Source organism: Capra hircus, chromosome 18 (genome assembly GCF_001704415.2).
Source record: "Capra hircus breed San Clemente chromosome 18, ASM170441v1, whole genome shotgun sequence".
NCBI lineage: Eukaryota > Metazoa > Chordata > Mammalia > Artiodactyla > Bovidae > Capra > Capra hircus.
The window spans coordinates 3,384,896-3,490,675 of record NC_030825.1 but is presented as its reverse complement, the minus strand read 5'-3'; the positions used below and the strand labels follow the sequence as shown (position 1 = coordinate 3,490,675).

Sequence of the window (105,780 nt, the reverse complement as noted above, 5' to 3'; positions counted from 1 at the left end):
GGAAATTGATTTAGGTCATAGCTGAATGGTCTAGTGATTTTCCCTACTTTCTTCAGTTTAAGTCTGAATTTAGCAATAAGAAGTTCATGATCTGAGCCAGTCAGCTCCCGGTCTTGTTTTTGCTGACTGGATAGAGCTTCTCCATCTTTGGCAGCAAAGAATAGAATCAATCTGATTTCAGTGTTGACCATCTGGTGATGTCCATGTGTAGAGTCTTCTCTTGTGTAGTTGGAAGAGGGTGTTTGCTATGACCAGTGCATTTTCTTGGCAAAACTCTATTAGCCTTTGTCCTGCTTCATTCTGTACTCCAAGGCCAAGGCCAAGGCCTGTTACTCCAGGTGTTTCTTGACTTCCTTCTTTGGCATTCCAGTCCCCTATAATGACATCTTTTTTGGGTGTCAGTTATAGACGGTCTTGCAGGTCTTCATAGAACCGTTCAACTTCAGCTTCTTCAGTGTTACTGGTTGGGGCATAGACTTGGATTACCGTGATATTGAATGGTTTGCCTTGGAAACGAACAGAGATCATTCTGTTGTTTTTGAGATTGCATCCAAGTACTGCATTTCAGATTCTTTTCTTGACTATGATGGCTACTCCATTTCTTCTGAGGGATTCCTGCCCACAGTAGGAGATATAATGGTCATTTCAGTTAAATTCACCCATTCCAGTCCATCTTAGTTCGGGGATTCCTAGAATGTCGACGTTCACTCTTGCCATCCCCTGTTTGACCACTTCCAATTTGCCGTGATTCATGGACCTAACATTCCAGGTTCCTATGCAATATTGCTTTTTATAGCATCAGACCTTGCTTCTATCACCAGTCACATCCACAGCTGGGTGGTGTTTTCACTTTGGCTCCATCCCTTCTTTCTTTCTGGAGTTATTTCTCCACTGATCTCCAGTAGCATATTGGGCACCTACCGACCTGGGGGGTTCATCTTTCTGTGTCCTATCTTTTTGCCTTTTCATACTGTTCATGGGGTTCTCAAGGCAAGAATACTGAAGTGGTTTGCCATTCCCTTCTCCAGTGGACCACATTCTGTCAGACCTCTCCACTATGACCCACCTGTCTTGGGTGGCCCCACACAGCATGTCTTAGTTTCACTGAGTTAGACAAGGGTGTGGTCCGTGTGATCAGATTGGCTAGTTGTCTGTGACTGTGGTTTCAGTCTGTCTGCCCTCTGATGCCCTCTCTCAGCACCTACCGTCTTACTTGGGTTTCTCTTACCTAGGATGTGGGGTATCTCTTCACGGCTGCTCCAGCAAAGCGCAGCCACTGCTCCTGACCTTGGATGTGCGGTAGCTCCTCTCAGCCACTCCTGCAGCCTCCACTCGTGCAGAAAGATATAAGCATCTGAATGCAGAGTTCCAGAGAATAGCAGGAAGAGATAAGAAAACCTTCCTCAGTGATCAGTGCAAAGAAATAGAAGAAAACAATAGTATGGGAAAGAGATCTCTTCAAGAAAATTAGAGCTCCCAAGCGAACATTTCATGCAAAGATGGGCTCAATAAAGGACAAAAACAATGGACCTAACAGAAACAGAAGAAATTAAGAAGAGGTGGCAAGAATACACAGAAGAACTGTACAAAAAAGATCTTCACGACCCAGATCAATCACGATGGTTATCACTCACCTAGAGCCAGACATCCTGGAATGTGAAGTCAAGTGGGCCTTAGGAAGCATCACTACAAACAAAGCTAGTGGAGGTGATGGAATTCCAGTTGAGCTATTTCAAATCCTGAAAGATGATGCTGTGAAAGTGCTGCACTCAATATGCCAGCAAATTTGGAAAACTCAGCAGTGACCACAGGACTGGAAAAGGTCAGTTTTCATTCCAATCCCAAAGAAAGGCAATGCCAAAGAATGCTCAAACTACTGCACAGTTGCACTCATCTCACACGCTAGTAAAGTCATGCTCAAAATTCTCCAGCCACGTTTCAGCAATACGTGAACCATGAACTTCCTGATGTTCAAGCTGGTTTTAGAAAAGGCAAAGGAACCAGAGATCAAATTGCCAACATCCGCTGGATCATGGAAAAAGCAAGAGAGTTCCAGAAAAACATCTATTTCTGCTTTATTGACTATGCTAAAGCCTTTGAATGTGTGGATCATAAGAAACTGTGGAAAATTCTGAAAGAGATGGGAATACCAGACCAACTGACCTGCCTCTTGAGAAATCTGTAAGCAGGTCACGAAGCAACAGTTAGCACTGGATATGGAACAACAGACTGGTTCCAAATAGGAAAAGGAGTATGTCAAGGCTGTATATTGTCACCCTGCTTGTTTAACTTAAATGCAGAGTACATCATGAGAAACACTGGGCTGGAGGAAACACAGGCTGGAATCAAGATTGCCGGGAGAAATATCAATCACCTCAGATATGTAGATGACACCACCCTTATAGCAGAAAGTGATGAGGAATGAAAAAGCTTCATGATGAAAGTGAAAGAGGAGAGTGAAAAAGTTGGCTTAAAGCTCAACATTCAGAAAACGAAGATCATGGCATCTGGTCCCATCACTTCATGGGAAATAGATGGGGAAACAGTGTCAGACTTTATTTTTTGGGCTCCAAAATCACTGCAGATGGTGTTTGCAGCCATGAAATTAAAAGATGCTTACTCCTTGGGAGGAAAGTTATGACCAACCTAGATAGCATATTGAAAAGCAGAGATATTCCCTTGCCAACAAAGGTCCGTCTAGTCAAGGCTATGGTTTTTCCAGTGGTCATGATGGATGTGAGTGTTGGACTGTGAAGAAAACTGAGTGCCGCAGAATTGATGCTTTTGAACTGTGTTGTTGGAGAAGACTCTTGAGAGTCCCTTCCCTTGGACTGCAAGGAGATCCAACCAGTCCATTCTAAAGATCAGCCCTGGGATTTCTTTGGAAGGAATGATGCTAAAGCTGAAGCTCCAGTACTTTGGCCATGTCATGCGAAGAGTTGACTCATTGGAAAAGACCCTGATGCTGGGAGGGATTGGGGCAGGAGGAGAAGGGGACAACAGAGGATGAGATGGCTGGATGGCATCACTGACTCGATGGATGTGAATCTGAGTGAACTCTGGGAGTTGGTGATGGACAAGGAGGCCAGGCATGCTGTGATTCATGGGGTCGCAAAGAGTCAGACACGACTGAGCGACTGAACTGAACTGAACTGAACTGAAGCAGCTTAGCAGCAGCAGCAGCACTCTCTCCCAAACTCCCCTCCCATGCAAGCTGCCACATAATTGGACAGAGTTCCATGTTCTATTCAGTACGTCCTTATTGGCTATCCATTTTAAATATAGCAGTGTGTATATGTCTGTCCCAAAGTCACCTAACTGTCCTTTCCTCCCATCTGGAAGGATACACTATTAGAAAGAATGTTCTCTGGAGAATAGGCCAGGAGTGGCTTGGAATGAAAAATATTTTACTTTTTAGTTTTTTGGACTATTTGATTTTTGTATGTTACTTTGACTTTTTAATGTACCAGAAAACAAGTTAAATACTATAAAGCTTCCCTGTCAAAAACAAAACAAGCAACTTTTTTAAATATAAAAAGAGAAGTTTTTGTTGGCAGCTCCATGCTTGACTGAGAAGAATTTTGTGTATTGGAGACAGCCGGGAGCAAACGACTCTAGTTCCTCAATTTTGTTTTAAACAAAATCGCTTATCTGGGGGAAAATGTTTACACGGCTCAGAAAGGTACACACCCAAAGAATAGGTGTGTACATTGCATGCGTTCTATTGAGCAGATTTATTACTAGGTAAATTCTATGGGTGTGTTTCCTGTTTCAGATGCAATATCAAGTTTGTTCTCAGTAATTGGCCTGAAGTAATTAACTTAAAGGTTAATAACTTTGTTAATAGGTCGTGTCTGACTCTTTGTGACCCCGTGGACTGTAGCCCACCAGGCTCCTCCGTCCATGGGATTCTCCAGGCAGGAATACTCGAGTGGGTTGCCATTTCCTTCTCCAGGGGATTTTCCCAACCCAGGGATTGAACCTAGGTCTCCCGCATTGGAGGCAGACGCTTTAACCTCTGAGCCAGCAGGGAAGTGCTGTTGATAGGTAGTAACAACTAAATTCAGATTTTGAAAGTCCTTCCCTAGAGAGTTTTGGCATCACGTACGTGACAGTTCTTAAAATGATCATGCTGCTGAAGAAAACTTGACTCTTCTTCCCAAATAGTCTTGAAAGACAATTATAAAGAGTAAGAGGAAAGAGAGATTTGATCTCAAGCAGGCTAGCTGAAATTTGAATTCAAGAAGTTTGGAGCAATTTGGAGCCAATAATGATACTATATTAAGTATAAAAGACATGATCAAGAGCTTATATTTATGGCAGTATTCTAATTTTGTAAAAACAAACCAAAAAAAGCACATACACACATTTAAAATTGTGGACTACGATTCCATTTCCCACCCCAGACCCTCTGCCTTCGGGCTGTGGGGTATAGTGAGGACTCGGGCCTCCAGCCTTGGGGAGGTGCTTGGCAGCAGCCCCGCAGGCTCCCTGGCCCCGAGAGAAGATGAGGATAGGGGTTGAGCAGGTAAGCTGGGGCATGCGTGCTCGCTCACTCGTGCCTGACTCTTTGTGACCCCATGGACTGTAGCCCACCAGGCTCCTCTGTCCATGGGATCCTCTAGGCAAGAATACTGGAGTGGGTTGCCATTTCCTCCTCCAGGGGATTTTCCCAACCCAGGGATCAAACCCACATTCTTGAGTCTCCTACATCGGCAGGCAGATTCTTTACTGCTGCACCTCCTCAGCTGAGTGGGGGCATTTACCTAAAAGAGCGATTAGTAGTGGTTACCAAAAGCAAGGGGAAGGGGAGATTGGAGCGGCAGCCACTAAATCCACTCACTGTGGGAAGCAGTCATTAATGAGAGCTGACCTACGAGTATGTATTTGGGGGCAGGATCTGTTGTTTTTATTTTTAAAAAATAACGAAATGTCTTTAAGTTGTGATTCTTTTTAAAAAAATATTTATTTCTATTTATTTGGCTGCACCACCTTAGTTGGACTTCCTTGGTGGCTCAGACGGTAAAGAATCTGCCTGCAATGCAGGAGACTTGGGTTCAAACTGTGGGTTGGGACGATTCCCTGGAGTAGGAAATGGCAACCTACTCCACTATTCTTGCCTGGAGAATCCCATGGACAGAGGAGCCTGGTGGGTTACAGCCCATGAGATTGCAGAGTGGGACACAATGGAGCGACTCTTTCTTTCAGACCTTAGTTGCAGCATACAGGTTCTTTAGTTGCGGCATGTAGGATTCGGTCCCCGACCAGGGACCGAACCCATGCCCCTGCATTGGAAGTGCGGAGTCTTAGCCACTGGACCACCAGGGAAGTCCCAGGATCCATTGTTTTTAAAGGTTGTTGTTTTTTTTTTTTTTCTAGTTTTACATTGAGATATAATTGACATACAGCACTCTATATGTTTAAGGTGACCAGCCTTATGATTTGACTTACGTACATCATGAAATTATCATCACAGTAAGTTGAGTATCATCTCATTTAGATACAAAATCAAATAATAGGAAAAAATATTTTTTCTTGTAATGAGGACTCAGGATTTACTCTCCTAACTTACATATATAACCTTCAGTGTAGCTCAGTTGCTCAGCTGGGCCCTACTCTTTTTCATGTCGTACATTACAGTCCTGGTATTTATTTGTCCTGGGGCTTCTCTGGTGGCTCAGTGGCAGAGAATCCACCTGCCAATGCAGGGGACTCAGGTTCAGTCCTTGGGTTGGGAAGATCCCATAGAGAAGAGCATGGCGACCTGCTTCAGTATTCCTGCCTGGGAAACCCCATGGACAGAGGAGCCTGGCTGGCTATTGGATCACTTGGGGTCCCAAAGACTCAGACGTGACTTAGTGCTGAACAACAACAGCTTATTTGTCTTATATCTGGTTTTAAGGTTTTAAAGAAAACCCCTATCTATACTGTTCAGCTGAAGATCATCAAGACCACACTTGTAGGTGAACACGTTGGGATTATTTTCTGTTGCAGAGAGGGAGACTTCTCACCCTGGGTCCTGGGGTGTCTTGGTGAGAGGCTGCTCCAAGGACCCTCTTACAGGATTTGTACTTGTGTTAGGTGAGTTTGATGTGAGTTCATGGAAGTGGAGGTTAGCTCTTGGTTGGATGTTTTGTTCCTGTCAAAAGCAAAAGGGTAATTCTATGATTTGCTACATTAATAAAACTCAATGAGAGGGAGGAGAGGCCAGAGTGAGGCGATACTTGGTAAAGAAGCAGCCATCACTCATATTGGCTGGGAGAGGGTCATGATTGGTATTTGGGGGCTTGAGTGGTGTTCAGGTTTTATCTGTGTTCAGACACGATTCCTGGGTGATTTTGTTTCCGTCTTGCTCTACGCGGTTGCAGAGTGGCCCTGTCCAGTGTTAATGTGACATTGTCTGTGTTCACCAAGAGAACAACAAGACCTCAATCGCGTCAGACCAACCTTTGGCTGTAAGGAACTGTTTTCCTCTGTCTAACTCACAATTAAAATAAATTTCGTCAGACTGATGGCTGCCCCCTGCCCCGCCACCCCCCACCCCCTGCCCGCATCCTTTTCTTGGGTGCACCTGTGCAGCATGTGGAATCTTAGTTCCCTGACAAGAGGTTGATCCTATGTCCCCTGCACTGGAAGTGTGGAATCTTAACCACTGGGCTTGCAAGGAAGTTCCTAATGCCACTTTCAAAGTAACCAAGTTTTTATCTACTCAATCAAATCCTTAGAAAGTTGGTAGCTTTTCTTATTCTCAAGAGTTGTTTTTTGTTTTTTTTTTTAACTAATGGTATATAAAAGGGCCACAGAGCAAAATGTTTTCCATAATGATCCCTTAACCTTTAATCAAGGGTCATATAATCATCAGATGACAGCAAGAAAGGAACACAAGACAAACAGAAACACATTATGATGCTATGCATTTTCTGTGTTACGTGTATATATCTATAAATGTATAGCGAACTTTCTGGAAGGACATACGTCAAGCCAATAACTATGGTTACCTTGAAACAGCAGGGAGACCAAGACTGGCGGTGATAATCAAAGGGAGCCTCACTTTTTTAAAAAGAGACTCTTATTAGTCTCCAGCTCACAGCATAGTTGAGTGGGACGTACAGAAAGCTCTCATATGCCTCCTTCGCCACACGTACGTAGTCTCCTCCATCACCAGCGGCCCCGCCAGAGTGACGCATTTATTTAAAAAAATGAACCTACACTGCAACATGTTATTGTGAAGGCATGCAAATTTATATTTTATTGGATCATAATTAATCTTCTATTTGTTACATGTTCATGCCTCAGTTTGTCTTAAATCCCTCCCTTTTAAAAATTTTAAAATTTTTCAAATATTCACAAAGGTAGGATAGCATAATGAACTCTCACATACTCCTCACCAGCTTTCACAATTGTCAGCACCCACCGATCCTGTTTTTATCTCTATTCTTGACAACCTACCCCTCCCACCTTGCCACAGGATTGTTTTGATACGAATCTCAGACATCATATTGTTTCATCAATAACACTTCAGTATGTATCTTTAAAAGATAAAAATTCTCTTGTCTAAGCTAGCCATAGTACTTAACACTTTTAACACTGATTCCTAAATATTCAGTTACTTTTCAAATTTCCTAAATTTTGTCACAGATATTTATTCAAATCAGGATGCAAACACTTATTGCCATGTCTCTTAAGCCTCTTTTAATCTGATAGTATCTGTAGGTTTCCTCCCTTTTTCATCCTTGGCGATTTTTCTGTGGGAGAACAAATTGTTTTTCCTTCCAATCATCAAATGAAGTATTGTCTCTTTGCAAATTATCTGTAGAAGGAAATTTGTCCTAGAGAGTTTTCTACATCCTAGATTTTGCCGATTGTATTCATTCTGTTCCTTCTGGTAGTTAGATTTAGAGTAGAGTTTCCAGATCAAATACAGGAAAGTGAAGTCGCTCAGTCGTATGGGACTCTGTGCAACCCGTGGACTGTAGCTTACCAGGCTCTTCCATCCATGGGATTCTCCAGGCAAGAATACTGGAGGGGTTGCCATTTCCTTCTCCAAGGGATCTTCCTGACCCAGGTATCGATCCCGGGTCTCCTGCATTTCAGGTAGACGCTTTACCCTTAACTAAACAATATTTTTTAGTGTGAAAGTGCTCACTTGTGCAATATTTTATCATCTTGTGTTTTTTTTTGCTGAGTTTGACAATCATAATCTAGAGTTACCACATTTATGCTTGGGTTTTTGGCAAGAATACATTCAGTTTAGTGTTGGGTACTTCTATCAGGAGACACGTAAGATCTGGTTGTTTCTCTTTTTTGTGGTGTGAGAAATGACACAGGGGTCCATATTTATGTTACCGTTTATATTAAAACTATTTCTCACCATAGGTGGTTGGATGCATCCCTTGTTAAGATAGCCCCTCAGCTTTTTACCTGATGGCTTTTGGCAGCTAATGATCATTGCCCAGAATAATTTATTAGGGCTTGCAGAATATTTATTCCAGGGCTATCATTCCTTCTGCATTGATAAGCTGGCATTATTCTGTAAAGAACTTACTCTTCTGTACAGTTTATGTAGGAAAGTTAAGCTTTTTCCTTCAGGCAGAATTTTGCAAGCATCTATGAGAGACCCTTACAAATCTAACAATAAAATCTTGCTAAAGATTTAGATAAGTTACAAATCCAGTAAATCAAAATATTCACTAAGGTAACAGTTTTAAAGCATTTCTAGATGTTAAAAATCAAACATATACCTTTAGAAAATCAGAACTCTTCAGCATTTGAATGTTGACAGCACGCTTAAATTAGTTAAATCTTCCTAAGGATCACAATTAAAATTAGATTTTAAATTGTCTAGTGTATCAGTTTATCTGAAATGGTTGAAAGCACTGAAAACTGAATAAAGCTTCTAAAAAGAAGCACAAAGTTATACAGCTTTTCACACTAGATTTGACACACTTTGTATTAAAACTCTTTCTCACCATCTATATGTTTATTACTTATGGCTTTCTAGACATGCAGACTCACTTACCACTTAAGGGGATCTCAGTAAGCATTGCCAGCTTCCTGCCACAGCTTAGAGTAGTTCAGGGCAACTGGCCAGGAAAGGCAGCCAGAACTTCCAAGGGTGGGAACTTGGATCCACCAAACCCCAAATGTCCAAGCCCAGGTCTGTGTCTGGCTCTCAAGTCCACATCTTCAAATTGCAGCTAATTATAAATTTGTTAATCCAGAGCATCATACATTCTTGGTCATCTATCAAATTTCATCCTCGCGAATCTTTACTTTCTGATGTAGGTAGATGGAATTTGGCAACACTTCCCGTCCTCCCCACGTGCGCTGTAGCCAACTCTCCTGCTGCCTATTAAGAACTCATTGGATTCTGCACTTTTTTGCTTCTATATCCACTCATCAGCACCCATTTCATGGTTTGTTTGTTAACAGGTCAACCTTAGAACTCCAGATGAAATGTGAAAAGTGTCCCGAGGTCAAGTATCTATCTCATTCTTACTGATATTTTTCAGGTAAAGAAATAACCGCTGGGAATTTTTTTAAACTGATTAATTCATTTATTGGGCTGTGCCGAGTCTTAGTTGGAGCACTGGGGATCTTTGATCCTCATTGCAACTGGTGGGTTCTTGAGTTGTAGCACGTGAATTCTTACTTGCGGCATATGTGATCTAGTTTCCTGAAAGGGGTCAAACCTGGGTCCCCTGCGTTGGGAGCGGGAGTGTTAGTCACTGGACCACCAGGAATGTCCCCACCACTGAGGAATTAAGCAGATGTTGCTTGTGAAACATCTTGTTTCTTGTGAAACTTGTTTCAAGTTTTCAGCTGCGAGGACAGGACTGTAATTCAGGACTGCTTTTCCACCATTACTAGGTCAGGCGTAGGCACTCTGTGACCTGGATGCCGTTGTTGGCTGTTCATCTTCATTGTCTCAGACTCTCTCTAGCCCCCAGCTCACCTTTTATTCTTCCATTTCTTCATGTCTGTGGGTAAAAGATCACTGAAAACGCATGAGCTCATTTACAAAGAGTGGTGGTACAACAAATTGATTGTGACATCTGCATACCTTGAACCCAGAAAATCTCTTTTTAGGCGTTGTTCACTCAGATATGTAAAATGCGGACATCCGCTGACCTTGGATATTGGGTGGCTTTGAGACATTCAGGTAAAGATATTGTCTAAAGTAACCTGTATTATTCCCCTCACTATTAAGCAACAAATTTCCAGTCTAAAGATGGAGATTACTACTGTCTCTCCGCTCACCTACCTCATTTCTGTTGCTGATTTGTCCTTGTTTTGTAGAAACATTTGCAGTTTCTATTGCATTTGAAACAGTAGTCTGTTCTGGAGAATCCTAAGTGTAAAAGAATTTTATATACTTACCTAATTCGATATTAACTAGCTTTAAAAATTCAATATACTTATTTGAAAGCAGAATGAAAGGGAATTCCCTGGCCGTCCAGAGGTAGGACTGCCAGGGCCTCAGTTTGATCTCCAGTGAGGGACCTAAGATCTCACAAGCCACACAGCCAAAATAAACAAATAAATAAATAAAGGGCAGAATGGGAGATTGAGTCTACATTAAGGCATTTCAGCTTGGGGCACTTATTATTTTCATAGGGGTGACTTTAAAAGGGTTTTTAAATCTTTATGATTGTAAAAGCATACTCTTCCTCATGGACTCTGTTCTTTTTTTTAAGACTTTGTCATGAGGAGTGTTGTGTAATCTTGAGAGTATAGTTGGAAATATCCCTAAGTATGAAACCAGCCATACCTTGGCTAGTTCATAGGGCAGAGAGGTCATAAGCAACCAGTGTCTCCAGCTCTATCAAGTGATAGTTACACATCTCAACCCTGGAGGGATTTTGAAAACCCTCAGAGGTTCCCATGGTTGGTTAGCTCTGGCTACTTGAATGCCATATTGGGCAACAAATTCTCACCTAATAAAATCAAGACCAGAACGAAAATTCCATTTTCTACTCATTTTTAAGGGCTTCCCTGGCAGTTCAGTGGTAAAGAATCTGCCTGCCAATTCAGGAGACATGGGTTTAATCCCTGGGTTGGAAAGATCCCCTGGAGAAGGAAATGGCAACCCACTCCAGTATCCTTGGTTGGGAAATCCCATGGACAGAGGGCTACCATCCATGGGGTTGCAAAGAGTCCAACCTAACAACCTATAGTTGCAAACTTAGTGACTCAAAAACAACAACACATTCATTTGTAAAGCATTATTATAGGCAACGTACAGTATAATATCTTACCGTTTGGCTGAATTATGCCCCCACCCTCCGCCCAAGATATACACATCCTAACCTTCCATCCTTATCACCTAATCACCTTCTAAACTCCCATCACCTAATACCATCCCATTGGGGATTTCAACCTATGAATTTGGGGAAGGGACACAGACATTCAGCCTATGGTCCATGATAAAAGAGACTTTGCAGATGTTATTAAATCAAGGATCTTGGATAGATTATTCTGGATTAACCGGTCGAGCCCACGGTAAACACAGGAGTCCTCAGAGAGGCAGTAGGGTCAGCACAGCGAAGAGGTGTGAAGCTGCAATCAGATGTTGCAGTGACACGCTTTCCAGATGGAGGAAGGGACTACAAGCCAAGACAGGCAGGCAGCCGCTAGAAGCTGGGAAAGGCAAGGAAACAGATGCTCCCCTAGAGTCTGCAGAATAAATAGAGCTCTGCCAAAACTTTGATTTTTAGCCACAAAGACCCATTCTTGGACTTCTGACCTCCAGATTTACATGATAATAAATTTGTACTATGTTAAGATAAATGTTTTTAAAATAAGTAAAATTAAAAGCACTGTTGCGAGTTTTTCCCCTGACCCAGAAAATAAAGGATGAGGTCACTGAAGCAAGGCCAAGAGGGCATAAGAGCCCCAAACGCCACAGAAGGTGAATGACCCTGTTTGACTATAGCCTGGCCAGCTCTTAAAAGGAGGAATTAATGACCAAGGACGTTGAAACAAGGAAAAGTTTTCAAAAGTTAGAGCTTTAGCCAGGATCACTGGTTGTGCAGCTGAGCAGTTGGTACTGATACGGTGAAAGTGACTCTTGATGTCTTAGAAAAATGATGGTAGTTACTCAAGGTTTACTTTCTTGGGTGGAATAAATCTTCATGATTCTTTCTCTAAGTCTGTATAACTCTTTCAAGTGTTCCAGTACTTTTAAAGTCACTTCTTTATCTAAATGTAAGAAGGTTTAAATAAATCGACTACGAGAACTTTTGATAAGGGTGAAAGAGGGGAGGGAAGAAGCTGGCTTAAAACTCAACATTCAAAAAACTAAGATCATGGCATCTGGTCCCATCACTTCAATGCAAACAGAAGTGGAAAAACTGGAAGGAGTGACAGATTTTATTTTCTTGGGCTCCAAAATCACTGCAGATGGTGAGTGCTGTGATGGAATTAAAAGATGCTTGCTCATTGGAAGGAAAGCTATGACAAACCCAGACAGCATATTAAAAAGCAGACGTATCACTTTGCTAACAGCAGCCCATATTGTCAAAGCTATGGTTTTTCCTGTAATCATGTATGAGTTGGATGTGAGAGTTGAACCATAAAGAAGGCTAAGTGCCGAAGAATTGATGCTTTCAAATTGTGGTGCTGAAGAAGACTCTTGACAAGTCCCCTGGACAGCAAGGTGATCAAACCAGTCAATCCTAAAGGAAATCAACCCTGAATATTCACTGGAAGGACTCATGCTGAAGCTCCAATACTTTGGGCCACCTGATGTGAAGAGCAGCTCATTGGAAAAGACCCTGGTGCTGGGAAAGATTGAGGGCAGAAGGAGAAGGGAGTGGCAGAGGATGAGATAGTTAGGTAGCTTCCCTGACTCAATGGACATGAATTTGGGCAAACTCCGGGAGAGTGAAGGACAGTGGAGCCTGGTGTGCTGCCGTCCATAGAATTGTAAAGTGTCAGATATGACTTAGCAACTGAATGACAACAACAGCTATGAGAAGCCATGAAGTAAATGAAATTATAATCTTTGAATGCAATTAAGGACAAATGCTGGACTATTGCCTCTCCGTGAGCAAGCAAAACACTCTTGTGCAGTGTAATATGTAATTCTGGTGGATTCTGATAGTTCTAACTAGAAATGCTTTTCGAAAAGAATAAATTCAGAAAAGAGTCTTTGTAGGAAAAGGCTGTCTTCTTCTAAAGGCTGCCTTCTTTTAAATTACACAAATTGTCAAGATCTCAGAAAACAAGACAAGGCTGATCAGTGTTTGGGTTCAGTATCCAGGTTCTAAGTGGGTGCATTTATTGAGTGTTTATTGTTGATGATTAACAACATTGTTAATATTATTATTAGTGTAATTCCTATAATATGAAATAGATAATTAACAAGGTTATTATTAATAAGGTAAACATTTCATTAGTAGGAAATTTGTCTTTAATTGTATCTCTGCTTTTCTCTAATTTATTTTAAAGGGTAAATATTTGGTTGCTTTATACTCACTGCATGACTTTGCCACCAGATTTTGTAAGTGACATACAATCTTGTTCAATGGAAGGAAGGGTAAATATTAATGATCTATTTTTCTTTTTTTTTTTTCAAATTCTAAAATTGAGGTCTAATTGACATGCCTGCATTCTAAGTCTCTTCAATCATGTCTGGCTTTTGTGATCCTATGGACTGTAGCCTACCAGGCTCTTCTGTTCATGGGCCTCTCCAGGCAGGAATCTTAGAGTGGGTTGCCATACCCTCCTCCAGGGAATCTTCCCCAACCAGGGATCAAACCCACATCTCTTGTCTCCTGCACTGACAGTTGAGTTCTTTACCACTAGCATATATAATGTTATTTTGGTTTTGAGTATACAGCATAATGATTTGATATATGTCTAAACTGTGAAATGATTACTGTAATAAGTTTAACATCCATCACTTCACATAGTTACATTTTTTTTCTTGTGATGAGAACTTTCAGATCTACTTTTTTAGCAGCTTTCAATACACAATGCAGTATTGTTAACTATAGTCACCGTACTGTCCCTTTTATTCTCAGGACCTATTTATCTTGTAACTAGAAGTTTGTACCTTTTGACCACCTTCAGTCCAGTTCAGTCGCTCAGTTGTGTCCGACTCTTTGCGACCCCGTGAATCGCAGCATGCCAGGCCTCCTTGTCCATCACCAACTCCCAGAGTTCACCCAAACTCATGTCCATCGAGTCAGTGATGCCATCCAGCCATCTCATCCTCTGTCTCCCCTTCTCTTCCTGCCCCCAATCCCTCCCAGCATCAAAGTCTTTTCCAATGAGACAACTCTTCGCATCAGGTGGCCAAAGTACTGGAGTTTCAGCTTTAGCATTAGTCCTTCCAAAGAATACCCAGGGCTGATCTCCTTTAGAATGGACTGGTTGGATCTCCTTGCAGTCCAAGGGACTCTCAAGAGTCTTCTCCAACACCACAGTTCAAAAGCATCAATTCTTCGGTGCTCAGCCTTCTTCACAGTCCAACTCTCACATCCATACATGACCACTGGAAAAACCATATCCTTGACTAGACGGACCTTTGTTGGCAAAGTAATGTCTCAGCTTTTGAATATGCTGTCTAGGTTGGTCATAACTTTTCTTCCAAAGAGTAAGCGTCTTTTAATTTCATGGTTGCAGTCACCATCTGCAGTGATTTTGGAGCCCCCCAAAATAAAGTCTGACACTGTTTCCACTGTTTCCCCATCTATTTGCCATGAAGTGATGGGACCAGATGCCATGATCTTCGTTTTCTGAATGTTGAGCTTTAAGCCAACTTTTTCACTCTCCTCTTTCACTTTTATCAAGAAGCTTTTTAGCTCCTCTTCACTTTCTGCCATAAGGGTGGTGTCATCTGCGTATCTGAGGCGATTGATATTTCTCCCAGCAATCTTGATTCCAGCTTGTGCTTCTTCCAGCCCAGCGTTTCTCATGATGTACTCTGCATAGAAGTTAAATAAGCAGGGTGACAATATACAGCCTTGACATACTCCTTTTCCTATTTGGAACCAGTCTGTTGTTCCATGTCCAATTTTAACTGTTGCTTCCTGACCTGCATATAGGTTTCTCAAGAGGCAGGTCAGTTGGTCTGGTATTCCCATCTCTTTCAGAATTTTCCAGTTTATTGTGATCCACACAGTCAAAGGCTTTGGCATAGTCAATAAAGCAGAAATAGATGTTTTTCTGGAACTCTCTTATTTTTTCCATGATCCAGCGGATGTTGGCAATCTGATCTTTGTTTCCTCTGCCTTTTCTAAAACCAGCTTGAACATCAGGGAGTTCACGGGTCACGTATTGCTGAAACCTGGCTGGAGAATTTTGAGCATGACTTTACTAGCATGTGAGATGAGTGCAACTGTGCAGTAGTTTGAGCATTCTTTGGCGTTGCGTTTCTTTGGGATTGTAAGGAAAACTGACCTTTTCCAGTCCTGTGGCCACTGCTGAGTTTTCCAAATTTGCTGGCATATTGAGTGCAGCACTTTCACAGCATCATCTTTCAGGATTTGAAATAGCTCAACTGGAATTCCATCACCTCCCCTAGCTTTGTTCGTAGTGATGCTTTCTAAGGCCCACTTGACTTCACGCTCCAGGATGTCTGGCTCTAGGTGAGTGATCACACCATCATGATTATCTGGGTCATGCAATCTTTTTGTACAGTTCTTCTGTGTATTCTTGCCATCTCTTCTTAATATCTTCTGCTTCTAGTAGGTCCATACCATTTCTGTCCTTTATTGAGTCCATCTTTGCATGAAATGTTCCCTTGGTGTCTCTAGTTTTCTTGAAGAGATCTCTAGTCTTTTCCATTCTATTGTTTTCTTCTACTTCTTTGCATTGATCGCTGCGGAAGGCTTTCTCATCTCTCTCTGCTATTCTTTGGAACTGTGCATTCAGATGCTTATATCTTTCCTTTTCTCCTTTGCTTTTCGCTTCTCTTCTTTTCACAGCTATTTGTAAGGCCTCCTCAGAGAGCCATTTTGCTTTTTTGCATTTCTTTTCCATGGGGATGGTCTTGATCCCTATCTCCTATACAGTGTCACGAACCTCATTCCATAGTTCATCAGGCACTCTATGTATCAGATCTAGTCCCTTAAATCTATTTCTCACTTCTACTATATAATCATACTGCTACTGCTAAATCACTTCAGTCGTGTCCGACTCTGTGTGACCCCATAGACAGCAGCCCACCAGGCTCCCCCGTCCCTGGGATTCTCCAGGCAAGAACACTGCAGTGGGTTGCCATTTCCTTCTCCAATGCATGAAAGTGAAATCGCTCCGTTGTGTCCGACTTTTAGCGACCCCATGGACTGCAGCCCACCAGGCTCCTCCGTCCATGGGATTTTCCAGGTAAGAGTACTGGAGTGGGGTGCCATTAAGGAGTTTGATTTAGGTCATACCTGAATGGTCTAGTGGTTTTCCCTACTTTCTTCAATTTAAGTCTGAATTTGTTGATAAGGAGTTCATGATCTGAGCCAAAAACAAGCTCCCGGTCTTGTTTTTGCTGACTGTATAGAGCTTCATCTTTGGCTGCAAAGAATATAATCAGTCTGATTTTGGTGTGGACCATCTGGTAATGTCCATGTGTAGAGTCTTCTCTTGTGTTGTTGGAAGATGGTGTTTGCTATGACCAGTGCATTCTCTTGGCAAAACTCTATTAGCCTTTGCCCTGCTTCATTCCATATTCCAAGGCCAAATTTGCCTTTTACCCCAGGTGTTTCTTGACTTCCTACTCTTGCATTCCAGTCCCCTGTAATGAAAAGGACATCTTATTTGGGTGTTAGTTCTAAAAGGTTTTGTAGGTCTTCATAGAACCGCTCAACTTCAGCTTCTTCAGTGTTACTGGTTGGGGCATAGACTTGGATCACCATGATATTGAATGGTTTGCCTTGAAAGTGAACAGAGATCATTCTGTCGTTTTTGAGATTGCATCCAAGTACTGCATTTCGGACTCTTGTTGACCATGATGGCTACTCCATTTCTTCTAAGGGATTCCTGCCCATAGTAGTAGATATAATGGTCATCTGAGTTAAATTCACCCATTCCAGTCCATCTTAGTTCACTGACTCCTTGAATGTCAACGTTCACTCGTGCCATCTCCTGTTTGACTACTTCCAATTTGCCTTGATTCATGGACCTAACATTCCAGGTTCCTATGCGATATTGCTCTTTACAGCATCGGACCTTGCTCCTATCACCAGTCGCATCCACAGCTGGGTATTGTTTTTACTTTGGCTCCATCCCTTCATTCTTTCTGGAGTTATTTCTCCACTGATCTCCAGTAGCAAATTGGGCATCTGTCGACCTGGGGAGTTCCTCTTTTGGTATCCTATCATTTTGCCTTTTCATACTGTTCATGGGGTTCTCAAGGCAAGAATACTGAAGTGGTTTGCCATTCCCTTCTCCAGTGGACCACATTCTGTCAGACTTCTCCACCATGACCCGCCAGTCTTGGGTGGCCCCACATGGCATGACTTAGTTTCACTGAGTCAGACAAGGCTGTGGTCCATGTGATCAGATTGATTAGTTTTCTGTGATTATGGTTTATGTGTCTGCCCTCTGCTACCTCTCGCAACACCTACCATCTTACTTGGGTTTCTCTTACCTTGGACGTCGGGCATCTCTTCAGGGCTGCTCCAGCAAAGCGCAGCCACTGCTCCTTACTTTGGATGAGGGGTATCTCCTCACAGCCACCCCTCCTGACCTTGAACGTAGAGTAGCTCCCCTCGGCCCTCCTGTGCCTGTGCAGCCACCGCTCCTTGGATGTGGGGTTGCTCCTCTTACCACCTTAAAAAGTATAAACTTTTGGAAGTCTGTATATTTAACCACCTTCAGTGGGAAGCATGGATGAATTGGGCAGAGGTGGCCAAATGTATTTTTCAAGAGTAACCTAACAAAGATTTTTTTTGGCTTCCCTGGTGGCTCAGACAGTAAAGAATTTGCCTGCAATGCGGGAGACCCAGGTTCGATCCCTGTGTTGTGAAGGTCCCCTAGAGATGGAAATAGCAGCCAACTCCAGCTTTCTCGCCTAAGGAATTCCATGGACAGAGAAGCCTGGCGGGCTATAGTCCACAGGGTCGCAAAGAGTTGGACACAACTGAGCGACTAACACGTTCACTTTTCCGTTTTTGTTCTAAAAGAATATGTAAGGTTATGTGTGGTGACCCTAAGAATGAAGGAATGAAACTGAACCCTGGAGGCAGTTTTCTTAGGTCTTAAATGAAGAGTGTCTGGGGGGAAAACTGGCTTTCTGAAGTCAAAAGGAGAAAGACCCTGGTGGATGTGTGTACCAGGCTCCCCAGGACCGGTGCCTTGCACCCCTCTCTCCCTGCGCCTCGCCCCTCCCACTGTAGCCCCGCCCCTCCCACTGTAGCCCCGCCCATTTTGCAGTTGCTTCTCTCCCTGGACCATAAGCTCCCCCAGGAAAAGGTCTGCTTTTTTCTGCCTCCGCATCTCAGGTCTGGCACAATCCCAGGCATGTAGTAAGTGCTTTACCAAGTTTACATAGCCTTCTGGAGAACCTTGCCCCAGTCCCGCAATGTATTGCTACCTGGTATGTGTTGTGACTGACTCTTCAAAAGGCCATGCCACCGTTCTGTCAGTCAGTTGCGTCAAGATGGTGGAGACATGATAAGACTAATAAATTCCGTGAACAAGGGCCCAGTGCTGGGCTTCTTTTACTGTAAAGTGAGGTTCTTGATCAGAAGCGCATGTAGAGTACTGTGGTGATGGAGGAAACATCCTCTGTCCATGGACAAAAGCAGTGGCTTCAGGAAAGGCAAATCCGTATCTAGAGGATCTACAAGCACACCTCGTCTTATTGCACTTCTCTCGCTTGTGATTTGCAGATACTGGTTTCTTACAAATTGAAGATTGCAGCAACCCTGTGTTGTCAGATGATGCACAGCATTTTTTAGCAATAAAGTATTTTTAAATTAAGGCATTTCATTTTAAAATTAAGGCATTTAATACATATTTTTTAAAAAGCATAACGCTGTTACACACTTAAAAGACTATAATATAGTGTGGACATACTTTTATTTGCACTGGAAAACCAAAAAATTCATGTGACTCACTTTTTTGTGATATTCACCTTGCTGCAGAGGTTTGGAACCTAACCCACAGTATCTCTGAGGTCTCCCTGTATTGGGATAAATACACAATGCTGCCTATTCCATGATGGAAACAGTCCAGTGTGGTCAGCCTGCCACCAAGCAGATGACTGAGCACCTCAGAGAATGGTTCCATCTCAAGGGCTCAGTATAGTCTCTGCTTCCGGCAGACTGGACAGTTACTGGCCATAGCCAGGTCACGCTCAGTGAACGGAAGCCCATGCTTCCAAGCCTGTGCACAAGCCTCTGTCCCTACCACTTTGCTTACGAGTCTACTGAGTGATGACGAGAGTATCAGGGTAAAGAGACTGACTGGTGTCCACGAAAAGGTCAACCCATTCACTTGGTTATTAAAATTCCCCTTGGCTGAGTTCCTTCTTTGGTGAGAATTCATGTGAGACACAAATATTTTCACACTTTTCGCCCATTCAGAGAGGCCTATCTATATACCTCTTTCCCTAAATTTCTTTGTCCCCAGCTTTCCAATCATGTTCCTTCTAGGTCCTTGACCATCCAGCCCAACCATTGGCTACAGTCCATGAATTGGTATCGGATTGCAATATGGCCATTTGTCCTTCCAGGCTGAATGTACAGCCAGGTACACTGCAGGAACTTCTGACCCCTGGGAGGATTGGCCTTCACCATCATCTTTCCGGGGTGTCCCAGAGAGGGGCTACAGTGTTGCGACTGTCCACTTGCAGGTGGTGGGCATATCTGCAGGGCCATCTGTAAGCCAGGTCTGAGTCTGTGCTTTTTCTGCCAGTTGGTCACAGGGGACTCCCTTTGAAACGATGAAGCGCAGGCTGGGAGAGACGAGCCAGCGTAGCAGCGATGGGGACCACAGGCATTTGGGCCACTTGGCCATGTGACCTACCTGCTTGTGCCTTCAGGACCTGGTGATTTATGTGTCACTTACATTGGGTGATGGGAGTGTTGCTATGCACACCCGTCATTGTGGCATGGGGGCTCAGATATTAATAACCTCCATTTTATGATGGCCTACTCAATCACGTGGTAGCTTGGTGACCCACAGTCAAGCGTTCAGGCTGCCCGAAGTCCCAGTAGCAGCCAAGAGCTCTTTCTCTAACGGAGGGTAGTTAGAAGTGGAGGATGTCAGGGTCTTGCTCTAAAACCCTAAAGGCAGTGCTGTCACTCACCCTTGCTCTGCTCGTTTTGTTCTGTTTGCTGGTCACTCATGTCGGTGAAGGAAATGGCAACTCACTCCAGTGTTCTTGCCTGGAGAATCCCAGGGACAGAGGAGCCTGCCGTCTGTGGGGTCACACAGAGTCGGACACGACTGAAGCGACTTAGGTGCAGCAGCAGCAGCATGTTGGTATGGATGATCTCTTATACTCAGTGTGCTGATTCAACTGCTGATCTCGTCCAGAAACCTTCTTACAAAGACACACCCAGAAATCATACTCTACCAGTTCTCCAGGCGTCTCTTAGCCCAGTCAAGTTGACACATGCCGTGTGGTAGCTGTTAGCCACATCGTCTATATCGCTTTAAAAATAATCAGAATTAAACATTTGGTATCTCAGTCATACTAGCCATCATTCAGATGCTCACTGATTAGAGGCCACATGTTGGACAGATAGAGAATATTTCCATCCTCACAGAAAGTTCTAGTGGACAGCACTGCTTTGGAGAATGAAACCAAGAGGTGCAAAATTTCTCTGACTTGGCAGAGATCAAATGACAAGGCTGCAGAACCATCAGGAGAAACACTCATTACTTAAACAATCCCAAAATATTAGTTAATGGCAGGACAGTGGGTGGAGAGCCAGGGAAAGGTGGTAATATTTTTGAAACTTCAGCCAGCCTGTTTGGACATCCATATTCAGGTCAGTTCAGTTCAGTCACTCAGTCGTGTCCAACTCTGTGCGACACCATGGACTGCAGCACGCCAGGCTTCCGTGTCCATCACCAACTCCCGGAGCTTGCTCAAATTCGTATCCACCAAGTCGATGATGCCATCCAACCATCTCATCCTCTGTCATCCCCTTCTCCTGCTTTCAATCTTTCCCAGCATCTGAGTCTTTTTCCAGTGAGTCAGTTCTTTGCCTCAGGTGGCCAAAGAATTGTAGTTTCAGCTTCAGCGTCATTCCTTCCAATGAATATTCAGGACTGATTTCCTTTAGGATGGACTGGTTGGATCTCCTTGCAGTCCAAGGGACTCTCAAGAGTTTTCTCCAACACCACAGTTTAATGGCATCAATTCTTCGATGCTCAGCTTTCTTTATAGTCCAACTCTCACATCCATACATGAATACTGGAAAAACCATAGCTTTGACTGGATGGACCTTTGTTGGCAAAGGAATGTCTGTGCTTTTTAATATGCTGTCTAAGTTGGTCATAGCTTTTCTTCCAAGGAGCAAGTATCTTTTAATTTCATGGCTGCAGTTACCATCTACAGTGATTTTGGAGCCCAAGAAAATAAAAGTCTGTCACTGTTTCCATTGTTTCCCCATCTGTTTGCCATGAAATGATGGGATTGGATGCCAGGATCATAGTGTTTTGAATGTTGAATTTTAAGCCAGCTTTTTCACTCTCCTCTTTCACTTTCATCAAGAGGCTCTTCAGTTCCTCTTCACTTTCTGCCATAAGGGTGGTGTCATCTGCATATCTGAGGTTATTGATATTTCTCCTGGCAATCTTAATTTCAGCTTGTGCTTCATCCAGCCCTGCAGTTCTCATGATGTACTCTGCATGTAAGTTAATTAAGCAGGGTGACAATACGTACTCCTTGCCCTGACGCACTCCTTGCCCAATTTGGAACCAGTCTGTTGTTCCATGTCTTTCTAACTCTTGCTTCTTGACCTGCATACAGATTTCTCAGGAGGCGGGTAAGGTGTTCTGGTATTCCTATCTCTTAAAGAATTCTCCAGAGTTTGTTGTGATCTACATAGTCAAAGGCTTTGGCATAATCAATATAGCAGAAGTAGGCGTTTTTCTGGTATTCTCTTGCTTTTTCGATGATCTAACAGATGTTGGCAATTTGATCTCTGGTTCCTCTGGTTCCATATTCAGGTGTGTGTATGCAGTTCCAGTTCCTCCCTCAACATAATCATTCTTAAAAGCTCTTTTTGCATACCTTCCTTCTAGTGTGGAGGCCCCAACTTTGTTTCTGAAGTTACTAAACCTTTCAAGAATCTGATGCAAATATTATGAGTTGTCTTCACCCTACCCAACCCATTTTTCTGTATATTAAATGAGGAACTGGGGAAAAGATGAAAAGATATGATTACAATTTATGTCCCTGTTTTAGGCAGAGTTACCTATATGCTCCCAACGACAAAATTAAAATGAATCCATTTTCTGGAATGGATAGAGCCCATAGTTTGGCATTCTATATGAGTGAATGATGGACTTTTTGCCAATTCTAATAGAGTCCCAGTTGCCCTTTATAGTAATAATCATTGCTAACATGTACTGAAGTGTTACTGTGTACCAGGCACTATGCTGATTGCTTTGCATGCTTTATTTAATAGCAGTCCTCTGAAGCGATTACTAATATTAACTTTTCTTTGCAAGTGACGAGGCAACAGGAGGTTAAACACCTTTTCAAGGTCATGCAGCTTACACCCCGCAGAAGCAAGATGTAGCCACCTGTCTGCAGTTTGTGCTCCGAGCCTTGGCACTGTACTTTTTCTTGATCATGTCTCTGTGTTTATTATTCTGTGTTGGGTTTCATCTGTTTGTTGTGTGTCTTTCCTTCAAGACTAAGGGCTTCTTAAGGACAAAGTCAGTGCCTTCTGTACTGAAGCGTGTAGTTGCTTTCGGCGGCCGCGTTCCTTCCTATTATTGAGCTCTCCCTCGTGCTGCCTTTGTGGAGTTTACCTCCCCTGTGAAAGCGTAAAAGGATCAGAAACACTCTTTCCTTTTCTCCAGATACTAGAGCGTGGACACGGGACCTGGCTTGGCCAATCACTTCTCCCACCTGGAACGCAGAATCTTGAACTAACAACACAAATAGGGTGAGATGGTTAGGCCTTGTTCACGGTGACAGTGGTCTTCAGTGGTGGTGGCACCTGAACAGTGGTTTCTGCTGAAAATGGTTGTGTCTTCCTGCTTGCTGGCCCTCCACCACTGCCTTATTTCCTGTCCATTTCCCATACCTAGGTTTCCTCCCTCCCATCTGCTTCTTCCAGAATATTCTTTTCCTGTGTGTTGAGTTGGTTTCTGCTGCCTGTAACCAAGAATCATGACTAACACAGACAGCTTTGTATAACCAAAGAATAAGGGTAGTGCTTTACTAACTGTTGAGTGAATAAATGAAATCCCATAAGCTGTCAACATATCTTAAGAAGGATGGAGTAAAAGTGGGAAGTAGGATAAGAATGAGGATAAGAATCACAGAAAGGGAGGTGGGAAGGAATAGTTTTCCATTTAAATTCTTTTTGTAACTTGCCAGATGTACATGCTGTAAAGTGGAAACTCTGACAAAGATAAGGCATGAGATAACTGTCATTCTTGAAAAATAAATTAAAAAAAATTTTTTAATTGTCATTCTGAATTTTTTAAAGAAAACTAAAAAAATTTTAATTGAAGCAATCTTTTAAAAATTCTTAAGAGTATCAATAGGAAAGAAAATCCCTCTGCTTAGATCTGCAGCCTCCTCTGAAGGTCCCTGTGAATTCCACTGTAAGTCTCCTCAACAGCTGCTTTTCAGACACAGCAGCCCTGAGCCCCTCCAGGCCACCAGTTACTCAGCTCACATGGTGACCTGCTTGCAGGAAATTATTTTGTCCCAGTTTCCTGCAACTGTGATTGAGAGCAAGGATTAGTGTGGCTTCTTCACCTTTCACAAGTCGCCAAGAGACATTAGGAAAGCACTGGAAAGGATTTGGTTCAAGCTGTCATCAAGAGGTATTTTATAAAATTAAGTCTCAGTAATCAGCACCATAATACTCCAGAAGGCATCCAAGTAGACATTAGACTTCACATGAAATGCAATTGGATAAATGAGCTCTGTAAGCTAGAGTGCAGGAAAATTGTTGAAATTTTATATAAACGTTCACCTTTATAGCAACACATCAAAACAGTTAATTGTATATTACTCTTAGAAACTCCAATACTTTGGTCACATGATGTGAAGAACTGAGTCATTTGAAAGGACTCTGATGCTGGGAAAGATTGAGGGCAGGAAGAGAAGGGGACAACAGAGGATGAGATGGTTGGATGGCATCACCGACTCAATGGACATGGGTTTGGGTGGGCTTCGGGAGTTGGTGATGGACAGGGAAGCCTGGTATGCTGTGGTTCATGGGGTCAAAAAGAGTCGGACACGACTGAGTGACTGAACTGAACTTATGCATTCAAAGAAGTTGTTCTTTCCTTGATTCATTATTTGTTGACCCAAACCTAGCTGGATTGTCTTAGTTTGGTTCTGCACTCTATTGATACTGTGTCAGTTAGGGGTCCCCGAGAGACAAGAGGCCCCCTCAGGACTCTACGTGCTACTCACTTTATCTACTTGAGAGAGACAAAGAAGGCCAAAGGGAGAGACAGAGTCACAGAATCCGCTGTACTTCTGCCCTTTGAACGCACTCCAGACTCCCTGCCATGACTTCCTGGACTTTGCGTGACTATTAGGATCCCACCCACATCTCTGGCTTTATCTTCTCACACTGCACAGTTCTCTTTCCCAAACTTCTGCGTCCGGTGAGCTCTTCCTCAAACAGACCTTTCTTACAGCCTTTGTTTGTGTTAAATAGCTGTTTGGGGGAATTCCCTGGCAGTCAAGTGGTTAAAAACTCAGCAGTTTCACTGCAGGAGGTGCAGGTTCAACCCCTGGTCAGGGAACTAAGATCCTGCATAGCGAATGGCCAAGCCAAAAAAACAAACAGAAAACCTCATTAAAGTTTTCTATGGTGATGGCATATTGTCTTGATAATATTTGGGATATATTGTTGTTGCTGTTATTCAGTCGCTCAGTTGTGTCCGACTCTTTGCGACCCCATGGACTGACTGCAGCACACCAGGCTTCCCTGTCCTTCACCATCTCCCAGAGCTTGCTCATACTGATGTCTGTTGTGTCAGTAATGCCATCCAGCCGTCTCATCCTCGGTCGTCCCCTTCTCCTGCCCTCAATCTTTCCCAGCATCAGGGTCTTTTCTAATGAGTCAGCGCTTTGCATCAGGTGGCCAAAGTATTGGAGCTTCAGGAACAGTCCTTCCAATGAATATTCAGAACTGATTTCCTTTAGGATGGACTCTTTGATCTCCTTGCTGTCCAAGGGACTCTCAAGAGTCTTCTCCAACACCACAGTTCATAAGCACATTAGGTTAAGTAAAATATATTATTGAAATTAATGTCTCCTGTTTCTCCCTATCTTTTCAGTATGACTGCTATACAATTTAAGTTTTCTTTGGTGGCCTCCACATAATTTTCCTTTTCACTTTCATGCGTTGGAGAAGGAAATGGCAACCCACTCCAGTATTCTTGCCTGGAGAATCCCAGGGACAGGGGAGCCTGCTGGGCTGCCGTCTATGGGGTCGCACAGAGTCAGACACGACTGAAGCGACTTAGCAGCAGCAGCAGCAGCACATAATTTTCTGTGAAACATACTTTATTAGGTTTACACTTAACCAATTCATTGATGATTTATCCTGAAGCAGGCCATGCAGAGAGGAATGTATCAGGTATCACTGGAGGACACAGGAAGGAGAGCTGTGCCCAAGGTGTCAGGGAGGCTCTCAAGGCGGAGTGGCGTCCGAGGTGGTCCTCAGTCTCTTCCGACATCAGCAAGAGTTTCAAGGGTGCAGACTTTCTGTGGGCTCTCCTGTCTTCAGAACTTTTGTTTCCATTCTTGAAGCATGGAAGACAGTATCCTACACCTCTGCTCCATGAAAACCCGACAGCCAGACAAGTCCTGGCTTTGCAGAAAAGGGCTGAATCAAGGTAAGGGATATTCTGATATCTGAACCTTAATCTCAGTATCTGGCCTCATGTGCGTAGTATTTATGTCATGTAGTGAGTCGCAGATAAACATTGCTGGAAAAGTTTTCTCCTTTCAAGGACATCTAAACAATGATTTCTAAAAGTACAGTACAAATTTACACTGATTTAATACTCAGTTTGGTTTGGGAAATCATACTCAGCTGCTACTGTGATAATCTTTTGAGTTCCAGGGGATTTTGAAATGACATTGCTAACCAACCAATTTTCTCTTTCAAAAACCCTGTTTGAGTAGGATATTCAGCTCTATTTTTCAGGAGCCTTACTGTGCTAGAGATGTGTGGAGTAAGGCAACGCTTTGTTTGTTTGAATCATTCATGGATCTATGAAGAAACATATTTATTTCTTATAGTTGAGTAATAACAGGTGCATTAACATACTCTGACGCTTTTTTCGGTTGTTCTGCAACGACTGTGTGAACCCGGGCCCTTGGCAGTGAAAGCGCAGAGTCCCAACCACCTGGGAGTTTCCTGTGACTCTTGTTTCAAAATAATAACTTCACTGAGATAGAAGTGACACACCACACAGTTCACCCATTTAAAGTATACAGTGGCCTACAGTATATTCCTAAAGTCGTGCAGGCATCGCCACAATCAGTTATAGAATTCGGTGTTTTAGTCCAGTCGCTCAGTTGTGTCTGTTTGTGACCTCATGGACCGCAGCATGTCAGGTTTCCCTGTCCATTGAGTCAGTGATGCCATCCAACTATCCCATCCTCTGTCGTCCCCTTCTCCTCCTGCCTTTAGTCTTTCCCAGCATCAGGGTCTTTTCCAATGAGTCAGTTCTTCACATCAGGGGCCAAAGCATTGGAGCTTCAGTTTGAGCATCAGTCTTCATTCGGGACTGATTTCTTTTCGGACTAACTGGTTGGATCTCCTTGCAGTCCAAGGGACTCTCAAGAGTCTTCTCCAACACCACAGTTCAAAGCATCAATTCTTCAGCGCTCAACTTTCTTTATGGTCCAACTGTCACATCCATACATTTAGTTTTTTTTTTCCCAAAGGAACCCTGTACCCCATTGCCAGCACCCCAGGTGTGGGTTGAATTGTGGCCACAAAGATATGTCCATTTAGATTCTCAAAAAGTGACTTTATTTGGAATGAGGGTCTTTGTGGATGTCATTAAAGTAAGGATTGTGAGATATGATCATTCTGGATTAGGGATTTTAAAGCCAGTGATGAGTCTTTATAAGAGAGAGAAAAGGATCACGCAGAGATGCAGAGAGGCGGCAGTGTGAAGCTGGGGGCAGAGCTGAGGCACAGAGCCCCGCAAGCCGGAGCGCCCCCAGCAGCGGCCAGAAGCCGGGAGAACAGCGTGGAAGGATTTTCCCGCAGAGTCCCCACAGGGGACAGAACTTGCCAACACTTGGTTTTGGACTTCTGGCCTCCTGAGCCGGAAGAGAGTACATTTCTGTTGTTTTGAGCCTTCAGGTTTGCAGTAATTATCATGGCAGCCCTTAGAAACAAATAGACTCCAGATACCCACCCAGTTTCCCCCGCTTCTGGTAACCACCAGTTTACTCTCTGTCTTTATAAGTTAAGTAGGTAAGTGAGAGTCGCTCAGTCGTGTCCAACTCTTTGCGACCCCATGGACTGTATAGTCCATGGAATTCTCCAGGCTAGAATACTGGGATGGGTAGCCTTTCCCTTCTCCAGGGGATCTTCCCAACCCAGGGATTAAGCCCAGGTCTCCCCCGTTGCAGCGGCCTCTTTACCAGCTGAGGTATTAGGGAAGCCCTTCTGTCTTTATAGACTAACCCATTATGAGCATTTCATATATATTTCATGTAGTTGTGGGGTTTTTTTTTTCCTAAATTAATTTTACTTGGAGGCTAATTACTTCACGGCTGTGGGTTTTGCCATACATCGACATGAATCAGCCAGGGGTGTAACTGTGTTTCCCCCGTCCTGAACCCTCTTCCCGCCTCCCTCCGCACCCCATCCCTCTGGGTTGTCCCAGAGCACTGGCTTTGACTGCCCTGCTTCATGCATCTAACTTGCACTGGTCATCTGTTTTACATATGGTAATATACATGTTTCAGTGCTATTATCTCAAATCGCCCCACCCTCGCCTTCTCCCACAGAGTCCAAAAGTCTGTTCTTTACATCTGTGTCTCTTCTGCTGTCTTGCATATGGGGTTGTTGTTACTGTCTTTCTAAATTCCATATATGTGCATTAGTATACTGTATGGGTGTTTCTCTTTCTGACTTCCTTCGCTCTGTGTAATAGGCTCCATGTAGTCTTTTGTGATTGGCCTCTTTCACTTACCATGACATTTTCAAGGTTTATCTGTGTTGTAGGACATTTCTGAATCCCGTTTCTTTTTATGGCTGAATAACGTTTCAAATATGGATATACCACGTTTCATTCATCCATTCATCAGCTGATGGACATTTGGGTTGTTTCTGCTTTTGGGTTATTATGGGTGATGCTTCTGTGAATGTGTCAGTTCAGTTTAGTCACTCAGTCGTGTCCTACTCTTTGCGACCCCATGGATTGCACCACGCCAGGCTTCCCTGTCCATCACCAACTCCCGGAGCTTGCTCAAACTCACGTCCATCGCGTTGGTGAGGCCATCCAGCCATCTCATCCTCTGTCTTCCCCTTCTCCTCCTGCCTTCAATCTTTCCCAGCATCAGGGTCTTTTCGAATGAGTCAGTTCTTCTCATCAGGTGGCCAAAGTATCGGAGCTTCAGCTTCAGCATCAGTCCTTTCACTGAGCATTCAGGACTGATTTCCTTTAGGTGGATGTTTTTCTGTGGACATATGTTTTCATTTTCCCTGAGTATGTGAGTCATCTGGTGACTTCATGTTTAACATTGTGAAGAACTGTCAGCCTGTTTTCCAAAGTACACTGGTTTACTTTCCTGCCAGCAGGTAATGGTTCTTCACCTTCTCACCAACATTTGTTATTATCTGTATTATTTTTATTAGACCTGTATATACCACTAGACTCCTTGGGCATACACAGCCTTCTCCGTCAACACCATAAGCCCCCTCACAGCTTTGGCCTCCTCACCGCTTGTTCCTTTGGGCACACACAGCCTTGCATGGTGTACAAGTTCCCTGGGGCTCACACAGCTTACTGTGTTACACAGCATGGATATCACAGTCTCAGGTATCCAGAACCTTCTGTGTTGACGCCACAAGTCACCTCAGATGCTTAGAAACTCTACCTCCTTGCCTCCTGTACACACACAGCCTTCTTGTCCAACACAGTTGTTTTGGGTACAGACAGCTTGCTGTGTTCGTGCTATTCTGAGGTACCCAAGTCAGTTGCTCAGTTGTGTCTGACTCTTTGCAGCCCTATGGAATGCAGTATGCCAGCCTACTTTGCCCAAAACTAAAGTCTCCTGGATGCAAACAGCTTTCTGTGAGCACACCAGAGGTCTCCTGAGGTACTCAGAGTGCCCTGCACGTACACTGCAGCTCCAGCTGGGTGCACACCACCTTCTGTGTCCTGCTGTCTGCAGCACTAGTACTCTCATACACACAGCCTTTTTTTGTCTCACTACAAGTTTCCTCAGACACACACAGCCTCTGTGTCCACATCACAAGTCTCTGAGGTACACGTGGCTTCCTGTCCACACAGAAAGTCTCCTCAGGGACACACCCTCTTTTATGCCCGTATCACACAGGGACGCGTGTTGGCACATCTCTGTCCACCGCATATCGTCTTGGGAACACACGGCTTTCTTTGTGCCTCCAGGCATGTGGGATCTTGGTTTTCCAGCCAAAGATCGAACCCCCAGCCCCCCTGCAGTGGAAGTGCAGAGTCAGCGCTTAGACCACCAGGGAAGTCCTGGGGACAGACAGCTCTCTGCTTTCGTGCCCCCTGCTGTCCTGAGCACACACACCCCTGTAGGCACTGCACAAGCCCTCTTGGAGCCTTCCTTGTCCACATCACCGTTCTCCTCAGACACCCGCACGGACTCGGGGTCCACACTGGATGGCCCTTTGCACTCACGTGGCTTCATTTATTCGGTTGCATCAGGTCTTACCTGTGGCACTCTGGTCACACCTGAGTCCCCTCAAGTGTGCAGCCTTGTGTCTGTACCACAAGTCCACTCAGAAGCACACAGCCTTCCACGAGCACACCACAGATATTTCCGCCCGTACGCCCACCTTCCTGGTCTTAGGCTTTTGCAAGGGCTACTGTAGGCAATTAATCACTCAGTGTCTACAAAACTCAGGCTCTGGTTCTACTCAAGCTCACTGTGCTAGTACACCAGTCACCACAGGCTGGTATTCTGATCAAGTTTATTTCTATTTCTTTTTTTTTAATTTTGGCTACACTGGGTCTTTGTTGCAGTGCATGGGCTCTCTAGTTGTGACACGCAGGCTCCAGAGTGTGTGGGCTCAGCAGGCATATGGGATCTTAGTTCCCCAGCCAGGGATCAAACCCAAGTCCCCTGCATTGGAAAGTGGAGTCTTAGACAATGAACCACCATGGAAATCCCTATTTTATTTCTTTCCAGACCTATATCCAAGCCACTGGTTTCTGTGGCTTTTTAATATCTGGAGACATTTCAACTGTTGGTTAAGTTTAAACTGGCTTGTTCAAGCAGGTTTCATCTGTGATTTTATCATCTTAAGTGGAACTATATACTCAGATAATCAGGCATTTCAGATTCCTCTTTTCAATGTGTGTTGGCTTTTTATTAGCAATTTGGAGGTTCAGCGGTTAGAAGTTTTCATGGTAGCCTTCGATGTTGGGCAGAAAAGCCAGCTACCTCACTCAGACGCTCTGGGAAGCCTTGAGCCCCTTGGAAGGAGGGCCTTCGGCACTTGGGATCACCACTCCTCCAGCTGGACCCTACATTCTCCAGGCAATGCACTTCCTCCAATCAGATGGAAGCGCCCAGAGTGGAAAGGACATGAAGGGCCTTGAAAGAGGACTGTGACGACTCAGGATCACGCACTGGCTCCAGCACATCCCAGCGTTGCCTGAGGCAGGAACAGGGACAGTCAGTGGAGAAGGGATCGGCTCCGTCTGGCCTCCCCTGCGCCTTTCGTGATCATCTGATCTTCCAGTTCTGCTGGGCTCACGTTGATCTCGTGTTTTCCCCATCACTGTGGACCTGCCAACCCATGTTGTTGATAGAGAATAATTTCCCTCACACCCTCTTGGAGAAGAGAAAAGATGAACTTTGGCAAACCAATCTCCAGACAGAATTTGGCTTTGGAACATCTTCAGTTAAGATAAAAAGCCAGACGTTTTCCTTCGTCAAACAGTACTCTTCCCAGTTGGCAGTGAAAGGAGGGGAGGTGGTCATCCCAGGTGGCCCTTGTATAGAGCGAGGGACAGGAGTCATGGCTCGGAGTCAGCAGTCAGGCCAGCTGGGCAAGAGGGGTGACGCTTCTACACCCAGGCCCTGGGGTTCGAGTTGGTCCTAGTCTTATCTTGTCTAAGCTTGGGCTTGGGTGACTGCTGTTCTGGGAGCTTCCCCATGGTTACACAGAACAAATCCTCTCTCTAATCTCCAACTGAACTGAACCCAAACCCCAAAGCCAGCCTCAGAATAGACTTAGTCTTAGAATATTCTTGATCAAATGATTCTTCCTAATATCCCTTTCTCACTCCCAATCTACTTAGTCTTAATCTGACTGGCTTGGATGTGTGAAAGTAAGCACTAACAGAATTAAGCAGGTTTCTTTATTGCAAGATCTCTCTGAACCTTTACTATGCATTTTAGTCCTTTAGAAAGGGAATAGAATTTGCATTTACTCCCACTTATTTGACCGTGGAACTTATTTCTTACATATCTGTCTCTAAGACTGGTATGGGGCAGGACAGTATTATTGGATGAGCTTTCCAGAAGCAGGATTTGAAAGGGTGATTGTTGTGCAGGAGATTTATGCAGAGAAAGGTCTCAGAAGAAATTCATAAGGTGATGAGGGATGGAGGCTTGGGCAGGGGGTGAGCCAAGGAGAGACACGGGCTCTGATGGAGTGTCATCTCAGCCTGGGCCCAGGGAACTTTAGACTGTGCAATGTGTCACAGAGGTGCCCTCCCACACACACCCAGAGGCAAGGGAGCCAGGCGGCTACACTCCCACAGAGCTGAGCAGCCATTGGCCATGGAGGGCCTCTGGGGCTGGTGCCGACCTTTCCAGACACCTCCAGATAAAGCAATAGTGGCCGGCTGAGGCCGGGGTGAGCAGTTAATAGCCAACACCCTAAGGCTGGAGGACAAGTGCACACCCCAGCTCGGGGATCTGGGCCGGACACCGAGAATTCTGCCACAGTCACAGTTTGGGGGAGCCCCTAGGCTGCACAATCCTGCCTGTGGTGTCTCCCACAGTCATTCCAGAATCAGGCTGCTCTTTGGAGCACCTGCCATTATTTGTCCAGCATCCCTATTCTGCACCGTCGTCATCTCTGAGATAGAGGACTTATCAGATGGAGGGGAAATTTCATCTGGAAGTTGCTAGACTATACCATCAGGATGAATGGTTCTCACCTGTGTGCCTGTGTATATAGAGTGAAAGAGGTTTCTTAGGGAAATGCACTTTCAGCCCCAAACAGGGACTTCCTTGGTTTAAGGAGCGGATGGGGAGGTGGAAAAGTTCTCAGTGCCCCACAGTTCCGTTAGGGGCAGCGCAGGATCTGGGGACGCTGGGAGCTCTCACCTGGGTAAGCAGGGGAGCAGGACCGTTTGGTCTTCTCGGGGTGGTGCGATGGGGGTGCTGCTGCTGGTGTGGCTCCAGCCGGCCGAGAGGACAGGAGGATGCAGAGTCAGCTTGAGCTGGGGAGGCATCCAGATCAAGGAAGAGCTGCCAGTTTCTAATACTTCGCCCTTTTCCAGCCGTCCTCCAGGAGAGCGCCAGACAATGGCCATTGTTCCTCATGGCTCTGCTTCCCCTAAACTAGTTGATGACAGTCCCCTGTACCCTCAGCTCCAGGCCCTCAGCGGAAGCCCAGAGCTTCTTCAGGGCTCAGGTGAAAGCTCTGGGGCTGGCAGGGGAGGGGTTGGGGCGCCCAGGTGGGCAAGCTGGGCTGGTGAGGATGTGGCCACCCTGGCATTCCTGGAGTAGGTGCATTCTGCAGGGCTGGGCACAGAGCCAGCGAACCAGCACCACTGTGTCCACCTGCGGCAAAGGACCCTTGACCCAGAGGTGCAGTGATCAAGTGCCCTACGGGAGCCCCAAATATTAACGGATCTTGAGAGTTACCTTCCATTCACCAAGGAGACCCCGAGAAATAGAAAAGGAGCAAGACAGCATCTTCCCACGGGCCCCCTGACCTAGGCAGTGCCTCTCCCCGGGACCAGTGTGATGGTCAGACTCCTGGAGGTCTGAGCCCAGGTACCCCGCCTGCAGGTGTGTGGCTGCTCAGCCCGCCGTGCTGCTGGAGGAGGACCAGCTTCCCCCCTTTTCTACAGACCTGCTGAGGGGAACCCCTGGGAATTAACCTAGGGCCTGACCCCTGGCCAGAATGCTTCCTCCTATCAAAATCTTTGCCTTGTGCAACCATTTCTCGCAGACCCAAAGCTGAAGAGCTTAGCAGCAAAGTGCAAGTCTCCAAGCACAGAACTGCAGGGCTCGCTTTCCCATGCTTGGGTGGGCGCTTCTCACCGTATTCTTCCTCTTCTGCATCCCCACGGGACTTCCTCCTTTCCTCCACTTTTTTCTTCTGTCTGTGCTGAGGGGCTTGTGGGATCTTAGTTCCCCAACCAGGGATTGAACCCATGCCCCTACAGTGGAAGCTTGGAGTCCTTTTTTTTTTTTTTTTTTAATTTTTTATTTTTTTTAAATTTTAAAATCTTTAATTCTTACGAAGCTTGGAGTCCTAACCACTGGACCACCAGGGAATTTCCCTCTGCTTCTTTTCTGAACTTATAAGTTTAGGTCCATTTGTGGGATTTGCAGTTGATGTCATTCTCCACGAGAGGGTCAACAATGTTGGAAATCAAAACCCCAATCCAGGGATAGTCTCAAAATAAATGGTATGAATTCTTCAGACAGTTGCAGATGGAAGGAGAGGTGACATGGAAACTTAAATGCAATGTGATGAGCTGGCTTGGATCCTGGGCCAGGAAAAAAAATTTGCTTTATAGGACCTCATTGGAAATAGGTGAAATTTGAATATAGATTTGAATGGCTGGCTATGGAATTGAATATCCAAACAATAGAGTTATATTACTGTTAAATTTCTTGATCCTGATAGTGGTATTATGTAAGAGGTCCTTGCTTTTAGGAAAGACACACTGAAGTGTTTAGGGATGAAGGAATATAATGTGTCTAATACACTTTCATATAGTTTTGCCAAAGTATGTGTGTATACATGTACATAGATACAAATATATGCATTTTTGTATTCCGTATATAATACAATTACACACACATATAAAAAGGGAGAAAGAAAATAATGAAACAAATAATAATTGGTGAATCTGAGCAAAGGGTATATGAAAATTCTTTGCAATGTTGGAAGCAGAAGTCGCTTCCTTGGCTCCACAGCTAGAGAGAAGGCAAAGGCTGTTCTGTGAGATGTATTCTCCGGTTCACTCTGTTCCTTTATTTTTCTTTTTGCTTCCTCTTGCTGTGATGTATAGCCATTAAAGGACTCACTTTTTTTTTTTTACTGAAATAAATACATATAAAAAGAAAGCTTTATACCACTATCACAAATGGAAAAGGCAATATACCTTGCCAAAAATATAAGGTAACTATAAAGACAAACACAACAAAAGCAGGTGAATGACATGATTGTTAATAAATACTAGCTAGGCTTTGGTTGATCCAAAGGCTCTAAGCTTCAGCAAGCTGTTAGGCATTTAGTAGCATCAAATAGAGGTGTTCTCTTTGACATAACCAGAAGGACTGGAGGAAACATTGACAAGGGAATGATTTCCTTACTGTGGCATTCAGTATTATTATGGTAAGATCATCCCCCCTCTTGGGGGACGTGGAGAGAGGCAGGACAGAGCAGCTGGTGGCGTGTCAGCGCTGGCACCTGGAGAGAGCTCTGCAGTACAGACCTGGGGCGAGTGCTCATGGTGCGGCGGGACGGGTTATTTATAGATGAACAGTTTGTAGGGCTTCTCTTTTACCTCAAGTCTATCTTGTGGGCTGACACTGGGAAGCCACTTGGTGTGCTCCTGGATGTGTCGTTGGCCTGGGAAACTACAAAGAAGGCTCTGGTCACAGACAAGAGGGGCTTTGCTGGGCCTCATTCCGACAAGTTTATTGTGTGGCTGATATCCTCCTTACCAGGCCCCTGACCTGGGTTTTGTGCCAGGATTTGGCCCTCAGGGCTACACATTGCCCCATTCAAGACTTACCCGCAAGATTTCCAAAGGAGAAAGAGTTTGAATATGGATCTGATGGAACTAGGGTAGACTAAGGCACTGAATGAGAATGAGTGTGAGGGGATGAGGGGGTGGGTATACAGGGTGTGTGTGTGTGTGTGTGTGTGTGTGTGTGTGTGTGTGTTGAGAACTGCAGGACTCTCGGCACTTAGGGCTCTGCCCAAGCTCCAGCATGGCTTCCAGCAGCATAAGACCAGCATAGGATGACCTCAGTGTACCCCCTCTCCCTGCCTTTAAAAAATGTCTGCCTGAGAACATTATGGAACATTATGGAACGATTTCTAATTGCAAAATACTGATAATACTCTAAATAGGAAGGATTATAGGAAATAATCTAAACAGGAAGGATACTGGCCTAATAACCTATGTTATATCCCCACAGGGGAACCCTATGAAGCTGTATAAGAAAATAAGGAATATCTCTGTTAATTGATACAGAGTCATTTCTAAGTTATCTTGTTAAGTAGAAAAAGAAAAATACAGATACAGAAACAACCTAGTGTCCACCATGGACAAATGAATGAAACATATATATATATTATATACATACATATTAATATGTATAATATATTACACTATAATATAAATACATTACAACATATATTATTATATATAATGCATAGTAATAATGGAATATTATTCAGTCATAAAAGGAAGGAAATCATATCATTTGTGACAAGATGGATGGACCTAGAAGGCATTGTGCTAAGTGAAAAAGATATAGAAAGACAAATATTATATGATCTCATTTATAGGTGGACTCTAAAACAAACCAAAAGAAACTCATAGATACAGAGGACAATTGAGTGGTCGCAGAGACAGCCAGTGAGAGTGGGGGAGAGTGTGATGTAGGTAAGGGTGGTCGAAAGGTTCAAATTTCGAATTATAGGATAAATAAGTCCTGAGGGTGTCATGTACAGCATGGTGACAAGAGCTAACAATACTGTACTATATATTTGAAAGTTGCTAAGAAATTAAATTTTAAAAGTTCTCGTTACAGGGAAAATAATTATAGCCATCTGTGGTGATGGATATTAACTAAACTTATTGTCGTAATCATTGCACAGTGTATACATATATCAAATCATTATGTTATTTACTTAAAGCCAGCACATGTAATATGTCAGTTATATCTCAATTTAAGAAAGAGTATATGTGGGGCAGAAGTGGGCGTGGAAAGATGACCAGAGGGAAATGAGCCAGACTGTGAATAGTGGTTCTCTCTTGCCAGAGAAGTAGAGCTGGGGAGATTGGGCTGGGGACATGACCGCTGAAAGAGGGCTTGCTTGACTCACTCTTGAAACTTCTATTTTATGTAACACTTGCTGTTAAAGTCAGATTTGTTGTTGTTGTATAGTCGCTAAGTTGTAGCCAGCTCTTTGCAACCCCAAGGACTGTAGCCTGCCAGGCTCCTCTGTCCATGGGATTTCCAAGGCAGGAATAAGAGTGGGTTGCCATTTCCTTCCCCAAGGGGTTTTCCCGACTCAGGGTTTGAACTCGTGTCTCTGCGTTAGCAGGCGTATTCTTTACCACTGAGTCCAAAAGACTTACTGCTGGGAAGCCCCAAACCAGATTTATATACAGTAAAATTCATCCAAATGGGTATACAATTCTATGAGTCTTGACGAATACACACAGATATGTTACCACCACCAAAATCAAGACATAGAATATTTCTGTCGCCCCCCAAAGGTCCCTCATGCCCCTTTGTAGACAGTCCTCTCCCTCCCCACTAGCCCTTGATCTGATTTTTGTTCCTTATAGAACTTCTGTATACTAATCACACATTCGTGTATCACCTATGTAAATAAATCCATTAACCTAAATAAGGTTATTCTTCCATTTCCCATTATCCACCTGTGCTCATTTCAGGGGAATAAAAGCAGGAAATATAATAGGAAATCAGAAGATGAAGTGCCAGTAACATCTTGATAAAGTTCTAATAACATCTTCCAACTTTCTCAAATAGGCAGCTTGACCATACTTCTCCAATATGTTTGCTCCAAACTGATTCACATGTTAATTGCCCTGTAATGAGCTAATCATCCCAGCTCTCTTTATTGAATGATCGAATAGCAGAGTCTGTGGCCTAGTGAGTGGTGGATGGACCTGTGCCTGGGTGGTGAAGGTGCAGGGAAGGTGAGAGGCACCTCAGAGGCAGAGCTGCCGCGCTTGACACAGCTATGAAGCTGTTGCTAAATGCCGAGCGTTTAAAGCCTCGTGATGTCGCTGCAGAAATAAGAGAAGCTGGTTTTAGGGGCAAGCGATTGGGTTCAGCATGTTGAGCATGTCGGAGGCTCACAGGGTGGTCAGAAATACCTTTTGGGGGACTTGGCAGTGCAGTGGTTAAGACTCGGTGCTTCCACCGCAGGGAGCGTGGGTTCCATCCCTGGTCGGGGAACTAAGACCTCACACGCTACACAGCGCGGCCAAAAAGAGAGAAACACCTCTCTCAGAGAGGATCAGCAGGGGGGCTGTGGATTTAAAATTCATCAGTTAGAAGTGGTTGTTGCGATGGCACCCCACTCCAGTACTCTTGCCTGGAAAATCCCATGGATGGAGGAGCCTGGTAGGCTGTAGTCCATGGGGTTGCAGAGTCGGACACGACTGAGCGACTTCACTTTCACCTTTTACTTTCATGCATTGGAGAAGGAAATGGCCACCCACTCCAGTGTTCTTGCCTGGAGAATCCCAGGGTTGGGGGAGCCTGGCGGGCTGCCGTCTATGGAGTCACACAGAGTTGGACATGACTGAAGCGACTTAGCAGCAGTAGCAGCAGCAGTTGAGAGCAAGGAAGTGGACAGTCACCCAGAAAGAGTACAGGGGGTCATGGAGATGTGGGGGACAGCTTGTGAAATAGCTCCACCTTGGAGATCGTCAGAAAAAGAAAATATGCCAGTAATAGGAAAAAGGAAGGTGTCGTCAAAGAGGCTGGCCAAGAATCAGAAGAGTGTCAGGAGGCGTGGCGGAGCGCACAAGGACACTGGCCAGCAGCCAAGGAGGAGAGCTGCCGTCATTAAGATGCTGACGGACACACGGCACAGGTTCACTGCAGCCGAAACTGGTATGCGGAAGTGGCCGGGGAGAGCCCCCCGCTCTCAACAAGGACCTGAGGCTCCGTGGCTCTGGCCCCCTGTGCCCCCTTTCCATCTTCAGTCTGGGGGGGAGCCTGAGCAGAGAGGTGAGCCGTGTGGCTCGTATTACCCTCTAGAGGACGGGGAGGAAGCCTCTGACCTCACACTGAGTGTATCCTATCAACGGTGTGGATGTCGTGTGGCTTGTGGGATCTTAGCTCCCTGCCCTGAGGGATCAAGCCCCAGCCCTCAGCAGTGAGAGCATGGAGCCCTAACCACTGGATGCCAGAGGATTCCCTAACCCTCACTTAGTGTGCATATTCCCCCATGCACTCTGCACTTAGCACCATAGCAGTGAAGACAGTTTTTAAAATGATGTCCTTTACAGATACCTTCTAGCTTCGCGTGTTCAGGGGATGATTTTCTTGGCTTGTCTTGGTGTCCCCAGCTCAGGAGAGAAAAAGCACTTGGCCAGGATGGAGGAAATGAAGGTCACTGTGCTCTGCAGTAGCATGGAACACTGAGGAGTTTCTCAACAACCCCAGTCTCTCACTGCCTAGCCTACCTGTTGAGATGCCCCCGCCCAGAAGATCTGTTCAGATGTTACTCCACTCACCAATGAATAACTCAGTCCCAGTGGTGGCAAGACCAAATTATGACTCAGAACCCTGAAGCAAGTTATTGTCCTCGTACACAATTAGCCCCTCTGCCCAGGACTGCTTTATCTGAAACGGCTGAGAAGGGATGTCTAGGTTCAATTGTGAGCAGCTGGTCTCTGCCAGACCCAGTGCTGGGCACTGGATGGATGACAAGGTGGCACAGAGGAAGGGCGGAGGCTCAGGACCCCTGTCTCTCTCCCTGAGGGCAGAACAGATGCTCCTGCCCACAGCATAACTATAACCCTAGGCTCCGCCACCAGCAATTCCTGCAACACACGGGCGCGGGGCCGGGCAGAACACCTGAGGAGGTGCTCTTTTATGTGCTCTCATTTGGTTTCACAACAGCCCTTGCAACAGCCGGGCCAGCGGTTGTTTTTTTTTTTTTTTTTTAATCCCTATTTTTAAATAGAAGCCAAATATTTATAGCAGCACTCTTCGTAGAGTCAAAAGGTGAACAGCCCAGAAGAAACAACCCAAATATCTATCAGCGGATGAACAGATACACTAAACGTGAAAAAAAAATGCGGTCTATCCATACAATGGAGTATGTTCAGTCTTAAAAAGGAATGAAGGAATAGATACAAAAAATATGCTAATTAAAACAAAACAGATACAAAAGGCCATGAGTTGAGTGATTCCATTTATATTAAATGCCCGGAATAGGCCAGTCCGTGGAGACAGAGAGAGATGTTTGGGTAGGGAGCAGAAGGGAATGGGGAAGGAGAGCAGGTAGTGACTGCTAAAAGCTGTGAGGTTTCCTTTTGGGGTGATGAAAATGTTTTGGTAGAGGTGATGGTTGCACAACACTGTGAGTATACTAAATACCAATGAATTATACATGATAAAATGGTTAAAACAATGAATCTTATGTGGATCTTAACTTATTTTTTAAAAAAGACACCAGTGTTCACGAGTGTAAGAAGCTGGCTACAGTCACCAGGGTCAATGTTGAAAGTGAGTTGCTCAGTTGTGTCTGACTCTTTATAACACCAGGGACTGTATAGATTCAGGGTAATTCTCCAGGTCAGAATACTAGAGTGGGTAGCCTTTCCCTTCTCCAGCGGATCTTCCCAACCCAGGGATCGAACCTAGGTCTCCCGCATCGCAGGCAGATTCTTTACCAGCTGAGCTATTAGGGAAGCCCTTAGGGCTTCAGACTAAAAAACTAATGCTTCACCACTGATAACCACAAATATTATCTATTTTCTATGATTTTAGTTTTTTAAGATTCCACACAGAAGATCCTTAGACACCTTCAACTCACACACAGATGTTTGTCAATTACAACTCAAATCGGAAAAACAAACCTCCCACACCCGGTGCTTCATCATATACAATGCTGACTTTCAGCCAACCGATCAGCCAGCAAGCCAACCAACAAACAAAAAGGCCACCAAAAATAAATTACAAGCCTGGGGTTTGTCCCAGAATGAAGGAGGCACATAGTCAATAACATGTGGAAGAAAAAGATTATATTTCCTAATACAGGCATAGTGTTCAGTTTTCAAAAGAGTACTTGAGCTCAGCCTTAGCCTGTGGGTAGCCGCGACACCATCGTGATAGAAGGAGTTGTTGGCTGCCGCCCGGTAGCCGCAGCTGCAATCTCCGGGACCAGCCCTCGAGGGCTCCTGCACCCTGCCCTGCCGCCACCGTCGCTGCTGCGCCCACAGGTCACAGGAGACAGGTGAGGAATGCAATACTTGCTGGGTGACATGCTTCAGTACGTCAGGTATTGATGTTCAAGAATTGCGTAAAGGGAAGAATATACTTGCTGGCTATGATCTGGTTCCAGAACCCAAAATCACTGTTGCTGGTTTGTGAGCATGCTGCTGCTAAGTCACTTCAGTCGTGTCCAACTCTGTGCGACCCCATAGACGGCAGCCCACCAGGCTCCCCCGTCCCTGGGATTCTCCAGGCAAGAATACTGGAGTGGGTTGCCATTTCCTTCTCCAGTGCGTGAAAGTGAAAAGCGAAATTGAAGTCACTCAGTCCTTTCCGACTCTTCGCGACCCCATGGACTGCAGCCTACCAGGCTCCTCCGTCCATGGGATTCTCCAGGCAAGAGTACTGGAGTGGGGGGCCATTGAGCATACCTATGCTTAAATGATTTTGCTAGTACAGTTCACATCATAGAGATCGTTAAGAACAAAGCAGGACCTCATAAGGAAATCTATCCCTGTGTCCTCCAGGAACTTAGACCAACTTTAAATGAATTGGGGATCTCCAGTCCAGAGGAGCTGGGCCTCCACAAAGTGTAGACCTCATGGTTGGGCTTCCCATGGATTTATTGACAATGTTACTTGATTATAAACAGTCACTCAGAAATACTGATGATAGCAAATTACCTTATTTGAGCTAGTTTTCCTTTGTTGAATACCAAACCATGTAATGTACCTTGGACTTTAATAAAAGGGAAATGGGTTTGAACTGAAAAAAAAAGAGTACTTGAGGGAGCTCCCTGGCAGCCGAGCGGTTAGGACTTTCACTGCCGCGGACTTGGAATCAGTCCCTGGTTGGACAACAAAGATCCCATAAGCCTTGTGGCCAAAAAAAGGAGTACTTGAAATGTGTGTATGTTTACTTGAGACACGTTTGTGTTTATACTGGCATAATTATTAGGATGGCCAAAATATCTGTTCAGGTTTTCTGTAATGCCTTATGGAAAAAATGGAACGAACGTTTTGGCCAACCCAATCTAAGTCGATATTTGCTGACCTTCTAGTGTGTGTTAAGGATTGGAGATGCCAACTGACTTGGAATCAGTCCCTGCCCTTGAGTACTTTCAGTCTCGTTAGGGAGCAAGGGGACGGTATAGGGCACCACTGGCGAGGGCAGAGCGAGCGGGGCAGACAGTAAAGGAGTCAGAGAAGGTTCTTCGGTGAGGTGGTCCTTGACACAGGCGGTCAGGCCTACCAGGCGGAGAGACAGAGGATCTTTCCGTTTGAAGGAGGGCGAGGCAAGTCTGAGGAAGTGATTAGGGCTTTATCCCAGCTTGAATTTGGACCCCATATTTTGCAAGAGGGAACCTCCACAGTTTCTGAGAAGGGTGATGATGCGTACTCAGTTAATTTGCACTTCTTCAGTGGTGTTGAATCAGAAGAAGCAGAGCTTGAAGGAAAAGAGACTTTTAGGTTACAGCACCAGTCTAAACATCAGGGGAACATCTGAATTAGAGTGTGGAGTTCAGTTTCAACACATTTAAGCACTTACTATGTGTCTGAAACTCTGAGAAGCAAAGCAACAGTGATGGAGGCAAGATGGCCCCTGCCCGTGAGTTGCTCACATCTAGTGGCAACAGAAAACTCAGCATTAAATTTGAAGTTAAATTTGGCCCCCAGCTCTATTCCTTACTAGTTCTATGGTCTCAGGTCTCATCTTCCTCATCAAACGATAAAATTGAACCATGTACCTTCTTTGGGGACACTTGTGATTCTGTCCTTTTTACGATGAAAGGAAAATATGAGTTATAGTGGATGTATTTTAAAGGAGAAGACTGTGGTATAGGTCTTGATTCCATATGATTCTAAGGTTTTGCATGTCAGGGCTAGGTAAGTGGTGGTATCACGGACAGAAATAAGGCAATCTAGAGAGGGCTACGGATTTAAGGAAAAACTTTTAAGACCTCAAACCATAAAATTCCTAGAAGAAAACATTGGCAATACACTATTTGACATGGGTCTAAGCAGTATGTTTTCTTTTTTGGATCTATCTCATTGGGCACGGGAAACAAAAGCAAAAATAAACAAACTGGACTACAGCAAACAAAAAAGCCTTTGCACAGTAAAGAAAACTGTCACCAAAATGAAAAGGCTGCCTACTGATGGGAAAAGGTGTCTACCAACAATATATCTGATAAGGGTTTAGATAGCCAAAATATACAAAGAACCTATACAACCCAACATCAAATAAATAAACAATATGATTTTAAAATGAGCCTTTTTCCAAAGAAGACATGCAGATGGCCAACAGATGCAGGGGAGGGAAGGGGCATGAGTGAACTAGGTGAGAGAGATTCAGAGGTAGAAATTTCCAGGTACAAAATAAATGAGTCCCAGGGATGAAGTATACAGCATGAGGAATATCGTCAATAATATTGGAATGACTTTGGTCACAGATGGTAGGTAGACTTGTGATCATTTTGTAATGTATAGAAATATTGAATCACTATATTGTACACTGGAAACTAACATTGTTATAAGTCAGTTATACTAAAAAAAAAAAAGACATGTACAAGAATGTTCATTAGCAACTCTAAATATCACCAACCTGAAAGCAACTCAAATAGTTATCAATGATAGAATGAATAAATAAGTGGCTTTTTCATATAGTGAAATACTGCACAGCCACAAGAATGTACAAATGATTACTACACCTCAAAACATGGGTGAATTTCATGAACATAATTTGAGTGAAGTAGCTACAGAAGAGCACAACCTATATGATTCCATTAATATAAAGTTCAAAAGCAGACAAAACTAGTGTATGGTTTTTGAAGCCAATATGGTGATCTTCTCTGGGGAAGAGAGAAAGAAGTAACTGTGGAAAGGGCATCAGGGAGGATTCTGCAGCGCGGCTAGCCTTCTGTCTTCTGGCAAGAGCGTGTTCATTCTGTGAAAATTCATTAAACTGTACACTTAAGATGTTGTGTACTTTTCTCTATGGATGTCATACTTCAACAAGAAAAAACTTTTTTAAAAAAAGAAGCCATTTACAATAGCAAAAACAAAACCCTGTAAGGTATACTTGTAAGTCAATTTACCATATATGTGTAAGTCCTGTATGCATACAAATTTAAACTTAATGGAACAATATCAGATATGACCGGAATAAGTAGAGATATGGCTCAAGTTCATAAATAGGAGGACTTGGTACTGTAAACCGTGTGTGTGTGTGTGTGTGTGTGTGTGTGTGTGTGTGTGTGTGTGTCTGCGCTCAGTTGTGTCCGACTCCTGGAGACCCTGTGGACTGTAGCTCAGCGGGCTCCTCTGTCCATGGGATTTTTCCATGCTAAGAATACTGGAGTGGGTTGCCATTTCCTTCTCCAGGGCATCTTCTCAACCAAGGGATAAAACCCACATCTCTTATGTCTCCTGCATTGGTAGGTGGATTCCTTACCAGTAATGCTACCTTGCAAACATATTAATCCTTTCCAAATTAGTCTATAGAGTCAGTGTAGTTCCTTTCATAATCGGAATAGGCTTTCTCGTGGACACTGACACATTGATTCTAAAGTTTATATGAAAAAAAGGAAAACCCAAATAGAAACCCAGATACCTGCTAAAGGAGAACAGGCTGTGAACAGTAGACTACCAGATACCAAGATCTCTTATAAAGCTGTAATAATAAAGACAGTGTGGTGTTGGCAAAATGAGAAACAAACAAACAAAAAATCCCTGATCTTTACAATAGTATAAAAGATGCCCATAACTCATAAAACTGTATAGTTGGCTCTCCATATCTGTGGATTGAATCTGTGGATTCAACCAACTGCAAATCAGAAATATTGGGGGGAAAAAATGCAGAAAGTTCCAAAAAGCAAAACGAGTTTGCCATGCATCAGCAACTATTTACATAGCATTTCCTTTGTACTAGGTATTATAAGTAATCTGATTTAAAGTATATAAGAGTCTGTTTGTAGGTTATACGCAAATACTATGCCATTTTATATAAGACTTGAGCATCTGCAGATTTTGGTATCTGGGTTGGGGCTTCCCCAGTGGCTTAGTGATAAAGAATCCGTCTGCGGTGCAGGAGCTGCGGGAGACTAGAGTTCAGTCCCAGGGTCCAGAAGATCCCCTGGAGGAGGGCGTGGCAACCCATTCCAGTGTTCTTGCCTGGAGAGTGTCGTGGACAGATTACAGTCCGTAATGTCACAAAGAGTGAACGCAACTGAAGCAGCTTAGCATTCACACACGCAGCTTTTGAGTTGGGAGGCAAATTCATTGAATTATACTACTTTTGCTTTGAAACTTCCATATACTCTTTTACAAACCTTTAAAACATTTTTTAAATTTAAAATAGTAAAATAATCATTTTAGTATTATTTACTAGCAAGAAAATAATTACTTGGAAAGTCACGATAATGGTTACTTTGGAAGGAGGGAAGGCTTGTGATCCATCTGGATGGAGGTCTTAAATATGCTAGCCCTGTAGTATCGTGTCTGTGCTCAATTGTGTCTGACTCTCTGCGACGCCATGGACTGTGACCCACCAGATTCCTCTGTCCATGGGATTTTCCAGGCAACAAATACTGAGAGTGGGTTGCCATACTGGGTTAACATACTGTATATTCTTGTTTTCCACTAAAAATAACATAGAGAGTGTTCCCTATCAGTACACATAGATATACCTCTTTCTTTCCATTGATTAGTATTCCACTGACTACACCGTCATTTATTTAATCAGTCCACCCTAAGGATGATTATTGTTGTTTTTTTTTTAATCTATAAGCAGTATTGCAGTTAATATTATTATGCACGCCTCTGATGGAGTTCAGGACAGGTCACCACAAATTGGCCACTTTGGCATATTGGGGCCTCCCTGATAGATCAGTTGGTAAAGAATCCCCCTGTAATGCAGGAGACCCTGGTTTGATTCCTGGGTTGGGAAGATCCCCTGGAGAAGGGATAGGCTACCCATTCCAGTATTCTGCCCTGGAGAATTGCATTGACTATATAGTCCATGGGGTCGCAAAGAGTCAGACATGACTGAGCGACTTTCACTTTCATTTGGCATATTGACTATTTTGAATTAAATTTACTTAAAAAACAGGGATACAAGAAAAACGCTCTGACCCTCCTTCATCACCTTAAGTGGAGGAAATCTCCCATGTGAAAGGTGCCCTTCCTATACCAGAAGGTAGAGAGACATCCTTATCAGAAATAACAAATTCAGGGCTGAGAAGGCTATATAAACAAACCCTGTTACTTGTTACCCCTAGCCCAAGGCCAGGGGCAGCCAAGAGGAGCCACCCAGCGCCCGAGGCCAGGGGCAGCCCCACGCCCGAGGAGCATTGGCTGCGTGGGCGGGCGCAGGAGGGCCTAGAGGAGCTATCCCACGTTGAAGGTCAGGAAGGGGTGCGGTGAGGAGATACCCCTCATCCAAGGTAAGGAGCAATGCCTGCGCTTTGCTGGAGCAGCCGTGGAGAGATACCCCACGCCCAAGGTAAGAGAAACCCAAGTATGATGGTAGGTGTTGCAAGAGGGCATCAGAGGGCAGACACACTGAAACCGTACTCACAGAAAACTAGTCAATCTAATCAAACTAGGACCACAGCCTTGTCAAACTCAGTGAAACCAAGCCATGCCCGCAGGGCAACCCAAGATGGGCGGGTCATGGTGGAGAGGTCTGACAGAATGTGGTCCACTGGAGAAGGGAATGGCAAACCACTTCAGTATTCTTGCCTTGAAAACCTCATGAACAGTATGAAAAGGCAAAATGATAGGATACTGAAAGAGGAACTCCCCAGGCCAATATGATACTGGAGATCAGTGGAGAAATAACTCCAGAAAGAATGAAGGGATGGAGCCAAAGCAAAAACAATACCCAGCTGTGGATGTGACTGGTGATAGAAGCGAGGTCCGATGCTGTAAAGAGCAATATTGCATAGGAACCTGGAATGTCAGGTCCATGAATCAAGGCAAATTGGAAGTGGTGAAACAAGAGATGGCAAGAGTGAACACTGACATTCCAGGAATCAGCGAACTAAGATGGACTGGAATGGGTGAATTTAACTCAGATGACCATTATATCTACTACTGCAGGCAGGAATCCCTCAGAAGAAATGGAGTAGCCATCATGGTCAACAAAAGTGTCTGAAATGCAGTACTTGGATGCAATCTCAAAAACGACAGAATGATCTCTGTTCATTTCCAAGGTAAACCATTCGATATCATGGTGATCCAAGTCTATGCCCCACCAGTAACACTGAAGAAGCTGAAGTTGAACGGTTCTATGAAGACCTACAAGACCTTTTAGAACTAACACCCAAAAAAGATGTCCTTTTCATTATAGGGGACTGGAATGCAAAAGTGGGAAGTCAAGAAACACCTGGAGTAACAGGCAAATTTGGCCTTGGAATATGGAATGAAGCAGGGCAAAGACTAATAGAGTTTTGCCAAGAAAATGCACTGGTCATAGCAAATACCCTCTTCCAACAACACAAGAGAAGACTCTACACATGGACATCACCAGATGGTCAACACCAAAATCAGATTGATTATATTCTTTGCAGCCAAAGATGGAGAAGCTCTATACAGTCAGCAAAAACAAGACCAGGAGCTGACTGTGGCTCAGATCATGAACTCCTTATCATCAAATTCAGACTTAAATTGAAGAAAGTAGGGAAAACCACTAGACCATTCAGGTATGACCTAAATCAAATCCCTTATGATTATACAGTGGAAGTGAGAAATAGATTTAAGGGCCTAGATCTGATAGATAGAGTGCCTGATGAACTATGTAATGAGGTTCGTGACATTGTACAGGAGACAGGGATCAAGACCATCCCCATGGAAAAGAAATGCAAAAAAGCAAAATGGCTGTCTGGGGAGGCCTTACAAATAGCTGTGAAAAGAAGAGAAGCAAAAAGCAAAGGAGAAAAGGAAAGATATAAGCATCTGAATGCAGAGTTCCAAAGAATAGCAAGGAGAGATAAGAAAGCCTTCCTCAGCGATCAATGCAAAGAAACAGAGGAAAACAACAGAATGGGAAAGACTAGAGATCTCTTCAAGAAAATTGGAGAAACCAAGGGAACATTTCATGCAAAGATGGGCTCGATAAAGGACAGAAATGGTATGGACCTAACAGAAGCAGAAGATATTAAGAAGAGGTGGCAAGAATACACAGAAGAACTGTACAAAAAAGATCTTCACAACCCAGATAATCACAATGGTGTGATCACTCACCTAGAGCCAGACATCCTGGAATGTGAAGTCAAGTGGGCCTTGGAAAGCATCACTACGAACAAAGCTAGTGGCGGTGATGGAATTCCAGTTGAGCTATTTCAAATCCTGAAAGATGATGCTGTGAAAGTGCTGCACTCAATATGCCAGCAAATTTGGAAAACTCAGCAGTGGCCACAGGACTGGAAAAGGTCAGTTTTCATTCCAATCCCAAAGAAAGGCAATGCCAAAGAGTGCTCAAACTACTGCACAATTGCACTCATCTCACACGCTAGTAAAGTCATGCTCAAAATTCTCCAAGCCAGGCTTCAGCAATACGTGAACCGAGAACTCCCTGATGTTCAAGCTGGTTTTTCCTCCTCCAGGGAATCTTCCTGACCCAGGGATCGAACCCATATCTCCTGTGTCTCCTCATTGGCAGGTGGATTCTTTACAACTAGCGCCACCTGACCTTGGACATGTCTGTAGCTGGGGTAGCCTCAAGGGCATCTGAACTAGGCTTTTCCTACAGCACTGGCCCAGCTTAGAGGCCCACCCCCACAACAGAATAAACAGGGGTGACCGTGAAAATACCTTTTTCTGGGAGAGAACAAAGCCAGTTAAATAGATGCAGCCCCAGTACCAGGATCCTTTTATTACAAACCACAAGCTGAAGTGGGCAAAGTTGTGTGCAGTTCTTCCCTGTTATAAACAAACCCGGATGAGCACCCTTGGTCTTCCCTCCATCCAGCATGGTCACTGGGCTTCACTTCTTTAGGTCCCTATTTCTTTTTTTGTAACGGCAATGTGATTCTCTGTTCTTCCTTCAGAGCCCTCTCCAGAAGATGAGACTAGACTGAGGCAACTCAGGCAGGCACTCTGTGTGCAAAATTTAAGTTAAGTTGCTCAATCGTGTCTGACTCTTTGCGACCCCATGGACTGTAGCCCACCAGGCTCCTCTGTCCATGGGATTCTCCAGGCAAGAATACTGGAGTGGGTTGCCATTTCCTTCTCCAGGGGATCTTCTCGACCCAGGGATCGAACCCAGGTCTCCCGTAATAGAGGCAGACGCTTTAACCTCTGAGCCACCAGGAAAGCAAATTTAAGGGTACACCAAAAAATCTCAGTAATGAAGATAATACTTTAGGGACCTCCCTGGTGGTCCAGTGGTTAAGACTCTGTGTTACACTGAGTATCACACTGCAGAGGGCAAGGATTCAATCCCGGCTCTGGGAACTAGGATCCCAAATTCGGCATGGCAATAGTAATAATAATGCAGTATTTAAAAAATTCAAAACTAGTGCAAGAAAATCCAGGATGAACAAAATACTAAAACTTAAAGCATTAAAGACAAGATCCAGCCCTTCATGTTCACTACCCTGCTTCACTCTTCTTACTAGTCCTAATTCTACTAAAACTTTACAAAAGCAGGTGGCCAGCCCACTGATTGGTTTGCCAGTATTCTTATTAAAAAAAAATTATTATATATATCTTTATTCTGGTAAAATAGACATAAAAGTGAGCTTTTAAACCATCTTAAAATTTACAGTTCAGTGGCACTAAGCACATTTACATAATTAACAAAATATTACCTTAAAATATTGTGGGGGCTTAGTCACTCAGTCATGTCCAACTCTTTGCGACCCCATGGACTGTAGCCCACCAGGCTTCTCTGTCCATGGAAATTTTCAGGCAGAAATACTGGGATGGGTTGTCATTTCCTCCTCCAGGGGATCTTCCTGACCCAGGGATGGAACCAACGTTTCCTGCGTCTCCTGCATTGGTAGGCAGATTCTTCAGCTTCTGAGCCCCAAGGGAAACCCATTGTTAAATATTAAAATATTTATCTATTTATTATTAAATATTATGTGTTGTGATTACAGGGTTTGGGGGCGCCAGAGGCCAGCGTCTCGGTTGCGTTACTCGAGTCGTCACACTGCCTCTCCTCCTCGTCACCCACTCCCGGAGCCTGAGGATGGAAACCTGAAGGTTTCTCCCAGGTGGCGATGTGGGAGATCGGCGGAGATAAGGCAGCGGTGGTGGCGATCAGGCCAAGGAGCACGTCTGTCCGGACCGCCGACGAGGACAGGAGGACTCGCCTCGCCCCCATCCGTCTGCCTCTGTGCTCCCGGGCACACCCGTCCCGGGTGCCTAGGACACCCGGTGCAGCGCGGACCCCGGCCTGCCTCGGGCCACCTGGCCGAGCGCGCCCTCGCCGGCCCGCCCTGCTCTGCCAGGCGTCCCGCCGGCCAATGGCGAAGGGGCCCCCGCGGAGTCCCGCCGCGCGGCCAATGGGAGCGCGGCATGCAAATGAGCAGGTGCGGTGGCGGCCGGCCCGTCAAGGCGGCGGCGGCCGCGGGCTGCCAGAGGCGCGCCGGGCAGTCGCCGAGCCAGCCGCGAGCTCCGCTCTCCCGCCATGGCCCCCGCTCCGCCCCCCGCCGCCTGCTTCTCCGCCGCCGAGGTCCAGCGGCGCCTGGCGGCCGGCGCCTGCTGGGTCCGCCGCGGGGCCCGCCTCTACGACCTCACCGGCTTCGTGCGGCAGCACCCGGGAGGCGAGCAGCTGCTGTGGGCGCGCGCGGGTCAGGACGTGAGCGCCGACCTGGACGGGCCGCCGCACCGGCACTCGGACAACGCGCGCCGCTGGCTGGAGCAGTACTACGTGGGCGACCTGCAAGGAGATCCCCAGGTACAGCCAGGCGGTGGTCCCACACCCCTGCTTCCTCCCCCCACCACCGGCACACCACTGCCCGCGAGCCCCGTGCACCTGCGCTCCAGGAGGGCCCAAGGTGACAGCCACCTCCTTCTCTCCTGGTAACAAGCCCTGCCCGCCACCGCTGGCTCCCCAGCCAGGAATTTGCCCTTCCTTTCCAGCACTTCCCCTGACCCTCTGCTGTCTGCTACTTCTCCCACCTCCCAAGGTATCTCCTGCTTCCTGCTGGTTCCTGCTGCAGCCTCTGGCCATCTGACGTCTTGGGTCACTTTTTCCCTCCCAGCCCCTCACACACCCAATCTTTCCTTCCTGTTCCCTTATCAGCCTCTCCCTTTTTGCAGCTACTCTTCATTCCTGTTTGAATAATAGCTCCCAGGCTCACCTGTCTTCCCCTCCCCATCTTGCTCTACTGCATCCAGAAGGCGCAGACTGGCCACCCTTCTCAGTTAGTTAGGGTTTCCCTGTGCCACCCTGGTCTTGCGCCAGGGCTTCCCTGGCCGAGTGGAAAAGTTGGGGTGGTATCTTAGACGGCCTGTGTCCTCCCACCCTTCGATCTCCCTCCGTTTCGTGCCCTGCGTGCTGGCCTGGGTGTCCAGCAGAGTGACGTGATGGGGTGAGCCAGTTGTGCTGCGGAGAGGGAAGTAGCACTCTGAACTGCATGCAGCTGTGCGTTCCAGGCTAACGGTGACATTCAAACCTCTGTCTGATCCCCGGGTGTATTTTATCATCTCCATTGTAGGATGTGGAAACTGAGGCCCAAAGAGACACTATAGTAGTTCGAGGTCAGTTTGTGATCTGAGGGAGTCTGAGCTAGATAGTAGAAAAGTCAAGTGTGTCTGATTCCAAAATCAGTACGCTGTCCATTCCAAGGACCTTTGGGTGTGGGAGATGATCTTATCTATTGGGCTCCAGGTAGGCCTGGGCCAGAGGCAAGCTGACTCTTCAGGCCTTCTGCAGGCCCAGCTGTAGGACTGAGGACGGTGGGGCCATCATGCTTGAACATAAACCAACAGTTGTTCCCTGCTTCTAGCTCTTCATTCAAGACGGTCCCAGCAAATGCTTTTAGGTCTTTGGATGAAAGGACTTGACTCTCACTGTTCCAGGTGTCTTTTCACTGAATCATCCTGCCCAGTTCTTTCATCACTGATTCACTCACTCACTTGATGTGTTAATGATTGGCAGCGCTGAGCTAGGCGCTGATACCAATGGACTGAGGTACCAATGGACAAAACAATATGGTTTCATTCATGGACCTAACACGCTATAGTAATTCTTCAGTTGCCTGGAGCTGTCAGAGTATGAATCAGGGAGAACTTTCTGGAGAAAGTGCTGTTTACCCTGGGAGCTAATCAGTGGATACCTGACTTTAGCCAGGTGGAGTGTGGTGAGAACAACACTCCAGACAGAGGGAACAGAATACCTGGAGGCTCTGAAGGGTGAGGACTTGGCAGAGTCAAGGAACAGAAATAAAACCAATGTGACCAGAAGCTGGTGGGCAAGGAGAGGGAAATGGAAGGAGGCCGGAGATCAGCCAGGCAACTGTGGTCAGGATTTGGGGCATGCTTCTAAGAACAACCGGAAGCCAGGGAACAGATTCAAGCAGGGATGTGGCATGGTCAGAGCTGCATCTTTGGAAGAGCATCCTGGCTGCAATGATGAGAAGGAGTGGAGGGAGCCAAGGTGGGTGTGCGGAGACCAGGCAAGAGGCTACCCTGCAGCCCAAGTGAGAGGTAATGATGGTGGCTTTGACCAAGAAGAGGGGAAGGTTGGATTTGGGAGACTTTATAGGTAAAATGACAGGACTCACTATTCTGCAGCAGGAGCCCAGTTTAATCTTGGAAGCTGACATTTGGTGTCAGGTCATGCCGAAGGGGTTTAGCTGTAGGTGTAACCGAAGCTGAGTGCAGGAAATGAGAGGCAGAGGCCAGAATAGAGACTTCCAGGCATGTGATGGGTTGTGGAGGGCATCCTATTTTGTAACTGTAACCTATAACAGGAGCCTAGGGTGTGACCTCTCCTCCCAGCACCATCCAGAGTATCTCTCCTTAAATGGCTTCACCTCCCGGCTCTGCTAGCCACCCAGCACTGTGGTTTGATTGGGCTTTGTTTTGCTTTGCTTCCCTCATAGCTCAGTTGGTAAAGAATCTGCCTGCAATGCAGGAGACCCTGGTCCAAGTTCTGGGTCAGGAAGATCCCCTAGAGAAGAGATAGGCTACCCACTCCAGTGTTCTTGGGCTTCCCTTGTGGCTCAGGTGGTAAAGAACCCGCTCGCAATGCGGTGGACCTGGGTTCAATCGCTGGGTTGGAAAGATCCCCTGGAGAAGGGAAAGGCTACCCACTCCAGTATTCTGGCCTGGAGAATTCCATGGACTGTATGGTCTGTGGGGTCGCAAAGAGTTGGACACGACTGAGAGACTTGGACTTTCCCTTGCTTTGCGTTACCTGACCTTCAGAGAATACTGAGTCTCAATTTGCTTCCTACGCCTGCCTCACCTAGAGTCCCAATGTGGCCGTGTTTCAGGTGTCCTTATAACTGGGCTCCCACCTGAGGATATGGGGGAGAAAACTAACATCATACTTACAAACCCATGGCCCAAACTTGACCTATGACCACAATCACCCAATACTCCAGTTGCTCGTCAGCTTCTGTCTGCAGATTTCTAATCTGGAAACAAGTGCAGGGTTGTCTTTATATTGAGGAGGAGAGGTAGCCAGAGGAGAAATCTAGAGAAGCTGTCCTGCCAGAGAGAAGCCCTCCTTGTAAGGCCTGAACACAGAGAAGACACTTGTGTTCGTCTCTCTGGTTAAGCCCTCCTAGCAGCCCCTGTGCTGCCCTCTCCACCTCTCTCCTCTCCTCGGACTTGACCAGGGACGCTGACACCTGTTGAGGCTAGAACCCGGCTCCTGTAACGTGAGGACAAGGAGGGGCCTTGATAGGGAAGGGGAGCATCATGAACCAGCTCTGTTCTTTGGGGTCATTTCTGAATGTTGCCCATCGTCAGAATCCTTCTTCCCAAGTGTAGTCCTTGGAGAGGAGCCTGCTGGATGGAGCTCTGCCATGAAATTGCAGGGACAAGACTCACCTTCATTGGTTTCCCCTGTTCCCCACTTTACCACACCCACTCTGTATGTACACTTACACACACATTCATTCACACTCACAGGAAAGCACACACACGTGAAACAAGTCAGACTTGTTTAAGCCAACATACTATGGGATGAGGCAAGGTTTGTTATAGCCTTGGACTTGAGGAGGAGGTGAATCAGTGATGGCTCAGCAGGGAAGTTGGCCCTTTTCTCAGCCGGGCGCTCTGGGCTCCTCACTCCAAGCTTAGGTAAGAGTGGCTCATGTTGTTAGGGGGTGTGAAGCCCATTGATTGAGCTGCAGCCGCCTTTTTTTTTTTTTTTTTTAAGAAATAAAGAAATGACCTCCTAAGGCCATGGATAGTGTGTTTCTCAGACGTAGGCCATCCATGAATCAGTGTCCCAGTTTTTTTTCAAATTGGCATAGGACTTGAACTATTTAATGTTTATCTGTAAGTAGACTCACTATCTATTTTACCACTTACTTGCCCTAGGCATCATTACCAGTGAAATCACAGATTTTACATGCACGTTGAAAATAGAGCTGTTAAAATAAATACTCATCCTCCCACCCCCTAAAATCCTGAGCACCATCAGTGGAGTGAGTATCACACTTTGGAAGACACCTAAAGCAGAGCTTCTTAACCCTGGTGATCTGTGGAGTATTTTCTGAGATTGATAGAAGAGATGAAATTATGTGTAAAAACGCATGGTTGTGCATTTTTCTGGTGTGAGAGCTACAGCTTTCATCACAGTCCAACCAGAATCCTTCCCTCACTCCAGACCTGCCACGATGAGGAAAATAACTCTGAAAGGGCAGACCATACTCCCCCCACCATCTCACACCACTAGACCTGAAGAACGCTTCTTGTGGGCAGACATCTAAGCTTACCCCTGGAGAAAAGCCCTGTTGGAGGAGACCCTGGAGGAAGGCAAGCCCTGACTCCCAGCCCCTGCTGTTGGGCTAACCCTGCTTTCTGAATGTCTCTGGGTGTCGTGTCCTAGTCCCACAAGGCATACCTATCTCTGAGTGGCCGAGAAATCCACAGATTCTGCCACGTGTGCTTCTGCCAGGCTCTGAGGGTCCGGCCATTCAGAGGTTCAGAGCTTGAGTAATTAAGGAGGAGATCTAAGTGCAGGAAGACTCAGGGTTTCCACCCCACCCCAGGCTCCGGAACAGCTTGAGCATAGCGCAGCTTGGAGCGCCGGTCTGAGCTGAGAGTTCAGATAAAAGCCGGTGCTTGGGGAACTTGCCAAACTACCCCCACCTGCAGAGCAGAGTGGACATGACAAGTCTGCTGACTCACAGGGGTCAAGATCTGCTTAGCTTACAGGAGGGCCCCTAAATGGACCTGCCTGGCCCATCCACGGCTACCATCCTTTGCTACTTGCCAGGGCCTTGTGGTGGCAGGTGGGCTTTACCTGGAGGATGAAGCTAGGGCCAGCTGAGAGAGAGCCAGGGACCCAAGTCATTGTGGTTCCATGTGACATGGGGTAAACACAGGCTCCAAGATTGCTCCCTGATGTCACCCCGGAATTCAGAGAAGGGGCTTCGAGACCTAAATTAAGGGAAGGTTGAAATTAGGGCTTCCCTTCTGGCTCAGCTGGTAAAGAATCCACCTGCAACGCAGGAGACATGGGTTTGATTCCTGGGTTTGAGACCTGGGTTGGGAAGATCCCCTGGAGAAGGAAAAGGCTACCCTCTCCAGGATTCTGGCTCTCACAAAGAGCCAGACACAACTGAATGACTTTCACTGTCGCTGGAAGTTAGGACTCTATGGGGGAAATAAAAAGAAACAGACAGGAATCCCAGAAACACCTGAGAGTAATCATTTCTGGAAATATTCCCAGCAGAGAACCAAAACTGATGCCTGAGCAGCATCCATCATCTTCAGTTTCTTTGTTATTTATCCTAAGACACACACTCACCATTGGTCCATACGTTGCCTTCCATTCGTTTAGACAGACGAGTAGTGAGCATCCTGTTCTCTCTGAACCCACAGTGGTACTGAAAGTGCCCTCGTCAGGGTCATCGGGACCTTCCCCTGGCTAAACCTGATGGTCAGTTCTCACCTGGCCTGACAGAACTCTGACATGGCGATCACTGCCCTGTTCTTGATAGGCTGTGTTCACCTGGCTTCTGGATACCTCGCTCCCTTAGCTTTCGGCCTGCATTTATTTTCTGCTGCTGCGGTAACAAATTGCCACAAACTCAGTGCGGTAAAGCAACACATACATGTTCTCTTCTGATTCTGCAGTCAAAAGTGAGAAATGAATTGGCAGGGCAGCCTTCCTTCTGGAGGCTCTAGGGGAGAATTTGCTTCCCCCCTCTTCGAGCTTTTAGAGGCTGCCCGCGTTCCCTGGCTCCTGGCCCCAGCCACCAGTCACGTTGCTCTCTCCTCTGCTCGTCTCTCGCTTCTCGTTCTTGGCCTCTGACCCTCCTGCTTCCATCTCTCGCTTGTAAGGAACCTTGTGGTTACGCGGTGCCCCCGCTCCCACACACACACCGGACAATCCAGGATCATCTCGTCACAAAGTCTTGAGTTTAACCCCCCTGCACAGGCCTCCATGCCATATGAGGTCACATAGTCGTGGGCTCCAGGTGTGGGGATGTAGATTTTGGAGGGAGTGCATTATCCCACCTGCTTCACCCTCAGTCTCCACCGCGGGTTCCTCTTGTTCCTCGTTTCCCAGAACAGTGCATAGAGCTTAAATGGAACCACACAGTGGCGTGCCCCGCAATACAGCTTTTTTCACTCAGTGCTACAGCTGGGAGATGACCTGTGTTGTCCTGCTGACTCCATTCGCTGCTCTGTCCTAAAGGATCCAGAGGCTATAGGAGGGAGTGGGGAATAAAGCAGGCTGGTGGCTGGGGCAGACCCTTCCTCGTCCTCACGGGCCTTCGGAGTCTTCCTTTCAGACGTCTGCCCGCTGCTCTCCTGCCACGGCCGGAGCCTCATTACGCTCATTACTGCAGCAGTCGCCTGGGCAGGTCTCCCCCTGCCAGCACTCCCCGCAGCCCGCGGCCTGTGAAGCTCTCCAGAGAGCACGTGGTTATATTACAGCGGGATTCCTAAATCTTCAGTGGCTCCCAATTGCTTCCTCCAGGGCTCCACGCCCGGAAAACTTAGTTGAATTTGGAGCTAACTCAGGTAACTACCCGCTCTACTCCTTCAGTCTCCTTCCTTTCCCATCTAGGGCTGGGTTTTTCCTTCTTGCACACTCGCATGGCACTTGGCCTCTACCTACAGTACAGCATTCAAAATGTTCTTCCCTGTTCACTGTGCTCACTGCATGTCTCATCTTCTCGACTAAATTGTAAACTCTCTGAAGACTGCAGTTGCCTGACTCACCTGGCTTTCCCTGGGAGACACTAGCACACGGGTGCCTGCCGACAGCGAGTAATAAACGTCTAAGTGAATGAATGAAGGAGCTGCTGAGAGCAAGCACAGCTCTCGGTCGGCGTTTCCAGATGCCGAGATACGTGCCGAATTGAAAAGGGAGGTGGTGAGAGCAGCACACAAGATGCTTCAGGTAGTGAGATGAGGAGACGCAAACAAACCTCTTCCCAGTTTCCTCTTTGTTAGCGGCAAGGATTGTGAGCTGATGGAAAGTATGGAGGACCATCAGGTGAGCCCCTCATTTCTGCCTTTGCCCTCAGGTTTTCATCAGCCAGGAGGAGTTGGCAAAACATCTTCCGCATGAGGCTACTGCAGTTCACCGAGTCCCTGGCAAGGGTAGAAGTAAAAGTGACCACAGGAAATGCTGATCGAGAGCCCTGCTTGCTCTTGTAATCCTGTGTCTGGATGGTGTGTGGAGGTAGAACCCAGGTTCCCGGGTTTCCAGTTCTGTTGACTCTTTCCTGTGTCTTTTCATGCAAAACTCTCTGAAGCGTGTCCTCTCCGAACTGTGATTCTCAATTGTCTCTAATTGCTGCTCATCTAAAATGGGCAGAAGATTCTAACGACCTCTCTTCCCGCCTGCTCTTGCCCTCTGATGGAAACCAAGCTCAGTCATAATAGTAAGGTTGGAGAATACCAAACTTGATGCTAGCAAGAGCTGTCAATATATCATTGAGACGCAGAAACCTCATACTCAGGATTTGTTGTTGTGAAGCCTTGCCCTAAAACACAGTTATTCAAATGCATTGTTTCTTTATTGCGATAGTATATTGCAAGGTGTTAAAACAGCAATACCAAATAAGCAAATTTGGGGGGACTTGTTTTAACATATTTGAACTGCGATGCGTACAGAATGTCTTAAGGTCCTGTCAGAAGAAAGCTAGTAGCCAAAAATTCCACTGATGCAACGTGACTACACTTAAAAGTGAACCATGCAATCTACATCAAGCGTGGTTGATAATTACCTAAGTGGATTGGTCACACTTTCTCCTTTAAAACAGATAGAATTTAAAGGGACTAGTTCTGCACACTCTTACATGCTCAGCAGAACCTTCTTCACATTGTTTAGCATTGTGCAGTGCTCACATTTCCCTCTGGAAAATGGAATTGGTTGTTTTAGTAATGGCTAGTTTTGTTTTATAAATTCTGAACCTTAGTAGTCCATGATAACCCACTTAATTGCTAATAAATAGCCCCTAGTCTTGTGTAATAATGAACTTCTATGAAACAAGATCATTTACCCACAAAAATCTAAGAAAGATCTCACATTTTTAAGTCAAGTTAAGGCCCACACTTTGAGACCGACTGCCATGGAGAAATAAGGAGCAGTTAGATTTGGCTGAATAAATACAGCATCCATGACCCCAAGTTAGGGACCAGGGCAGACCAGCCTGATTTAGTAGTTGCTTCCCCTCGTGCCAGGCAGGATCCTTTGGGGGACTTCTCTGCTGGTCCAGTGATTAAGAATCCACCTGCCAATGCAGGGATCATGGGTTCGATTCCTGGTCAAGGAAGATTCCGCACGCGGCAGAGCAGCTAAGCCCATAGGTCACAACTCTTGAAGCCCGTGTTCCTAGAACCCATGCTCCACAGCAAGAGAAGCCCGTGCGATGAGAAGCCGAAGCACTGCAGTAAAGAGGGGCCCCGCTCCCCGCAGCTAGAGAGAGCCCGAATGCAGCAATAAAGACCCAGCACTGCCCAGATAATGAACAATAAATAACTAATTTTTATTTTAAAAAAAAGCTTCAGAGTGGCAAGTATAACAGCTTATGCAGGTTGGAGATGGTGTGCCATAAAAAATTCAGGTGTTCCTTGAACCTGAGAGGGAAGGTCTTTGACTCTTAGGATTAAAGGTCTTGTAAAGGGAATCTACTTTAAATGAAGACCAAAATTTCATAGAAAATGGACCAAGGGGAGAAGGAAATTGATTATCTTTAAAAATGAAACTGAAAAGTTGTGGAGGAAAGGAAACCCTCTTACACTGTTGGTGGGAATGCAAACTAGTACAGCCACTATGGAGAACAGTGTGGAGATTCCTTTAAAAATGGGAAATAGAACTGCCTTATGACCCAGCAATCCCACTGCTGGGCATACACACCAAGGAAACCAGAATTGAAAGAGACACATGTACCCCAGTGTTCATCGCAGCACTGTTTATAATAGCCAGGACATGGAAGCAACCTAGATGTCCATCAGCAGATGAATGGATAAGAAAGCTGTGGTACATATACACAATGGAGTATTACTCAGCTATTAAAAAGAATACATTTGAATCCGTTCTAATGAGGTGGATGAACCTGGAGCCGATTATACAGAGTGAAGTAAGCCAGAAAGAAAAACACCAATACAGTATACTAACACATATATATGGAATTTAGAAAGATGGTAATGATAACCCTGTATGCGAGACAGCAAAAGAGACACAGACATATAGAACAGTCTTTTGGACTCTGTGGGAGAGGGAGAGGGTGGGATGATTTGGGAGAATGGCATTGAAACATGTATACTATCATGTAAGAAACGAATCGCCAGTCTAGGTTCGATGCAGGATACAGGATGCTTGGGGCTGGTGCACTGGGATGACCCAGAGGGATGGTATGGGGAGGGAGGTGGGAGGGGGGTTCAGGATTGGGAACACGTGTACACCCGTGGCGGCTTCATGTTGATGTATGGCAAAACCAATACAATATTGTAAAGTAAAAATAATAATAAATTAAAAAAAAAATTTTAGTTTAATCTGACAGCAAGGGAATTCCCTGGAAGTCCAGTGGTTAGGACTCTGTGCTTGTGCTGATCCCGATCCTCAAACTAAGACTCTACAAGCCTCCTTGGCAAGGCCAAAAAAAAAAAAAAAAATCTGACACCAAAATTAGGATTGCGCTTGGCTGCTTAATCTTAAATTGAGCAAATAATGCTTCAAGTAGTGTTGCTTTACATGTGTGTTTTTTTTGACAAGATGTATGAAAGCACAGTGTGACATTCTAAGCTTTGTGCTGACTGTTCACAGCATGATCATAAAGAGGGTCATTTTAGCAAGAGGATTTAAGGGCTGAGGGTCTCTCTTGGTCCTTGGTAAACAAGCGCTCCTCTTTTGAAGGGCTTCATCCTTTGTCGACTGCCTGTGTTTCAGTGTTAAACAGCCTACGTTTGCCAGACCCTTATTTGACTGTGGGATTGTAACTAAAACAGCTTTCTCTCACTTTCATTGGATTCATGAAATTTTACAGGTTTTTGCATTGATTTTGAATTTTCCCTTGGCAGTCAGGTTTCATTTTATTACGTTGTATATTGTCAGACGGTAGTAACCCCAGCCATCAGCTTGTCCCTCCTTTTCTCTATTGTCGTAATTACCTGTGAACATAGTTCATACACAAATTTAAATGACTGAAAGGAATGTGCAAGAAACATTGGGTGCCCCTCCCAACCTAGTCCCTGTGTGAACACTATCAACAGTCCGGTGACCTCAGAGAAGCACATTTACTATTTCTATTTCCCATGTGAAGGAGTTGTGTGGTCAGCCTCCTTGGCAGCTTGCTGCTTTCCTTTTTAAGCTAATGATGTATTTTGTCCTTCCTTCCACATCAGCCATGAAAGTTTTCTTCATTCAAGAACGTGGGCTCTCTTTCCATGTCTTGAACCCTTTCTTATTTCCTTTATTAATGTTTTATAGTTTTCAGCATACACGTCTTTCCTTGGTCAGGTTTATTCCTGGGCTTTGTTGAGGGAGTGGTGCAATCTTAAAAAGTATGCTCTTTTACCTTCCCTTTCTGAGATGCCATTGTTAATGTAAAAAAAATATAATCAACTTCTGAATGTTAATCTTGTATCCTGTTACTTTGCTGAATTCATTTATTAGCTTTTGTGTGGAGTCCTTAGGGTTTTCTGTATATAGTATCGTATCATCTGCATAGAGTGACAATTTTACCGCTTCGCTTCCAATTTGGATTCCTTTTATTTTTTTCCTTCTCTGATTGCTGTGGCTAGGACTTCCTATACTATGTTGAATACAAATGGTGAGGGTCTGCATTCTTGTCTTGTTCCCGATTTTAGCAGGAAGCCTTTCAGCTTTTTTTCACTGTTGAGTATTGTGTTTGCTATGGGTTTGTCTTTAAGTGGCTTTTGTTATATTGTGATATGTTACCTCTTTGCCCACTTTGATATGAGTTTTTATCATGAATGGATACTGAATTTTGTCGAATGCTTTTTCTGTATTTATTGAGATGATCATGTGATTTTTGACTTTGTTTGTGTGGTATACTACACTGATGACGTGCATATGTTGAACCATCCTTGTGAACTTGGGAAGAATTCCACTCAGTTGTGGGGTATGTTTTTTATGTGTTGTTGGATTCAGTTTGCTAATATTTTGTTGAGAATCTTTGCATCTATATTCATCGAAGACACTGGTCTGTAACTTTCTTGGTGGTGACTTTGCTTGGTTTTGGTTTCAGGGGTATAGTGGCTTAATAGAATGCCTGTGGGAGTGTTTCCTCCTCTTCAGAGCTTGAGAAGAATCAATGTAAGTTCTTCTTTGTATGTTTGGTAGATTCTCCTGTGAAGCCATCTGGTCCTGGACTTGCGTTTGTAGGGAGTTTTTAAATTATAGATTCTGTTTCACTTTTAGTGATTGGTCTGTTCAAATTACCTATTTCTTCTTGATTCAGTTTTGGTGGGATGTGTGTTTCTAGAAAGCTGTTCATTTCTTTTAGGTTGTCAGCGTTCTTTCTAGTAGCTATCCCTGTTGATGTTTTTCCCTAGTACATCAGTGCTATAAGAAGCATCCTTACATAATCATTTTGCACACACATGCAAATAAATTTGTGATATAGAATTCTAGATTTGAAATTTCTTTATCAAAATTATATCCATTTTGTATTTTGATGGATATTGCCAAATTGCTTTCTGAAAAGGTTGTACCAATTTAAATTCCCTCTGATATCATACACATCCTCACCATAGATGTATATTACCAGTATTTTTAATCTTTGCCAATGGGTAAAAAGACAAATACTCCCTGTTCAAATTTTCACTTCTATGAATTACAGGAGAAAGTCTTGTAATGTGTATTGTACACGTTTCTGAATTGTTCACACCTTTTTGGTAAGCTGCCTGTTCAGGTCCTCTGTCCATCTGTGTTGGATGGTTAATCTTTTCCCTATTAATTTATGTGTGTGTGTGCTCGCTCAGTCGTTTCTAACTCCTCACGACCTCACAGACTTGTAGCCTGCCAGACTACTCTGTCCATGGAATTTTCCAGGCAAGAATACTGAAGCAGGTTGCCATTTCCTACTTCAGGGGGTCTTCCTGACCCAGGGCTCGAACCTGACTCCTTGTGCCTCCTATGTCTCCTGCACTAGCAGGTGGGTTCTCTGACACTGCACCACCTGGGAAGCCCTCGTGACTGATCCCACTCTTGATGTATAAAGTATATTAGCCTTTATCCATCATGCACATTACTACTTGTCCTCCAGCTCTCATTTGTCTTTTAGCCTGTTTAATGTATTTTCCCTCCATTTAAACCTTTTAGCTATCATCATTCTTAGAAAGATTGCCTCTACTTTATGATTTTATATATAAAAACAAAAATAGTATCCTGTTCATAGTTTTTATCCTTAATGATTCTGTTATTTGTTTGGTTTTGCTTAAATGTTTTATCTACTGGAAATGGGGGGGTATTATAAGTAACAAAATAGACATTATTTTGAGTTCCAAATCCTCTAAATGACCAACTGGTTTTCCCAGTAGATTTATGGCATAATCTATCTTTTCGCACTAACTAAGGAAAAAAAAAACACCTTTCCACACATTAAAATTCAACATTCAAAAAACAAAGATCATGGCATCCAGTCCATCACATCATGGCAAATAGATGGGGGAAAAGTGGAAACAGTGTCTGATTTCATATTCTTGAGATCCAGAATCAATGCAGATGGTGACTGCAGTCATGAAATTAAAAGATGCTTGCTCCTTGGAAAAGCTGTGACAAACCTAGACAGTCTATTAAAAAGCGAAGACATCACTTTGCTGACAAAGATCCATATAGTCAAAGCTTTTCTCGTAGTCATGTATGGATGTGAGAGTTGGATCGCAAAGAAGGCTGAGCACCGAAGAATTGATGCTTTCAAACTGTGGTCTTGGAGAAGACTCTTGAGGGTCCCTTAGACAGCAAGGAGATCCAACCAGTCAGTCCTAAAGGAGATCAGTCCTGAGTGCTCATTGGAAGGACTGATGCTGAAGCTGAAGCTTCCAATACTTTGGCCACTGGATTTGAAGAGCCAACTCACTGGAAAAGACCCTGGTGCTGGGAATGATTGAGGGCAAGAGGAGAAAGGGGCAGCAGAGAATACCATCACTGACTCAATGGACATGAGTTTGAGCAAGCTCAGGGAGATAGTGTAGGACAGGGAAGCCTGACGTGCTACAGTTCAAGGGGTCACAAAGAGTTGGACGTGACTTAGTGACTGAATAATAACGCAACATTCACATACATATTTTGGACTATTCTTTTCTTTTTTTTTAATATTTATTTATTTGGTTGTGCCAGTTCTTAGTTGCAGCATATGTGATCTAGTTCCCTGACCAGGGGTCAAACCTGGGCCCCCTGTGCAGAGTCTTAGCCACTCGACAACCAGAGGAGTTCCATATTTCGGTCTATTCTTGGACTCTATACTAATGAAATCGCTCATTTTTTAAACTTATTTTTAATTGGAGGGTAATTGCTTTACAATGTTGTGTTGGTTACTGCTGTACAGTGACATGAATCAGCCATAAGTATGCATATATCCCCTCCCTCTTGAACCTCCCTCCCGCCCCTCTAGATTGTCACAGAGTGCCCGGCTGAGCTCCCTGGAAACCACTCATTTTCTATTATGTTTTCAGCATTTGGTTTTTTTCCCCTCTTTGCTCCTCTGTTCTATTCCAGCCAGACTTCTGCTCCCACCTGCTCCACTGGAGAAAGCAAAGGGCAGGCCAAGACCTGAGAAACAGCTCTGGGTCATGTTGCCAGCCTTGGGGGAACACGGTCAAGTCTGACTCTCAGGCATTTTGGCTGACCAGTGCACCCGGACCCTGAGGTCGTGTGGCGGGAGCAGGGGAGCGTGGCTCTGAGAAGCCCACACAGGGTGCGGCCACAGTCTGCCCGTCCATGGGGAGGATGTGCACACTGAGTGTGCAGTGCTTGTGGAATGGTAGTGTTTCTGCAGAGATGGGGAGAGATGTGGAGGGAGCGCGTGGAGGCAGCCTTGCCTCCGTGGCGGTGGGTCTGGTGTGTCTTCCGGCCTTGTGTCCCCAGCCTGTGGTCAGAAGAGGGCCATCAGGTCAAGTTCTGTGCGTGCATGGCGGGCGAGGGAGCTCGGAGAGTTGGGGGGGACCCGGCGAGGGAACCCGCGCCTCTCTTGCAAAGCCCTGTAAATCTAAAACTGCACGTCCCTCTGGTCAGGGGAACTGCATACTTATCCCCTCCAGCTTCCTTTCATCAAAATCAAATGAGGCCTTATTAAAAGCAGATTCCTGGGACTTTTCTGGGATGACAGAAATGTTCCATATCTTGATGTGGGCATTTGCTAAAAGAAGGCATGTAATTGTCAAAACGTATCGTACAGTACGTTTAAGATTGGTGGCTTTTTTCTGTGTGAAATTTATACCCAGTGTTTGTTCTTTCTTTCTGTTTAAGATTTATTCATTTGTTTATTTTTCGCGGCCCTGGGCCCTCATTGCTGCGTGCAGGCTTTCTCTCGGTGCGGCGAGCAGGCGCTCCTCTCTAGTTGCCCTGCTCTGGCTCCCTCTGTGCTGGCCTCTCTGGTCGTGGGGCGCAGGCTGTGGGCACCCGGGCTCAGCGTGGAGGCCCAGGGGCTGAGCTGCCCCAGTGCGTGTCGTGGGGGCTTAGCTGTCTTGCAGGCGTGTAGAATCTCCCCAGACCAGGGACTGAACCCTTGTCCCCTGCATCAGCAGGTGGATTCTTAACCACTGGGACACCAGGGATGCGCAATGTCCATTTTCTTTTAAATGGAGGCAGATAACTTGCTTCTAAAGATATGACCTCATGATTGTGAGAGTTAGATGTTGGTATGCACCAGACTTTAAAAATTGCTTCCCCTCCATTATTTTTTTTAAGGTTTCACATATTTTGTTTCATATGTTTTGTTCAGTAAAGAAGAGCAAAATTATGCAACAAATTTTATTTAGCATAGTCAATCCCAACATTCAGCACAAAAAGAGTTTACAGAGGATAGGAAGTACATTAATAAAAGCCAGTCTTTACCAAAAGAAAACAGAAAATATATTATTGATTCAAAATATTTTACACTTGAATGATAAACTGCAAGAACTTATTTTGGGCACCTACTGATATAAGAGAAAGGAAAAGAAGAAAAGAATACTTTAGAAGAATTCAATGTCCATCCCCCCCTTAGTTATTTTACCATTAGTGGTAATTATGTATCAACTAGAGATTAAAAATCCTAGCTCAATTAAAAGCATGAAAACTCTGACAGGTTAAAGGACTTGTGTCTGGTCATTCAAATCTTAATATCAATCATATAAATCTTTTTTTTTTTTTTTTCATACTAGAACTGGGCACATTTGGAGCACACTGAGGGAATGCTGGTTTGGATTTTGTGGTGAGGGCATGACTTTGGAGAAAGACTACGAAGCAGGGCGGCTCGGTGTGTGTCCTGTGGGCACAGGAGCGCACCGTGACGCAGGGACTGGGTCTCCAAGAGCCGGGGGGCCGCGAGGGCAGCATGGGGAGGTGCAGGGCCAGCGTTTCACTTGGAACACTGCCCACATACTGTGAGGTGCTGCTTGCCCTCTGTCTCCTTCCTCGCTCAGACATAAACAGCGTTACAGAGGTGGAATCACACAGTCATCCAGGCAGACCTGATGTCAGTGTGCTTTACTTGGTTGCACGTCCCAGATACTGTTGTTGTGTTGAAGGTTTCTGGCACCCCTGCCTCAAGCAAGTCTATTGGCGCCATTTTCCCAGGAGCGTCTGCTCACTGTGTGTCTCTGCGTCATGGTTTGGTAATTGTTGCAGTATTTCAAACGCTCCTCCAGCAAAAAGATAATAACTCACTGAAGGCCCAGGTGATGGCTAAGATTTTTTAGCACTAAAGTATTTTTTTAATCAAGATATACACGAGGCTTTTAAAAAGAAATAGAATATGAGTGGTAGGATCTAGGTAGTAGGGGTACAGGGACTCACAGTGAGATTCTCTCACCTTGGCTGCGTGTTCAAATTGTTCCACAATAAAATATTGGGAAAATACTGGTGGTTGCCTCATGGACATCACGCCCAAATTCTTAAAGAATGGGTGGGAGAATTGAACAAGGTAACAGCACGTGAATGGTCACATGCAGCAAGGCATCCGTTTCTAGTGATGCTGCATTGCTTTCTCAGAGCAGCTCTAGCAGAGTCCCATAGACTGGGTACTTGAAATAGCAGAAATGTCTTCTCACTGTTCTGTATGTGAGAAGTCGGAAATCAAGGAGCTGGCCAGGTTGGCTCCTTCTGGGCCCTCTAAGGGGACTTACCTCTTTCTTAACTTCTGGTGGGACTGACAACCCTTGGTGTTCTTTGCCTTGTCGATACTTCGCTCCAGTCTCTGCCACGATCTCACACCGGCATTCTTCCTTGTGCCTTATGTTTGTGTCCAAACTTCCCCTCATCCTATGAGGACACCAGTCATTCTGGACTTAGAGCCCACCCTCACCCAGTGTGACCTCATCACAACGTGATGAATGCAAAGACACTATTTCCAAATTAAGTCACATTCACCAGGTTCTGCATGGGTGTGAACTTGACATGGGTGGCGTGTGTGCGTGCTCAATCACTTCAGTCATGTCCCACTGTTTGAGACCCCATGGGCTGTAGCCCGCCAGGCTCCTCTGTCCATGGGATTTTCCAGGCAAGAATACTGGAGTGGGTTGCCATGCCCTCCTCCAGAGGATCTTCCTGACCCAGGGACTGAACTTGTGTCTCATGCAGAGAGATACTATTCCTCCCCATTCAGATATCTTTAAATAACTTCTGCCACTCAGATAACCTCGATGGAAGTAAATATGATAGGCACTGGAGAATTGTGCTGTATTTCAGAAAAATGGCTCTAGTAGCAATGGAGATTCTGTTTAAGACTCTTGTGAAAAGTTTGATGTTTCATTGAGATGAAAAAATACAAATACTAAATATAGAAAATTAACATAATTAACAAGGTGATAGATGTGTGTGTGTGTGTATATATATGTACATATATATGTACATATATATATACATACACACGCACACACACACACACACACAAATACACATATACAGGCTTCCATGGTGACTCAGATGGTAAAGAATCTGCCTGCAATGCAGGAGACCTGGGTTCGATCCCTGAATCAGGAAGATATCCTGGAGCGGGGCATGGCAACCCATTCCAGTATTCTTGCTGGGAAAATCCCATAGACAGAGAAGCCTGGCAGGCTACAGTTCAGGGGATCACAAAGAGTCAAACATGACTGAGCAACTAACACTTTCACTTTAACAAGGAGATAGATGTATGTGTGTGTATGTATATATACATTTCAGATTCTTGGGCCATTCCCCACATCTACAACATCAGAATCGCTGAAGGCAAGACCTCGAAACCTGCACTTTTAACAAGCTCCCTGTGTGCCTCAGAAGCAACATAAACTTTGCAACCCACTGTCCTAGAAGTTCAAGGGCAGAGGGGAAATGGAGAGGGAAGAGCTGGAGTCACTTAACGTGGCTTGGTGGGCAGGTCTCGTGGGATTACTAAAGTCAGCGTCTCAAGCTCCCAGCAGGGAGCTCAGTGCAGAGCAGCTGTGCGGTGGGTACTGAACGCGCCGCCCACCCTGTCCCCTTCCAGGAGAGTGGGCACGTCCGGGGACCTGTAACTCTGGTCCAGCTCTGCGTCTTGTCAGCTACCTGACATCGCATGAGTCAGAAAACTCTCCTGGCCTTTATTTCCCCGTTCTTTGCCCCACTGCAGGATTTTGTGTGGCTACAGTGAGATCATGTGAGCTCAGTAAAATGGAGCATGGAGATTATGAGATGATCATGAGCCCTTTCAGCCAGCTTCCACTAAGAAAGGCAGGTTCCTCTTAGGCAGTGAGGAACGCATGGTTTTAGAGTCTAAGTTGCTATGTGCTCAGACTCTCTTGGGTCAGGCCACTTGCCCCCTGTGGCATGCACGTGGCGACATTCAAGTTTCTCAGGGTTGCCTCTCCCCCAGCGAGGGCAGGTGGGGTCTGCACTGACCTTCTGTCTCTCCAGAACGGAGGCTGCGGCCAGCCCAGTTGACCCAGGGGCTGGTAGGGCTGCCTCCTTCTCCTTCCACTGTTCAGCTGCACGCATAATGGTCCTGGTCTCCTCATGCCCCCACTGAGCCTAATGCTGGGGGTAAAAAGACAACTGGGTGCTGTCCTCACAGGGCGTCCCTGCCCGTGGAACGAAGGAGGAAGACAGGACACTGAGGGTGGTGGTCAGAGCTGGAACAGAATATTCTTCGGATGGATGTATGAATAGATAGCAAGTAAATTTTAGATCGGGGGCTGCGACAGAATGACAGCTACAGCTTCTGATGGGAGTGGTCAGGGAAGGAGCTGGAATCTGATGGATGAAAAGGAGCTGTCATACGAACTGGGTAAAAAGCATTCGAGGCAGAGGAACAGCAAGTCCAAGGGCCCTGGGGTATGGCAGGGGTGGAATCCAGAGGGCAGCTCTGGGGTTGCTGGGAGCGTGGCGGGCAAGGGAGAGGGTGGGGTGGGGAGAGAGTGGAGAGGGAGCCGAGCCTGACCTCAGGGGGGCTCGCTGGTCATTGTGGGGGCTCCGAGTTTACTCTGAGGACGGTGGGCTGCAGGACTGTGAGCGGAACACTGACACGGTCGCTCTGTAGCTTGCTGGAACATTCTGGCTGCCGCGTGGATGGCGGCTTGAAGGGTGTAAGAACGGAAACAGGAAGAGAGCTAAGAGGCCATCGCTGTGGTCCAGACGACAGGGAGGAGTGCCCGGGACTGCACAGCCATTGGGATGGAAAGGCGTGCATAGGAATGTCTCGGAGGTAAACCAGGAGAACTTGCCGAGGGAGTAAATGCTGGGAGTGAGGGAAAGAGAGGAGTTGAGGGCAACGTCATGGTTTTGACCTGAGCAATTAGGCACTTTCATGTGTGGGAATGATGAATACTGGGACGGAGGTCTAGGTTTGGGATGGGGCAGTTAAAGTTCACTGGGGCCCTGTTGGGTGTGAGAGGCCCAGGAAACACCCAGGGAGAGATTTCAAATAGTAGTTGAAGTCTGCTGTCCAGTAAGATATCCCCAAGGCACATGTGGCAATTTAATTTTCAATGAAATAAAATAAAAATTCAGTTCCTCAGTCATACTGGGAGAAGGCGGTGGCAACCACTCCAGTACTCTTGCCTGGAAAATCCCATGGACGGAGGAGCCTGGTGGGCTGCAGTCCATGGGGTCGCTGAGGGTCGGACACGACTGAGCGACTTTGCTTTAGGTTTTCACTTTCATGCCTGGAGAGTCCCAGGGACGGGGGAGCCTAGTGGGCTGCCCTCTATGGGGTCACACAGAGTTGGACACGACCGAAGCGACTTAGCAGCAGTCATACTAGCTACGTTTCGAGTGCTCAGTAGACATGTGTGGCTAGTGGCTACTGTGTTGGACGAGGCGGATCTAGAACATTTCTATCATTGCAGAGAGTTCCTCTGGGCAGCACCGGTCTAAGAGCTGTGGCCCAGAGTCCCAAGGCACTTCTCTCCAGGCTGGTGGCGTCCTGACCTGGGGACTCTGCTCCAGGAAGCTGGTGTCCCTGCCTCCTTCACAGTCGGCTCCTTCTTGCTGTCTCTCCCTCTGCCTGATCACACCAGGCCGTGTGTTCAGTGATGTCCCCAACACGTGGCCTTGTTGGAGAGGCACTGGCCACACGGAAGGACAAGTTGCCCTGGGGCTGTTCAAGGACCTCACCCCCTGAGGCTGAGCACCATTAGTGTGATGAGTATAAATATGGTGTTTAATGAGCATAAAACTGGGAGTGTAGGCTATCACTCATGAAGAGGTATTAATTCTAGAGCTCACTGTGGGGACTTGGCTAATTTAAGAAACATGCAGTGGATTTGGAAGTTGTCAGGTCAAATGAGGGTGGAAAAGAAAACAGGTTTAGAGTTAGACAGTCTTGTGTTCTGGAACTAACCTTATCACTGGAGATAAGCCAGTCAACCTCTGTGTACACCAGCGTCCTCAACTGTAAATGGGGAAAAACTCCATGCCTGGCAGGGAGAGGGGAAATTGCTTGAATCAGTAAAAAGAAGTAATGGGTTTCAGACAGGTCTTATTATTATTATTGCTTTGTTTACAAAATAGCTCAGTGACTGTTATTGTTTCTGGCAATATAATCGTTTGCCATTTTGTAAACAGAGGAGAACAGCAGTGTTTTTCTTTCTTAAATTATTAGATTATAAAAGGCACATTTTGCAGTCTTGCCTCTGGGATAGTGATATCTGAGGTTATTTGTAAATCCATGGTCTTGCTTCTCTTTTAATAAAACAGCAAAGTAGTATTTTGAGGTTAATCCTTACAGAAAGGAGTGTCACATCTGAAACCGGTTCTTTATATAAGTTGGGTCAGTGAGCAGATAACATACTTTAGATGGCTAGGTGTGTCTTCCCTGTGGGTAACGCATTCTGTCAGCCCACCTGAGGTGCCTCGAGGGCTCGGACTTGAGAGACCACAGTCTAGAAACGTCCTGCTGAATCTACGAAAGGCTGAGCCTCGAGCAGCTTGTCCCCTGTCATTGCTGATGCTGCTCATCAGAGCTGGAGCTCCTGGTCCCACCCATCCGGCCACTACAGGAGAGGCAGGTTTGGCACGGCAGGACCGAGGAGCCGCCTCTTGGTGACTTCCTGGAAATGGTGCCCTCATCTGAGCAGAAGTGATCTGCCTGGATGCAAACGGTCCATGTCAGGACTCGGTAGAGGGTCAAATTAGTAGCCCAGAGACTTGTGGGACACTGTCGTGAGTTTGGGGTGGTAATTTAGTACTTTTAATCCACTGTCCCCTTTTCCTGATGTCTTGGAATGCCCACCTGTGCTGGCTCCTGCTTCTGGTGACAGGGTTGCTGGGGACGTCATCCAAGGGGGCTCATTTCACAGGTAGGAGCCACGCAGGGTCACAGCACTGCTGAAACGGACGTGAGGGATGCGTGGAGGCTGGGACAGTCTTGTCCACATCCCCAAAGCTCCTGAGTGGAGGCCCGAGGCACTCCTCCAGACACGCTTCCTACTCCTGCTCATCGCCTCTTCTGCTTTTGTCTCCCCACCGTGAACACTGGGAGAGTGGCCGGCCGAGCTGGTCTCCCTGCAGCGGCGGGGCAGGCAGCCTGTGGCTGTGCTCTGGGGCTTCCGTGGCCTGTCATCTGCCGGGCCTGGTTTCGTTTTGGGTTTTGGGTTTTGTTACGACGTCTTCCGGCTCGGATGGGCCACAGGACCTGGCTTCTGATTCCGACTTCATCACACGGCAGCCTACTGGGGGTGGAAGCAAGCAGGTCCTGCCCCCTTCGTTTTTGCCCCCAAGTTTCTGGTGACAGAAACAAGCTGGCTCCAGGGGCGCTCCTCGCTGGGGACCGCGGGCTGGGCTTGTCAACACCGGCTTCTCCCAGGGACGCCCCTTGGTGCAGTTGCGGTCCCTCTTTTCCCAGGGCCTGTCTGGCCACCTGCAGCCCAGGTATCGTGAGACACCTGGACCCCCAGCACCCACTGGGCCCCCGGGGAGTGGGGCAGAGCTGGACACAGGACCTGGGGCACCATCCCATTTCAGAAACAGAGTTTTCAGGCCAAGCCCAGGCTGCAGGATAAAAGGCCGTCTGTCTGCCCCGCGGTGCGCAGCCCCGGCCTTCCCAAACAACACCCCTTTATGTGGCTCCCCCGCCCACCGCGCCCCCGCCCGCTGCACACAGCCTCCTTTCAGCGCCTCTGTGGTCGGCTTGTTTGCGTGCCGCACACAGTGCCCGCTTTCTGCTGCTCTTCTCTCTGCTCTCCCCCTCATGCACCCTCCAAGCACACCCTCTCTGGGGACAGTCTGGGGCTCGGGTGAGGGCCCGGGGGCCCACGGCAGGGGCTCGGAGCGTCCTGGTGAGTCCCCCCTGGCGGGGACACAGTGAGCACGTGGAGGCCGTCAGTGGGGACAGCTGGAAGCAGCTTCCGGGCTGACACTCCCAGCGGCCGTTGGCGAGCCCTTAGATCAGTGACCGGGTCCTCTGTGCCTCAGCTTCCCTCGTGGGGGACGCGTCCTCAGGGAGAATTGTGTTGATGGCTGTGAGCCGACGGCCACAGGCGCAGGTGGGGCTGGCCCTCGCTGGGGAGCGGGTGCTGATGTTCCGGAAGCCACACGGCTGCGGTGGGTGTGGGGCTGGCCAAGTAGGCCGACGTCTACATCAGAGAGGACTGCAGTCCGCTGGAGCCCCAGGCCAGCCTGCCACCCCAACATAGGGTTCCGCGTGCTGGAGCGAGACTGCTCAGGCCCTGAAGAAGGGGATCACAGCCACCCTGGCTCTACACGGGGCCTGTGGGCTGGGGAGGGGGTACCCGAATGCCCACCCTCCAGGGCCATCTGTGTGGGCCGCCAGGGGCCTGGCAGAGGGCTGTGCCGATCACAAGGCTCCGGTGTCTGCTGCGGCCTCGGGTCCCATTCCCACATCTCCTTGAACGCCTCCATCATCTGCTCTCACTCCCTGTGGGACTCATTCCCCTTCTGGGGCCCCGGGTCAAACCCAGGGGAAACTGGTCCAGGCCTTTGATTTGCTTGCTGGTGCTGCTGCAGTGGAGTCCCGAGGACCGGGTGGCTGGGGCAATAGGAGTTGGCATGTCAGTTCCGGAGGCCAGAGCTCTGAGGTGTGGTGGGCCGGGCTCCTCGCGAGGGCTGTGAGGGAGACCGTCCCAGGCCGCTCCCTGGCTGCGGCTGGTTGGTTGGCAAGCTTTGGCGGCCTGGGCATGCAGGTGCTTGGCCCTGACTCTTCACAGGGTGCTCTCCAGGGCGTGTGTCTCTTTCCACATTTCACCTTTCTGTACAGGCACCAGGCATGCTGGGTTAGGGCCCACCCGAATCACTTCATCTTAACGACTTTCAGATAAGGCCATGTTCTGATGTGCTGGGGGTTAGGATGTCAGCACGGGAGTTTGGAGGTGGGCTGGGCGTGGGGAGGACCTGGTCAGGCCTCTCAGGGGAGAGAGACCCTAGAGGTGCATCCTTGGTGCCCGGCCGCGTCTCCCCTGCAGTCGCTTCACCCCCACGAGTTTGTCTCCTTTCCAGGCAAGGAAGGGGGGAAAGAGGGGCGGTGAAAGTCAGAATCCCCCGCCCGCTTCTGCTTCCTGCCCTGCTCTTTTCCTTGGAGCCGATCCGTTCGCCTAGACTGAACGGAGGGTGAGGCCTGGTTGCCATCCACTGAACTTCACAGGGCTCTGCTCCCTCCGGAACCAGTCTGCCACCAACCCGCTGGGGGCCTTGGCAGAGCTGGGTGGTCATACTTGGACACCCCGTGGGTTCCCAGGGGACAGAGGCCTTGCTCTTCCCATCCACACCCATCCTTCCCCGCGGCTCCCCCGGGGCGGGAAGGCCGAGCTCCCGCGGGTGCTGCAGATGGGCAGGCCAAGGGCTGTACTTGCGTTCAGACAGACTGGTGTGGCCCACGTCATTCGTTTTAAATGTGAGGCAGATTTTCAAATTCTGGAGATTTCACAGAGAAATCTAGCTTTTCAGCTTTTCTTAGAAATCAGAAGGTCTGAGCACTGGGCCGCATCCTAACCTGACCTGGACGTAAGTCAGGGCTGCCCCCTTCCCGTGGGGCGACCCCTGCGGGTTGCTGCAGTGCCCACCCTCCCCTACACCCTTCCCCACACCGCGACCGCAAGACAGCGACCACCGATTGCTGCGCGTGTTGCTTTTCTTTTTTTTCCTCTGTACCACTGTCTCCAGCAAAAGGGCTCCTCACGGTTTTGCTTGTTTTTTTGTTTCTTGGTGCCTCATGTTTTAAGAAGAATGGGAGCGAGCATCTTTCCTCATAGAAGTGAAGAGTATTCCTATGTGTTTCATTACAAACAAAGTGAGTCTGCATCACGCGCCGCACTCTGCCTGCTTCACTCGTGGGTGGCACCTGCAGCGTCTGGGGAGAGCAGGGACTTGGGGTGCCCTTGCCAGAGAGAAGCATTTCTTGTTCCAAGAGGAAGACCCTGAGGTCACAGAGCAGGTCGATGAGGAATCTGGGCCTAGAACTTGGTCTCTGCAGTGCAGTGAATCTGCAGGGCCTGGACTGGGGGGTCGGCCCTGGACTCTTCTCCCTCAAGGCTGCCTCCCTGAGAGGCAGGCGTGTTGAGGGAAGCGGCTGGAACTTCAAGGAGCCGGCAGGGAACCACTGCTGGGTCTCCTGTGAGCTCAGGTCTGAACTCAGTTTATGGAAGAGGAGATGGCGGCCCAGGGAGCCTCGGAGAGTGTGGGTGCTGTCTGCAAGACCGTCCCCGTGAGACAGGAGCAGGGGCCTGGGCTGGCCCTGGAGGACAGCGTGCTCCGAGGGCAGCCGGGAGCGGCTACACTGGGAGAAAACCGCGCCGGTGCTGATGTCTCACTGGCCTCTCTCCCTGTGGCCTGGGGCTGTGGCTGGGAGGCTTGAAGGAGCTCAGCCCCTCCCCCGCATATTGCCCAGCATGTCCAGTGGCTTCCAGCTGTGGGTGGGCAGTGCTGCCTACCCAGTCTCCTTAGCGGGGCATACTGACTTCCCCCCTCCCCCGTTAGCCATCCTGCCTGCTGGGACCCCTGGAGCCTAACCAGGCCGCCATCTGCACGCAGCCTCCCATTCAGGACATGTTCACGTGCTGACCCCGTGCCAGCAGCCAAGGGCCCAGCAGGGAGTGGGGCAGGAGGGGCTTTACCCTCGTGGGGCTTGCACTCTGGCTTGGGAGGCAGTCCTCACAAGAGGCACAGCAAAGCAACACGCTTTCAGCCCCCGAACGACTCTGCTGAGCTCACCTAATAGCTCCTCGCAAACAGCCTTGGGCCTGACCATAACATGTGCTTCTAGCCGGATCTGTCGCTTGCCTTCCCAGGGTGGAATGCTCGGGAGCTCCATCCTTGCTACCCTGGGACAGTCTGGTGTCACTCGGGTAGACCCTCCAGGAAAGCTGCCATCGGGCACAGGTGTCAAGCCTCACCTGTCAGCATGCGGGCTGATCATTCTTACAAAAGCCACTGTGCGTCTGACTTCAGAACTATTCACTTCCCTTCCCCAAAGTCTGCGGTTATGCGGTCTGACGGCAGGACCCAGGACAACGTCCTAAACGTGGAAAAGCACACAAGTATTCTTCACTTCCTCATGCTTTTTGGTTAAGGCTTTTTGGTTTTAAGGCTTGCTTCCAGGATCAGGAGAGTCTGTTAAATAATGCATTGTGGAAGTTTCTAAGAAATTTTTTTAGAGGCCTTTTAAAGTCTGAATGGTACGTGTCCCTAGGAATGACCTTTACACACTTCTGATTTATGGTTGGTGTTTGACCATGGAATTCAAGGCTGAGCCCAGCTCACCTATAAAATAAACAGAGACCAGGAAGTCTGGAAGGCATGGCCCAGATCAGTGTATGTGGTGCGGTGTGACGGCTCCCGGAAGGACTTCCTTCCTGGAGCACCCACCCCCTGCCCTGATTCGCATGGGAGCAGCCCAAGTTGGAACGGGAGACCTTTTGAAAACTCACAACTAGACTCTGGAAGAACAGTCCACTAGAGGACACTTCCTTGTCCCCGGGGGCACTTCTGCTCCTGGCAGTTCCCATGTGCTGCTTGCTCTGGCTCTCCTTGAAATCTCCTCCCATGTTAGAGCCGTGTACAGTCCTGTGGCTAATAAACCTGGGCTCCTCCCAGGGAGGGCTGTGGTCCAGATGAGGCCACCTGGAAAGCACCTTGCTCATGCTGCCCACGTGGGATCTGCCAGCTGAAAGCATCCCACTCACGACAGGGCTGCCTGGCGCCTCCAGGACCTTCGGGCTGTGCTTGCCTGGGAGTGGGACGGCAGGAGGTGGCAGGAAGACAGGAGGAGGCAGCTTCTCCTGCCACTTCCCCCTCTCCCCACCTTCCTGCTGGGGTAGGATCCAAGGGCAGCGTGACTGCCTGGGGCCGGGGAGGCAGACGGGAGCCCGCGCGGGACAGGACCAGAGGGCCCGAGAGCCTGGGGCCCTCCCTCCTTCTCCCTCATTACACCTGAAGTATTTCAGCCAAACACCAGCAGCAGCAAAGTCCCCTGAAGGTTCTGTTTTCGTTTTCAGCCAACATCTCTCAGTGAAACTAGATTTTCAGTAATTTGTTAAGAAAACTTAGAGCTGGAACAAACAGCGCCTTTGATCCGCTTCCTGTTACACAGAGATTAGAGCCCCCACACTGACTCCCATGAACCGAGAAAACAATGACATACAATTGATGCTCACAGAACAAAAATTTAGGTTGTCATTTTTCTGCATTAATATATATTTTTAAATGCAATCTTTTATTATTATTATTATTATTTAATCCTCGTGTGAAGTTGCCAGATGCCCTTCCTCGGGAAGAACTGCCTTTTATGCTGCAAGTGTGTATTTTCTACCTACTTTCATTTATGAAATGCTGCTAATGATAATTTTTTTGAAAAAATACATCTTATTTTGGCAAAATAAGATGCTTGTCATTTCGTATCAGACTAATGTAATTTCAGTTCTCTTCACGTCTGTTCCATGGACTGGGGCAAAGGGCACTGAGGATGATATATGGCTTAGGTTACCGGAACTTGGCCCTTGTGTCTGGGCACCGGCCCACCCAGAGTGGGGCGGCATTCTCAGGTGGTGTGTTAAGCGTCCTGCGCCACATCGCTTCCAAGCAGATGTGTTCACACCATTTGATTTACATTTCCAAGGAGCAGGAGCCTTGTGGAATTTCAGGGCTCCACCCAGTAACATAGCCAGGGTCCCCTGAGACCCCTGCCGTGACTCAGGGGTCTGGAATCTCAGGGGTTGCAGAGAGCAAACACCAAAACATGGTTCACTCTGGGAACATGAGTGGAGCATGAGGTATGCTCAAGAGCCGATCCTAGGTGCCTGGAGAGGGCAGTAGTTTCCTGCCCTGCTGGAATCTGTAGCACCTTTGGAGAAACAAGATCACAGCCCACACATGCGAAAACACCACGAGGCCGAACAGGGTACCCACCACCTGAGGCGGTGGGACGCGTGAAAAGGGTGTTTTGTTTTGTTTTGTCCTAAGTTGGAATGAAGGCATCATTTCTGGCTAGACTGGTTAAGCAAAAAGTATATGGTGGTCAAGAAAATGTTGGCGAGCCCAGCTGCAGGCTCCACTTTCTCATTAACTATGGGCTGCTGCACGCCTCGGTCCTCTCACCCGTCAGGTAGCAATAATAATCATGCCTCTCTCACACAGTTGTTATGAAGATGAAAGGGCTGGGCCCATGGTAAGGCTTCGTGCACATGAACCATTGTTGTCATGATAGGTAGGATGACATTTGAGGAGAAAAATGCAAGGCAAATGGCAACTCATCCCTATTGCTCAAGGGAAAAGTCTGGGTGAATTCAAGGGCATAAAGGGAGAAGAGTTTGCAAATAATGAGGGAAAGATTGAAATACAGGGAAGTCAAGGACAAGCCAACCTGCAGAGGATACTAGTGTGGTCACTCTTAGGAAAGTGGTCAGAAGATCAGAGAATCTTGTCAGCCTTTGGGAACATCCTCCCTGGGATAAGGAGCAGGACCAGTGTTAGAGAGAGGGGCGCTGCAGAGTCTTCTGAGCTGATGTGTGGGTGGCACTCTGCAGATGTTCAGATGCCTGTCTGTGGATGAGTGGGTGAGGGCAGTGGGTGTGGATGAGATCCATGCAAGAGGGAAAAAGACCATAGTGATGCTCACTGACACCGCCAGCCCCTGAAGAGGAGGCAGACATGGAGCCAGGGCTTCCATCCCTACAAACTCCCCTCCATGATCCCATTTCTTAGGGTTTCTCTGATTTCCATTGCCTTCTGCCCTCCTGTACATCACTATTCCTGGCATCCCAGTCTTCATCATAGTGAACAGGTTTGCAGGTCCAAATCACCTCCCGGGCCACACCAGCTCTCAACACCACAGAAAACAACTTCAGGTGGCCAGAAGTTAAATGAATGAGCCGCGGAAGATGGTGGTCAGAGTGCTGATGGGAGCTCTGTTCTCGTGGCCTGAAATAGGATGTTCCAGAACGGGGAGTCACGGGCCTTGCTGGGTGCTGCCCATGTCCCCAGTCACACCCACCTTGGAGGAGGAACAGGGACCAGTCATTATGCACAGAGACCCTATTATGTCCTAAGGGGATCTTAGGGAAAAGCAGATGGCAGCGGTCTGTTCTTGGGTATATATATAAGCTACTAGGTGAAAAGAGCTTGTACAGTCCTAGAGAGCAAGAGCCAGAAGTTGTCCCTGAACACTGCGGCAGCTGAGCAGAGGGAAGATTCTCCCAAGGCCTTCCGTGAGCGGAAGCACGGGATGGGTAGATGAGTACTGTGTCCGGTGCTGGGAAACAGGGACCTTCCTTCTGCTTCCGGGAGTTGTTTTGAAGCACATGTCCTAGATAGACCTGTGTCTGCCACTCAGGGATGTCTGAAAAGTGTAGCGCAGACAGAAAAATCACACGCTGATTCAAATCATAACCCCTTCCCTGCTTGGGATGGGCGGACCCCAAGACAAGCCTTTTGTGGAGAGAGATGGATGGAGTTGGAGTGAGTGAATGGGGTTGGGGTGCAGAGAAGGATTCAATCACCCTACTTAAGAAAAGACCCGGAGGGACCGGGAGACAGGAGCTATCCCGGAGGGAGAGAACCATGGTTAGAGGTGCTCGAGGGTGTTTTGAGGATCAGTTCAGTTCAGTCGCTCAGTCGTGTCCGACTCTGCGACCCCATGAATCGCAGCACACCAGGCCTCCCTGTCCATCACCGTCTGCCGGAGTTCACCCAAACTCATGTCCATCGAGTCAGTGATGCCATCTAGCCATCTCATCCTCTGTCGTCCTCTTTTCCTCCTGCCCCCAATCCCTCCCAGCATCAGAGTCTTTTCCAGTGAGTCAACTCTTCGCATGAGGTGGCCAAAGTACTGGACTTTCACCTTTAGCATCATTCCTTCCAAAGAAATCCCAGGGCTGATCTCCTTTAGGATGGACTTGGATCTTGCAGTCCAGGGGACTCTCAAAAGTCTTCTCCAACACCACAGTTCAAACGCATCAATTCTTCGGCGCTCAGCCTTCTTCACAGTCCAACTCTCACATCCATACATGACCACTGGGGAAACCAAAGTAGCACAAAATTAAAAGGGACAAGATTATTATATGACATTTTTATATTGGATAGTTAGGGAATTTCATTGTATGAAATACTATAAAATTCTCTCTGTCCTCAAGACATCTTCAGAGATGCTTTAAAAAAAAAAATTCAAATATTAACATGGTGACACAAATTAAAAATACTGAGATACCCAGACCGAGTCAGGATCACAAAAGCCCCTTTTACTTGGATTGTACTTGGCTTTTCCCGGTAAATGACCGCAGCACTGTTGCCATCAGGTTCTGTCAGTTCATTTGGAAGCGAAAATATAAGAATCGTAACAGCTGAAACCCCAACTGGCTGCTCAAGCAGTCTTCTCGGCTTCTTGCAATTCCTCAACCTCTCAGGCCCCCTTCTCCACGGCCCCCAGCCCCTCACCTTCCTTTAGTCTCAGGGACTCACAGGACAGGCCTCTCCCACTGGCGAGGGCTCTCCCCACTCTTCCTGGAGGGAAATGTGCTCCTCGCCTACGTGCCAGCCCTCTCTGACCTCACCCCGCATAACATCAGGGCCAGCTGGGCCATGTGATTTTCGAGGTACATTCCATTTCCTCCTGCCTCTGCCTCTGCCCCCCTTGTGTTTGACCTTGAGCCCCTTTGGGCTCTCCTGCCAGCCCCGCCCCGTGTCCGGCTGCTGACTCACACCTGGGAGTTCCTGGAGGGCTGGCCCTGCGGGCTCTCCTTCTGCGGGCGTGTGGCCCTAGATGCCCATCTGTGGCTCACCAGCACCGCTGGCTCACCGGGAAGAGAGGCACGGCATGTCGTCATCAGGTGTGACCCGGCGAGCCTGCCAGGCCTCCTGGGTGCCACCCTGCGACTCTTGGCCTGGCAACTGCCAGGAGCCTGGGGAGGGGCTGGCAGGGCTCCCCTGGGCCCGGGCATTCCCCCTGCCGGCTCTCGTTTCCTGCCAGTCTCTTTGCCAGCTTCTCTTCTCCCCTGGATCTTTCTGCCTCTCGCTTTAATGTGTATTTCTAAGAGAGAAGACAAGTGCCAGGAATAAGACTGCCCACTCAGTGCTTACCCGCTTTCCAGTGCACTCAGAATCCTCGGTTTCCGCCCACCCTGCCCCCACTGTGCTCGGGCCATGGGGCTCTCTTCCCTTGCCACGATCGGTAATCCTCTCTTGTCTTCTCTCCCCAGGGTCCCGTGGAGAATGGGTCTGTGGCCTCCGCGAGCACTCAGAAGACAGACCCTGTGATGGAGCCAAAGCTTAAGGCGGTGGACTGGGAGAAGGTAGCGGGCACGGGGCAGGGCGGGGTGGCGCCCGGGGCTCGAGGGACCGAGGGGAGGGGGCGCGGAGCCACCAGCATGGCTGCTCATGATGAGGGGAGACGAGGACCCGGGGGCAGGCGCCGGTAGCTCACGAGCTTGACCTGGGGCAGTAAACGGCCCACCGTGGTGGTGGATCCCCGGGAACCACATACAAGGTCTGGCTGCAAAGACCCCAGAGGGAGGTCCCGCACCCGGATCCCTGAAGCTGAGAAGGGCACGAGGACGAGGCAGACACGCCCAGCTTGAGCAGTGCGCGAGGCAGAGCGGCCCGGGCGCCTGCGACCACTGGCGGGAGGCCGAGACAGGCGGGAGCCTCTCCGCGCTCGCTCGGAGACCAGCATCCGGCTGTGGTTAGGCGCACCCATGTGCTGGTCAGGGGCTCCTGGAGGGGCTGGGTGGTCACCAGTGGCGGTGGAGCCAAGACATGCGGGATGGCATTGCCCAGGGGCGCAGGAGGGAAGCAGACTGGGTGCATTTCCCTCCAGCCTGATTCGTGGGACTTGCCCGCTGTCATCTTGCCATCTCCTCCGGAAATAGACACAAGTGTTTACGTCCTTAAATATTCCCAACCCCTGCTGGACACTGGGAACGGAAGGCCAGCTCACAGTTTGGTGAGGAGGCCAGATCTCCCCCAGTAGATGTTATTACAACATGGGGAGATGCGAGGAGCGCACCCAAGGAGCACAGCTGACCGAAGGGGCCCACCGGTGGTTTGCCGGGCCTGTCTGACCGGGACTCCTGAGGCCCTGACCCCAGGGGCCCAGAGATGGCATTGGCACTGCCTCCGGGGAAGCCCGCCAGCCCAGGGCAAAGGCGCTTTTGCGTCCTTCGATGGAGAGTCCAGGACAAGTGGCCCTGTGCCCCGTTCCCTTCAAGGAGGCCCGTGACCAAAAGGGGGGTCGAGGGCAGGATGTTCCCAGAGGGCCCACTGGACCTGTCTCCTGACCCTGACGCCAGACTCGGGCACGACTGCTCATCGCCCAGCCCGGGGCAGAGGATGGCGTTCTCGGTACCAATGGCCGGCTTCTCTGGAAGCTCTGGGGCTCTGGGCTTGCTCTGACATGACGAGGATGGAGGGGAGACAGCCAGTGTGAAGGGACAAGGGCTTCAAGCTAGTGAAGTCAGGACCTGGGCTTGAGAGAGGAGGCGCTGCGGTGCGAGCCGAGGAGGCTGTGGATGAGGCAGGCCGGGGCGGGGAAGCCACAGCGCGTCCACTCTGCGCTCAGCGGCCGGCGGGCGGTGCTCAGAGGACCCCATGGAGGGGGGCCCTGGGCCAGCCTGTGGGGCTTGGCTTAGGGACTGAACGTTGGAAGGGAAGCACCCTTGAGAGAGCTGACCAGGCCTGGGGTGTGTGGCCAGAGAGAATCGCCCTAGAAGGGAGGGCGCTGTCACGTGAGCCAGGCTGAGGATGGGCAGATCACAGCCCTGCGCTGGGGAGGGGTCCTCCCGATGTCCCTGGGCTCCCCCAGGGTGAGGCGGGGGGTCATGTCCCCCAGGCCTGTGTCGCCACCGCTGCCCTCCTCGAGCCGAAGACGACCTCTCCCCTCCCCCAGGCCCAGCCGCTGGCCCCTCGCCAGCATGCCCAGGTCACACCTGCCTCATGCACCCTGCCTCTGTGGGTCTCTCTCTTGCACACACTTTCTCTCTTCCTCCTGTCCCTCTTCCTGCATCCCTGGACTAAGAGAGGGGGACAAGGACTGGTGCTCAAGAGGCCGTGGAGACCCCCTGTGAGCAATGGGGGGTCAGCTTCGTGCCTCCTCCAGGCACCGAGAAGACCCAGCTCAAGGAGCTCACTTCCCAGGGAGAACAAACTGCTTTCCTTGCCTCTTCCCTTTTCTAAATCATCTACCATGTGGTCCGTCCCAGCCCTTCTGGGAGACCCCCATCTGTTTCTGACCCAGTCCGGGGGCCTCGAGGAGTTCTCGAGAGAGGCCAGGAGGGCAGGAGCTGTGTTGAAGCCAGGGATCTGGGGTGGACTTGCCAAAGCTAACCCTTCATGCTAAGGAAGGGCGTCTCGAGTCCCCTGGCCTGGCCGCCCAGCCCTGGAAGCTGGGGACAGAGTCAGCCATGCTGAGAAGAATGAGGGGAACAGGGATGGGGTGCTGAGGCACAGGGTAAAGATTCTGAAAGGACAGGGCCAGGAAGCAAGCCCAGCGGGCCCTGCCCGGCTCAGAGCTGCAGCAGCATCTGGCTTTCAAGCTCTGCCTGAGATTTTATTGGAATTATTTTTAAATCATACCTTCCATCACCTGTTGGGCAGGGCCCCAAGTTTTCTTGTGGGACAAGATACCAGGTAGGCTCCTCACCTCACACTCTGTCCTACACATCTCCCTGTCTCCTGGACGCCTATGTGGAGCCTTGCCCAGTGGCAGCCGCTGGAGTGCCCATTGCTCCTGGCTTCTGGGCACACCTGTCCCATTTGTCCCTCTGTCCTTGCTGTTTCACTGTGTCCTTAGCAGGGCTTCCCACTTGGAGTGCCAGCCTCCTGGGAACCAGATTGAGCTAGTATAGTTTGAGAGGTTTGCAGAACCCCCTGTCCAGATCCCCCTGGACAGTGGGGTTAGCACCAAATTAATTCTTCTTTTATTAAGCTCTTACCCTGTGCCAAACACTGTAGGCTAAACACTTTGACGATATTATTTTTTTGAAGTTGTCATTCTCAATTATGTCTGTTATTTATCTTTCTAATTTATTGGGATATAGTTGCTTTGCAATGTTGTTAGTTTCTGCTGTACAGTAAAGTGACTCAGCCGTATGTATACATATATCCCCTCCCCTCCCCCCCTACCCCCATCCCACCCATCTGGGTCACCACTGAGCCGAGTTCCCTGTGCTATACAGCAGGTGCCTACTAATTACCTACATGATGGTGTATATATGTCAGGCTCAATCTCCCGGTTCATCCCACCTGCCTTCTCTGTCCCCCACCGTGTACACACATCTGTTGTCTGTGTCTGCATCTCTTTTCCTGCCTTACAAATAGGTTTATCTGTACCATTTTTCTAGATTCCATAATATGTGCAATATTTGTGTTTCTGTTTCTGATTTACTTCACTCTGTATGACAGACTTTAAGTCCATCCACATCTCTACAAATGACACAATTCCATTCTTTTTTATGGCTGACTAATATTCCATTGTCTATATGTACCAAATCTTCACCCATGTGTCTGTCAGTAGATGCTTAGGCTGCTTCCACATCCTGGCTGTTGTAAATAGTGCTGCAGTGAACGTCGGGGTGCGTGTGTCTTTTTGAGGTACAGCTTTCTCAAGGCATGTGCCCAGTGGTGGGATCATATGGTAGTTCAGCAATCTACAGATTCAATGCAATCCCTATCAAATTACCAATGGAATTTTTCACAGAATTAGAACAAAAAATTTTACAATTTGTATGGAAACACAAAGACCCTGAATAGCCAAAGCAGTCTTAAGAAAGAAAAACAGCTGGAAGAATCAGGCTCCTTGACATCAGAATCTACTACAAAGCTACAATCATCAAGACAGTATGGTACTGGCACAAAAACAGAAATATAGACCAATGGAACGAGATAGAAAGCCCAGAGATAAACCCATCCACCTGTGGTCAGCTAATCTATGACAAAGGAGCCAAGAATATACAATGGAGAAAAGATAGTCTCTTCAGTGAGAATATCTCTTCAGATAGTCTCTTGGTGCTGGGAAAACTGGACAGCCACATGGAAAAGAATGAAATCAGAACACCCTCTAGTACCATACACAAAAATAAACTCAGGGTTGCCCTGGCGGCCCAGTGGCTAGGACTCCGTGCTCCAATGCCGGTGGCCTGGGTTCAATCCCTAATCCAGGAACTAGATCCCACACACCACAACTAAAGATCCATTGCAGCAAATTAACTAATCAATTATTTTTAAAAATAGTAAACTCAAAATGGGCTAAAGACCTAAATGTAAGATCGGACACTATGAAACTCTTAGCAGAAAATATAAGAAGAACACTCTTTGCCATAAATCACAGCAAGGTCTTGTTTGACCCACTTCCTACAGTAATGAAAGTAAAAACAAAAATAAATGGGACCTAATTAAATTTAAAAGCTTTTGCACAGCAAATAAAACCATAAATGAGATGAAAAGATAACCAACAGAATAGGAAAAAATATTTCCAAATGAAGCATCTGACAAGGAATTAATCTCCAAAATATACAAACAGCTCATGCAGTTCAATTAAAAATAAAAAAATGGGTGGAAGACCTAACTAGACACTTCTCTTCTCCAGAGAAGACATCCAGATGGCCAAGAGGCACATGAAAAGTTGCTCAGCATCACTAATTGTTAGAAAAATTCAATACAATGAAGTGAATACCTCACATGGTCAGAATGCTGCTGCTGCTGCTAAGTCACGTCAGTCGTGTCCGACTCTGTGTGACCCCATAGACGGCAGCCCATCAGGCTCCCACCCGTGGGATTCTCAAGGCAAGAACATGGAGTGGGTTGCCATTGTCTTCTCCAGTGCATGAAAGTGAAAAGTGAAAGTGAAGTCATGTCCGACTCTTCTCGACCCCATGGACTGTAGCCTACCAGGCTCCTCCATCCATGGGATTTCCTAGGCAAGAGCACTGGAGTGGGGTGCCATTGCCCTCTCCGCATGGTCAGAATGGCCATCATCAAAAAATCTACTAACAATACAAGCTGGAGAGGGTGTGGAGAAAAAGGAACCTTTCTACACTGTTGGTGAAAATGTAAATTGATACAGCCACTATAAAGAAGAGTATGGAGGTTCCTTAAAAATATTATCTTGTATCTAATTTTGGGCAGTTCAATGGGTAAAGAATCCACCTGCAATGCAGGAGACTCAGGTTCAGTCCCTGGGTCAGGACTATCCCCTGCAGGAAGGCATGGCAACCCATTCCAGTATTCTTTCCTGGAGAATCCCTCGGACAGAGAAGCCTTGAGGGCTACAGTTCATGGAGTCGCAAATGAAAGTGAAAGTGAAGTCACTCCGTCGTGTCCGACTCTTCTCGACCCCATGGACTGTAGGCTACCAAGCTCCTCTGTCCAGGGGATTCTCCAGGCAAGACAGTTGAACACAACTGAGCTCGCATGCACACCCCTCTAGTGTAGCTGGAAGGGATCTGGTTCAAGTCTGAGCTGCCTCTGATGCTAGGAAAGAGTGAGGGCAGGATGAGATGGTTGGACGACATCACTGACTCAATGGACAAGAGTTTGAGCAAACTCCAGGAGATGGTGCAGGACAAGGAAGCCTGGCGTGCTGCAGTCCATGCGGTGGCAAAGAGTCAGACATGCCTGAGCAACTGAACAACAATCTGGTTTCATTCTTCCAACAACACAAAGAGATAATGATCCTGATTTAACTCATGAGGAAGAGCTTGTCTCCTGCCCAAGGTCAAAGTCACTCTGCTGGTTAGCTTAGGGGTCACAGCTGAGTGCCCTGACCTGCCCCACCCATGGGTCCTAGAACACTTTTACCCTGACAGCTGGCCCAGAGAAAGACCCTGAGGCCTGTGACTGGGAGGGGGGGTGGCAGAAGGCGAGGGGGGCTGAGCAGGCACTCGGGGAGGCCTCTTCCCATCCCTCCCCAGGCTAAGCCAGACTCCAGCAGCGCTTGCTTCCCTCTGGCTCCTGGAGGCCTCCAGTGGGAGTGAGCCGCTCTCTTCCTTTAAAAGACAGGTGGAGTCATCCAGTCAGGCAAAATGCAGGTCCCCAACCTCCCTGCCCCTACACACACAGACACACACCCTCGGCATCAGGGGCTGCCTGGCAAAGATGTTGATGTGGACCACCTGGGTTTTATCCTTTCACAGCCCCCAGGTAAGTCACTGAGAACTCAAGTAGAGCCTGGATTGGAACCAGGGCCCCCCGGGAGCTCCCTTGGAGGGGGCCAGTCTTGACATCATGGTCCAGGCTCTCTCCCCAGGACTCTGACCCCCAGTCACCGGGGGCCCCCGTGAGCCTCCTCCCTCCCTTGGCCCACCCAGAGTAGCAGTCTGGAGGGCCTGGCTGTGGAGGAACCCATGGGGGCTTCCCCAGGACTGTCCTCCCCGCCCAGTTTTCTCCCTGCTCCCTGCCCCCACCGTGGATCCGCCCGTATGCTCATTGTCGTCGCTCTGTCTCTTTGCAACCCAAAAGACTGCAGCCTGCCAAGCAAAGAATACTGGAGAGGGTTGCCGTGCCCTCCTCCAGGGGATCTTCCCAGCCCAGAGATCGAACCCAGGTCTCCTGCGCTGCAGGCGGATTCTTTACCACTGAGTCACCAGGAAACCCTCACCTAAGAGCTCAGCAGTGCTCAAAACTATCCCCAAGGAGACACCAAGCAGGCTGGGCTCTGCCCTTTGTCCCTGCAGGGGCACTGGACCCAACAGGCTGGGGGCAGGAGCGGCCGCCTGGTGACCACAGACAATTCTGGTCTGTTTTCCCGTCAACAAGAGGAGGAGATTATTCCTGCCCCGTGTTGTGTAGGCTTGTCAGGAGGATCTGGAACAACCTACAAACGGGGACCAGAAAGTGAGCTGCCGGTGGAAGTCCACCCGCCGGTGTGGGCTGGGCGCCTGGGCGGAGCGGCAGGGCGCTGGTGTGTTTGCGGTGCACCGTCCCGACTCTCTGCGGGCCTCCCAGCGCTCATCTCCTGGAGCGCGCAGAGCGAGCCTGAGGTCCCCTCCTCCGGTGCAGGGAGGTTAGGGAGCCGGTATGCAGGGCAGAACCCCTCCTGTGGGCTGGAGCTTGTCCATCTGGGAGGCCCCAATTAGACCTCATGGGACGGGCCTGCAGCGACCCCTGCGAGGCCACCAAGAGACTCCGGCGCTGGGTCCCTCACAGCCTCTGTGCCGGAGAATTCACTGCCCTGGGGGGCCCTGAGCCAGCTGAGGTTAGGACCTCGGCCCGGAGCTGAGCGGCACGCACGGCTGAGCTGTAGCCTCAGGCTCCTCATCTGTCAGAGGGGCTCATCAAAGGCGGCGACTGGCAACATTCTGGCTTCCAAGAACAGTAGACCTGGAGTCTGAGCCCAGGGGCTTGCGACAAGCCCGCCGAAACAGGAGAGGGAATTCTCCTCCCTTCTCCCGTTTCTCGCTGGTTGGAAGCCCGTCCCGCCTCCTTGGCTCAGAAAGCTGCCCTGGAGCGGTGTGCTGGGGCTTGGGTGCGCGTTGCTGCGAACAATCGCCTCGGCTCTTGTCGGGTGGTGGGCGGAGCTGCTGACGCAGAGCCGCTGCCCCCTCGGCGCGCCCCTCACCCCGCACCCCCAGCCCGTTTGTGCCTCGCCTCGCCCGCGGATGAGCAGGTTCCCACTGCCGAGCGGGAACTGCCTCGGAAAGAGGTCTGTGCCACCCGGCCCCACGCCGCCCAGGACGAGGGGCCCCTGGGGAGAGGATGAGGCAAGAAGAGAGGCCCCGTCCACCCCGGCAGCACCCTTCCACCCGCCCTCCGGGCAGCAAGCTGCCTTGTCCCCCTGCCAGCCCTGCTGCAGCTGCGTTCCTGGCATAGCCGGGAGACTCCCGCCCTCTGCCTCCTGGTGGGGCAGGGAGGGGGACGCAGGGCCGCTGCTCACCCTAACTGCTGTGCGCTTCCTGGGGCTTGGCCTGTGGCCCCAGGTCTCTGCGTTCATCCCAGCCACACACAGGCCCCCGCCACACACAGGCCCCCAACAAGCGCGCTCCAGAGCCGTGTCTGGGCGGGTCCTCACCCTCATCCGTGCAGTCTGGCTTTAGCTGGCTGCACTGAGTCGATGCCACGCTGTCTGACCATCAGGTTCCACTGCTGTAAAAGGAGGATTTGCTATTGTGAGGAGGGCAGTGGAAGCCCGCCACACGCCTGGGCTGGTCCCCCCTCCTGTCCCTCACCTAACCTTCTTCTGAGGCCGGGAGACTTTTGCTGACACCTTCCCTGTGTCCCCTGAGCCTCAGGAAGTAGGCGTGCGAAGGGGCCAGGAGCAGGTCTAGCTCCAGAGAAAGAGTCATGTGTGTGTATGTGCACGCGCGCGCACGTGCATATGTGTGCATATGTGTGTGTGTATGTGTGTGACGTGGCCAAGCTGTCCTGGCCAGGTAGAGCAGGAAGTGACATTTATCCTGAGTCCCTTCCTGCCTCATTGGGTCCGGGCTGTCATCTCTTCATGTCTTGCCGTCGTCGCTTCTGGGCCAGTTGCGTGTTGGAAATGACCAGCGAGTGAGCGGTGTTGAGTATATTCCAACACCCACCTGAGATGCTCATCAGTGAGCAGGGTGCCGCTGCTGCTCAGTCCTGTCCGACTCTGGGTGACCCCATGGACTGTAGCCCGCCAGGCTCTTCTGTCCCTGGGATTCTCCAGGCAGAAACACTGGAGTGGGTGGCCCTGTCCTCCAGGGGATATTCCCATCCCAGGGATCGAACCTGGGTCTCTTATGTCTCCTGCATTGGAGAGTGTGTGGAGGATGCTATGAGCTGGGGGAGGTGGGAAGGGAGGCTCCTGCTATAGGACCAACCAGCTCCATCTCAAGAGTCACCTAATCCCTCTGGGCCTAAGAGTCCTCCTTCTCAAAGTGGGGAGGAAGTCAGCCAACCTGAATTTCTACACTTAAAGTGGAAGGGTCGCTTTCCTTCCCCTTTGGGCTGGAATCCTTGCTTTTTGCTCACCTAAACGTTTCTCCCTGGGTCTCAGCTGAATTAAGCTCACAAATCCCATGCTATTTTCTGCGCGCCTCACAAAATAAAGGGAAAATAGGAAAAATTTGCCCAAACTGCTTCTTGGCTGAAAAAGAGGTCTACCTGCTCGCAGTGCTGTGCCACAGCTGGCAACTTTTCTCGTCTAAGGTAGCTGAGTCTGAATTAAGTGTCGTGTGCATGCAGAAGTGGACACATAAAGACCAGACAGAGGTGGTAGCAACTGAGAAGAACACCAAAAAAGGCATCACTAAGATGAGCAGATAATCTAGAATATTTTCACTACTTGATCAATGCAAGCAAGTCAAGAAGTGAAGAGCAGAGCAGGCAAATAGCAAGGCAACCTTAAAGGTAAAAGGACTGAATACTCCAGTTAAAGTGGGGACTTCCCTGGCGGTCCAGAGAAGTCCCCACTTCCAGTCCTAGGGGTGCGGGTTCCATCCCTGGTCAGGGAACTAAGATCCCACATGCTGTGCAGCAGGATCAAAAAAATTAAAGATAAAAATTCAGAGAGTGACTGGATGGAAGAGTCAGACTCGATTGTACACTGTCTGCAAGGGACGCACTTCAAACGTGAGACGTGAGCAAGGTGAAAGTGAAAGGGTGGGCAAGGTAGATCATGCAGCCGCTAAGCATGAGGAAGCTTCTACGAGAATCAGACGAAAAGGACTCAGGACAAGAAGTCCTCCTACCAGAGCCTGTATTTCCCAGTGATAAAGGGGCCAATTCATCACAGTGTCTTCACTGAGCAGTCTCTGGCAAGTTCCTCAGCTTCCATTTCCCCATCTGCGTCCCAGCAGCAGTGCCGCACCTGCCGCGTGAGGGGTCCGGTGGGGATCGGAGGGCTTAGCTCCTGTGAAGGATCCAGAGCCACGCTCAGCACGCGAGCAGGGCTCTGTGACTCTCCGCCCTCGGTGTCAGCACAACAGGGACAAAGCCTCGCGCGCTTGCTGTGCTCCTGACCGAGCTGCTCTGAGGTGGGATTCTGTGGTCTGTTGCAAGATAAGATGTAAACACAGGCCACTAGCTGGTTCCTCCAGTTCTTTGCTGGTATGTGTAAGGGAGACACAGAGAGAATGTGTGTGAGAGAGAGACGAGAGGCAGAGGAATGGCAGGAATGAGTCAGCCGGCGCCCAGTGATCTGTTTGCTAGACCCAAGGCAAGGAGGCGTGAGGACTGGGGCCAGGAGGACTGTCACAGTCAGCCAGGGTTTGGACGGTCGCCTGGTGTTACTGGTGCTGCGTGGGATGGTGCTGGGCTGCCCTGGGTCATCTTCCAGCCTGAGAGGCATGAAGGCTGTCAGCACCTGGGACCTGCCAGGCTCACGTGGCCAGAACCACGGCATCTTTGGGCCTTTCCCCCTGGGCTCAGGCAGAGAGAATGCTTGGGGACCTTCCCCACTTGCCCCGAGACCCTCTGCCCCCTGCTCCAAGGCTGTCATGGCCGGGCGGGGACCCTTGCTGGGCCTGGGCCAGCTGTGGCGCGGAGGCCTGTGCATGGAGCAGGTTCCAGCTGGGGCTATGGGAAGGTGGGCTTGTGGACTACAGTCGATGCTTCCTCCCTGGCTTCCGTCCTCCACACGTATCCACGTCCGTTTTCTCCGCTCCTTTCCGGACACCACCTCCCTTCTCACTCGCGGTGGCAGCCTGGCCCCCTGCACTGGAGGTTCATTGAACCCCCTGAGCACCAGACATGGGTGCATGGACCCCTCTCTCCTATCACGTGTGGGGGTCCAGGCACACCTGGCTTCACAGACACGAGAGCCGAGAGGCTCTGAGAGGTAGACGCTTGCCCAGGATCCCACGGCTCATGAACAGCAGGGTTGGGCTTTGAGGGGGTTCGCCTGACTCCAAGGTCTTTTTTTTTTTTTTTTTAATGATTTTGGTCTAGATTAATCTTCACTACACCGACTCATCAGAAATCTTCAAGGGCTGCTCATTGCCCAGAGCTGTGGCCTCCATACTTTTTTGATCTTGTGACCGTATAAGTAAAACATTTCGAGCATATTCTTTGTTATATGTCCATTTTAATTATCCATAAATTATTTGCATGAACTTATGTATTTTTGTATTATGTACATTAGAAAGCATTCAAATATGGTTGGTATCTGAGAGAAATATATCAAAAGCAGTCTCTAATGTTTCCTCTCCACCTCTGGGAGTCAGCCTGTGTGTACTTGTGTGGCACACATCCATCCTCACCTTGGGGACAGCTGGCCTGGAGGATGAAGTGACAGCCTCTGGGCCTGATACTGGGTGTCCTGTCATCGAAAGCCCTCAGCAGATTTCTTTCTGCTGCCCCACAGATCAAAGTCAAGGGACCAAACAGGCCCCGGCCATTCTCAACTCCATTTCTGCGCCCATGCTCCCTCCCCGTCTCCATCTCCCTGTCCCTCTTGCTAAGTCTTCCACACTCCATGAACCCAGACCCAAACCTCACTGTCTGTGCAAAGCCCTCCTCTCCCACCCTAGACGCAGACATTTGTACCAATCATTCGCCTCCGAACCTCAGCCTGCCTGCATCACCATTAAACTATCCTGCCTGGCTTGTCGCCTTGCTGAGCACTTATGCAAGTAGCATTATTATTACTTCTGTTTGGTAGCTAGGGAAACTGAGGCTCAGAGAAGTCAGGTAATTTCCTCAGAGTCACACAGGAAGTGATAGCGCCCGCCTCTAGAGCCTGAACTCCGCTTCAGCACTAAGCTATATATAAAGCAAAGATGATCTTTTCCATTGTTGTTTATTTTCCCCAGCAACCAGAGTGTATGTCAAGAAAAGTGCTGAATGAATGATTGTTTGAGTGGATGAATGAATGAATTGCTTAGGCCGCCACTAAGAAGAAAGGCCTTGGTGGAGGAGAAAGGGCCTACTTGATTCCTCCTACAGACTGTATTGATTCCTGTACTTGAAGAATCCTGGTTAAGACTTCAAGCTTCAGGCATGCAGTGCTGAATCTGGGCACTCTGATGTCATCAGCAGAATTTGGTGTCTCCAGTTCCTGGCTTGACCATCCTCTGTGTGGACTGAGTCCTCAGACAGGCTCCCCTGGCAACTCCAGGGTCATGCGCCACAAACCTCGCCGTCCCAGCAAGAGGAAGGGTGTATGATGCACCAGCTGCACCAGCTTAGGCCATGGGCCTGTCCTGGATCCCATTTCCGTGGCCTGAGGGTTGGGATGAAGGGTTAGTTCCTGATCTCTGCAGCAGCGAGGGTGCGTTGCTCCATCCAGACCATGGGAGTCGAGGTGGAGCTGGGGAGGGCATGCCGTAACCGGGGGAACAAAGAGGTGTGACTCTCAAGTGCTCGCTTGGCTTTGTCTCTTGAAGGACCTGGTGGACTGGCAGAAGCCCCTCCTGTGGCAGGTCGGCCACTTGGGAGAGAAGTATGATGAGTGGGTCCACCAGCCGGTGTCCAGGCCCATCCGCCTCTTCCACTCAGATTTTGTCGAGGCCCTCAGCAAGGCCGTCTGGTGAGTCCTGCTCTGGGGTCATGGTGGGCTGTCCCCTCTCCTGATGGTGCCAGCCAGATGCGAAGGGGAAGGGTCCCTCCCTGGAGCCCAGAGCTGTACTGCAAGCTATTGGCGACAGTGGAGCATGCCATGGGCATAATCTATCCCTGTGCATGGTTTTTCCCACCGAGTGGCAACCCAGCGTGTAGCCAGAAGCTGCTTTGAATGTCCCTCCTGTTCTGTTCCAGACTGCTGTGAGGCGCTTTTAGCCTCTGCTGCCCTTGGGGGGCTATTTTGCCTGCAATCACCTCCTCTGCCAGGAGAGGTCAGCCCCTATGCAACTGCACTGTCAGCAGCCACAGGGATTCTTTTCGTTTTCGGTTCCAGTAACTCGGAGACTGAGAGAGAGAGACTCACAGCTGCTCTCTTCTTTCCTCCTCCTGCCTTCCCCACCCCCGCAGCGGTGTCCCTTTGACAGCAGGTCTCCATGTGCTCTCTGCACCTGCTTTAGTACCTTCTCGTCCCCCTCTAGTGGCGAGGTATGTCTCGGGAAGCTGGGCCGTCTCAAGCTGCTCTGCATGTGTCCCTCTTACCCTGATGGTCTTCCTGCAGGTACAGCGTCCCCATCGTCTGGGTCCCCCTGGTCCTGTACCTCAGTTGGTCCTACTATGGCGCCTTCACCCAGGGCAACGTGCAGCTCTTGGCGCCCTTCGCCACAGGTGATGTCTGGTCTTCCTGCTGTGCGGCTCCCGTAGCTCCTGGGGCTGGGACCTTGGTGCTGTTCCTGCTCCTGAGTTTCTGAGACCTTAGAACCCTGAAGCACATCACAAGCATTTTAAAATGAGGTCTATCTGTAGAAATACTCTTCCAAAAGGAAGGTCAGACTTCCCTACCCTCCAAAAGAGGAATTAAAAAAAAAAAAAAACAGACACACATTAGATTAAATCATTTCACCAAGTGGTACAGCAGTAAAGAAGGGGATTTCCACTGAGTCAAAGAACAGAAAAAGTATGACCTGGTGTTGTTTGTCAGGAAACTAAATGAAGTCATTTCACCAGGTAGGACAGCAGAGCTGAACTCAGAATGGTTCACACGAACAAAACAGAGATTAGTACCTGGAGGAGAAAGATTAGAAACAAAGATCAGATCCTAGGTGTCCTAGAGTGTTCCCCGGGCAAAGGGCCATCAGCAGAAGCCTGACCCCAGTAACCTCTGCTGAGCACTCATCACATGTCTGGGACTTTCCAGGGATCATCTCATTTAACCCTCCCAACAGCCCGCAAGCAAGGAACTTATCGTTACACCTTTTTAGAGATAAGGAAATGGAACCTTAAGAAGTTAAGCAAGCAGGTCAGATTCACGTGGCTAGGATGTAGCTGCCAGGTGTCACCCAGGCAGGCAGGGGACAGAGAGAAGAGCCAGTGAGGCTGAGCCTCAGGGCAGCACCTTGTCGGCGTGGTCTCTGCTGCCAGCCTGCCTCCCCAGTTCATCACCCACCTCAGGCCTCCAGGTCCGGACCACCTGCCCGGGTAATCTGCCCATCCTGGCAGAGTCCGCCTTGGGAAAGTGCTCACCCATGGTGAGCGGCTCAGACAGAAGCCAGGTTGGGGGGACAGGTGGAAGAGGTACCTTTCCTGATCACACGTCACGTTCCTGACCGTGAGGCCCTGACCCCCTGTGTGCGCCAAATGCAAGCTCCTTCTCTCCACACTCCGGGGCTGTCTCCTGCCCACCTCCTCCAAGAGGACAAGTTGATGGCTGAATGGTCTAGATGAGAGGGGCCACAGCCACAGTGTGGGGAGCCCCAGTTTCCCCACCTGGTCCAGGATGGGGTGGGGCTGAGACAGCTGCAGAAAGTCCCCCAGAGCTAAGGCTGCTGCCAGACACCAAGGGTTAATGTGTGCACCCCTCAAGCCAAGGTTACCCACTTCTGCCCACACTGAATAGCTCAGGCACAGCACAGGGCTTGTTGCTCAGACGGCCTGCTCACTGAATCGCCCACTGTTTCTGTCCAGCGCTCCCCGAACAATCGCCAACAGTGGCGGGGCCGACAGGGCTGGGGCCGGAGGGAGAAGGGGACGCCGGGGCTTTGGCCCAGGTCCCTCTGCAGGAGTCCTCCGGAGATGCCACTCGGTACCAGCTCCGGCCTGATGGGCCGACGGGTGGTGCTGGGGTGAGGGGGCGGGCAGAGCCTTGACCTATAGGAGGCAACTCTGGTGCGAGGCTGCGCGGGTGATTTGATGGCGCTGTGGAGGGCTGAAATGTGCTAATAGAGGTCCAGTGTAGGGGTTAGTGGGCCTGTGACCAGGATGCCAGCAATGGTGGCGAGAGAGCCGCACACGCCTCCCTCACCCCTGGCTTGCCAGGCAAGGCCCAGGCCCAGGCAGGGAAAACAGAGCCACGAAGTGAGGCGAGTGGAGACTCGGCAGGGTCCCAGCTCAGCTCCTGGACAAGAGATACGCTGCAGGAAATGCAGGAACTCAGGGTGCCGAGGAACAGTGGGAGCTGCGCGGAGGCAGCAGTTCAAGGCTGAAACTCACAGGTGCACGTGTATGAAAATGCTTTGGAAAGCAGAGAGGGTCTTCACCTCCTGGCTGGCCCCCAGCACGGTTCCTGGAGGTGCGTTAGAGTGGGTGCCGAGGAACACCCTAGGCAGGGATTGTGGTGGGAGCCCCAGCAAAGGTCAGGACCCCAGCCTATGGCCAGGGAATGCTTTTGTATGTCCAGTCCTTTCCCTGCTGAGAAGTGACCTACGCAGCAAGGAAGGGCTCTTGCACTTTAGGAGGGAAACTCCTCCACCAACCAGGGACCCTCCAGAGCCCTGCAAGAACTGAGAAAATGCTGCCCAAGGAGGACTGTGGCTGGACGTATTTGACAGATAACATTTAAAGATCATAGCAGTGACCTGTAACATATGAAGAGTGTTATTTATTATGATATGTTCATACACAGTGTATTATTCTTACATGTAAGTGAAGTGAAAGTGAAGGCGCTCAGTCATGTCTGACTCTTTACGACCCCTTGGACTGTAGCCCACCAGGCTCCTCTGAGATACGTACTTATCACACAGCCAGGTATTGTATTCCCTGAGTTCTAGCAACAGCCCTTCACAGCTGGCAGGATATTTTACTGTTGAGAAAGCACATAGACAGTACAGAGTGGAGACCTGAACCCTGCACTTGAGCAGGGTGTCCCGAAGGACCCTAGAGGTGGCCGGCTGTCCCTCAGAGGGGGACCTGGTCAGCCAGAGCCGCCCAGCCAAGGCAGCGCTGACAGGCAAGTGTCAGGCCCGGGTGTGCACGCCGCAGGCCCCACTGATGAGAGACATCAGCACAGCTCACCACCTGATTTGAGAGAGATGGGTCCTTGGGGGGTTGAATCTTGGCTGCGTTACGTGTTAGTTTCCAGGTGAGGCATGAAAAATCCTTCCTTCGTTTAGAGACTCATTTGCAACTGTTTGTCATAATGGCCCGGAATCTGGTCCGGAGAGCTGGAAAGTCACCTCTCCTCCCCACCACCTTCCTGGGCTCTCTCCTTCTGCCGTGATTCCCCGCGGCCATTCACACCGGGCACAGCCCTTCAGAACTGCTTCCTTAAACAGAACCAGAGGCTGCCTTTGGAACAGCACAGGTCAAATCTTATCCATGTCTAGCCCTCCAGAGAGGCATGGGTTGGCCCTTGAGTCTTCCCCAGTGTCTGAGCACCTGCTGTGTTAAGGGTGCAGGAGACAGAACAGAATACCATCTCTGCCCATGAAATGCTCATAACCTGGTGGGGGTGAACGAGTGGAACAGAGCCACAGTTCAGCATGAGGAAAGGAGGATGTGGAAGGCCTCAGACCCCGCCCAGGTCGGGGCAAAGAGGGAGGAGATTCCGGTGAAGGAAAGATGTGTGGGGAGGGGAGTGTGGGGAGTGGAGGGGAGCGTGGGGTTCCGAGGGGTCCCACGTGGTTCAGTGGGCCCCAGACGGGGTGGCGGGGAGATGAGGCAGGGATGTGCCTGACAGGGCTGGTCTCAAGGGACCCTGAGTGCCAGGCTGGGGGGCTGGACTTTACTTGAGGAGAATGAGGTACCAGAAGAGGGTTTTAGCAGCACGTAGGGGCAGAGAGTTGGAGCAGGAAGCTGCTGTGGGGTGCTGCTAAGGTCATGGGGGAGTCAGAGTGGTGAACTGACCCAAGAGATGTTCTTTAACTGAGATGAGATACATACAGAATTAACCATTTTGAAGGGAACAATTCAGGCCACCACTCTGTCTAGTTCCAAAATGTTTTCATCACCCCAGAAGGAACCCCATCCCCCTGAGAAGCTGCCCCCCATTCCCCCTCCTCCAGCCCCGACAACCACCTACCCGCTTCTGTGTACACTTGCCTTTTCAGGACGCACCATGTAAATGGACTCCTACATATGTGGTCTTTTGTGTCTGGCTTTTTTTTTTTTTAAATCTATCGAAAGATATTAAGGAGAGGGAGCTGACAGAGCTTGGTGACACAGGCTGGACATGGGAGAGAGGAATTAAGTCGAGGCTTTGGTAATGTGTGGAAGTCATTAACCTCCCCCTGGGGTGTGGTTGGATGGGAAGGAAGAAGAGGATGATTAACTTCATTTGGAAGCTGCTGACCTTGCAGGCGGGGCTGTGCACAGCTGCGTGGAGATGGCCAGTAGCAAGTGGCTATCCAGGGCTGGGCTGGAGACACAGATCTGGGGGTTGTCAATAGGTGGGTGTGACTGACGTCCTAGATCAAACGGGGCCATTTGAGAGCGGAGGGTCAAGGTTTTGACCCTGGAGACAGAGGCGTTTTCCACAGTGGAGCCTGACAGAGGGCCTCTAGAGAAGAGGCGAGGGCACTGCCTGCAAGCCCAGTGGTTGGGACTCTGCACTCTCACTGCCGAAGGCCCAGGTTCAGTCCCTAGTTGAGGAACTAAAAACCCCACAAGCGCCGTGGCAGGAAAAAGGAAAGAAGGCAAAGGAAAAGGGGGGAAAAGGTGAGAAGAGAAGAGCCAAGTGTCCCAGCAGCAGGAGTGGAGCTCTGTGTTCAGGTCGTGTTGGTCCCAGTGCTCTGAGAATCGGAAAGGTTGGGGATCTGCCCCAGAAAGGCGCGCACAGGTGCACTGTTCGGGACACCATGTCAACAGGTTCACTGTGAAATCCAACCAAGGACTCCCTGGGCGTTCCTAAACCTCAGGCTGGGAACTGATGTGGTTACAGATTCAAAAATAGGGTGGTCACCAGCATCATATGCCACAGCCAATCTTAGAGATAAATTGAAAAAATTACTTCGATCTGCCAAGAAATACATCAGAAATGGCTTTCATAGTTCTTTGAAGAAGGCAGACTTTAGAGGCTTGAGCTAATGGAAACAGGTGAAGCAGACTTAAGTCTAACTGACCTTTTCAGGGGGTTTGGCTATGAAGGGACTGCGTCTATGATGCGAAAGTCTTAAATATGAGCAGAAGAGCAGTGGAGGAGAAGCTGAAGACGCCCAGAGGAGCTGGATGAACGGGGTGGTGGGGGGCAGACTGAGGGTGAGCTGGTCAGTGATTAAGTTGTCTGTACTTCCACACCCTCGGTGACAAGGGCAATGCCAGCACTTCCTTCGTCAAGTTGGAGTGAGACGAACGTGAAGTGTAGAGCACCTGAGTGGCGCCTGGCGTGTAGGGGCTGGTGAATACACATTTGCTGCTGCTGCTGCTATTATTATTGCCAACCACCCTCCAGTGCCCAGGCACCTGAGTGCACGCTTCTTCTCTGAGGAGCACGAAGTTACAGGGCTGAAGCACAATCAGGGGTGGTTGAAGGTGGACGGAGTCTTTTTCCTGTGAAGTAGGAACCTGGATGGAAGGGAGAGGGGGTGTTTGAAGGTAGTGAGGAGGGAGCTGGACCTGCAGACATGAAAGGATCTCCAGGCAGTGTTTGAGGCCTAGCTGAGGTTGAAGGCACCAGACTTATGGCTTCACATGGCTCCTCCTCCGTCTTCAGCGGCTTGGGTCTGGGGTGGAGAGACAGGCTTTTGTGCTCATCCAGGCTTGGGAGGTCATGGGGGCAGCTGAGGTCAAAAGAGAATGGTTAGCTTTAGAAAGCAGTTTGGTGGTGCCCCCAAAGTTAAACATAGTTGCAATAAGGTCCCAGAAATTCTACTCCCAGGCATATACCCAAGACAACTAAAAACAGGACTGTTCATAGCAGCATTATTCAGAATAGCCAAAAAAAATAGAAACATCTCAGCTGTCCATCAGCTGGTGAGTGGATAAACAATTATGATGCATTCATTTTAACAAAGAATGAAGTTCTAACACATGCTACAAAATGGATGAACCTTAAAAATATTGTAAACAAAAGAAGCCAGTCACAAAAGACCACATATTGTATGATTCCGTTGGTATGATGGGTCCAGAATCAGAAAACATGACAGACAGAAAGTAAATTAGAGGTTTCCTGGCTCTGGGAAATGACAAAGGTTGGAATGACGGCTAATGTGTAAAGGGTTTCTTTCTGGGTGATGAAAAGGCTCTAAAATTGTCGTGATGGTTGCGCAACTGTAGATATACCAAATATCACTGAACTATACACTTTAAATGGGTGAATTGTAAGATACATGAGTTATATTTCAATAAAGCTGCCACTTTTTTAAAGAGAAAGTATAACCAAAGCAGTGGCTAGTGGAGAAAAGAAGTAAAACTTAGCGGGTGACAGTAGACCTGAAGACACAGTGAGAGCTGAAGTCCCTGTGAAGTTAGAGAATCAGTGAAGTGGAGAAAAGGAACAGAGGCCGTGAGGACTGCAGGCCGTCCTCCAGGAGCTGGGCGCAGGGGCCTCACTTGATGATAATGACATCACTCCAGTCTTTTGGTCTCCAGGCTAATCGTCTTCCGTTTTTTCACATCTCCCTCACATGCTGTGGTTTTAGATGTTCTCAATGAACCTTTCTCTCCTTGGGTTTTCCTGACCCTCTTGGCCCCCCAGTCCCATCTTCCCTGGGGAGATGGTTGTTAACATCTTCCATCAACAGCCCCCAGGTCTGCTGGCTTCATCAGGATCACCTCTCCCCCTCCTCCATGCCACTGAGGCAAGGTCACTCTTTCCTGGTGTCAGTCCATGTGGGCTGCTGTAACAAAACAGCATAGACTAGGTGGCTTGTAAACGACAAATTGATTGCTTATGATTCTGGAGGCTGGAAGTCTGAGATCAGGGTGCCAGCATAGTCAGGCGAGAGCCCTCTTCTAGGTCAAAGACTCCTTGAGTACTCGTATGTCAAAAAGGGGAGGATCCTGTCGAGCCTCTTTCATGAGGGAATTAGTCCTGTTCGCCTGATGACCTGAGCACCTCTCATCACCCTGGAGGTTAGGTTTCAGCACGTGGATCTGAGAGGACACACGCAGACCATAGCACCGGGCAGAGGTCCAGCACTGGCCGCGGCTGTTCCTCTCACGGTCCCTTTAAGGAAGATCTCAGATCTCTAGTCAAATCTTACCGTGATACCAAAGTCAGACAGAAATACCACAAGAAAGAAAACTCCAGAGCAGTTGTCACTCGGGGATCAAGAGGCAGCAGTCGTCAACAGAAGACTAGCAGACTGAATCCTAGAACATATTAAAGCGTTATGCACCATGACGAAACGGGATTGACTCCTGGAACGCAAGGGTGGCTCAATACCTGAGATCAGTGTGATCCACCACGTTAGTCGTCCTCTGATGGGACTCCTCCTAAATAAGCCCACACACATCCTCACACTGTCCTTCCTGTTTTGACTCTCCGGTCCCAGTGGTGGGGCTGCCCTCGGCTCCGCAGCTGCGGGGCCCAGCCCCCAGTGTGACGGGGCTGGGCCGCTGGGACCTCTAGCCCCTGACCTCCCTCTGTCATGCCTGATGCAGAGTACTCAGTGGCCATGCCTGAGTCGGCATTCCCGGGCCTCTTCGTGCTGGGGCTGTTCCTCTGGAGCCTCGTGGAGTACCTCATCCATCGCTTCCTGTTCCACATGAAGCCGCCCAGCGACAGCGCTTACCTCATCATGCTGCACTTCGCCATGCACGGCCAGCACCACAAGGTGAGCGGCGCAGTGCCCCCCCAGGCCGTGCTGCTGATGCCTGCCCTCAGGAGCACCCGTCTCGGTGGGGGTTGGGTTGAGGGTGAGGAGAAGTCAAGGGCATGTGATTGGGTCCAAGCCTGAACCGGCCGTGGACAGAGTGAGCATGTGTGCCCAAGGCTAATCCTCACGACAGCTCATTCATTTGCTCATTCAACAAACGCTCACTGACCGCTCACTATGTGCCATGTGCTATTCTGGACACCATCGATCAAAACAGGCAAGAATCACTGACCTTGTGGAGCTTCCCTCTGAAGCAGGTGCTGCCGTTCTCCCCATTCCACAGAGTGGCAGACTGAGGCTTGGGGAAATAAAGGAACTAAGCCATTCAGCCAAGGTCACCCTAGGACGTCATCCCCTGTGGACGCCAGAGTCTATGCTGTCGGTCATCCACCCACCCTGGGGCTCCTTCAGGGCAACACACAGGGTCCCAGCAGTCAGGACTGGAAGCCAGGTCGCCCAGAGGATGTCCTTGCCCCACGCTGTTCCCGTCCTGCCGCAGGGTTCCCACCCTCCCCTCGCCCTCCTTCCCCTTTGACCAGGAGCTGGGGTTCTGGCACGGAGCCCCGCAGGTCCTGCTGTTGCTCCAGTCCGCGGGGAGGGGGGCCCACGCCAGTGTGGTGTTCTGTCTCGGTCACCTGATCGCTCTCTCTCTTTCAGTCCAGAGAGGGTCTCGCAATGCTTGCAGTCTCTAAAATTTTACCTCTGCCAGGCCCTGGGCTTGTGAAGCCTCAGGACCAGAGGCTAGGCTCTTTCATGGTCTGGTTCAATGTGGCAGCACCCCCTTGGAGCAAAGAAGGCCACCTGGTGGGGAGACCTGCCTGTCAACAGCTCCAGGGTCTCCCAGCATGTGTGCCTTCGTTGCCCTCAAGCCTCGGGCTCGATGCCCTGCGTGGTCCTCCGGGTGGGGGTGGGGGCTCCGGGCTCCTCTCCACACCTAGCAAGTTCCAGGGCCAGAGTGGCCTCTTGAGCGCAGAGCGGAGCATCTCAGGCAAGCTGCTCCTACCTGTGAGCATCTTGCCCACGCCATCCCACCCCCACGTTCCTGGAGCTTCCCAGCTCCTGTCCTGGCTTACTGGGGCCGGGCAGGCTCTCCAGGGCTTCAGGCTTGGTGGCCTGCCCTCCCCAAGCCGCCCACAGAGCCTGCGCCCTCCCTGGCCCGTCTGGGGCCTCTCTCCCGAAGGATCATCTCCGGCCAGCGTGCGGTGTGTGACCGCAGGCAGGCCCCGGGGCCCCGGGCTGTGTCCTGACGCGTGAGCCTCTGTCCGCAGGCGCCCTTCGACACCTCCCGCCTGGTCTTCCCGCCCGTGCCGGCCTCCCTGATGATAGCCGCCTTCTACCTGCTGCTACGGCTCGTCCTGTCCGCGGCCGTGGCAGGCACCGTGTTTGCGGGGAGCCTCCTGGGCTATGTCATCTACGACCTGATCCACTACTACCTGCACTTCGGCTCTCCTCACGAGGGCTCCTACCTGTACCACCTGAAGGCCCACCACGTCAAGCACCACTTCGCACACCATCAGTCGGGTGAGGACCCACCGTGCCACCCCTCCCTCAGCTGCTCATTTCCCCTTGACAGCGCCCGCTGAGCTTCCAGCCGGGGCCAGCCTGGGTTCTGGGGTTCACAGTCAGAAAGGCAAGCCGGGGACGCGCATCCTAGGCCCTGGAGCAGGGGGCTGTACAGAGACAGAAAAACCAGGAAACCAATAAAGAGCAAAGATCATTCCAGAGCAGTGATAAGTGCCAGCAAGAAAAGAAAGCAAGGCGACGGTCAGGAAGCCATGTCAGCGGGAGGGGGTCCCACACGCGCGAATAAAATGCAGTGTGAGTTATAAATGGGATTTTACATTTTCGAGGAGCCACGTTAACAAGTAAAACTAAACCAATGAAGTTAATGTAAATAATACACTTTACCAGGCCAAGTATAACCGAAATATTATCATTTTAGCATGTGATCAAACACTGTTGGGAAAGCCCTGGGGGTCCAGTGGTCAGGACTCAGCAGTCTCGCTGCTGTGGGCCGAAGCTCCGTCCCTGGCTGGGGAGCTGGGATCCCACAAGCCGTGCAGCGTGGCTAAAAAGATTTTTAATGAGAGGGTTTACATTCTGTCCTTCTGTTAAGTCTTTGATATCTGGTGTGTATCTTGCACTTTACAAGCTCATCTCCATTCAAGGGCTAAATCTCCATTGGAAATACTTCATCCATAGAATTTAGAATTTATAAAATTGACAGTCAAAAAAGTAGATTCACATATATGAATTGCTCCAAATGTGCCTATAGGTTTTCCAATAACTGAACCAAGTTTAGGTTTTTACAGTGGAATGTAAGTTAATTATTAATAAAATTAAATAAAATTAGGAATTCAGTACCTCTGTAGCCCGGGGCCACATTTCCAATGCTCAGGAGTCACATGGGTTAGTGGCTACCCTGCTGGAGAGCAGAATGCTAGCTGAAGTGGTCTAGGAAGGCGTCACTACACAGACACCATTAGAGCTGAGACCTAAATTAGGAGAAGCCAGCGTCTGACGCCTCGAGAAAGAGCATCCCAGGAGCAACAGGTCCGAAGCCTTGAAGCAGGAATGAACTCGGCATCTTCAGACAGAAGGAGGCGACTGGACTGTTTGGGGGAGAGAGGAAGAGGCAGGCAGCGCCAGGCTCTCCCAGGAAGGCAGGCCAGATAAGAGCCTTGAGGTTCTTCCCACAGCACCCCTGGAAGCCTAGGCACGCTGGTACCCTGCTACTGACCTCTGCCAGGATGGCCCTGGGAGTTAGGAAGCTCATCGGGGGTGATGTTGACACTTGCCTACGTGCTCGCCCCGCCTGGGCTCCCTCCAAGCAAAGAGATCCCACTCACCTTCTCCCCATTTGTCTCCGCCCTAGGGTTCGGCATCAGCAGCAAACTCTGGGATCACTTTTTCCACACCCTCACTCCGGAAGAGCCCCACCCGAAGACGCAGTGACGTGGCCCCGCCCCGCCCTCAGCCCTGCCAAGGCCGCTACCCCAGACCACCCCGCCCAGATCCTGCAAGGAAGTTGCTTGGCTGGACAGCGCGGGCTTTGACCAGCCCTCGGGCTCGGTGGTGGGTCCTGGGGAGACCCTGACCGAGGATGACCCTGAGCCTGCCCTCCTGACCCGGCGCAGGAGTGCCCCGTCTGCTGGGTGGCCTAAGAGCCCTCGGGGACCGGCTCTTCCCTGGAGCACCCCAGCCTCTCCGCCAGCACCCGCCTAGGGCCCCAGCCCCCAGGACTGCTCCAGGAGCCGGCTGGTGGGGACGTTCCTGAGGGGAGTGAAGGCAACTGACCCCTGAGCCCAGGCCTGTGTCTTAGCACCCTGGGATCCCTAGGAGCTGCCCCCTGCCGCCCTGGAGCTGCTACATGCACGGCGAAGAGGGGGTCTGCGGGGCCCACCTTTCCTTCCTGGAGAGGGTGTGGCAGTTGTGGACCGGAGAACACGGAGATGGATGAAGCAGTCTCAGAAGAAGAGAAAGCATGAAGCCTCTCGCGGCCCACAGCCAATCCTGGGGCGATACCTCTGTCCCTGCCAATGACCAACTCCAGATGTACCGCGAGGTGCCTTGGGCAGAGACACCTCCAGCGTCCACACAGCGGCCCTCAGCTGTCTGTGCAGGGGGGCTCAAGGCTGGAGGGAGCCCCCAGCCCTCTCTTTAGGAACCGGCTCTCTCGTCTCTCCTGGCCTCCAGAACCACAAAGCTTTTCCCCAAAGGAGGGTAAAGAGACCTCCCATGTGTGGGAACCCTCTCCTGTCCCCAGGCATTCTCAGCCTCCCCTTGGCATAGGTGGGCCCCCTGCCCGTCTCACTCAGGACCCTTCCAGCCGGTGCCTCCTCGAGCCGAGAAGGAGCCTTGACACGGTGCCTTATCTCCCAGCAACACCGCCTCAGCCCCGTGGGTGTGTTCCCACCTTTTCCTCCTTGTAACCAAAACCCTCAATGCCCATAGAGGGTCTTATTTATAAACTATATAAATACCCTTAGTTGGGCCCTGGACCAAGTAGCTGCTCAGATTGCCCTTTCTAATCCTACATGTCAAGCTTATGTAAAAAAAAAAAAAAAAAATTTTTTTGGTCTTAGTTTTGTTCCCTTCTTACCTACAAACCACTACTACTTGAAACGCGACGTGTGTAAAGGTTAAAGGGAAGCAGTTGGACCGATCCTGTGATTTGTGCTGTTTACTGCGGAGTTATTTAAAGATTTTGGAATAAATATACAAACTACCATTGTGAAATAAAGGTGTAAATAAATTGTATATTTTGAAAAATAAAAACACTGGAAAAGAAACCACCAAAGGTGAGGTGCAAGTTATTGATGGCAACTCACAGACTTGGTCAAGGCCAGGAGGGCGCAGAAGGGTGGGAGGGGGCGGCCAGGGCCCACAGGAAGGAGCGTTGGCTGGGTCACTGACCAGCTTGTGCAGATTTGCTGGGGTATAGTGGTGATGAAAAGCAGACCCACTCTTATCCTCTTACTGGGTTTCATCACTGTTTTCCAAGTCCTCATCACTCAGGGTCTAATTCTGTAGTCTGGCAGAGGTGGGCTCTGGATTTGCCTGCCCAAGCATGCAGAGGCAGAAATGAAAGAGACAAGCTGATGCTGGCAAGGCTCTGGCCCATGGAGGGACGCCTGCTCCCTCTGCCGCTCCCTGCTCGAGCAGTTCCCAGCCTGAAGGTTAGGGCCACCTGACAGCCACTCATCCCTCAAGCTGCTGGACCTGGGCAGTCCAAGCAGCAGAAATCCGACCTCCATTCCCTGGAACGGGCCGGGATCCAACCATGGGGCATCACTTCCCAGGGAAAGG

At 48.6% G+C, this 105,780-nt stretch overlaps 1 protein-coding gene across 1 annotated transcript; it reads left to right on the top strand.

Annotated features, from left to right (window-relative positions):
- Positions 50,362–105,263, top strand: FA2H (fatty acid 2-hydroxylase). Its single transcript, XM_018061705.1, has 7 exons — positions 50,362–50,671; positions 80,683–80,775; positions 92,767–92,909; positions 93,501–93,607; positions 100,757–100,929; positions 102,240–102,492; positions 103,847–105,263. Exons 1-7 carry the CDS (start codon positions 50,402–50,404, stop codon positions 103,924–103,926), a joined length of 1,119 nt encoding a protein of 372 aa, XP_017917194.1. The 5' UTR covers positions 50,362–50,401; the 3' UTR covers positions 103,927–105,263.

Excerpts from the sequence above, each read along its gene's own strand:
- FA2H (XM_018061705.1), top strand. The coding sequence starts at position 50,402 with ATGGCCCCCGCTCCGCCCCCCGCCGCCTGCTTCTCCGCCGCCGAGGTC. Across the intron at positions 50,672-80,682 it reads ACCTGCAAGGAGATCCCCAG|GGTCCCGTGGAGAATGGGTC; the intron begins GTACAGCCAGGC and ends TTCTCTCCCCAG. Across the intron at positions 100,930-102,239 it reads TGCACGGCCAGCACCACAAG|GCGCCCTTCGACACCTCCCG; the intron begins GTGAGCGGCGCA and ends CTCTGTCCGCAG.